This window comes from Eschscholzia californica, unplaced genomic scaffold (genome assembly GCF_041429995.1).
Source record: "Eschscholzia californica isolate CP2 unplaced genomic scaffold, dmEscCali1.0.p SCAF_1, whole genome shotgun sequence".
Lineage (NCBI taxonomy): Eukaryota > Viridiplantae > Streptophyta > Magnoliopsida > Ranunculales > Papaveraceae > Eschscholzia > Eschscholzia californica.
The window spans coordinates 7,186,682-7,308,577 of NW_028238198.1; the positions used below are offsets into that span (position 1 = coordinate 7,186,682).

General features: G+C 35.6%; 7 protein-coding genes and 2 long non-coding RNA genes across 9 annotated transcripts; 4 read left to right on the forward strand and 5 right to left on the reverse strand.

Annotated features, from left to right (window-relative positions):
- Nucleotides 1-4,287: 4,287 nt before the first annotated feature.
- Nucleotides 4,288-6,176, reverse strand: LOC147563691 (uncharacterized). Its single transcript, XR_015225033.1, has 2 exons — nt 5,960-6,176; nt 4,288-4,681 (listed from the first exon to the last, which is right to left on the reverse strand). It is a non-coding gene; the product is annotated as an uncharacterized LOC147563691 (long non-coding RNA).
- Nucleotides 6,177-27,619: 21,443 nt separating this feature from the next.
- EMB2656 (ARM repeat superfamily protein) lies at nt 27,620-34,616 on the reverse strand. The gene is made up of 12 exons (XM_086639774.1): nt 34,068-34,616; nt 33,325-33,528; nt 32,759-32,904; nt 32,181-32,446; nt 31,186-31,271; nt 30,801-30,948; nt 30,280-30,719; nt 29,656-30,170; nt 29,494-29,554; nt 29,115-29,390; nt 28,592-28,853; nt 27,620-28,138 (listed from the first exon to the last, which is right to left on the reverse strand). The coding sequence occupies exons 1-12, from the start codon at nt 34,428-34,430 to the stop codon at nt 27,813-27,815; spliced, it is 3,093 nt and encodes a 1,030-aa protein (XP_086495900.1). The 5' UTR covers nt 34,431-34,616; the 3' UTR covers nt 27,620-27,812.
- Nucleotides 34,617-35,507: 891 nt separating this feature from the next.
- LOC147563693 (uncharacterized) lies at nt 35,508-39,047 on the forward strand. The gene is made up of 2 exons (XR_015225048.1): nt 35,508-35,749; nt 38,598-39,047. It is a non-coding gene; the product is annotated as an uncharacterized LOC147563693 (long non-coding RNA).
- Nucleotides 39,048-40,500: 1,453 nt separating this feature from the next.
- On the reverse strand, nt 40,501-44,097 carry LOC147563694 (glutamine synthetase PR-1). Its single transcript, XM_086639829.1, has 12 exons — nt 43,822-44,097; nt 43,443-43,482; nt 43,244-43,347; nt 43,088-43,136; nt 42,899-43,005; nt 42,682-42,769; nt 42,019-42,147; nt 41,850-41,924; nt 41,706-41,759; nt 41,543-41,580; nt 41,195-41,354; nt 40,501-40,945 (listed from the first exon to the last, which is right to left on the reverse strand). The coding sequence occupies exons 1-12, from the start codon at nt 43,893-43,895 to the stop codon at nt 40,790-40,792; spliced, it is 1,074 nt and encodes a 357-aa protein (XP_086495955.1). The 5' UTR covers nt 43,896-44,097; the 3' UTR covers nt 40,501-40,789.
- An 11,897-nt stretch (nt 44,098-55,994) lies between these two features.
- On the reverse strand, nt 55,995-59,600 carry LOC147563695 (alpha,alpha-trehalose-phosphate synthase [UDP-forming] 6-like). Its single transcript, XM_086639841.1, has 4 exons — nt 59,479-59,600; nt 56,917-59,326; nt 56,574-56,846; nt 55,995-56,475 (listed from the first exon to the last, which is right to left on the reverse strand). Exons 2-4 carry the CDS (start codon nt 58,911-58,913, stop codon nt 56,184-56,186), a joined length of 2,562 nt encoding a protein of 853 aa, XP_086495967.1. The 5' UTR covers nt 58,914-59,326; nt 59,479-59,600; the 3' UTR covers nt 55,995-56,183.
- Nucleotides 59,601-85,607: 26,007 nt separating this feature from the next.
- Nucleotides 85,608-90,951, forward strand: LOC147563696 (SEC14 cytosolic factor-like). Its single transcript, XM_086639794.1, has 6 exons — nt 85,608-85,866; nt 85,966-86,224; nt 88,891-88,927; nt 89,027-89,147; nt 90,455-90,565; nt 90,667-90,951. The coding sequence occupies exons 1-6, from the start codon at nt 85,795-85,797 to the stop codon at nt 90,805-90,807; spliced, it is 741 nt and encodes a 246-aa protein (XP_086495920.1). The 5' UTR covers nt 85,608-85,794; the 3' UTR covers nt 90,808-90,951.
- Nucleotides 90,952-92,676: 1,725 nt separating this feature from the next.
- Nucleotides 92,677-100,343, forward strand: LOC147563697 (SEC14 cytosolic factor-like). The gene is made up of 6 exons (XM_086639782.1): nt 92,677-92,889; nt 92,990-93,248; nt 98,218-98,254; nt 98,356-98,476; nt 99,851-99,961; nt 100,062-100,343. The coding sequence occupies exons 1-6, from the start codon at nt 92,818-92,820 to the stop codon at nt 100,209-100,211; spliced, it is 750 nt and encodes a 249-aa protein (XP_086495908.1). The 5' UTR covers nt 92,677-92,817; the 3' UTR covers nt 100,212-100,343.
- Nucleotides 100,344-102,452: 2,109 nt separating this feature from the next.
- Nucleotides 102,453-108,970, reverse strand: LOC147563698 (two-component response regulator ORR21-like). Its single transcript, XM_086639806.1, has 6 exons — nt 108,112-108,970; nt 107,342-107,494; nt 106,843-107,244; nt 106,327-106,403; nt 103,910-105,061; nt 102,453-102,845 (listed from the first exon to the last, which is right to left on the reverse strand). The coding sequence occupies exons 1-5, from the start codon at nt 108,296-108,298 to the stop codon at nt 103,910-103,912; spliced, it is 1,971 nt and encodes a 656-aa protein (XP_086495932.1). The 5' UTR covers nt 108,299-108,970; the 3' UTR covers nt 102,453-102,845.
- Nucleotides 108,971-114,193: 5,223 nt separating this feature from the next.
- LOC147563699 (uncharacterized) lies at nt 114,194-115,250 on the forward strand. The gene is made up of 2 exons (XM_086639817.1): nt 114,194-114,639; nt 114,942-115,250. Exons 1-2 carry the CDS (start codon nt 114,298-114,300, stop codon nt 115,122-115,124), a joined length of 525 nt encoding a protein of 174 aa, XP_086495943.1. The 5' UTR covers nt 114,194-114,297; the 3' UTR covers nt 115,125-115,250.
- The last annotated feature ends 6,646 nt before the right edge of the window (nt 115,251-121,896 follow it).

Sequence of the window (121,896 nt, forward strand, 5' to 3'; positions counted from 1 at the left end):
TGGTGGTGAAAATTTTTTAAAGATCTGATATGTTCTTCAATAGACCAGATTCGGGCGAAGGGAAACCCCCTTCGCCGGAATTTTCAGAGAGAGAGAGATGAGTGAAAAAAAAAATTAAGTTTCCGGCCGGCGACCTTCGTCAGAGAAGAGAGTGGTGACTTAGAGAGAGAGAGAGAGAGTTGACGTGGAGAGACATGAGTGGTGAAGAGAGTTGTGCGGTGGAATTTAGGTTTTATTTTTTATTTTATTTTGAAAATACATTAATAAGAAGGGTAGTTATGGCATTTGTGTGAAAATAGGGAGCCCATATTTGAATTTACAGATATTTGAGGGCTATATTTGAAGCTGGTCACAAAGTAGGGGCCAAATAAGAATTAACTCAAAAAGTAATAGATTTGTTGTTAAGGTGTCATTTGGCAACCAAAAGTAGAAGTACTTTTACTTGTAGTAGAAGTTATTTTACTTTAAAAAAGTAAAAAAGTTTCAAAAGTATATTTGGCAAAAATGTTACTTATAAGTAAAAAAGTCAAAAAGTTAGTTTGGTAACTTAATTTACTATTGATAATTTTATTTTCTTTCTCATAGAGATATTTGATTTTAATTGAATTTAGTTATGATTTCCATGATTACTCTTGTATACAAAGTAATGGTGATATTGGTGGTAGTGGTGATGCCATGAAGGTATGGTTATGGGGTATGGTGGTGGTTGAAGTTTGATGGTGGTGGTGGTAGAGGTATGATGGTGGCAGCGGACGTATCGTGGTGGTGGTGGCGGTGGTGGCGGTGGTGGTTGTGATGGTGAAGGTACCGTGGTGGTGGTGGTGGTGGTGGTGAAGGTACCGCGGTGGTGGTGGTGGTGGTGGCAGTGGCGGTGGTGGTGGTGGTGGTGGTGGAGCTAAGAGGTGGTTGTTGTCGAGGTATGGTGGTGGTGGTGGTGGTGGTGGTGGTGGTGGCGGTTGTGATGGTGAAGGTACCGTGGTGGTGGTGGTGGTGGTGGTGGTGAAGGTACCGTGGTGGTGGTGGTGGTGGTGGTGGTGAAGGTACCGTGGTGGTGGTGGTGGCGGTGGTGGTGGTGGTGGAGCTACGAGGTGGTTGTTGTTGAGGTATGGTGGTGGTGGTAGTGGTGGTGGCGGTGGCGATGGTGGTGGCGGTGGCGATGGTGGTGGCGGTGGCGATGGTGGTGGCGGTGGCCGTGGTGGTGGTGGAGCTACGAGGTGGTGGTTGTCGAGGTGTGGTGGTGTATGGTTGTGGTGGTGGTTAAGGTGTGGTGGTGGTAGTTGAGGTAGGGTGGTGGAGAGGTGCAATGCTTGTTGTGGTGGTGGTGGGAGTAGAATGGTATGGTAGAAGTTTTGTTGTGATAGAGGAGCGGAGATAGAAAAAAAATCGTCAAATAAAATTCATGCGTGTCTAAAAAAAGTTACTTTACTTTGAAGTCAAAAGCTAAAAATTATAACTTCAAAAAAAAGTCAAATTTTAACTTAATTAAAGTCGGTAATTTTTGCGTACCAAACTAACTTTTTGACTTTTCTACTTAAATAAGGAAAAAAATAACTTATTTTAGTGTTGCCAAACGACACCTAAAATTGACAATAATTATAAAAGAAAATACTATTTAAAGTTCAATTTCTTAAATTGATGGCAACTTGGCCGAACTATTCTACCACTATATATCACTACAAATTTCGTAAACACATGAAGTTTGAACTATCAGATTTAACTCTTGATATTAGCGTCTTTTGGTCCTTGTGAGACAAGAAAGTAAATGTCTTATTTGGCCATCAGTGAAAGTCACACTCAAAATAATCAGGTCAATGACTCAAAATGTACCGAGTATATAGTTTTTCAATCATATTTTAAGTCTTCCTCCATTCAATAATGTTCACCCAATGGTGACCCTCTTCCGGATCCCACCGTTTACAGACGCCTGATTGGCCATCTACTTTATCTTACTGTCACCCGTCCTTATATCAGTTATGCCGTAAATAATCTTAGTCAATTTTTCTAAAAGTCAAGTACTACTCATCATGTTGTTGTTCATCGCGTTCTGACTGGGTTGGTGGTCCATCCACCTGCCGTTCTACCACAGGTTATTTTACTATGTTGGGTTCCAGCCCACTCTCTTGGAAATCCAAGAAGCACCCTACCATCGCTAAATCTTCTGTTGAGGCAAAATATCGTGCGCTAGCACATTTAACTAGTGAACTATAATGGTTGAAGTATCTAATTCGAGATTTTGGTACTGACCACTCTTCTCCAATGATGGTTCTCTGTGATAATAAAGCTCAACTCCACATTGTTGACAATCTAGTTTTCCGCGAACGAACAAAGCATATTGAGATTGATTGCCACTTCGTCCGGGATAAGATAAAAGCTAACGTCATCGTTCATCGTTTCACGCCAACTTCTGAACAACTTGCGAATATTTTTCACAAATCCCCTTGGAGCGGATGCATTCAAACAGATTATTGGCAAGTTGGACATCACGTCCCTTCCTGCTCCAACTTGAGGGGGAGTGTTAAGGTATCTCACCAGGCCCAATCGAATGCAAGCCATATCCGGTCTGGCCGAAGTCGAGCAAGGCCCAACCAAATCCTATGAGACCACAACTACACAAACCGAACAACTAGGTCTAGGGTTTCATCAATAGAAGTTGTTATTTTATGTGATAATGTATAAGGATACTTTCGGATTTCCCTAGATTTCCTGCTATCTGTAACTACTTGTAAACCTATAAACACCGGTGTAAACTTCTTGAATAAGTTTAACTGTTATGATTTTGTCTCTTATAATTTCCTATTAATTAGGTTGTTTTTAGCATGGAAAAATTATCTAAAATATAATACAAGTCGTGGGAGTCAAACCCCTGATCTTAGGTTCACTAATCAACTATTCCACCAACTCTACTACCCAATCAAATTTGATGTATAAGTATATAAAATAACACATATAATAATACTATCTATATGTATAATGTTATATACCTCCTAAATTTGGGGGCTATAGGCGGCGGCCTGGCTCGCCTAGGCCCAGGGTCGGCCCTGGCGTTTTGTAGGCGTTTTTTTTCTGGTTGTAAAGTACAAGATAATCTTAGACTGTCTAATCCTAGTGGTCCCAGGCTGTTTAGTTTGAAGGTCTTGGACTGAATTGTTCGAAGATTTTTTTCGATCTCAGACTTCCCCGTCTGGAACATTCAAAATATTTTAGATCTTAGAAGCTATGCTAAGTAAAAATAACTATTATAAGTATTTGCATCTAAGTTAAAACAAAATACTAGTATAGAAGATTTTAAGTTATCGACAAACGCCAGTAAAAAATTGCTTTCTTTTCAAGTTAGCCTCCACAAGATATTCCTCTTTATTTCATGTCACTAGATATTTATGTCTTCTTATGCTCATTATCATATATATTGTAAATTCACTAAAAATGGACAAAGATAATTGTTCTGGTCAAATATATAAGAAGGAATATCTAAGGTCCCTCTCTTCACAGTTTACATCGGTTGGTTTTGGGTTGGGTACATTAGATGCAATTTAGAGATATCTTAGTGCTTTAACTCGAAAAAAAACAACTGACCAAGTAGGGTAAAGAACAACGGAATAATAGTCCCCCTTCGGGGCTTTGAAAAAAAGGTAGAATATAATCTTTGGGTACACAAAAAATTCTTTTTTTCAATTATTTGTCAAAATATAATACTCCTAATAGATATCATGTGTCATTAGGTAGGAATAATTAGTATGAGCTACTTTGGATGCAATTTCACAAGATCACCTAATTTAAATAGTTACACCTATTTTCATTATATTTATTACCAAACTGTTACTTCCAATTTTGAACTTTTAATTCCATTCTTCATTAATTTTTCTTATTATTAATTTTTTCTTAATAATATTAGTAACTTTTTTTTTGTTGAAAGTTAATAATAATAACTTGATAAATTAATCCCCCAAGTTAAATTGATAAACAATAAAAACGTTTCCTCAACGTTTATTATCTTTTGTCAAATAAATCATGGAAACCCACATGGAATTATGAATCTTAATATTCATACTCCTAAAGATTAATCTTTTTTCGTCTAAACAACCGATAAAATAAATAATTAAATAATACTTAGACATACAATATAATCTAGAAAAAGTTATTTTTAAAGAGAAAGAATGGAGCAAAACTTACCACCATTTCGGGTAGAGATGTTAAGTGAAGAAATGATGAGAAGAAAGGCAACAAATAGTAGAACAAGTAAACTAAAGAACTTCTTAGAAACCAATTTTTTGTCTAGCAAACTTCAAATTTTGAATAAGAAACCCACTAGAAATCTTGAACTACACCAATAATCTTTCTCAAGTCGAATACATTGTTCTTATCTTTACCCTATTTATAAGAAGAACAAAAAGAGAAACGATCCAGAAAACAAAATACGACATACAATAGTTTTATTGTCAAGTTCTAAAGACAAACGATTAATTCACCTATAGATTAAAGTATGAGGAAATATAAATACCAAGACAATATTATTAAATATAACCATAAATAAGAAGGAAAATTTGGGATTAGGTTTTAGTAGGAGTAGGTTTTAGGTTGTCTTGTTTAACTGCATTTCTCCGGCAACCACGAGGGGGGCACCTTATTCCAGTCCACCCTCCATTTGGTGGGTTACTCGGGTCTGCATATACATCAGGAGGATCTGTAGTCAAAATAAGAAAAAGAAAATAATTAGACTCCCCAAATAAAAATAGAATGAATTAATTCGGATATGTTTACTGACACTAGGGCCATATGGGGAGGGTGTTGGCAGGGCGCCTGCACTGCCCCACCCCACCATCAATCAAGGGGCCACTTACTAAAAAGGTTAGAGATAAAAATAATATACAAGTACATATAACTTTACACATCATAGATAATATAGGAGATTTTAAGTTACCAAGAAAAGCCAGTAAAAATTGTTTTCTCTTTAATAATATACAAGTAAATATAACTTTACACATCATAGATAATATAACTTGAGAAAAGAAAAAAAAATGAGAGAGAGAGAGGAGAGAGAAAATTTAAAAAAAAAAAAAAATTTATGCTTGAAGGTCGCCGGTCGGAAAATTGGTCGGCCGGCGACTTTCGCCGGAAAAGATGATGATGTGTCGAAAAGATGAAGTGACAGAGAGAGGTGATGAGATAGAGGAACCTTTTTTATAGCATCTTCTAAAATTAGAAGCCCCTTAGTAATAAAAAGAAACATAAAAAGTCAATCTTATTTGACTAGTTTTAAGAAAAGTATTTATTCCCCGGAGAATTTTCTTTATTCTCCAAAGCCGCGGCCATTATCTACCATGGACAAAGATAGTTGTCTTGATCAAGTATAACAGAACGAATGTCGAAGGTCCCTCTCTCTTCACAGTTCACACCGATCGTTTTTGTGTTGGGTACTTCGAGATTTTAGAGATATTTTAGTGCTCTGACTCGTAAAAAAACAGTTGATCAAGTAGGGTACAAAAAAAAAGTAGGGTAAAGAACAACGAAATAATTGTCCCCCTCTGGGTTACGAAAAAAAAAAATGGGGTCCATAATTTTGTTTTATATTCTTTGTCAAAATGAAATAATATATCATGTTTCATTAGGTGTGAATATTTAGTATGAGCTACTTCCCTGCAATTTCACAAGATCACCTAATTTACATAGTTACACCTATATGCATTATATTATGAAACCGTCGCTTCCAATTCTGGACTTTTAACACCATTGTTGGTTGACTTTTTTTCTTATTAATTTTTTCTTAATAATATTAACTTGATAGATTATATCCCCGAAGTTAAATTAATGAACGATAAAAACATTTCCTAAACAAAAATCTTAGAAGTCTTGGGAATTTTTTATCGTTTGTCAAATAAACCATAGAAAATCATATGAAATAATGAATCTTAATAAGCATACTCCTAAATAAAAGGAAGATGTGTGAAGGAGCAAAACTTACCACCATTTTGGGCAGAGATGTTAGGTGAAGAAATGATGAGAAGAGAGGCAACAAATAATAGAACAAGTAAACTAAAGAACTTCTTAGAACCCATTTTTTGTCTGCCAAACTTGAAATCTTGGATAAGAAACTCACAAGAAATTCTCAACTGCACCAATAATCTTCCTCAAGTTGAATATATTGTTCTTATCTTTATCCTATTTATAATAAGAAGAACAAAAAGAGAAACAGACGTATACTAATATTAAGGGACCCCAAAGACCTTCAACAATGTTAAAACGAAATATTTCCAATACAACCCCTAACCCGTTTGCCACCGACAAAATAACCGTGAAATTTGTTTTTAAATAAGAATTATAAAAATTGTTTATAATATTTTATATTGTCAACATTTTTTCTACTATTTTTTTTACAGTCAAGAAGGTAAATTTGTTGTCTTCTTTAGAAGACTACATAATTGTGAAAACGTAATAGATGTGTTGTTAAAATTCAAAATAATCATAAAATAAAATTGTAAAGTTCATTTTTTGATGGTGAATTTGGCGAACTATTCTGCCACGATATATCAGTGCAAATTTTGTAAAGGCCGCGGTTTTGGGGAATAAAGAAAATTCTCCGGAGAATAAAGACTTTTCTTAAAACTAGTCAAATAAGATTGACTTTTTATGTTTCTTTTTATTACTAGGGGGCTTCTAATTTTAGAAGATGCTATAAAAAAAGCTCCTCCATCTCATCACCTCTTTCTGCCACTTCATCTTCTCGACACCTCATCATCTTCTCCGGCGAAATTCGTGGGCCGACCAATTTATCGGCCAGCAACCTTCAAACATTAAAAAAAAAAAATTAAAATTTTCTCTCTCCTCTCTCTCTCTCTCTAAATTTTTTTTTTCTTTTCTCTCTCTCTCTATAGAACAGATCTAGAGAGAGAAGGTGTGTTCGTGAGAACAAATCATTCTCCCCTAACCCAAAATCCCAAAAAGAAAGGTTTTCAACTAAAACCCGTAACAAAAAGTAGAGAGGAGAGAGAGAGAGAGAGAGAGAGAGAGAGTAGTAATTGATGGGTTTAGCTAATTGTTCTTCCTGGTTTTATTGGTGGTATTATCACGGAGGAAATCAAGCAAAACAGTACTTTTGCATTTAGGGCATTTAGGATCTTCTTCAGATAACATGACATACATAAGACATCTTGAACAACCAACTAAAACCATTGATGTTGCTTCAGGACTACTTAAATATCTAAGAATTTCATCTATACTATTATTATTCTCTGATGAAACACATGAACTTGGTATTGATATTGGTGATGAGTTACCTGAACTATTACTTGGTGATGAAACAATTCCTGGGTTATTATTATAATTATAATTGTTGTTGTCATAAACCCTAGGTTGTGATAAATTCAGTCTCAAATCTAGTTTAGGATTCTTCCTCTGTCTACTCATGATTTATTTCCCCTGTTTTAGTAGATTTCTCAACTCCTCTGCATTACCCAAAACACAAACATAACTCAAATTAGAAAAATAATCACAATACTAGAGAGAGAGAGAGGTGAGAGAAAATTTTAAAAAAAAAATTTTTTTTTTATGTTTGAAGGTCGCCGACCGGCAACTTTCGCCGGAGAAGATGATGAGGTGTCGAGAAGATGAAGTGGCAGAGAAAGGTGATGAGATGGAGGAGAACTTAAAAAAAAATGTATTCTGTATTCCCCATAAAAATTTATTCCCCGGAGAATTTTCAAAAAGATCTGGATTCCCTCGAGAATTTTTTTACTCGGAGAATTTTCTTTATTCCCCAAAGCCGCGGCCTTTTGTAAAACATGAAGTTTTAACCATCATATTTAACTCTCCATATTATCCTCTTTTGGTCTTTGTGAGACAAAAAGGTAAATGTCCTCTTTGGTCATCAATGAAGGTCACACTCATAATAATCAGGTCAATGACTCAAAATGTAGGGAGTATATAGTTTTTGAAGCTTATTTGTTAGGTTGACTCATTCAATAATGTCCACCCAATACTTATACGTTGGTAAATTGTATGTTTACATGTCTCGTGTAAAAACAGTTGATTGTGTGGATTGTATTGTGTTGGTTTCAGCTAGATACATTCGTCATTTTTCATGGGAAAGAGTTATGTTTGCAGATACACAACCGTTTGTACATGTAGTATTTATCATTATTATCTCGATAATTTGTCTCATATATTGATTCGTTATTTGATTTTCCAACTGGTTTTTATGGTTCAACCCAAAAAAACTGGTTCTTATGAGTAATCATTTTAGCCTCTTATTGTTGAGTTACACCCATGACCCATATGCCTCACAAGTTCCTCAGTTAATGGAGCCATCAGTGTCTTTAGTTGTGCCCGGGCCTCAGGGTGTGTGTTGTAAGGAAGTTAGACACCCCAGATATGTTTATGGCACTCCAAGCAGGTTCGAGTTCGACTATGAGGCACCCAAGTGAGGTGGGTGCCCCCTTCAGGTGCAAAAAATTCACCGTCAATCCAAATAAACAAATTATGGGCCTTTACTTGGATGTAAGAGGTGACTGAGGTGATAGAAAATTCATGTCCTATAGCCAAAATGAGATGCCTATGGAATTTTCCTTGCTTGTAGATAATAATGTTGAGAAGAAGATAATAGGAAGGACAATGTGGTGAGTGGGTTCTACTCATCCGATAAATTATGTGCAGATGAGTTGATTCCCCAAACTCTTGGATTCATGGGTAAACTAGTAAAGTTTGCACGAAATGCAATTTTGGATGATGAGGTACTGATTTATAAGTATGAAACGCAACATCGGTGTTATCGTTCAATTTAAAAAAAAAACATGATTAGATGAGTAAAATAGACAACTATACATCTACAGTCATTTTTGACTTAGATACATGATAAGGATTGAATATGCTCAAAACAGTCACCAACTGTCCTAAAGACACCTATACAGAATCAATAAATCATGTAATTCCACTTCCACTTAGTATCAAACCTGCGACTTCTGAGTCTTCGGAATAGATGCTTCAATATGCAAGTAGTCTCCTAATTATATACTTGAATCCTTTTGATGTATAGTTGTTTCCGTATAATAAATTAAAGCTTCTCCTTGTTACCCAATATATTTGATTTAGAGTTTTGTGGTGAAATCATCTAATTGTTTCCGCATATCAACTAGAGCTTCTCCTTGGTTAGATTCTATGTTCTGACTGCAATTTTCATGACATTTTGTGGTGAAATTACCTAATTGTTTCCGTATGTCAACTTATAGCTTCTTGTTCTTCCCCTTTACAGTTTGAATGCCATGTTCTTGGGAATGAATTCTTCCGTCTTGGTCTTGGATACGACTTCAAATTTTAGGTCTTTATTAGTGAAAAAGTGATGGTTGATTAAGATCATCTTGGTCAGTGTCATTTCTTCTTACCTTTAGTTTTGGTCTTTTTAGATTCTTGAAAGTTACTTTGATTTAGTGTTGCTATTTGTCTTGTTTTTGTAGGTTTTGAAGCATCATGTCGGAAAACCGATTCATAAAGACAACTCCTTTAGTGCATTGCTCTCCATTTTAGAACTTGGTTTGTAGGCCTATCTTGGGTAATAATATTGCTCCGGTTCATGTTTAGAGAATTAGAGCTATGTTGCTATATTGAAACTGATCTAGTTATACGAAAGAACTGACCTAGTTATAGTATAAACTCAAATAGATACAGACATCGATAGTGATCATAGTGTAATAAAGCTAGTTCACAGACACTAAAATCTATTAGTATTATCACTACTAAAAGTACTACACTTACTCTGGTTTCCTCCTTTTGAGGTCTTGCTCCATTTCTTGATTGATTATAGAGCCAAATTTGTGTTTTTAGTTTATTTAGTAGCTTGAGCATTAGCTTACTTTGGTTCTTATATTCATGAATGATGACTCCATTCGTATGGTCTTACTTCTAAAATTTTGGTTGGAATGACTTTTAATCAATTTTTAAGTCACTCGGTACTAGGATATATATGTGTTGTTTCTTCTTTTCCAGGGATTAAACTTAATGATGAAGAAATATGGATTTTGAAGAACGGGATTTGTTGTATACATATAATTTTGATAGTTGTGCTTTGTTTACGAACATGTTGAATTTTATAGATTTATTTATGGTTCATTGATGTTTTTGAAATTTCTTTTTAAACTTATGTATGATAATAATAACAGGCCGCGGCTTTGGGGAATAAAAAAGATTCTCCGGAGAATAAATTCTCGAGGGACTCTAGATTTTTTTGAAAGTTCTCCAGAGAATAAATTTTTATGGGGAATACAGAATACATTTTTTTTGAAAGTTCTCCTCCATCTCATCTGTTCTCTCTGCCACTTCATCTTCTCGCCACCTCATCATCTTCTCCGGCGAAGGTCGCCGGCCGGTCAATTTTTCGGCCGACGACCTTCAAACATAAAAAAATTAAAAATTTAAAAAAAATTTCTCTCTCGTCTCTCTCTCCAAATATTTTTTTTCCTTTCCTTTCTCTCTCTCTAGAACAGATCTAGAGAGAGGAAAGGAAAAAAAATTGGAGAGAGAGATTTTTTTTATGTTTGAAGGTCGGCGACCTTCGTCGGAGAAGATGATGAGGTGGTAGAGAGAGGTGATGAGATGGAGGAGCCTTTTTTATAGCATCTTCTTACATTAGAAGCCCCTTAGCAATAAAAAGAAACATAAAAGTCAATCTTATTTGACTAGTTTTAAGAAAAGTCTTTATTTTCCGGAGAATTTTCTTTATTCCCCAAAGTCGTGGCCTAATAATAGCAGGTTATTGTTCATCATGTAGTTGTAGTTTATGGATCACTGGCTATAACAACGGGTGCGGAAAATTAATTTTTTATTTATTTCTTTAACTATTACCGACGGAATTTTCAAACCTCAAACCGTGGGCAAAAGTCAAGTAAACTAGCTGGAAAACGTGTTCATGGGGAAATTAATTATTTATTGCCGACGGTCCTAGATTGCCAAATACCGTCGGCACAAGTTGTCCCGACTCTTTGGTTCCATCGGGAGATTCGTCGCGAGAAGTTTTCCTAATGCCTCTTTGGTCGACAACTTTATCTCCGTTGTGAGAATCCTTTACCAACGGTTTTTTCTAAATATCGACGGTTTATTTCCATCGGCAATATTCTCGATTTTTTTTAGTGACAAGACCTTCAGGTGTGGCGTATTTCAGCCTTGCACATGTTTTTCTTTCTTTTCAGGTGACGTGGAGCACGTGTGGCTTTTTGATGCAGCTGACAAAATAGCATTAGAATTTTATGCTAAGTGGGGTCGTGTCAAGTCAGGGAGTGGATGACCTAGAGGAAGATTTTCTATTTTTAGTAGTTTCTGAATTCTATATTTTATTAGTTTTAGTAGTTTCAGATAAGGGTGAGCAAAAACCGAACCAAACCAAGTCGAACTGCAGCGTTCGGTTTTTGGGCCGAACCGATCACCGTTCGACTCGGTTCGGCCAAAAAACCGATCAAACCTAAATCGGTCTGGTTTGGCTTCGACTTGAGTTTCTAGAAACCGCCCAAACCGAACCGAACGAACCCTAAGGAAAAATGAAATAATATTTTTGTAAAGGTAGAAAGTATTAAATAACAAAGGAAAAAAATAGAACACCCCTAATCAACTCTTCCATACTACTTGATTGAAAAGTTTTAGAAGTAAGTCTTCACTGATTTTCTATGTACCACTACATATTCTTAGTTAGTAACTTAAAATTATAGATTTTGCATTCGCCATTCTACTTCATTTTTTGTTTGTAATGATGCAAAAGTACGATGAAATTTTAATTTTATTTTCGATATATGCAATGATATGAATAACATTAGTTTACCATTTCTCTATATTGTGCTTGGTTAAACCGATCAACCGAACCGAACCAAACCGAGTCGAACCATGTCGGTCGACCGCATGATCGGCTCGACTTCGACCGATGATTTAGTCAAACCGCCACTTATTGGTTCGGCTTCGGCTCGAGCCAAAATCGAAAAAAACTGACCGTTGCTCACCCCTAGTTTCAGTATATTAGTTGTTTTAGAGAAGATTTCCTAGTTTTTAGTTGTTTCCCAGTTTTAGTTATTTTCTTAGTTTTTAGCAGTTTCTAGATTTTATTAATTTTAGAGTTTTAGTATTTTTAGACTTTTATTATTTCAGGGTCCAAGCCTATAAATAGGCCTTTATGTTCATTGTTAAGGGAGCTTAGTTTATTGAATAAAATTTCGTTTGATTTAATCACTCATAGAGGAACGGTCTCTATATTTTTATCACTTGCTTACTGCGCGCTGCATCAGTTGGTATTAGATTTTGCGTCGATCTTTAACAATGTCACCGAGAAGACAACCTGCTAGAGGTAGGGAGAATCTCATGGATAATATTGCTAATGAAAGAGCTGAAGCTATAAATCAACGATTAGACGGTGTTGACGAATGCCGGCAACAGATGACTCGAATGATGGAAGAATTTACGCATCGGTTAGATGCCTTCATTGTTCATCAAAGGGAACTGACTTCACCAAATCGTCACTCGGTAAGGGATGATGAATCTACTAAAGATAATTTTATATCCTTTTACTAGGGACATTCAGGGAAGAAGGAACAAAACCAATCACGGTTCTCGGAGATTAAAAATGGGATTGAGGATTGATATCCCGGAATTCAAGGGCGTGGTCAACCTGAAGAATTCCTCGACTGGCTAACTACGGTTGACGATATTCTAGAGTTTAAAGGGATACCTCAAGATAGGCGGGTTCCTCTTGTGGCTACTAGACTTCGTGATAGGGTTGTTGCATGGTGGTAGCAACATAAGTTGGTGCGGTCCAGAATAGGGAAATCGAATGTTACTTCGTGGGAGAAGATGAAGAAATATATGCGTGCAACTTTTCTTCCACCTAATTACACTAAGTTAATGTATCAAAAATTACAACAAGTGAAGCAAGGAAAGAACATATATAGTTTTCAGTTCGGCAAGAAGAAAATTTTGTTGCTACCTAGTAGAGAGATTCCTCTTACAACTAATAAAGGTGACACTTCAAATTTGTTATCTCATGGGTTGTTGATTGAGGAGGTTGAACAAATTGATGTTGAATATAGATGATTGGTAAGGAAAGTAGTATTGTGGATGACGTGATTCCATATTCCTTTCCCCCAACATTGGAAAAATTCGCGAATGTATTCCTTGCAGATCTATCTGACGATTTCCCACCGCTAAAGGATTTTAACATCGATAAATCAATTTCCTAGTGCGACTTTATCGAGTATAGTTCATTATAGGGGGAGCCTAGAGGAACACGTGAAGTATGAGGACGGCGTGCATGTTTGGGTTGGTTTAACCAAAGACAAATTCCTAGTGGGCGAAAATAACAAGTTATCAACTAGGAAAACCGGACCACTAGAGATACTTGAAAAAATTAATCTCAATGCTTATCGTCTGAAATTGCTATGTCATGCGCACTCCTCGGATGTTTTTAATGTTAGACTTATTAACATATTCTGGAGATGATTTGGACGAGGACGATTCAAATTCAAGATCGAAATTTGTCCAACCCAGGAGGATGATGCAGTTGACAAAATAGCATTAGAATTTTAAGCTAAGTGGGGTTGTGACAAGTTAGGAATTGGATGACCTAGAGGAAGATTTTCTATTTTTAGTAGTATCTGAATTCTATATTTTATTAGTTTTAGTAGTTTCAGAATAATAGTTGCTTTAGAGAAGATTTCCTAATTTTTTAGTTATTTTATTAGTTTTTAGCAGATTCTAGATATGTTAGAGTTTTAGTAATTTTAGACTTCTATTATTTTAGGGTTTCAAGCCTTTAAATAGGTTTTTTATGTTCATTGTTAAGGGAGCTTAGTTTATTGAATAAAATTTCGTTTGATTTAATCAATCATATAGGAGATATTTTTATATTTTTATCTCTTGCCTACTGCGCGCTTTTATACCAATCACGTGTGCGGCTAGCTATGATGCCATGTTAAGTTTGTAGTCATCCAACTCAAGCCTAATTGGCAATGAGTGGAGTGGACCTAGACATTATATGCTTGATTGCTAGATAGCCATTCTCCCATGTGGGACTATTCTCACAGTTGTCAAGTTCCATAGGTAGACGATTAATTCACCAATAGATTAAAGTCCGGGGAAATATAAATTTTAGGGTTATTTTTCGATCGACCCTTTAAAATGTGACTAGTTTTTTGTAGGCTCCCCTAAATTTATATTAATACCAAGATAATATTTTTTTTGTGTTCTTTTCTCTGCTTTAGTCCTTTATAATTTTATCTTTTAACTTTTCGTCTTCGCCTTTTTCTTTTCTCATTTACATTTCACACTTTAGGAGCTTAATAGCAAAATAACCATAAACTTTAACTTAAATGTAATACCTCAATACTATTAACAAACATTAAATTATAATAAAGAAAACAGTATTAAAATGAAAGAAACAAATTTGCCCTTAATTTATACAAGACGAGATTATTAAAGATAACCATAATTAAGATGGAAAATATGGGATTAGGTTTTAGTAGGAGTAGGTTTTGGGTTGCCTTGTTTAACTGCATTTCGCCGGCAACCACGAGGAGGACACTTTATTCCACTCCATCCTCCATTTGGTGGGTTGCTCGGGTCTGGATATACATCAGGAGGACGCTCTGCAGCCAAAAAAATAAATAATTAGACTCCTCAAGGAAACACAAAATGGGTTAATTTAAGTAAGTTTGGTGACGCTCTACATTTTGTTATATCTGGTTGGATTCATTGATGCGTGTTTATCAAGTGTTTTCTCTCGAGTTGTCGAGTCTGAGACAGCCAACAAAATCTTAGATTGTCTAATCCGAGTGGTCCCAAACTGTTTAGTCAAGGTCTTGGACAGAATTGTTCGAAGGTTTGCTTACGATGTTAGACTGCCCAGTCTGGGACCATTAAAAATATTTCAGATCTCAGAAACTATGTTACTACCTACAAACCACTCGAAGATAGGGGTTGCGGTCGCACCCCATGGATCCTCCCAAAAAGAAAACTGTAGTAGTAATAATATTTTTTTCTTATATATATAAGTATATATAATTATTTATATAATGATATATATATAGATGACATGAAGAAGGTCTTAGCATAGTGGTTAAGACACGGGTTACAATTCATCTCGATGTAAGGTCATGAGTTTGAGTACATCCTTAGGCATTTTAAATTATTTTTTTATACATGTGTCCTTAACTGTGCGCTAAGTGGGTACCACACGGTGTGTCTTGTGGACAAGTTACTTAGAGGTTGTGGGTTCCAATCTAACTTTCCACATTGTTAATTTTATTTTTGAAACTATTAATTTTAATCATCCTAAATTCATATAAAATCAATTCAACTGTCCTAAAACCTATAAAATCAATTTAACTACCCTAAACCCCTACAAATTTCAATTCATCCACACTAAATCCTATAAATTTCAATTCGTTTACCATAAACTCCTACAAACTTCAATTCATCTACCCTAAACTTTATAAACTTCAATTCATCTACCATAAAACCTATAAAATTCAATTCATCTACCCTAAATACCTATAAACTTCAATTCATCTACCCAACCATGAATCATCCACTACACAATTCTCTACCTCTATATATATCTCCCATTTTTTCATCTCAGACAACATCAAAATCACTTCTCCTCTACTACTACTTCTTCTTATTCGTCTAATCAAGTATCCTAATTCAATTAGCAACTATGGAAAGATATTTTGTAAAAAAATTATTTTCGGGTTCATTAAGTTCAACTTCCTCTTTATATATCTCCCATTTCTTCCCACATTTTTTATTTTATTTTTGAAATTATTAAATATAATTATCCTAAAGTCATATAAAACCAATTGAGAATGCGTGGCTAACTGACAGTTTAGTAGTCTTCATTGAAAAAGAATTTTTAGGGAAATTGACAATGAGTCGAATATGCGAACATTTCAAATTACGAATTTTTTAGTGAAATTGGCAATTGACAATGCGTGTAACTAGGGTGATTCAACCGATCGTGAGATGGGAAGGTATTGGCTCAGGATAAACTATTTGAATGGACAAAGTATTTTGGTCGGCGGTGTAGTCCTAATATAGCTAAATAAATGGGGGTCAATCACTAAATCTCCCTAAAATAAAATAGATAATTGGAGGAGATTTTATGTTATCGACAAACCAATAAAAAATTGTCCTCTTTTTAATTTAACCTCCATGGAACATTAATCCTGAATACGTTATACACATTTCAAGTCTTCGATTTCTTTCCCTCTTCATTTCATGTCCGCATGTCACTAAATATTTATTTCATTTTATGTTCATTATGGTATATATTGTAAATTGTCTAACATAAAGATAATTTTCCTCATCAAGTATATAATAACGAATTCCTAAAGTCCCTCTCGTCACAGTTCACATCTGTTGGTTTTGTCTTGAATACTTAGAAATTTTTGTAGGTAACTTAGTGCTCTAACTCGTAAAAAAAAAAAACAATTGACCAAGTATGGTAAAAAACAAATAATAGTCCCTTTGGCTTACCAAAAGGTAGGAATATAGATTTTGGGGTTCACAGAAAAAAATTGTTATAATTTTGAACTTTTGATTCCATTTTTCATTGACTTTTTTATTATTAATATTTTCTTGATAATATTAACTTGATAAAATATCCCACAAGTTGAATTGATAAACGATAAAAAAAAAAAACATTTCCTCAACAAAAAGAAGACTTTTCCTAGAAAAAATTTCGGCACAAAAAGTTATGGGCAGCCAAACACGAACTTACCTTCAAATTCAATTGCAAAACAAAACCTCTTTTGATTGCTAGATTTGAACTCCAAACCTACTTAATAGTGTTTACTTCCCAGCTCATACAACTGAGCTATGAAATTTTAGATGAAAAAAGCTACTACTTCTTTATATTATTTGAAGTTAGCCCTGGGTTGCAGCCCGGCAGAGCCCACTAGTGACTCCGCCTCTTTATAGAATCAATAAATCATGTAATTCCACTTCCACTTAGTATCAAACCTGTGACTTCTGAGTCTTTGGAGTAGATGCAACACGCTTAGGGAAAGACCCCACGTGTGTTATAATTCAATAAACAAGTAGCCACCTAATTATATACTTGAATACATAGTGGTGACTCAGTGCTTTGTATTTGCACGGCACTAGAGACTATAGGCGTTTTGGTTATATCATACACTTTAGTTTCACATGCATGTATCAACCATTCATTATACATATGCTCTCCCAAAATTCAACCAAATGGGCGTCTTTGATTCAAAAAAGTTAGTTCTATGTCGTGGTACAGAAGTTCAATGTTAGAACTTCAAATTAAATAGTACGTTTTATAATTAGAAAATACTATAGGGCCCGAAATTATTATCCAAGTATAACCCAAAAACTTAATAAGACTAAATCCATAATATACTCTAAGAACATTTAGGTATATTATAAATAAAAAAGAATATTTAAATATATTATAGATAAGATTCTTAGATTATATTCTCGATGTAGTTTTATCAAAACTAAGGTGATATACGGTTGAAGCATATGCTGCCTGATGGTGATATTTTGGGAGAGACGGAGAAGGAACGGGTAATCTGGTATGAAAATGAGAGGGTTTTGGGTCAATTCAATGGAAATATGACCTTTATAGGTCGATCCGTCAATGGCATATTATGTGTACAGGTTCCACTGATTCCTCCCTACTAGTGTCCCTTATTCTACTGTGCTTTCCCGTTAGCCTCCGATCCGGAAATGCGACTGAAGGGCGGCGGTCTACTTGATAACATCAGCTTACGACTATGATGCGGAAAAAAAAAAAAAAAAAAAAAGGGTCACATATGAGACAAGTCAAATGAAGAAATTTGATGCCTCCATTTTGGTTTCACAGTTGACCAGTGATCCTTCAAATAAACGAATGAAATGGAATACCCACCATAAAAGTGGGTGATGATGTCAGTCAAAATTAATGGTACAATTAGTTTAAAACACAAGTCAAATAATGGAATCTTGGTCTTTTTAGTTGAAATTAGGTGATAGGCACTGGTCAAAATATCTGACTATTTGACCAAACTTACCCATTACCATTAACTGGAAAGGAGAGTACAAGGTATTCACACGACACGTCATCAGGTTCCTTGTGAATATTGTTAGCAGTATCATATTTTTCTTTGTTATGAAAGGAGGCTTAGAGTCTATGTTTTATTCAAGAATAATTTCATGAATATTATTGGGTTTATCGATACCTAATTCAACTGAGATACAATTTGGGAGTTGTGGTCTTTGCCAAGCATTGTTCAGCTCATTCCTAAAAGTAAACCTCGCTAAAGTGTGTGCTACAATATTATTTGAGCGAACACAATGAACACAATGTTTAAAGGAAATTTGACGAATCAGATCATTAAAGTGGTAGATCTCTTCAATAATGGTCTGATTTTCCAAGGAGGAATATCCCTCCCATTTGAGCAAGCCTTAATAATTGTTGAAGCATCTTCTTCTATATAAACTTCTTGGTGTCGAAAGCTTGTGCCAACTCTATTGCTAGTAATGATGCCCTAGCCTCAAATTCCATTGCAGAGTGGCTTGTATAAATCTTGATTTGGCCGAGAGAAAAACTCCTTCATGGCCCCTACAAACTGTCTTAATTGTTGTCTTGCCATCCTTAAATGAGCCGTAAAATTAATTTTTAAAAAACCTGCTAATGGCGGTTCCCACACTCTTGATGGAGCTGCCTCTTCATTTTGTAAGCCCTCGAGATTATTTCGTTCCCCACCATGGAAGTCTCCATGCATGGCTAACGCTTCTGCAATACTCATACTCTTCGGTTGTGTACCCTAAGAAACAAGCCTGTTTCGAGCTTTCCAGATGAACCAAGCAATATATAGTGTTAGCCGAACCTCTTCACTATTAAGCGGGTTGTTTATCCACTCACAAATCATCTCAATAAAGCACACATTTTCATCTAACCTCAACCCTAACGACGACCTAAATCAAGTTTCTTTTGCAGGTCTACGCCACCTGAAAATATGTTCAATATCTTCTTCATATTCCTGGCATGTTGAGCACACTTTTGACAAGTGGCTATTGAATCGTAAAGCTCAACTTTTCGTAGGTAGTGCACCTTTAAGTAAACATTAGATGAAGAGTTTGACCTTTGGGGCAACAACAATATTCTTCCAGAAATTATGTCAGTTAAAACTATGATTTACTGCATCGATTGATGATATTGATGATGAACTTAATTCCAGAGATCGATAAAGTGACTTAGTTATATCATATCTAGTCGTAATGAGAAATGAGTCAAGAATTTTGTTTAGGGTTAATTTCGTTTTAGCCCCCAATTTGTGACCAACTTACTGTTTTGGCTCAATAAGTGTCAAGGTGTTCGATTTGTCCCCCAAGAGCACTTTTCGGGCAATGATCGCGTCAGCAAGTCAAAACGCTTAGTGTTCTATTTCCAAGCTTCCCCTCTGACGAAATCCTCTCCTATCTCTAGTTGTCAAATTCAAAATGTTCACTATTTCCCTATTTCTTCCTTCCCAAGACACTTCTCATTCTTTAGTTTAATTTCAGGTTTTATTGAAATACAAAGATCATTGAGTTTCATTGTTTTTTTTTAACTGACTTTCATTGTTCAATCACAAATAATTACTTCCAAACAAAATTTGTACCAATTCGAAAGAAACAACGACCATGTTACAAAAAAAACTTTAAAATACCATTTACCTTCACTTAACAAATTTCATTTTTCTTCAGGTTTTCTTACGATTTACTTGGATGATGAAGAACAAAAATGGAAAATAAACAGTAATGAAACCTCAAACCCCCAAAATATTCACAAAGATCAAAACTTGGAAAATTTTAAATTTTTGTTCTTCTTCTTGATTCCAATTATGTATCTACTTGAGAATTCAAAACAAGAAGAACAAGTTTAAATTTTTTAGGGTTGAAATGGATTTATGAATAAGTACAGTTTCTTCAACTTCTATAATAACTTCACCAAATGATCACGTTTACTAATAGTATCAATTTTTAGTCAAGATTGTCATTTCTTCAAGATCCTTCAATTTAATCTTCACCAAAATGGATCTATAACTTAAAAAATCTGAAAGAAAAAAAAGGTCTTCAATCTTCTAATCGTAAGCGACTCCACTAATTATTCAACTTAAATCTAAACAACCTTGTAAGTAAAGCTACTAAGGAAAAACTTCAATCACTTTGTTTCTCCCACTTCATACCAAAACTCAAGTAAAATACTTTTCTACTTCCAAAAAATTCAGAATCGAACGAACAGTAAAAGTTCTTCACAAACTTTGAAGAACACACTTCAAACTCGCCTAAATCGATATTAATACCTAAAATACTTATTGAATCTATGGATCTTTTTTCTTTCCTCTAGTTTCTCTCACCCTATAGTGTCTCTCTCTAGAATCAACAGAGAGATAAACCTAAGTCGAAACCCAATTAACCATTTTGTTTATGGTAGGACAGGATTTTATGACAAAATGACATGCCAAAAAAATAACACAATAATAAACAAAATACTAATGTTTTTGTAAAAACGCCAGTCCCGACTAAAAGGGGAGTCGAAGACATTGAGAAAATTTATAATGTTAAACAAAGAATACACAACAAAAATAGTCATTTAGACTCGGTTATGATTAAAGAAATTTTGGGCTTATAGTCCAAAAAACAGGCCCTAAACACACATTTAGTCCTCTCTAATCCTATAAAGGGTTTCTAAACCAAAATATTAATGTAAATGGATATCTAGTCCATTTGTATACATCTAGAGAGAAAACACAAATCCCTAAAATACATATTAAATCATAATACCTAAACTAATCTTCCTTATATATAAAAACTGATTTACCTTCAAAATCCCCAAATATCTTTTTCCATTTTTATCTCTCACCTTCTCTCTCCAATCACGTTTCTATTCAAAGTAACAATTATCTTCATTATCCTCCATAACGGAAACCTGTTTATTTTCTCTCTCTAAAACCGAATCATCTAATAAACCTCCATTAAACTCAGAAATTTTGTTTCATCTTCATTAAAGCAGAATATACAATATAGGTAGTTTAGGTTTGCATACAATTATCATATCATTTTTCTTTACATTTAGGTTCAAGCTTCTTGATTTTCTGATATTGTTTCCCATCAGATATTTGTATCCGTACAATTTATGAACCAGATTTTATTCCGTACGGTTTCTCATAACAGAATATACAATATAGGTAGTTTACAATACATTTTCATACTTTCTAATACATTACGCAAACATCTTCCGTACGATGTTTTTATAACAGAATGTAAAATATATGTATTTTGTTACAAATTATACATACTTTATCAATAATATCAAAAACATCTTATAAATGTGCATACATTATATATAATTCAATCAACATTACGCGTACTTTTTTTCCAAAACAGTTGCCGTTTATAGTACAATATATGTTTTTATAATTGAATGTAAAATATATGTATTTTGTTACAAATTATACATACTTTATCAATAATATCAAAAACATCTAATAAATGTGCATATTTTATCTATAATTTATTCAACATTACGCGTACTTTTTTTCGAAAACAGTTATCATTTATAGTACAATATAATTTATTCAACGGAGGAAGGTTATCATAGATATCCATCTGTTGATGTGGAGGAGAGAATCTCCTATTAACAAGCTCCTGATTTCCAAGATTCCGCTAGGGTTTTTGGAAACGATTCGTTTTGGGAAAGTTCCGATTTTGTTTATAAACAGATTATGGATGAGAGAGAATTTTTGTTTCAATTATACCCGTTTTTTCCTAATTTTATCCCAAATTCACGGTACATTAAGCCGTTTGAATATTATGTCCGGCCCCACATTATAAAATCCCGCGAAAAATGACTGGGGCATGGAAGAAATTTTATCATACTATATAGTAAGGGTTTTTAGTCCCAAGAGCAAAAGGACTAAAAACCCATATTTTTTGAAAGATTGGACCTTAAACCCTTTATGAACATTATTTTGGGCTATATACCCATGGACCCTAAATAGAGAGTTTTCACGGAACGTTAAGGCACTAAGGAGCTAAGGTACAAAAAGTGAGATGTCTTTTTGAGGTCTCTCATGTCAGTGGTGTTGTTGTTTGAGGTCCTTTTTCCGATAGTGTAAAGCATAGATTATTCATAATAATGCTAGCTAAACTTTAAAAAAGATCGAAGTTAAACACCTTTTTAATCATGGGTCCATGGGTACATAGCCCAAAACTCTCTATTTATAAAAATAAAAGAGTTTTCCATTTGCCATGTCGTGACTCACTCCGTCCAAAGGAGTGACGAACTGAGTAGATCAGAGGGGAAGCCCAATTCCTTTTGATAATGAATAAATTCTTATGGTAATGAATAAAACACAATATCTTTTGCAAGTTGTTAAAAAGTTGCTGCGAGTTATTGCAAAGCTGCTGCAAGTTATTGCAATCATCTTGGAAAGTTGTTGCAAGTTATAAGTTATTACAAACCTCTTACAAAGTTGTTGCAACCATTGCAAGTTATTGCAAACCTCTTGCAAAGCTGCACAAATTATCAAAGTATTTAGGGAGTTGAAAATTGAAAAAAACTTGAGGAATAGTTCAACAAAAAAAAAGTTCAACAAAAAGGAAAAAAACTTGAGGAATCTTTTTTCACCAAATAAAATATTTCAGGGTGTGTTGACTAAATTTCTCTTTTTAATATCTATAAATTTATTAATGATAAGGGCGAAGCTAGGCAGAGTGAGGTGCAGGCTCCAAAATGATTATTAATGAATTATTTTATTTTTGTTGAAGAGATTATTAATGAATTAGACATAGGAATCTTTAGCAAACTAACTTTGCCAAATTTTTTTTTTTTATGAAGAAACTTTGCCAAGTTATTCAACAAAAAAAAAAAAAAAAACTTTGCCAAGTTGGTCAATTGCCTGGGCATCCACCTTTCAAGTTTTGAGTTTGAAACTCTTTGAAGTGCAAATCCGGGATTATTGAATTTACATATAAATAAAGTAGTTTATGTAAGTTTTAGGTCATTTAATTTCGTCGGACTTTAGGTCAGTAATAATTCTGCAGTTATCGTATCGATGCATCAATGTCTTTGTAATTACCATTATAGTCAATATTCAAAAAAACAATCTTGAGTTCGAATCGAGCCCAAAGCATCTTAACTTTTTGTTTTTTATTAAATCCTTACCCACAGTGATAAATAACTACACTTGAAAGATCACAACTATGGTTCATTCTAAAAATTCTAATGAATTTTTTTTTAAAGAAAATTCTAATGAATTTAGGTTATGTTATTGATAATAAATTATTGTATGTGCAAAATCTAATATTTCCCACTAGTTTGCATCTCAAACTTTGTATAACTGGTTGTATGCCGTGGGGCCGTGGGCCCTGTATAAAGGTCCTACCAATAGAACTTTCTGGAAAGAGAGACAAGTGTCAAAAGTTAGATACCCATTTTTACCTAACATACCAAGAACACAAAATAAAAACAAGAAGAAGAAAACAGTTTTCATGTGAAGAATAGAATAGAGAGGATAAATCTAAGGCCCAAAAAAGGAGCCCAAATACCAAATCCAACCCAATAGGGAATATTATCTAAAAAAAAACCCAAAAAGTGATTTTACATCTCTATCCCTACAAAAGAAATGGTTACCTCTCCTCTCCCTCACTCATTTCCCGCCCAAAAAAAGGCAACCTGACTTGATTAGACACAACCCTCTCCATCACTCATGCCAGCCTTACTCTCATCTCTCTCGGACTCCGCGCGCTCTCTCTCCTCATTCAAACCGGTGAGAAACAAAACTCTCCATCTCTCTCTCTCTCTTCATTCAACCGATTGCTGACTATCTCTCCTCTCTATCTCTCCTCTCTATCTCGATCCAAACCAGAAACCGGTCCATCTCTATCTCCCTCTTTCTCTTTTTCAAGCGAAACAATCTCCAGCCATTAAACCCTCTTTGATTCGAAACGTTACCACCTTATCTCTCTCAACCAAACCTATTTAAGCAACCGAATCTACTCTTTTTTCTCTTTATTTCGCTCTGTTTCAACGAATCTCAAGCTTCTCTCTCGATTTCTCTCTCTTTCAAAAACAGGTACATCTCTGTTCTTCCTCTAACTCTTGATCCTCTCTCTGTTGTTGGTAAATTAGTAGGATTGTTGGCACATTTTTGGGGTTTCTGGTTTCACATCTGTGGGTTTTGGTAAAATTTTATGGGTGTTTGAAAATTTGGGGGAGTTTTCAAACAATTAGGGTTTATGATTTCAAAGTTTTGTAGTCTGATCTATAGTCTGTGATAAATCATTTGGGGTTTTTTTTCGAAAAAGTTTAAGGGTTAAGTTGCTCTACAGTTTGTGATAAAACATTTTGGTTGTTGTTTTGTGATTTCGGAAGCATTTGGGTGTTTATGGTTCTTCATCAAGCTTCTAGGTTAGGTTTGTTTTAACATTTAGGGTTGTGATCCGAAAGTTAGGTTTCTGTGGAGACATTTAGTACTTTTTGATGAAGTGAATGATTTGTTTTATCATTCTAGGTTGTGTTGAAGAAATGTTTGATTATGTTTAGACATTTTGATAGTTGTTTGTGATTTCGGAAGCATGCATCTTCACAGAAAGGTCATTTGGGTGTTTATGAGTCTTTATCAAGTTTCTAGGTTAGGGTTGTTTTAACATTTAGGGGTGTGATACGAAAGTTAGCTTTCTGTGGAGGAATTTAGTCATTTGTTTTGGATTTATGGGTGTTTGTCTTTTAACATTCATGGTTGTGTAAACGAAATTAGTATGTGTTTAGACATTTTTGGTTGTGTACATACATTTTGTGTTTGTTTGAAACATGTGGGTGTCTAATACAAAACATAACAAAATTTGCAGATTACAAAGATGGTTAAAGCTGCAACAAAGAAAGGAGATGGTCCTGAAAAAAGACAAGAGACTCCAGTGAGGGCTAGCCCTAGAAAGAGGGCTAGTGAAGAGCCATCATCTGCTGGGCCTAGCAAGAAAGGCAAGAAAGTTGCTAGTCCTAAACAGGCTAAGGTATGTTATTGTATACACATCTTTGTCAATGTTCTGTAATTAATGTTTGTGCTCTCAAATTTCTGAAAATGGTTTGGCATATTTGTTCGTGTGTTGTCATTGTGTAAAACAAGCAAAAAGGTATCTTATTGTATACACATCTTTGACCCATGTCCTGTATTTAACGTATGTGATTTGACATTTCATATAATGTTTTGGCATATTTGTTAGTGTGCTTACATTCTTTGAAATGTTGTTTCAATTAGTGGTCCTTCATTCTTGTGTAGACCAGCATTGGCATAGGCTCTATTGTGTGGACACGTTCCAAAATGATCTGACATTATTTATAGTGATGTAGCATTCAGAGTAGTGTTGTATAATTTGTAGAATGTGCTGACATATCTGTTACTTTTTGTGTGAAGCACCGAGGATATACTTCCAAGAAGAGAGAGTAGTGTTGTATAATTTATAGTGATTCGAACAGATATGTCAGTTACTTTTTGTGTGAAGCACCGAGGATATACTTCCAAGAAGAGAGAGTAGTGTTGTATACTTCCAGAGTAGTGATGTAGCATTCAGAGTAGTGTTGTATAATTTATAGTGATGTAGCATTCAGACCAGCATTGACATATCTGTTTCAATTAGTGGTCTAACTGCTAGTTCAATAGCTATGAAACAAATGTGTTAACACATGATAAACTACTTTTAACATGTACCATGTGTTCAGACATTTTAGAAAATGTTAAAACAAACTTTAAAGTTGTACCAGAAACCAAAAGATTGTACGGACAGCGGTAGAACTGTACGGACATTCCAGAAACTAAACAGTAGACGAGAAGGAAGAACAAGAGCATAAAAATCATAAAAAAGAGATTAAACATCAACAGTTACCTGGATTTATAGGACAAGAATATGGTGATTCGAACAAGTTGATGAGTCTAGAAACAAACAAGTTGATGGCTGAAGGAATAAAGGGTTTTGTAACTCGGTTTGGAGATGTAGGTGATGAATGAAGGAAGATGATGACAATATTAGAGAGAGAAACGTGAAAACGGAGATGATGATCGAAGAGATGAAGACTGTAGATAGATGAAGGTGGAAAAAAAGGGTTTGTATTTCGGTTTAGGTAGAGAGATAAAGTGAAAAAGATTTTGGAGAGAGAAACTAAATCAGATTTTGGAGAGAGAAAGAGATATGAGTTGTTAGAGTTGAGGGATATATATAGGAGGGCAAAAAAGGGTTTAAAAGAAAATAGGAAATCTTAGAGATAAGAGTTGGGCCCGGATTGCACATTGGGATGTGTATTTGGGTTTGATATGAGATATTATTGGATTATTGGGTTTTGGGTGAGATATTAAACCTTGTTGGGTTTTTTTTTGTATTTGGGCCCAAAATTTGGGCCTTTCATCAAAAAATTCAATAGAATAGGTAGACAAGTAAAATTGCAATTTGAAACTTAAAAAGGGGCAAATGTGGTAAGAGGGAGTTCAATGGAGTCGTCCTAGTCCTAGATAAATCCAGAGAAAAGGACTTCAGAGCCACCTTCCTTTTCTCAATGCGTTTATTATTGAATGAGTCACAAACAAATCGTGCCTTATCTACTTTCTTATATAAACCTCCAAATTTTATATATATACACATAAAACCAAGACTCCTCCTCACAAACAAAACAAGACAAGAGAGAGAGAAGAAACAGAATTGAGCTTTTAATGGAGATGATGGACCAAAGAGATAACATAATTGGAGAAGAGAGAAAGGAAGAAGATCAAATGGGTATTCCAATTCATAGTCAAGTAAAGAAGATTAAACAAGAATATGAGAAGATTATTAAAGACCCATCATCACCTGATTCACCAATTCAGACTAAAACCAGACCAGTTCTTGGAGAAATCACTAGACAACTTTCAAGATCACCTTTGGGTAGAAGTAAATATCATCCAATCTCTGTTGGCGATTCTTATTAGGTTTTGATGAATATAAACAGAGTTTTGCAAATACTCTGTTTTTTAGTGATTTATGGATTTCTATTTTAGTTTTTAAGTTTTTTTATTGAACCTAACAGAATTGATTCATCTCTTGTATAGAACTTGATGAGATATTTAGTATTCAATCTGGGGTTCTTTTCATCTTGTAATAGATTTTAATACTATTTTCCTTCTGATTCTTCTTCTTATTCTTTTTTACTTTGAGACATGGTATTGTGAGATGAATCATTTTGATAGAAAACTTCAAAAACATAGCTAAGTTTTTGGGTTTGTAACTTCTTGATAGATTATTTCATAACAATCTTTCAGTGCTGCCTTTTGAATTGGGAAAATCCCTAATTAGATCCCAAATTGACTGTTTGTATTAGTCATTCAAGCGAATCAGACAAATGCAAACCTTTGCCTGGAATCTGCTGAACTTGGAATAAAATAACACCTTCATAACAAACATTGGAAAGGAAACCCATTTCACACTCATAAATCACTTTTTTTTATTGCATATGGATACTTTTTAAGTAAAAGAAAACCGCCCACAAGTAAAAATCATTTTCAAGATTGATGTAAACATGGCAGCAGTTCTAAGAGATTAAGGGTTCAAGAATAATGTACTTCGAGCGAATGCAAAAAACAAGACCTGGTCTAAAAAAAACCTGATATAGTAGTAGATCATGAGATGTAATCCACCCCCTTTTGCACAAATGAGCAGGTAGTTTACTATACATTCTCAAGCCAATTTCAACCCATTACAATAATGAATAACAACAGAAAACATTATCAAAGTATATATATTGTAAAAATAACAGACAATTCTTCGTGCAAATAACCAACTTACTCCAATGATTCATCCGATTCCTCTTCAGATGTGACGTCTGATACATCATCTTCACCATCAGTTTCTTCTGTTATCACAACCGTCTTTTTTGCAGTCATCTTACTCAAAGCTGCTGTCTTGCTAGCCCTCTGAGAGCGAACACTTGCCACGGTGGGAGTAGCTTGTATAATAGAAATAGGTGATGTTTCATCTTCGTCCGAAGAATCCTCGTCTCGCCTCACTCGTCTTCTGGATCTGGAAGGTTTTGTTGAACGTGGCGCTGGTGTTGGCTCCTCCACAGGCGAAATATCCACATCGCAATTTGTCTCCAATTCTAGTTGACCTACGAGCATAAATAGAGTAATAAATAAATAAATGCTAATCAGTGGGCAGTCTCACGGATGAAGATAATCTAGGGGTGGTTTCTTCTGAGGCTTATTCTCCTAACGACATAGATCAGCTTGAAAAACATGTCACTCGGGAACTTTCATTCTGAAGAAACTTTTAAGAAACTTAACCGAAAAACGGATGGGTCGCCGGCTTTGAAGCTTCAACCAACTTTTGGGGTGTTAAAAATATCACAAAAAGTTGTTTTTTTATAAGGATAATCTAATAGCAGCATGGAGTATAAATGGATCCAAACTCCAGGAATTAAAACGAAAGGAGTTGTTTTAAGGTCATTTGGTCTTCTAAAAATAAATAAAGATTAGAGAGATCTAGATTAGCTTAGCCCAGATTATGATGTTTCGGAAAAAAAACCAACTTATATTTGAGAAAACAGAACGGCCAGCCTTACCAAAAATATGATCAATTTGTTCTTGTGATAATTCTTCATCGGGTTGTTTGTCCAGAACTTTAAGATATACAGACATCCGCTTCAGCTCCTTTACAAGCTCCTTCTCTGACGAGACACATTCAGTAATGCGGTTCAAAAGTCCTCTCATGCACTTAATAGCCCCTTGCTCTGACATACGGAAATGTAACAAAACAACAATTTTACACAGAGCAGCTACATATGATTTCTCTGGAGATGTCATCTTGATTGGAAAGCTCAACACCTAAATGGGGAACGAAACAGATATGGGTTAGACAATCTTCCACAAATGTATGACACTGTACCCGTTTCTTTCTTTTAGAATGTGCCTAAATACCAATATAGTCACAGCTTAAGACAACGAGTGAGATATTTGTGCCTACATACTAACTAGTGAGACATCTGTTTTGTTTCACAAAACAAAATAAGAGGATACGAGCAGAATATTTTCGACAGTAAGATATGGGCCAATGGATCAAAAGGATTTTCAGATTCAGAACAGTACCTCTGCCCCAATCCGAATCGCAAGCCCTTCTTCCCCTGTATCAAAGTCGAATGTTGAGCCATCAGGACTTTCTGACGATTTCTTGCTCATGTTATCTTCCTCTTGTTCAGTTTCCTTTGAGTACAAGGGAACTTGAACCATCTGCAGCATGAAACGAGAAGATTGGGTTGCACGTTTTCGTAGATTAGATACCACGACTGAAGAACCTCCAGCATTTCCATATATGCTTGGCCACATGGAACGCATGACTGGAATAAAAGCCTTGGAAATGCATCTCTGTGTGTACGCAGAGACATTAATATCCAAGTAATGAAAGAAACAAGGTTAGCTTATTTCAAATGGAGTAGTTCATTAATTATATACAAAATCTATTTCTTGCCTTGTGATTAAGTGAGAGTGCTGGATAATGCTCAAAGAATACAGATAAGCATTGTTTTAACCTGGCAACCACATATAAAGGGGGGAAAAGAAACTCATAAGATCTTATGGATATAAAATAAAAGGAAAATCATGCCCATGAAAAACAAGAGATGAACCCCACCTGTGCAAGTCTTCTGCTTCATTACTGAAATATAATTTAACAAGCTTGGCAAAGAGCAAATGATGCAGAGAAGCAGAAATGCTAGGATAATTCTCACTAAGAAGAAGAATTTTTGCAAATCCTTCCCCTATAGTAGCTTGAATTGATTCGAGATCATCGGTTTGGTTGGATTCACCACAAATATGTTTGTCAAGAACAGCATATAACAGGTCAAGCAACTGAACATTCGCATGCCCATCTGCATCGGATAAGTTGACAGGAGGGAAACTTTTTTTATTGTCTTCTGCTCGTGATAAAACATCATTTCCAATGGCACGGTCTACTTCCTGAGGGTCGTGCCACATTCCAAGATCAATTAACGCCTTACATGCCATGATGCTAACTGTAGAGGGGGAATCAACAAAAGAAACCCTCAATTGTTTTACTAATTCTTCACTTGGCTTCATCTCTAATAATCCATAGAGACCAAGACATCTCAATGCAACTCTCTGCACATCCAAGTGCACATGCTTTGCCTGCATCCCATAATCAAATTCAATAAGTAACTGACATTATGTTACCAATCAGAAATGACAACCAGGTAAGATAATGAATAATCTGAGTAAAGTGCAGCAAAATACTTACACCGGGAAGCAGTAAAGAATGTAGTATTTCACTGGGCTCAATACCCCTTCCTTGTAAGCAACGAAGTGATTTTATATTTTCCAGAAGAAGACCAGTCACGGCAAGGCAATGCATCCAATGCATGAAATCTGCAGTTCTCTCCCTGCAAGGCCGAGCAAGTTCCTCCACGACCCCTAGAACCACTTCTTCAAATTCTCCACTAGAGGCATGGACTCTTTTTGCCAACTCTGACACTGCAGTTGCCCAATCTCTGTCTCCACCATGATTGATGCCATCTCCTATAATAACTTTGTCTCCATCCTCATCCACTTCATGCTCAAGAGGTCTGTGAAGTATATCCTGCACAAAAGCACTTGCAACCTTCCTGTTTGTAGCATCCGAGAAATCAAGCATCACACCAAGCAATAATAGCTGCCGACATGTGAAACGATAATTTGGTCCTGAAACAATCAAACTGGATTAGCTGTAGCAAAAGATCAAAACCGTTAGCTTGCAGTTGATTATAAAATCAGCAATCGTACCAGCTGCAAGATGCGCTTTAATCAATTCAATATAGTCTGATACTGTTGCAGGAAGGACTTTATCTAGCAGGTCATTGTTATCGGATGCTTCTGCTGCATATACTGTTGCTTCGGTGCCTGTTGTTGCGGCAGCTTCTGAGCCTTTAGCCTGTTTGACGGTCGTAGTATCAGGTAAAGAGTGAAAATACAGAAGAATGATTGGTTAAATGAGTGGGAACTATAGCAGCTAAAGAGTGAAAATATAGAGGAATTGCCTTAAAAAAGAACCATGCAGCATGAAGAATATGGAAGGCAATCAAAGCAACTTCATAGATTATTCATATGTACCAGAAGGCCTGCTCCACACATAACAAGAAATAAAAAGGAATATCATGCAGTTGCTTACTTGGGCTTCAGACTGAAGGTGCTTACACACAGTTTTCCAAAAAAGGGCAACTTCGGCTTCCATTAGTTTAACACTCGCACATTTCCCTAAGAGAGAAGTCGTGAAGGAAATTGTTAAGACAACAACAACGAATATATTAAAACTGCTAAGACAAATCCTGAAAGAAATAAGAAAAACTAATGCATTTTACAATGGGTGATTTTACTAATTTACAGTTGCTAGACTTTCTCAGAACTGGCCTGGATTCATATAATAACGAATATTAAAATAGTGAATCCAGATTGTAAAATCTTTATAAGCATGGGCTTTGGCCTATGCATATTCATTTAAAGATTAAAACATCAGTAGTTTCTATCAATATATAAACAGAAGAAAGTTATATAATTTTATGGCATTGAGGAAGCAATATTTAGAATTTTATTTCATTTATAAACTAATGTGACTGTCTATTTTGGCATGTGTCTCTGACGAATTTGCAGATCACCACACACGTTAAAAACTAAATGGCCTCTTCCTGCGGGCATTTCACACTATAAACAAAAGAATCAAATAAAACAGCCAAAGGGACAATAGAGTCTACACTACCATGGTGAAGACTCTGGCCAAGTAAAGTTAGCAATGATAACAAGTAGTGGCAGGTTGAAACAGTAATGATTTACTTGACATTAGTCTTACCACCACGACACCGATTACCAACAGCACATAGGCCATGCCCTCTTATAATCACTATCCGCAGCAAATTATTTACAGATTTTGTGAACTACGCATAGAGAGTAAAATCTCAAAACATTCAATCATAAATTGTTATCCAACAGAATCAATACGAAAGCATGCAAAAATAAGTTGAAGTAGATTTATGCATTTGAGATGCTGAAGGGAAGTTTTTTAAGAGATGTAAAGAACAACAACCCTCTAGAACCCAGCCAACATGTTTAGAATTTTAAAAGACAACGTGATAATATATTCAAGCAACAAAATAGGTATGGTCATATAACCTTCATTGGCATCATCGCTAGTTCCTAAAAACTGCTGCATGCTCTGACCCTGCACATTCACCATTCCAGCTTTTAAAAGAGTCCCCATTACGGCCTCTCCTACTGATTCATAAGTTTCTACGTCAAGAAACTTGAGAAGCACCAAAGGATTTCCATTGCAGCAATTAACAAGCCACTCATCTTTCATCAACTTCAAACACTCATTCTTCACTGACAAACATCTATCTGCTAAACCCCTCTGAAGAATAATGGTTCTCTGTTTGATGCTACGAATAAGAGCAAGAAAAGTCAGAACTCTAATTTCCCAAGGTATGGTGCATAATAGCTAATACCCTAAAGGGCTTAAATATTTCTTTCACTAATTCAAATAAGCAAGTGAGTCATGTCACAGTTCTCATTTTCTTTTCAACTTCCAGTATCCTCTTTTAAGTTAAGGTGGAAAAGTAGAAGTCCAAATGAGCCAGAGAAGATAGAATAAAATTAAACTTGTTACTCATACTCATAGCTCATAAACGATGGCATATGGAAGAAAATTCTAGGATAAAATGAAGCATTTCATAGTAACAAGATAAAATTACCTTAGGCTTTGTAGTGGAAACTTATTAGCCAAAACACAGTATGCTGCCTTACGAACTGACTCACTCACATCAAGCGTGCGATCAATGATTACTGCTGATGTTGCATTTGTAGCAGGGAAAGATAGAATAATGGTTTTACGAACCTCCTGTTCATATGTTGGTGTTAGTCTTGACACATAAAAGGGAAGATTTAGCAACATAGAGAGGATCCGAGTATGATAATTTGAGAAAAAGTTACACAATTTACAAGGTTTCCCTCGCATATTTTTTATATAGTAAGGACAGAAATAAATCACAATATAATGTTAATAAAACTATAAGAGGAAGTGAGAAACGCAGTCTTTTTAAGTTTTAGACAGTAAATATGGCTCTCTGAGTCCTTTCAATAGGTAGATCTACAATAAATTGACAACTAAAGAATGACCTGCAAAAGTTTCCGACGGAACTAAAAACACAAACTTTCTCTACAATTCCTGCTCTTAGGGAATTTTATTAGTAAGAATCTGAGATTGTTCATTCAATAAGACACTAGGACGATATCAAGAGATATATTCAGGAAAACTTACAGCATTCTGTTCAAGAGGCAAAGCATGGAGGAATAGATCAATGATGTCACTGTTCTCAGCATCATTTGCAAACCGTGCAAGGGCTCGAACAGCAAAAGTACGGATTGCTGGTACTTTATCCTCCACCCTTATTTCCATGCATTCTATTACAGCATCCCAGATTTCATTGCTTACTTCTGCATCGTCCGGCAACCGCATTATGATCTACAAGAAATAAAATAAAAATCGGAAATTGAATTCATTCAGTTTAAACACAGTAATGCGAATCCATGGTTCTTAAAAAAGTAATCGTACACTTTATTTTTCCAAGGTAAAGGCAAGAAACAAGAGCTAATTTAGTGTTCTTCAACACTTGCACATACCCAGTGAGAACCGGTTCGTTACCATAGACATTATAATACCTAATTGTTTCAGAAATAAGTGACAGGTAGTAACCAATTTGGCAGTACTGCCAAGAAGAAGCATCTGAAAACTAGTTCGGCAATTATAATGATTGAAACCTGCCTATTTGAAGAGGCAATCAAAAACCCTAATTGCTGAAGAAGCGAATCAAAAACTACCAAGCAACTTTTTTGCATTTTACCCATATACATTTGAAAATGAGTTACCAGTCATAAGCAGAGAAAATCAATAACGAAATAAAATAACCATAAATTTTGAAACCCTAATCGATCCAAAAAAAGAGGGTGAAAGACCAATAACAAAATCTACTACAAAAAGCGAGCAATCGGAAGTGTTATTACCTCAGAGATTATCTGGCAAGATCTAAACCTAGCAGTCTTATTAGCAGCAACAGCAGAAATAAGAAGAAATTGTAAGAACTTCTCCAAAAAGGCATCACATTCAGTAGCATACTTTTCGTCTCTTCTAGCAGCGAAAATGGAGATGAAACGGATAATTCTCTCAGCGGAAGCAATTCGTCTTTGAAAATCGAAAAGAGGAGTTAGGGTTTTGGAGAAAGCGGAAAAGAATATGGTAGGAGAAGATGAACGAAGGACAGTTAGCTCTTTCAGCTTTCGATTATGAATAGCGTATGATACTCGACATTCGTCGAGAATCTTAGCGATCTTTGTCATAAGCAACTTCTCGTCTTCTTGATCTGCCATTGTTGCTCTTGAAGCTCGATCGTCTCTGCTATTTTACTCTCCTTTTCTCACTTCTCTTTGACTTTGAGCGGGAAATTACACACTCTTCCTCTTTTGAACTTTTTCTCATTCCCCTTTGAATTGAGGTACATCCCAAACCCGAACAACCCAGCCCTTTAGAGTGGATTGACACCAAAATCCCAAGGCGGGTCGGTCTGACCCAACCGCCCCACATAAAATAAACAGATCGGGCTCGGATTTCTAAGTGCTATTTTGCATTTCGCCCAACCCGATAATATCCTCTGATATCACCCGCTTAATAATGTTTGTTCATTTAAAAACAAAGAGGGAATAAAAATGGTTAAATCTCACGTTGTAAAGAGATACTGATGTTTGATTGACCTTCTTTATAATTGTCAAATTTTTAAAAAATTTGGTGGACTCAAGTGACAATACGGGGTTTTGGCATTGATGTGTTCATGTCCACAATGTCTGAAGGGTTCGTTCTCTTGAGTAGCGCGTAAAGGTGCTCTCCTTTTGGATAGTGTAAACTGTAATCCAACCGCCTGATATTCGATAAATCTGAAAAAACATGACGGGCTTAGACAAATTTTGGACAAAAAGATTTTAAAATTTATTGAACCAAGTCCCCTCACAATCACTGTAATGGATATAAAATTATAGAGCCGCCTAACATAACTCTATGACGGAGTAATCCGGTAATCACCAGATTCATCCCAATTTTCACCCTTAGGTTACATTATACAAGTACAAAACTCAAAACTATGTAAACGTCTATGTCCTGTATCACGGCTATGTTGTCAAGTCTTGTTTGTATTGCCGGTTACCCGTGTCTTTTTGTTTTTCTTATGCATTGTAATATGTTTAGCATATGCCTTGCGCTAAGCCGGTGTAACACCCCTATTTTCTATATATATCAAATTAGGTGGAAATAACAAAACTCTAAGGTCAATTTGGGGTTGGGCCTAATATGAAGAGTAAGTTAGTGTGGGCTTGAGTATCATAAAATAGAAGTGGGTTAGAAGGAAAACTAGGGCTGCTTGAGTTAATTATATAAAAAGGGGTCTAGAGCTCTTTTTGTGGATCTAGAACAAAACTTAGAGAGAGAAAGAGAAATGGTATTCTTTGGAGAAGATTTTGATGAATAAGTTGAAGAAATCTATGTATTGTTTATGTAATGGTTAGTATATCTTCTTAATCTTCAACAAGCCACTCTTAGTAAATGAAGAATGGATAAAGAAGAAAAGAGGTAGAGATGGAGTTCTCTAGAGAGAGAAAGAGGCATGATGGTGGTCTTGATGTCATCTAAGGCAAAAGAGGTAGATTTCTTATCTCCTAATTCTTTTGTAGGCTTTTTCAATTTATTCCATGATAGGTTTAGTATTTTTAATCACATAAGTTCTATAAAGAATGATTGAATGATTTAGATATTAGTTCTATCTTGAATTCCAAAAAGTATCTATATAGGACAATGTTTTGATCTAACTTCAAAATTAGATCTGGATTGATTGGTAACGAATCTAGGTGTCCATCTTATATGGTTGGAAAGGTCTGTTTGTCTACTTTCTAGTGATTCAAACGGTGAGTTAATTGGAGTTCCGAGCAAGGAGTTATAATAGTTTTCGTACGAGGTATCACTGCAGTCTCTATTGTATTTCGGTCTAGATTAAAATTAGATCTGGCATTTATTGGTAATGAATCTCGGTGTGTATCTTATATGGTTGGAAAGGTCTGTTTTTCTACTTTCTAGTAGTTCAAACGGTTAGTTAATTGGAGTCCCGAGCGAGGAGTTATAATAGTTTTCGTACGAGGTGTCACAGCAGTCCCTACTATATTTTGGTCTAGATTAAAATTAGATCTGGTATTGATTGGTATTGAATCTCGGTGTGTATCTTATATGGTTGGAAAGGTCTGTTGGTCTACTTTCCATTGGTTCAAACGGTGAGTTAATTGAAGTTTCGAATGGGGAGTTACAATAGTTTTTGTACTAGGTGTCGATACAATCTCCAATGAGCGAATTGATTGAGATAATTCACATGGTTTATATTCTTTAAGCAATGTATTTCCTAGGTATATGATACCTTATATTGGTGATTCTACATTTGTTAACTATTATTGTTATTTATTTGTTTGAGGTTGTGATCCACGTGAGGATCTATCATGAGCATCATCCATTTTGACTTGTCATTTGTTGTTGGCTTGAATGGTTTGGTGAACTTGTTTGTAATTCTTTATTAAAGCCAATGTTTGTGGTGTGATGCTATTATGATTGTATGATGTTATTATGTGTGTGATGCGATGGATGTGATGGAAGGTTGAATGAGTTTATGTGGTTGGTTCGACCCTCTCTACCGAAGGTGATGTAGGTATGGAGCGTATGGGGTCGGCGCTAACACAATGGATGACCTTATGGACCACACTCTCATTCGACTTATGTTTGTTGTATGATGTTATTATGTGTGTGAAGTGATGGAGGGTTGTATGAGTTTATGTGGTTGGTTCGACCCTCTCTACCGAAGGCGATGTAGGTATGGAGCGTATGGGGTCGGCGCTAACGCAATGGATGACCTTGTGGACCACACTCTCATTCGACTTATGTTTGTTGTATGATGCTATTATGTGTGTGATGTGATGGAAGGTTGTATGAGTTTATGTGGTTGGTTCGACCCTCTCTACCGGAGGTGATGTAGGTATGGAGCGTATGGGGTCGGCGCTAACACAATGGATGACCTTGTGGACCACACTCTCATTCAACTTATGTATGTGGTATGATGCTATTATGTGTGTGATGATGGAGTTGATGGACGGTTGTATGAGTTTATTTGGTTGGTTCGACCCTCTCTACCGGATGTGATCGAGGTATGGAGCGTATGGGGTCGGCGCTAACACAATGGATGACCTTGTGGACCACACTCTCATACAACGTGGATACCAACTTGTCATATCATTCGACGAGAGTTGGATGATTGTGTCTTTTGGAATAATGTTTTGTCGACTTAATCGTCAAGTTAGGGTTCTATAAAGGTCTATCTTAGTGAATATTATGATCTTTTTATACCTATTGAAAAGATAAAGATTATTATCACGAGAGTTAGTATTGGATTAGAAAACGAGGACGTTGAAAGCCTAATAATCAAGAACATAAATTACTAATTTCTACATGCGTGTGGTAAATCTCGTTGTATTATGTTAGTTGTCACGTTAAATTTCAGATAACGCTAATAATGAATACGAATGAAATACTTCCTTGATTGGGGATAGGGGTGGGAATCGGGCGGGTATGGGCACCCGCGGGTAATTCTGAGTCGGACTCGGGCGGGTCGGGTAAGTTTCTCCTCTGCCCACTCGGGTTCTCGGGCGGATTCGGGCGGGCTTTTCTGAAATCTCCTATGATCAAAGCCCGCCCATGCCCACTAAAGCATCGGGCAAGTCGGGCTTCGGGCAAATCGGGCATCGGGCTTCTTTATCTGATATTTTTTTTACCAAATCAGGAAACTCTAGTAATTTGATATTGTTCAAATAAGCTTCTCTAAACAAATTGATACCAAATCTTTACAAAACTTATAAATCAAGAATGAAAGAAATACTCAGATTCCGTAACATAAGAAATCAACAACTGATATAGATCTATATATGCAAACATGAGACTTGGTTGTCTTCCACTTTTTTTCTTGTCTTTGTATGTTTCATTAGTTCTTCCTTGTTCTTCCTTCACATCAAAATAATCTTAAAATTTGACCACTACATAGAGGTGGAAGATGATCCCAATGTGGTAAATTATTAGGGTTGCTTCAATGTGTTGTTTATATATCTTGGGAGAAACCTTAAATCTTCTTTGGGCTTTATAGTGAAGTATAATCGACACTCAAAGTGATTGGCATATATAGGCACCCGTCGGGTGAGCATATCGGGCTCGGGTATGGGCGGGGTGGCGGGCAGAGCTTTTCACCCGAGCCCGCCCACGAAAAATCATCGGGCTGGGCGGGTAGTACCCATCTTCGGGCGCGGGCGTCCATGGACATTGTCGGGCGCGGGTAAACGTGACGGGTATCGGGCTTTCGGGTAGAATTCCCACCCCTAAATTGGGGATTGAGCTTGCCTACCCGAGACTTAGGTTTGAGGAAATCTACTGCAGTTGGGTTTTAACCCAGCTATTTCATTTTTCAGGTATTGATTGTGCACTCATGGTAGGCGTCGCTCGTGGATCCAGTTTGAAGGTCTAAAATCTTCGATTTCAAGGCGGCTTGAGATTTGGGATTTGGGGCGCTACAGCCGGCATATGCCTTGGCCATGCATAGTAAGGTGCCTTGTATATAGGTAGCTTCCTAGATAACTTCTCTCTGACCTGGGAACCTAGACGTCTTTATTTTCCAACAAGTATGTTTGGTTAAAAGCATTGATATTTCTTTGTAAGATTAGGTGAAACAGTTATTTTGCATATTGTAGGGGAGTGGATGGTAAGCTTTGAGTGGAAGACCCCTACCTTCCAAATAGTGGGAAACCAAAAGAGCCATAAACTTCACTAGCCTTTAGGAAGCTTCTTTAGTCATATGCTTGTTGTAATTTGTAAGCTTTCATTTGCAATCAATACAATCTTGTCGCTTTCATTTGTACCTACCTTTGAGTTTTGGTATTAGTTTGTAAGGCTGACTTGTACCTATACTGCGCACAAATGGCGCACGACACCTTTCGAGAAAGTAAAGTCGTGACACTAAGTCGCAACAGGTTTTGTCTCCGCTCCAAGCAAACCTCCAATATCCCATATGTACATCTAATTGGAGGCCACAATATATTCCATTCAAGTGTCAACTGCATTCATTTGGAGTAGTTGGCGCACCAACTAAACTACCCATTATGGGGTTTGTTACTCAAATTTACTTCCAATCAAGATGAGAATATCATATGTCGTTCGATCCACAAAATTTTGACCAATAAATACCGTCTTTCATTTACATTCACTTTGATTAAGTGGGCACATCTCTTAACTAGAGAGACTATGCTCTACTCTTTGCGTGCTTATGTCCTAATATTGATATCAATAAAACAAACTCAAGAGAATTTTCGTGTTTAGTAATGGTAATGGATAATGAAACATCTTATCCAACAAAGATGTGTTGCTACTTCTAACTCCAATTGGGCACGAATAGATCTACAAGTAGACATTAGTTCCAATTGGACATTAGTTTCATTCTTAAAAACAGTGGGAGAAAAAGTCCAATTAAAAACGGAATCAGTTCTTATCTTTCTTTTGTACATATGAGGAGGTAGTGGTTGTCTTAATTTGCAGAAATCATAATTGGTTTTTAAATTGAGAGTACGGAGTCACATGTAGAATTTAAACACGTAATCTCAATTTATTTATCTCGAAATATAAAGAAAGAAAAAGTGTTTGTCGTACAAGATAATAAACTAGACTTACAAATCATGAATTGATGGGTTGTTGGGATGAAGACGTCGCTTAAAATAATGTTAATGGTAATGGTGGAACCCTTTTTAATAAGACCTTTTCTTGACTTGTACTTCCATCACTCGATGATGTCCTTCATTTCCGTATAAAGTTGTGCTGAACTTTATTTTCGTGACAACATATACACACTCGTGAATTTAAAAATGTCACTAAATCACATGATTAACACATATCTGAAGTACTATGTTCACACCTTATTTTAATTTATAATGGAGTTTATTTTTCCAACTTGAACTTTTATCTTGTCTCCATAAAAAAAAAGGTGAAATATTAATATTCATAGGCTCATCAAAGAAGCAAATACTCCACAAGTTGGAAGGAGTGGTTGGACACTCTCTCTTAAGTTCATGAGACGGTGAAATTGAGTCTCGTTAAAAGCAGTTAGCCATCAAGATTATCCCATGTAATTGGACAATAACTAAATATAGTAAAAGTAGAAGTAGATGGGCTTTCAAGCCTCTTATGATGGCCATAAGGGTCATTATATGACTTCTAGGGTCCTAGGTGTCTTCATTGGCGGTTAGTGCTTATCCAAATTCATGATGTATCAATGTCATTCAAATGTAATCACTCTCAAAGTCCAATCTCAAAAAGAAATAAAAATAAATAACAATTAGTCCCTCATATTTTATTAATAATTATATAACTTTTATTTATGGCAAATTCAAACAAGGGCAAATAACTATCTGCTCCTTACTTATCTGCCAATACATGTGAGACTGAGAGGGGGTAAAACACCAACTAAACTGATTCATAACCTTAATGACAAAGATATAATAAAGTTGTTCGCGTATAAGAAAACTTTCATTTTCGCGAGGACAATCACCTAAAAAAAACGAGAAGAGGAGATCGACGAAAACAGTTAAAATGTAGGGAAGACGGCGACTCTTTTTTATGTTGGTTTCCACAGAATGGTGGTCTCAGCAATCATGGAAGTAACAACATAAGGATCCATGTTCGAAGCAGGCCTTCTGTCTTCAAAATAACCCTTACCCGCTTTCTCAGTATCACGGCCAACTCTAACCGATGCACCGCGATTTGCCACTCCCTGTTAAAAAAAAAAACACACGTAAAAAATGAATTTACTATAGGAGTACATAATGCAGTGTACTACGGAGGCAATAAAGGATAATACGGATTGTAAGAAGGAAGGAAATTTTCTTATACGCATTTACAGAGCCAGGATGCTTAAGTAAACCATCCTCATGAAACGGATTCAAAGTTTAAACCCTAACAAAGTTTGACTGAAATTCTTGGGAGCACAAACATGCGAAAAAGGGGAAAAAGAAGTTTTTACCCATTTGAAGGTGTTAATGTCAGCAGTTTCGTGGCGTCCGGTGAGACGTCGTTCATTTCCTTCTCCGTAAGCAGCAATGTGTTCATTGTGTCTAAGACCAAGCTTTTCAATTGCCTTCTTGATAATCTCGTAACCTCCGTCGTTTCTCATGGACTTGGTACTAAAGATAACAGAAGACAATTGAGTTCAGCACATACGAGAAATGCCCAAATATTTGAAATACAATTCAATAATAGATCTTAATATAATGGCTAGTTTTGAGACGAAATTTTCTATCTGATTTTCGACTATTTAGAAGAGATTTGTTCAGTCTTTTTGTTGTATGGCAAAGAAGGACGTAGAAATTACCTGTAGTTACAGTGAGCACCAGCGCCATTCCAGTCTCCCTAATGACAAAAATCACCCATAAAAGTTGAAGGATTTTTCGCATTTCACAATCATACGTAAATCCCAAGAACAACTTGAATGAGAAAAAGGAAAAATGATAACAAGAAAAAGGTAAAATATTCACCTCGATAGGCTTGGGGTCAAAAGAAAGAACAACTCCAGCAACCTCAGTAATCCTCTTTTCAGACGAAGAATCGATGTTAAGATCAAAACCAAGAATTGAATTTAATACAAGAGTCAATATCTTAAATGTGCAAATATTAATTACCTCAAGGATATAACGAGCTGCCCATATTTCATCACCAGCCGAAATACCTACAGCTGGGCCGACTTGAAATTCCCACTGTACAAAAATCACGATTCAATTTTCCAAAGTCTAAAATAGGTCGATTCTGATTACAAGAATAATAGGTGAAAATAATGAAAATGGTTCTCACCTGTCCTGGCATGACTTCTCCATTGATTCCACTAATGTTAATTCCTGCATACAGGCAGGCTTTGTAGTGAGCGTCAACTATGTCACGCCCAAACGCCTTGTCGGCACCGGCACCACAATAGTAAGGTCCCTGATTTATCAGTAACAAATAGATTTGACTAGTTTATGCTTGATACCCCCATCAAAATCGGTAAGAATAATAAATGAATGATAAGAGAGTGGAAGATGAAAAAAAAAGAACAATATACTATATATAATTTATATATGAATAAAACTGTCTTAGGGCCAGGAAATTGAATTCCATGGTAACAAGTGAATTATTGGATCAATTAAATCTAAGAAATCCACGCCAAAAATGGACAAAGATCATAAAATTTTCAATCTTAAAAAAGAAAAAACCAAGCATATTCAGAAATATGTGATCAATCTGAGCTGTAACGCACTAACGCTAAAAGTAAATAAAACCGTTTTCCAATTTGCCCGATACAGTACTATGTGTTGGTATTTCAAAGCATCTACCAATCAAGACAACTTAGTCCATCTAAAAACAAGTTGCCTAAATTGTGCATATTTGATTCATTTATCCAATAAACCAAATCAACCTTGAAAACAGAATATATTGCAGATATAGAAAACCCGAAACTTAATTGGAAGTTTTTCTTACTTGTGGTCCAGGAAATCCTCCCAAAGGCCAGCCAATAGGCCACTTAACATCCCTTTGCAAGAGAGTGTATTCTTGTTCAATTCCATACCTGGTTATACAATTACCCATGATCAGATATCATCATAAATTTCTTACCGAAAAAGTAAATGTAAGTTTATACTAGAACATAAATGCCGAAAGCAATCTATACTAGTAATAAATCAAATTGAAGTATTACCATGGTTCTTCCTTGGCAACTTCAGGGTTGCTGAAGATTTTTGCAGCTGCACATCTCTTGTTTGTGGGGATCGGCTCTCCCGCGGGTGTGTAAGCATCACAAATAACCTAAACAAATGAAGAAAACAAGTTAGGAAATGAAATAATAAGAGAAAAATTAAATTTTGATAAAATAATTTAGAATGATTACAAGAATGTTGTTTCCTCTTCTGAATGGATCCTTGAAAATAGCTTGAGGACTGTTTTCCAAATAAATAATGATAAAGATTAGAAGGAATCTTAATAATTAAGGAAGATAAATGGGAAGAAAGAAAAAAAAGGATTGAATAGAAAATGAAAATCTTACTATAAGATCACTTCACTATCCTGTCCTGGAGCTTGACCAGTGCTGGAACCATCGTAGTTCCACTTGGGTAGCTCAGAAGGATTAGTTACCTTCCCTGGTAAAGTCTAATCAAAAAATACAAAAACAAAATAAATCAAACATAAAAATACTAGAACAAATTACAGAACACAAATGGTAGAGAGAGAGAGAGAGAGATTACCCTTGCTTTGCTACGAATGTCCATACCAGATCCACCAACCCTGTTACAAAATTGATATCAGAATCACAAATTCGAAACTTTGCAAAAAAAAAAAAAAAAACAAGGAATACCCATTGAAGTATAATAAAAAATCAGAGCTCCAATCCAAGAAAAATCGAAACAATGAATACCCATTGAAGTATAAAACCCTTAAGATACAGAGATTTTATTAAATAGTAAAATTGTAACAAAATCAAGGCAATACCCATATACCCATTAGAAGTTCTTATATGAAAAATTGAAAACAAATTACAGGAATGAGAAAAGATCAAAACTTGATTCATGAGAAGATGAAGCTAGTATACAAATAAAACAGGAAGAAATAATAATAAAAACTAACCATATGTACTCAGCGATGATCTTCTCCGTGGAATCGGAGAGATTCAAGTTGATCAGATCTGCAAGCAAAGACATGTTTAAGAAAGAAAACCTTGAGAAACGATTAACACCCTAATAATCCCTTTGTTGGTATGAAACCTCTCTGTTATGTTATGAAGTGGAATAGAATGAACTAGGGGACCCTATTTATAACTTGTTCCAATGTATGATAGGAATATCATCACTAAAAACAAGGAAAGAAAATATAAAACCAAAAGAAAAATGGTTACATACTTACATGTTGCGTGGGTCACAGTGCTGGTGATAGAGTCCCACAGTTGTAAAAGAAAAAAAGGAGCGACTAAAGGCGCCCCTTCAAATTGTTATTCGCGTCCCATAAAAGTGATTGACTCTAGTCAAATCCGTTTGACCCACGTCTTTTTTTCGGACTCGAACTAGTCTAAGCAGGCACTGTTTCGAGTTTGAGACCACTCGGATTTTTCGGACTTGATAGGACTGATTTATACTTACAAAACACTCTAAAATCACTTGAAATCAACCTAAAATCGATGATAAACAATTTTCAAAGATTTACCCACTTAAAAATCTCTTCAAATAGTGGACCAATGGATAAAATCATAAAAAAAAAGGATTTTTAGAAGGTCGCAGCTTTGGGGAATAAAGAAAATTCTCCGGGGAATAAATTATCGAGGGAATCCAGATTTTTTTGAAAATTCTCCGGAGAATAAATTTTTATGGGGAATACAGAATACATTTTTTTTTAAGTTCTCCTCCATTTCATCTGTTCTCTCTGCCACTTCATCTTCTCGACACCTCATCATCTTCTCCGACAAAAGTCGCAGGCCCGCCAATTTTCCGGCCGGCGACCTTCAAACATAAAAAAAAAAAGAAAAAAAAATTAATTTTCTCTCTCTCTCTCTAAACTTTCTTTTTCTTTTCTCTCTCTCTAGAACATATCTAGAGAGAGAAGGTCTGTTCTCACGAACAGATATATACCTAAATCCAGTTTCCCTTTTTTCTTTATTTGTTCTGATGTTCCCATCTAGATAATGGTCCAAAACCAGATTAAATAACCCAACATGCTCCGATCTTCTATTTTTGAACTTCCCTATCTAAGGGATTGTAGACACCAGATGATTTGGGTGTTCTTAATACCAGCTATAAATCTTATGCAAGTAACAAAAAGAAAAATAAGCTAAAACCAATACCAACAGAATAGCAATATCACAAATAAACTGTCAAAGTTTAAGCAACAATCAAAGGAAACAAAGAGATGGTCATTTCGACGATAAACGATTACACAATTGATAATAAGAAAAACGAATTAAGCACGACAAAATCCGATAGAAAATCTACTCTCAATAATCTTCACCTTCATCATCTTCTTCAACACCTTCTGCACCAACTTCCTCATAATCTTTCTCTAGAGCTGCCAAATCTTCCCTGGCTTCTGAGAATTCTCCTTCTTCCATACCTTCACCAACATACCAGTGAACAAATGCACGCTTCGAGTACATGAGATCGAACTTCTGTTCGTGAAAACAAATCTGTTCTCACGAACATACCATTGAAGGTCTGTTCTCTCTAGATATGTTCTAGAGAGAGAGAGAAAAGAAAAAAAATAGAGAGACCGAGGAGAGAGAAAAAAAAATTATGTTTGAAGGTCGCTGGCCGGAAAATTGGCCGGCCGGCGACTTTCGCCGGAGAAGATGATGAGGTGTTGAGAAGATGAAGTGGTAGAGAGAGGTGATGAGATGGAGGAGCCTTTTTTCATAGCATCTTCTAAAATTAGAAGCCCCTTAGCAATAAAAAGCAACATAAAAAATCTTATTTGACTAGTTTTAAGAAAAGTCTTTATTCCCCAGAGAATTTTCTTTATTCCCCAAAGCCGCGGCCTTTTAGAGAAAAAAGTAGAGATTTTCTTTTTGAGAAATCGACTACGATCTACGTTGGTCGTTACAAGGCATCGATACACTATGAAGATGTGATAAGTACGCGCCTAAGTTAAACCAATAATGAAAGAGGCCTAATGCCCAACAACATGAAAGAGGCCTAAAGCCCGATAATTAATTACATAATTTATACTTTTAATAACCCCAGTTCAATAAACCATGATTTCTGCTTCTTTTGGAAATCAAACCTGGGACCTCCAAAATTTTGGATCCAAAATTTTGGATCCAAAATTTTGGAGTTTATGTCAATACTTTCAACCACTTGGGCAACCAAGCGTTAAGTAAAAAGGTAAAGATCTTTTGAAACCTATTTTCAGTCTCCTTCTTCAATTAAGGAACTATAGATATATGATACCCATAAAAAAACACAAAGAAATCTAAGGTGTTTGGTGAAGATTTTGGAAAGGCCGCGGCTTTGGGGAATATAGAAAACTCTCTAGGCAATAAAGACTGAAGTCAACCATTTCTGACTTAGGGAGCATATTTATTTTGAGTCCAAAATATGTCCTTTTCTTTATTTGATCCTCAATCTCCATCTTATTCTCTCTCCTGCTCGGCCCCTCTTTCTTCTCTATCTGAAGTACTTTGATCTCTTTCTTAACCACTCATATTCGCTGAAAGATTGAAGATGGTAATCGAACGATTTATAACAATAGAGGATCTTCACCTAGCAATGTCTAAAGAACTACTTTGCAACTTTCAAATCCCTAGCTTTTGATTCCAATTACTCACATAGTGGAATTTGGTCTCCTTTACTCTCTCAAGGACGATTTACTACAGAAACCCAACTCTTTTGATGAAGAGAAGAAGAAGAAGAAAAGTTCAAGAACAACAACGTAACCTGAAAATCAAGGACAAGATTGGGATACAGATGGTGAAGAGGAAACAAAAGAAAGAGAATAATGATGTGGATCTATCTAAAACTCCCATTAAAACTTCCCCTCCTTAGAAGGTAATTTTCTTTCTAGACCAAAATATCTAGGGTTTTGTTCAACCAAATCGGTGGGAAAGAAAATGAAAGACTAATAGATAACCATGGAAGAAAACCGGATTTAAATCAATGGGGTTTCTTCTTTTAAGATAAGATCCATGAATGTTGTGGATTGATTACCCATTTCTCTTTGAGTTTCTTACCTTTATTTTTCCTGTGTGTTGTATTTATCAGGGATGGATTAAGACTTCAAAACAATTAGTCAGGTGATTGATTGCTGCTTTAAAACAATCCAAGAGCAGGGATTGATTACCATGATTGTGTTTTGTATTTTTTCTTGTGTTTTGTATTTATCAGGGATGGATTAAGATCCATGATTGTTGTTGATTGATTGTTGCTTCAAAACAATCCAAGAAGCAGAAGCCATCTTCATTACAGGTGGATAAACTATGAAATAGAGAGGCCAGGTGAGATTAAATGAGTGAGACAGACCGGCAGATAGAGAGAGTAGGAGAGAGAAAGATGTGGAGATGAAGATAGGGACCAAAAAGCAAGAAGTCCAATTTTCAGACAAAAAAAAAAAAGATGTCAGCGAAGTCAATTCTTTTTTACCAAAGTTTTATTCCCCCAGACTTTTGTTTATTCCCCAAAGCCGCGGCCTTTTGGAAAAAAATCAAAATGAATTAGAAAAAAGAAGAAGAAGAATAGGGAAAAAAGTCAAGAAGTGTTTGGAGAGTCAATTACAAATCCTTATGGGGCGCGAACAACAATTTCGCAGAACACTACAAAAGTGAACCTATTTCATACTTAAATTCAATAGTCCACTGGAGTCGGGTGTAGAAAATTTTATCAAGAAAGAGAAAAGACAGTTGACTTGAAAATAGAGATTGTTGATTTTATATAAATTTGTAAATGATTTGATATGTTGTATGTTAAGAAATTTCTAATTTTAAAACGTGTCACTAGATAATGTGGTTTTTCTCTAAAATGTGGTACTTCACTTCTCCAACTCGATGAGAGGTTTGTTTATTGAATTTTTGGGTTCTTAGTCCAAAAATCTACCCCTAAACACACATTTAGTCCCCCCTAATATTAATATAGGATTTTAAGCCAAAATAATAATTATAATGGATATTTAGTCCAAATTAGTTAAAGTATGTATAGACTTCAAAGTTAGGAGTATTTTTCTGTTTAAAAATTCTTGTTTTGTTTCATAAAAAACCTATTATTTATTGTTAAAGTTTCATACTTTATTTCATGTTTTCCATACTTTATTTCATTTTTTTTATATGTGTCATACATAACACGTTATTTATCCACCATGTTTCTTCCAAAACGAAAAGGACTAAAAACCTATTTTCTGAGAAGATTGGACCTTAAACTTTTTTTGAACTTTATTTTGGACTAAAAACCCATAGACCCTTGTTTATTTCACATAATTCCAAGACCTCGTGGTAATAAAGATAATCATGCTTTTTTTTTTTTGTTGAAAATAAAGATAATCATATTGATGGTGTGTTATAGAACTGTGCAACCTAATATACGTTCCATTTTGGCGCTTCTCCTTTCACCAACTATGGCATTGGTTTATCACCAAAAAATTACACATCTTTGGTGCATGATTGTTCACCTTAAAATTAAAAAGTAATTTCTTTTTTTATGTTCTAGAATTATTTAGTAGCAATCTATTCTATGAATTTATGATTTTTTTTAATTCATTTGTCATGAGAAACATATCTCTACAAGCTAATAGAATTAAAGTAGAGCTTTCGTAAAAAAAAAAAAAAAGAATTAAAGTAGGGTCAATTTCATTTTGACATCCACTTTGTGATTAACGGGTCGTGCTCAACAGTTTGTTATGTCCTGAAAATCAATTTTTTTTTTAACAATACCATTATGCCGTCATCATAATGTTGATATTTGTCAAATATTAATATCACCCTTTTTTTTCCTCTCCACATCATTACACTCCACCTCCCCTGTTTTCCAATCGCCGGCAGGAGGTCGCCAACCTATAAGAAAAATACACCTATAAGAAAAATACATTTTTCTTCTTCTCCCATTACCACCTTCTCTCTCATAGATGCTCTTTTTCTCTAGGTTGCCCTTCGCTGCCAAGAACCCCGATGAAGGTTTACCTTCCTGAAAGATTTGTTATTGGAAAACTATTCGGAAAGACAAAAGGTTGTGAGATCTGAAACCCTTCTTCTTCTTCACGAAGGGCTTCCTAATCGAAACATCTTTTACATGAAGGTTCCCCTTCCCCGGGTTTCCTGCGGCAAAGGGGAACCTAATCTTAGAGAGAGAAGTTAGGAAAAAGAAAAGGAGTCGGTGGTGGTGGTCTGGGAGAAGAATAAGAATGCATTTTGTTTTTTAAAAGCCGCCGAAGTTGGTTGTCGGATAACATCCTCCTTCCGGCGACCATGAATAAGAAGAAGAAAATGTGAGGTGGGAAGTTTGATGACGTGGAGTAGAGAAGAATGGATGAGGAGGATATATTTTAAAACATCAAAATTACATTAATACCAGAAAAGTAATTTTGGAAAAAGTGGTCTTTAGGGACCAAAACGAACTGTCAAACACATACTCAAACCAAAAGAGCTAGTTGATCACAAAGTGGACACCAACACAAAATTAAGCTTTGAAACTACGGAAATTTTTAAAGACGTCCATAAGAGTTAAAGACACCTCATTTCTTCATAAAATCTTCTCCTATATCTACCTTGAGAGACACACCTTTTAACACTTAATGCAGACACATTTAGAACTTCCCTAAATCTAAATCCAAATAGGATATCAAATAACTAGATAATATCTTTCCAGTCATTGTACTACGTTATAAGTTTCTACAAGTTCTTTTAACAAGTCATACATTTTTTGAATTTTTAACAAGTTAAAGTTCAACTTCAATCACTAATTTTATAATTTATAAAAAATTTGTTTCAAAAATCTATATTATAACATTTTATGGCACATAATAAGACACTATGTATTTCATTTATGGTTCAAATTACATGATAGGACGATTTTTCTTTTTTTGTTAAGGATGACAGGACGATTTTTTTCTTTCTTTTTGTTAAGATGTTAAACTACAACTAGGGGTGTACTCGAGTCGAGCCGAGCCGAGCCGAGCCGAGCCGAGCCGAGTAGTAAGATGTTCAAGCTCGGTTCGTGTATTTGACTGTTGAGTTCGTATTAAGCTCGGGCTCGTTAATATTCGAGTCGAGCACGAGCAATAGTCGAGCCGAGCACGAGCAATAGTCGAGCCGAGCACGAGCAATAGTCGAGCCGAGCACGAGCAATAGTCGAGCCGAGCACGAGCAGTCTCAACCTCCATAAATCCAACCTTGGACCTCCTAAAATTTAGTTGAAGTATGCAACTTTTTAGGTACAGGTCCATGTGCCTTGGTGAGTGAATTTTCACCCCACATTGAAAAGTAAACTTTTGTTGGAGAAATCATTATATATTTGGGTGCCCTACAAATCGTGAACGGTTGATATCATCTCTAATTCTCCACCTTAGATGGTGAGAACAATGGTTGGTGGCACATGCTCCCGCCCCGTCAATACCGGCTTGCTTACATCAGTGTAACCCACACAATAGACTGCTCATGACTCATGTTGTATATTGTTTAAAAAGTGACTAAATCATTTGATATGGCTTAACAAGTTGAGATGCTGTCTTTGATGGCCAAGTTGAGATCAGTGTGAATGTGTATAGGCTTTATGAGCGTCAGCTGATAATAACACACACATGAATAATTGAGTGGTTTTCATTCATCTTTTAAGTATTGGGGTTGTATCTTAGTGTAGTCGATCTATATCCAGATCTATCCCATGTAACTACAGACACTAACAAAAGCAAAGGTAGTTTAGATAGACACTACGACCCTTGAGATCACTTTTTGAGTTTTTTTTAACGCATTAAAAGGTTTAAGTGTCCTTCGTGACGGTATAACTGCTTGAGTGTTTATCCAGTCCTCATATCACCTCGTGATGCAATCAATGTTGTGCTTTGAACTTAAAGCCTCTTGGAATTCATCAAAAAAGATAAATTGTATATGTCCCATCGAGATATCCAATTGTATATCCCAAGTTCCGAACTAAATCGACAAAAAATGAGATTTGATACACTATTCAGTATTCTTTAAATCTAGAGACTCGGATTTGACACTCATTAATCCTGGGCACTTTGATGGACAATGTTTTTGGGACATTTCCTTCTAAAAAAATAAATATTTAGTTAATGATACTCTCAAATGATCGCAGTCTACGACTACAGATAATGAGACATAACTCATGATCATGGTATAGTACTAAAATACCATATTTGTACGATACTCCTACTATGAAAAGGCTGTTTAGTCTCGAAACTGCATTAAGTCGCTTCACGTGTTCTATCATAGAGATTAAACATTATTTTTTTTTGTTGAACTATAGAGATTAAACATTAGTTTCACATGAATAGTTTCCACATCATATTCCTTTTTATTTGTTCAACAAAAAAAAATATTCCTTTTTATTTTAGATGGATAAACATGGATGAAGGTCTCAATACCAATTTGACCCAACCGTGCCTTCCATTCGTACTAGACAGGTTCTTTTTCAGGATATCAAACTTTTGAAAAGAATCAAACTAAAAATCTGCTAAGGTTCTTATTCTTATCAATAGACCCTTTTAAGTCATATTTCCTCTTTTTTTTTTCTAGTAGAGATCAATTTTTCTTTCAATATTAAGAGAATTTTCATAATGATACAAACCATAGAATTTGTGTTCCCAATGAATCCATATTTGGAATTGTTCATATCATGAGTAATTACTAAATTGGGAAATATTTTATTGCACGAGAAATTTAACCACAACCAGTTGGAGAAAATAAATGGCGTGTGATGCTATCTATTTAGATATTTCCGAAACAATTAACAAGTTAGAATAATTGTTAAAAAAGTAGTGCTATAATCACTTAAAATCTTTACTCAAAAGTCTTATTTGCAACATCACTGACACAATCTCAACATTTTTTTAAGACCACCGAAATTTTGAAAAATAGTTGACGAAAATGTGTAGTTTGAGTGGCGTCTGTCCAACATACAGTAGACTTTGATACAACTAGAAAAAAGAGCATCTCTAAAGTAGAATAATACAGATATTAATGCAATTATCTTTGTACTTTGAGATGATAGAAGTGGTTCAATGGAGTCCAATTGTGTTTAGTGGGTTGTGCTTCATCTCCCTATATCCATACAAATATTATGCCATAGAAACCTGTCCATATGATTCCTTGATGTGTGGAGACAATCCATAATGCCCTTACATATATAAACCTACCAATGAAACAAGCATATATTCCATTTGTTTTAAGACAAAAAATGTGGTTCCAATGTCATAAAAATATTTTAGTGGAAAGGCAATCCTTAAAAGCTAGCTAGGTCGGATTTTTTAAGAATCCAATTTTTATCTCCTCAAAACTCACACATTGCATCATGACTCATGAAAGGAACACTTTTGTACAACTTGTATATATAGCATATTTTATCTTTTATGATTACATCAACATCATAAAGATATGAACTATATAAATTACTATAAAAGAGAATGAAATATCATATCCTCACAAAAGAGGACAACAACTTATTCTAGAAGAAATGGTAATTATTAGAGTTTATTTGTCTTTTGGCCCCCAAACTAACAGTTTTATACGTTTGACTTCCAAATAAAAAGATAAAGTCGGAATATTCAAGGATCCACAAACGAGCATGTTCGATAATTTAACCTTGAGCAACTTGTGAGTTCCAATTTGGCCCCTATTTCTGACCAACTCTAAAATTTAGTTCTTATATTTGTCTACCGAATTAATCTGGCCTAAAAAGCCATTATATAGTTGGTCATATTTAACATCTAATATTTATTTTCTCTTTTTACACTTCTTTTTAATGGTTACCTCCTTCCCCTTTATCTACCCTCTAAACAGAAATTGAATGTCCCTTTAAGATATCTTAAATTAACCAATTTATAATAATTAATATTTAGACCATTAGATATCAAGTCTTCATATATCTTCAATAACTAATTATTTCTTTTAAAAAAAGTTATATCACATAAGTAAACAAAGTTTTAACAGCGTCCAGCGTCACCCAATACTATTACTATTGGCGCCTCCTCGTTATTGACGCCCCACATATTCTAGAATATGGTTAAAACAACCACCTCTCAAAACAGTTACTCCTCTTTGTAATTTGACTTCAAATCGTTGGACTTGAGCCAACTTGGTTACAAAATCGGCTAAAATACGTCAATTCTGATTTCGGTGGGTTCGAACTGGATTTATTGTTAAATGCCACCACAATATTGAATACACCTCAAATCAATAGGCTCGGGTCGACATTTGTTACAAATTTGAGCTCAAGTTCCCTGATTTCAACCCAGAATATTGGAGTTGAATTTCGTGGACGTTCGACAAAATTTTGTAACCGCTGATGTCAAAATTAAGTCAGAATGGTGAGACTACAACATTGACTACCGGTTCATCTCGATTTGGGGGGGGGGGGGGGGGTTGCAACCTGCAAGGAACTCGGAAACCCCTCTGACGCTCAGACAATCAGATTGTTTTTGCATTTAAATATCGAATATTAAGTGAATTTGGAGACTTACTCGTATAATTAAGAGAGTTTGCTCGCTCATTGTGATTGTTCCTTCTTCGAGGCTATTGGATTACCTTTCATAGCCTGCTTCGAACGACATTAAAGGCGGCGACGATGAGGCGGTTAAAATCCACCATGCTGGATTGAAACTACTATTTCGTAATCCAAAGATACCAGGATTCCTCTTTGAAATTACCCCATATATTTGATATTTAGATTTGTCTTGTTCCATGTACTTGATAGATTATGTTTTCGAGTTTGTAGATTCTTTAGGTGAAGTTTCATCCTGTCAGGACTCTTGAAGCCCAAGTTTGATAAATAGTTAATATCCTCCAGCGACTGAGATCTTTGATGGACTTTAGGATTAAGTCGATAAACATTATACGCGCTTCTACTCCCCGTGTTTCGGGATTGAGATATCAACCCCACTTACACGGACATCCTAGTCTTCTTTGCATACCTGGTTGTATTTGAGTCAAGGCAGGGTTTAAGGCGCCTAGAACGATCGTACCAACCCCACGTTCTAGATTTGAGTTGCATACCTCTTCCCCTATTCAACCTCTCTGTTGATTTGTTACGGGTTGATCTGCTGAGGTGTTGGCGTTTTATTAAGGGTTAATTCCATTTTGGCCCCCTAAAGATGACCAATTCACCAAAATGGCCTCCTAAAGATGACCAACTTCTAGTTTGACCCTCTTTTTTCATTTTTTCGTCTCTTTTTTCTGTCAGACGCTAATGAGGTGGCTTTTCTTACCAAAAGTGCCCCTGTCCATATCTTCCATGTTAGCCACAAGCCCGCAACTATTTTGGATCCCAAGACTCATTATAGCTTGTCAAGCCAATTAATTTTTTTTAATTTCAAAAATTAGGTTGACATTTTTTGCTATCTCAGTAGCCTGTTCTCCATCTCCTTTCCACCTCTCATAGAATCTTAGAGAGCTTCACTTGGCACTTGCATCATCATCTACTCTTCCTCACTAGAAATACTAATAATTAATTAGGAAAGTTTTGATCTTGCTTAACTCTTACTTTCTCTCTCTTTTTCACTCTTATGTGGTCTATTCTTTTCCTCTCTCGAAACTCCATAAGATCAGGTAATAGATGAATGAAAATAATTGCGGTGGGGGGGGGGGGGGGCCTGATGGCTTTACCAAATAACAACAATGAACACAGTGGTTTAAATAAGAGCAATGGTATCAATTGTATTGGCTTCAAGACTAGAACCAAGCTTTTGGCGAAAAAAAAAAAATTGGGATTTACTTTCTCTCTCTCTCTACAACAAACAATCTTAATCCTTTTCCCAGCTTGTATACCCATTTCTTTATTATGGTTAAATTTATCATGGTTTTCTTAGGTCAAGATAAATAAATAACACCAATGGCTGCTACTTCCTTCATATACCCATTACCAGATTTGATAAATACACTTTTAATTACAACCATTAAGAGTATACTCCATTGAATTAAGCGTATATGATGAAACTGAGAGCTCCTGGTGCGGCAAAAGCTTCAGTAACAAGATTAAAATGGTGATGTTGATTAGTAGGAATGTTAGCTTTTCAAGAGATGTAAATTGAAATGGGCGGTCAAGATTGGAGTATAAGATAAGACGGGCATTTTTTTTTTTGTAAGAAAAGCTAGTTCATTAACGTCTCACATTAAAAAAGACCGAAAAAATGAAAAAACAGGGGTGAAATTTGAAGCTAGTCATCTTTAAGAGGCCATTTTGATCAGTTGGCCATCTTTAGAGAGTCAAAATAGAATTAACCCTTTTCTTAATTTATTGACCGTAGTCAACTGAAGACCATTTTTTTGATTATCAGCAACAGAATTCAATCTAATTCCAATAGTTTGGGGCGCTCCTAACCAAATACAGTCAACAATAAATTTACCAAATTAAAAGAAGTTCAGGTGCACCAATAACACATCCCGGAGGCACTTTTTAAATCTCATCACATTTACGGATTTGCAATATTTAAGAATGGACATCTCAATTGAAACTTGATACATAACTCCAATAAATTTTTGTTTTGAATTTCGTATTAGAAATGCTTTGGAGAAATAGAATCTTAATTGTAACACTCCACACTTTTGTCCCATTAGAGATGTTCTTAAAAGATATCAACCCAACATCTAAAACATCAAAACAATTTCTCTCATTTTTTCTTCCTAACTATATCTCCAACCAAAACCAAAATCAATATACAACCAAAACCAATATCAATATCCGACTCACGTCAATCGACCACAAAAACTCGTTAACCTACTGACCTACACCTCTTTCCTTGAACAGTCAAACTACCACTTTTTTTTTCAATTCGAATCTCAACCGCCTCACCCTAATAAAACATCAGCTCAAATCAATCATTTAAATGAGTCAGACAGCCGGAGTTCACAGAAACAAAAATCTGACACGAATTGAGTCAGACCTCTAGTCATATTTTAGATTCGACTTGGAAAAAAAATACGGAAACCCTTCCTTGAGTATCTCAATCATATCTAACTACTAAGCAATGATATTCATCTCTCTCTCTCTCTCCACACACACCTTTGTCTTTGAAGGATCACAATATAGCCCTTTCTCTAGTACCAGTTCCAATTTCCAAAGATATGTTTAGCAAATTAAACAATTAACAGAGGAAATAAAACAAGAACAAGAACAAGCTTCAGATATACAGCATGATGCATTTATGTATTTACAAGTACATTCCATGCAACTTTAAGATCAAATTACTAAAACAGAAATCAGAAAAGAAACATCATTCTCTTTGTGTAAACAAAAATCTACAACACAAGGCACACGATTACTCGAAAATTGACGGTTGAGATTTGATTACCTTTACGAGTTACTTCCTGCCTGTTCAGAAACTGAAGCTAATCCTTTCATTAGTCTAACAATCTCAACTGTATCATCCAAGTAGTACTTGGCTTTACTGGGCTTTCTACCAACAGTACACGCGAAAACTTCAGCCGAAGGAGATATAGATGGGCCTGAAATAGAGCCCATTATCACCTCAAACATGTCATCGTCGGATCTATCATCTCCGATACAGAGAACAAAGTCCGGTAACATTCCTCTCTCTTTCATTGTTGAAAGTAATCGTTCGGCAACTAACCCTTTATCACTCCCTGTTTATTTGCAAATACGAAGATTATATTAGCTCATTTGAAGTTCATGGGAGGAATTACTAGAATGTACAATTTGATCAAAAGGAGGTTGAGTCGAACCTGTGGTTTAACTTCTACGATGTTTTGCCCTCGTTTGACAGAAACTGGCTCATTTACTAAGACACTCTCAAGATGATCAAGAAGTTCTTTGGCTTGGCAAGACCCAAAATCAGGATCAGCGTCCTCGTAAGACCAAACTAACGAAGTTTCTCTATCTTCGATTGTTGAACCATCGGTTGTTTCTGTGTATAACTTCATTACAGGTTCTGCTATTTGCTTCCAACTACAATCTGTCAGCAGGCCATGAGTTTCCCATTCTGCTCCTCGATTCAACCTGGAACAAGAAACACGATTCAATAAAATGCAAATTTTGAAATCTTTCAACAATGTTTAAATGTCTTTACCTCATAAAGTAGCCACTTTCAGCAGCAATTCCCAGCTTTTCACAAGGAGAAAACCACATATCAAGAGTTTTTCGGCTCCTAGAATTTACAAGGAAAACTACATTATTCTTCTCTCTGCATAAGTTGTTTAAGATGCCGATGGTTTCTGGGCTTGGGCTCTTATCAATGGAGGCCTGAGGCATCAAAGTTCCATCATAATCCAAAAGAATGGCTCTAGTTTTAGTTCTTCTATAAGCCGAGACTATATGCTCCATTGATAGCTTCCTAAAGCTCTGATCAAGAGCCACAACCCTAAACCCTAACCCGAAACCAATTCCCCAGCATCTTCGTCTATCATGATCCTTACATGCCCTCCCTAAATCTTGTAAAAAGCTATGAGCCCAGTAACCAACATCATGGGTACTAACATATCTATAATGCTTCTCGTGACGAAGTTGTTTCTCAGGCTCAGACGTCTCTAATGCGCAATCCATTGCTTCAGAAACTGCATCGATATTCCAAGGGTTTACTCGAATAGCTCCACTAAGAGATGGAGAACACCCAATAAATTCAGAAACAACTAACATGCTCTTCTTATGTACTGAAGGATCCAAGCCCAAAACTTTATCCAATTTTTCATTCCCTTGTCGACTAATAATGTATTCATAGGGTATTAGATTCATCCCGTCCCTAACCGCCGTCACCAAACAACACTCTGCTACCACATAATAAGCAATTTTTTCGAAAAACTGAAGTGGTTCATCAATCAAGATAACAGGTTCATACCCGGGTCGTCCATATGTTTGGTTAATCCGTTTCACAGTTGAATATGTCTCATCCTGAATTTCTTTGACATCTTTTCCTCGCCCACGAGCTGGATTTGCTATCTGAACCAAAACAACCCTTCCCCTCCACTCTGGATGTTGTAGAAGAAATTGTTCAAAAGCTAAGAGCTTCAAGCTAATACCTTTGAAGATATCCATATCATCAACACCAAGCAACATCACCCTTCCTCTATCACTAAACTGTTCCTTGAGCTGAGCTACTTTTCTTTCCGTCTCGGTAAGGCTCAATACGGACTCTAACTGACCCATATGAATACCAACAGCAAGAATTTTGATGCTAACAGTTCTACCATAATACTCAAGACCGATATAACCGCGCTTAGATTCATAAGATAGTCCGAGCATTCTACTACAACAGGAGAGAAAATGACGAGCATAATCGAAAGTATGGAACCCTATTAGGTCAGAATTTAGAAGGGCTCGTAAAAGTTCTTCCCTAACAGGCAAAGTCCTATAGATCTCTGAAGACGGAAATGGACTATGGAGGAAGAACCCGAGTTTAACTCGATTGAATCTTCTTCTCAAGAAGGTAGGTAAAACCATTAGATGATAATCATGAACCCAAACAAAATCATCTTCTGGGTTAATAACCTCCAAGATCCTATCTGCAAATATCTTATTTACAGAAATGTAAGCTTGCCATAAAGATCGATCAAATCGACCACCATGATCGGGAGATAAAGGTAACATATAATGGAACAATGGCCATAGTTGTTGCTTACAGAAACCGTGATAGAATCGACTAAACAAGTCTGGTGGCAAGAAAGTAGGAACACATTTAAAGGTTTCAAGGAGAATTTGAGAGACTTCTTCTTGTTCACTTATATGAATTTCTTCTTTAAGACAACCTACATAGATAACTTCAACATCATCTTCACCTATACCATCTTTCAGTTGGAGAAGAAGTGAATCTTCAACCCAATCAAAAGTCCATCCTTTATTATTTGGTTTTCTATGAACCCTAATTGGGAGCTGATTAGCTACAATAATAACTCTTTCCTTAGGTATAGAAGAAGAAGAAGATTGATCTACACTACCATATGGATCATCATCAATATTAGACATTATATTAGCAACATTTAGTACTCGGGGAATTCGTTGATTCAACTGATCAAACGATGGAGATTCGCCTGAGGCAAGTTCTAAGAGATTAGAATAAGATCTTGAAACCATAATTCTACTACAACTTAAATAAGCAAACCCTAGATTGGATCAGAAACTAATATATATCCTCAGTTCTACTTATTTGATAACACTGAATATCCATCATTCAATTCCATTTCAACAGAATGAAAATCCTAACTTGAAATTCCCAAGAAACAACTCAATCATTCAATGAACTTAACTAAATTAAGTCAAACATTAGTAACCCTAGATTGAAAATTCAAAGAATAAGTTGAATTCAACCATGAAACTGAAACCCAGTACTGAATCAAACAAACCCCAGAAATACTAAAACACTCAAACACTGAAGTTTCTATCAAAGCACTGAATCAAATAAGCAAACTTCTAAACTTAAATCAATTTTGAAGCTCTACCCAAGATTCAAAATTAGTTCTAGCAGCTGATTTAACCATGAACAAACCCTGAAAAAACAGAACATCAAAACAAACGAATCTATTCAGAATAAAGCTCAGAAAGAAAAAAGATACTTACTTGAAGCATTAAAATTCCAGAACAAAATGAACAACCCAAGAAAATTATATGAACAAAACAGAGGAAGAAGAAGAGAAATTACCCATAAAATCAAAGGGTTTTGGATCAAATCACAAATCACTCTCAAGATGAATAGAGTTTTAGAGAGAGAGAAAATCGACCGTTTTTTAACTTTCTAGCTTTATCCATTGTATCAAAATGCTCGTAACTTCATTTATAACACTCCACCTAATAAACTCTAAACTGTAAAACTCTATTACCTCTCAAACGTATTAGTCACTTTAGATCATCCCACGTGGAAGATCTCAAAATTATTGTGTAAGACCAAATAAATCAAGGGTATTTTCTGTGTATGAATACAAGAATAATGTATTAGTGATAAACATTAAAACGTAGAAATGGGATAATTTTCAAAAAATGAAAAATAATTAAAAATATCAGGCTTTATCTTGAAAAAAATAATAATAAAGAATTAAAACGACTCTATCTTCTTCTTTTTTGTTGTTCCATGATGATAATAATATCTGCCACGAGGCATTGAGATGGTGGGACCCATATAATTCTTGTGTATTACCTGTCACACTTATACTATCTTACATTTGGCTTACATGTATTGGGACTATAATGTTGTTGTTTTAATTTTTCATGTTTTGACCGATTTTTTTTTTGTTATTTCCGATAATAACTGTTATTTATGTTGTTGTTTATACGTGTCGTTTGTTACATGCTTTTTAAGATAAAAACAGTAGAGGTAGGTTAGTTGGGATGTGTGTGGAGTGTGGACATGGGATGGGAGGCAAATTTGAAAAATAAGGATTTTTGTTTTCAGACATGTCTCCCGTTTTGAGAGTAGTAACCCATGTCCATTACCTCCTTCATCAAAAAAAAAAAACCATGTCCATTACCTTAAAAACTTTTTTTTTTTTTTTTTGTCCACCACCCTTTGGTGTAACGGATGGACACCCCTCTTAAGACCATGAGGTCGTGGGATCGAGTCTCGGTGGAAACAGTTGCCATCAAGATTTATCCTATGTAATTTAGGCTATGAATAATGTAATAATTTGTCGGGCTTTAGGCCTCTTCGTTGTCGGGCTTTAGGCCTCTTTCATTCTCAGTTTAAAGTAGGCGGTTATCGTGCTCATTACATCTCCATGATGCATCAATGCCTTGTAACGACTAACGTAGACCGTAGTCGAATTCTCAAAAAAAAAAAAAAAAAAAAAACTTTTTTTTTTTGATGAAGAATTACCTCAAAAACTTACTACTACATAGTTATTTTTTTCAAGTAGGATATGAGAGTTGTCTTCCAAGTCTAAATAATTTCGGCATCAACGAAAAAAAAAAGTCTAAATAAATTCGAGTCGAATTCCAAAATATTTTATTTTGTTTGGCTTGTATGGTATGGATTCGTTTAAATGGTTGATTTGATTTAAATCTAAAATCATTTTAGCTGGACGAATAAAATTTTGTTACGCTTTCCAGAAACAATGTATAGATATTGTTTTCTATAAAAATGTCCAAATGGTGGATTCAATTCATTTCCGGCACCACCAATACTGGTGGCGATTTACTTTTGCTAAGTTGGTTTTGGGCAGTTTCGGTCGGTTCCTTTCAGTTACCGACGAACAGTCACATCTGTCTATCTTTCCTCCCCTTCTTTTCTGATTTATTTTGGTTGAGATTTAGTCTCTTTTCATTATTTTGATCTCCTATCTTCTTCTTTTCTCATTCGATTCATCATGGACGCAACTAATTCAGACCTCTTGCAACAACTTGAAGAACTTACGACTGATGAACCATCGGTTCAAACAGTCGAGGGATTTGAATCCCTCAGCCTTGAACAGTCGGTCATCAAACATGGAGTCCTCAAATTCTGTAGTGACAAGAGAATAGACACTAACCAGGCCATGATCAGGCTCTCAAGGGTGCTTTACGGGCCAAACAAATTCACGATTACAGAAATCAAAGACAATCATTTCTTAATCCGTTTCGCCACAGGAACTGAATTGGAATTGGCCATCGCCCGTTCACCTTGGGTGATTATGGACGAACTTATAGTGTTACAGGAATGTAATTCTCAAATCGCACCAATTAATCATTCATTTGACAAAGTGTGGTTTTGGGTTCAAATGCACGGAATCCCGATGAAACACCTCAACAGCACGAATGTCAACAGATTAGCTTCAACGATGGGACGATATCAACCGACAACACCGGATGACGTTTCTAAATGGACAGTATTCGGGAGGGTCAGAGTGGAAATACCAATTGCCGAGCCATTGCCAAACAGGATTAATCTCTCTATTTCGAACCACCAATTAATATCAGTTGAATTACGGTTTGAAAGATTGCCTCGTTTTTGCAATTCTTGTGGTCGAATTGGACACACATTTACTTTTTGTCCTATCATTCTCCTTATGGGAGACCTCCTTAAGATGAATCTTTCAGAAAGCCAACGTGCCAAACTAACATCTAGTATGATACCAAAATATTCTGATAAATTCAAAGTAAACATGTCCAAAGGTGGAACCAACAAAGAATTAGAATCTTTTGGTAGCACTAGTAACACATACTCTAATGGCATTTTAGGACCTGGTCCTTTAGAGAATATAGATGAATCTGAGTACAATCGCCGGATGTCACTAAATGAAAATTTTGGAGACATCCTCGATCATCTCACCTCGACCAAAAGAACCAGACCTACAAATCAGGCCTCTTCCTCTTTAGATTTGGACACTAATAATCTTCATGAAGTACAGGTACAAAATCAGACTACCTCCAACGACAAGATGGAAGCAACGAGGCCTTACAAACGATTGGCCAGACAGAATGCAACAAGAAATAATGCAGAACAGGTTACGGCTACCTTAAAGCCGATGGAGGAATGAGCATTTTTGCGTGGAATTGCCGGGGAATGGGGAACACCCCGACAAGAAATGCTCTTTATCAGTTCCTGAAGGCCACTAGGCCGGATATTATATTTATTTCTGAAACTAAACTTTCGTACTCGTGTAATTTTCTCTTTTTACATAATTTAGGATATAATAATTACCGCCAAGTTTTATCTCAAGGTAGGAGTGGTGGCCTATATTTAGCTTGGACGGATAATATTAACTTAACTATTAATTCCTCTGATGTTAATCTAATTCATGCCACTATTCATGACTATAATTTAAATTTGGACTGGGATTTATTCGCCATTTATGGTCCTCCTCATATTCAAGACAGATTCTCTTTTTGGACTAACTTTTCGACAATTCTCTCTTCAGTTACAAATCCTTATTGCTGTATTGGAGACATGAATGCAATCGGTCAAGCATCAGAAAAGAGAGGGGGCAATCATCCAAATTCAGTTATGAATCATTTCCAATCCTTCATCCAACAAAGTGGACTCATCGACTTGGGTTTTAACGGACCGGCTTTCACGTGGTCAAATAACAGAGATCGTCATCATCTGACCCAAGAGAGACTCGATAGAGCCATGGTATCATCAGACTGGTTGTTAGCTTTTCCAAATTCAGGAGTATTTCACCTCCCGAGATATGCAAGCGATCATGCCCCGATCCTTTTAAAATTGAAAGTGATAGGTCAAACAGTACCCACAATTGAAAAATTCGAAAAATATTGGACTCATCACCATGACTACAAAGATACTTTCACATCAAATTGGGAATCGGCAACAGGAACATTCTATGATAAGGCAAAATCGGTCAAATCATCTTTATCTATTTGGAGTAAGCGATCCTTTGGTATTATAAAGAACAGACTAAAGGCACTTCGAAACAGACTCTTATCCATTCAAAGACTACCACCTTCAACATTATCATTAGAAGTTGAAAGCCAAATTCAAGAAGAGATAATCTATCTAGAAGAAGTAGAAAGAACAAAATGTGAACAGAGATCTAGACTAAAATGGGCCGCAAATGGGGACAGAAATACAAGAGCTTTCCATACATCAATGTCCATCAGAAAACAAAAGAACAAGATCAACCAAATAAAAACTCAGTCAGGCAATACAACTTCAAATGAGAATGAAATAGCAAATGAACTAATTAATTTCTTTCAGAATTTGTTTTCAGCTGAACAGGTACTTCAACCACCAATGGAAATCTTGGGTGCATATAAAGTAATTCCGGCAGAACAAATCAACGCCATCTCAGGAATCCCAACAGCAGAGGAAATTAAAGATGTGGTCATGAAGATGGAATCAAACAAGAGCCCGGGGCCGGATGGACTTCCATGTGAGTATTTTCAAGTCAACTGGGACATTATAGGCAACGAACTCATAAGGTATATTCAGAACATATTTCACTTAGGTAAGATAGACCCATCCCTCAACAAAACCACATTAGCATTAATTCCTAAGGTCAAGATTCCGAGTTGCGCTTCAGAGTTCAGACCTATTTCACTTTGCACATCCATTTACAAATTCATCATGAAGATAATTGCTAACAGATTAAAACCATTCCTAGAAGATAATATCATGTGGACACAAAATGCATTTGTCCCCAATAGACAAATCTTAGATAACATAGTGATCACCCAGGAGGTTTTACACACAATGAAGGGATCTCGAGCACAAAATGGTGGGTTTTGTCTAAAAATGGATATGGCCAAAGCGTATGATCGAGTGAGTTGGGAATTTTTGGAATTGGTGCTCAAGGCCATGGGTCTGTCAGGCCCTTTCCTGAATCTCATATTACAATGTATCACTACTCCCATATTTAGTATTCAACTCAATGGCAGATTATATGGAAGTTTTAGGGGCACTAGGGGACTTCGACAAGGATGCCCATTGTCCCCTTACCTTTTTATACTAACATCTCAGGCCCTCTCCCTGCTTATCTATTATTATGAGTCACATTGTTTGTTCACAGGATATAAGATCAATTCTTCCTGTCCATCAATCTCACACCTTTTGTTTGCAGATGATTTAATTATATTTGGTAAGGCAACATCTACTAACCTCACTGCTATAATAGAATTTATGGAAATATATTCAAGTTTTTCAGGTCAAGCAGTGAATTATGATAAATCATCCATCTATTTTAGCTCTGGAGTCACCCCTGATATTAAACAACAGTTTGTCAATACATTAAAGGCACCCATTATGACAGACCAAGCAAAGTATCTTGGAGCTCTAATCCTAAAACCAGGTAATAGAATAAAGAGTTTTGATTGGCTACAGGATAAATTCAAGAAAACTCTAGCAGGATGGAAACAAAAATTGGTATCACAGGCAGGTAGGACAGTGCTCATAAAATCAGTATTAAGTCCTTTATGTGTGTACCCATTTAGCTATCAACTATTACCACAAGGTGTACTTAACAAATTAGAGAGAGAAGAAAGAGCATTTTGGTGGGGACATGGTATACAGGAAAGGAAGATGCATTTTATCAATTGGGACATAATAACAAGCTCTAAAAAGCATGGTGGCCTAGGCATAAGGTCTTTAAAAGAGGTCAATGAATCTCTTATAGCCAAAATGGCTTGGAGATTTATTACTAACAAACAGGCAATATGGGTTAAATTACTTAGAGCTAAATATCTCCAGAAGGAAGACTATTGGAGTGTAGAAATGAATTCACCTGCATCACCATTTTGGAAATCACTACTCCAAGTTCGAACTACTCTACAACACAATACCATATGGATGATTGGAGATGGGTCGGATACAAGAATATTGGAGGATAGATGGATCCTTGAAATGAGAGATCATATTCCAACATTAATTCAGCAATTACCACAGAACATAACATGGGTTGCAGACTTGATAGATTCAAACTCAAAAACATGGAAAATTCATCTACTCCAACAATTTTTCACCACAGAATCAATCATTGCAATAACCAACATAACAATCTCAATAACAGGTGAAAGGGACAGACTAATTTGGAAGAATACAGAGCAAGGGCGATTCACAACTAAATCATATTATTCAACCATCAAATTTAACCCAACATTACCAATGGAAATAGGTGATTTCCCTTGGTCGAAATTTTGGAAAAAGAAAGAGATGGATCCGAAAGTCCAACTGTTTATATGGAGGTTAATCCATAATGGGATTGCAACAATATCAAATATGAATCATAGACCCCAACAGACAAACCAAAATTGCAAGATGTGTCCCGAGGATGCGATTGAATCACATACCCACCTATTTGGGACATGCAAGACATTCAAAACTTTTATTCTTTCCTTGCAGGATGTCGATCTCCAGAATCTAACAGAGGATCCGATACAAAATCTAAAAGACATTCTTAACAAAGGGAAGGATTTGAATGAGTTTTGGTACAAATATACTTATCTGTTGTGGCATTGGTGGAAAGCCAGGAACGAGAAGCATTTTCAAAACCAAGATTTTGATTTGAATCGAACTTGGCATAAAATCTCTCTTGATCTCAAAAGATTTCCTTCTTTATCTGTTTTCCCTTCTTTTTCGAACATTTTACAGGACAAAGCATGGAATCCACCACCACAAGGACGAATCAAGATCAATGTCGATGGAGCATTCAGGAGGGATAAAGCAGCAGCAGCAGCAATTGCAAAAGATTGGAGAGGGGAGACGATAGATTCAGAAGTGCATAACTTCCCACCAATTTCATCTCTTCACAGTGAACTAAGGGGAATGGAGCTAGGTTTCCAAGTAGCTGAGAGATTAGGGCTTAATAGTTTCGAGATGGAGACGGACTCTTTAGTCCTGGTAAACCTAATAACAGATGGACGAGATGCATCCCCGTGGAGATTGATAAACGATCTGGACCGTCTACGTGGCTATCTAACGGGTAGAGATGTGGTAATCAGGCACTGTCCGAGAGAAGCCAACTTAGCCCCACATGAACTGGCGAAATCTCTTATGAATCCATAACTTTGTCTGTATGTTATGTTTGACCCTTTTTGGGACTTATAAGCTTGTACTCATTGTATCCTTTGGATATTATCTATGAACCATTTTACTTGCTAAATTATCACTGAGGGGAGGCCTTTTAACAAAAATGAGGGGCCCTATAAAATTTCCCAAATATTTTTTTTTTTTTTTGAGAATTCGACTACGGTCTACGTTAGTCGTTACAAGGCATAGATGCATCATGGAGATGTAATGAGCACGATAACCGCCTAATTTAAACTGAGAATGAAAGAGGCCTAAAGCCTGACAACGAAGAGGCCTAAAGCCCGACAAATTATTACATTATTCATAGCCTAAATTACACAAGATAAATCTTGATGGCAACTGCTTCCACCGAGACTCGATCCCACAACTTCATGGTCTTAAGAAGGGTGTCCAACCGTTACACCAAAGGGTGGTGGACAGTAAAATACTTTTATTTAGTTTCAATGTGGAGTAACTTGTTATATTACTATTTCACTAAAATTACAAGATATTACTTCTTTCTATATTCTACTGGTCTTATCTAATACTTAAATTAATAATGCTTAAGTACATATGCTTCCGACTCTAAGTCTTGGTAAATAAGAATCAAATGCTACTTTTTTATCTTTTAAAAGTTATATCAAGTTGAATTTCATCTCCAATTTTTCTTAATGCCTCATACACATATTATATTGTAACAAGAAGTTGTACAATGTCCTGGCTCATTACAAGACTACATTCGTCGTTACAAGACATTGATACATCATGAAGGTGTGATAAGCATGACAACTGCTTAAGTTAAACCGTTAATGAAAGAGGCCTAAAGTCCAACAAAATTATTACATTATTTACACCTTTAATAACCCAAATTCAATAAACCATACATTCCATCTCCTCTGAGAATCGAACTTGAGACCTCTAGAGTTTTTTGGAGTTTATGTCAACACTTTCAACCACTTGGACAAACAGAGGTTGACTTTAGTCATGTATGTTATTGTGACTGCTAATTGCCTTTCCTAGACAACATATATAGCTTTTTTTTTGCACGATAACTATATCTTACTAGTTTTTTCATGTAAGTCCGAAATATTCACACAAACCCTTTTGTGCTATTTATCTAATATATATCTTTGGTTGATGAATCCTAGTGTAAAATATTATCCAAATTAACAATTGAATTTTTTAATAAGTTACTCCACTTGAGTTAATTATTTTCTCCTTCTTGGATAAGGTATCCCAATAAAACTATGACCTAACATATAATTTATCACATTATTTGTGCTTTACCTAACAAACACACTCGTATGCCCAAAAAAGAATATCTCAATTATGGTTCTTTTGTTTTGATTTGATGAAATAAACCCTAGTTTGAAATAAATTAGTACTAGTTCATAGGGTTTGTCACCAACTAAAAAATTGACATAGTAAGTCCAAATCCTTTAAAGAAAAGGTCTAAATCCTACTTTCGTGGATAAACAACCAAACTCTCCCCCTTCCCTCAATATCTAGTTAGTGTTTCCTTACAAGGAACCTAATTTTTAGTTGTAGTCAAGATAATAAAGACCTATAATGGAAGAATTCAATACATCTGTAATTCTGCTTTTGTTAGTATCTTGTTCGGAGCAATCTGTATTTTAAAGTAAGAGGAAAAAAACTCGGTACATAGTATGAACGAAGAAGAAAAGAAATCGAGAAATTATCACATCATATTAGACTGTAAAACAAATTGTAATTCTTTCAAAATTCATTATGTTGTTTCGTGTGGATGTGTGTTGATGTTATATGTCTAAATCAAGAAAGTTATGATGAAAAGTATTCGATGAAATTCATTATGTGCTCAAAATATCATAAATTAAAATTCACTACCTTCATAATTTTTTTTTATTATTACATAATACTTTAGTTTACACATAAAGCTCTAATCTTTTACGTAGTTTATTTTGAATATTTTTTTTTTTGATGAAAGTTATTTTGAATATTTAACTTATACTATGCATAATTTCTTAATTATATGATCCATTTCCTGAGTTGATGCTTGATGAGATATACAAAGACAATAGATAGTTTCTTTTATAGTATTAGGTGAAATATTTGTACATTAATAGTAGTTTTCGTAGCCTATCATATATATGTGAAAAATATGAAAGTAATCGTATGAACAATTACAACAATTCATTATTAGAAAAGTTTATTTTAGAATAGAAGACTTTTGGCAGCAAATAAACGACTTTTGGAGGTACCAAAATCGTAAATGACTCTTATGTTATCCACCACCACAAAAGGAATTCTAATATGATCTTCACTATCTTATCTTTGCTCTTAATTTTTGAGATTCATTTTAGGTCAAAAAGGTTGGGCTGCATATTAGGCAACTTCTCTACCAAAATTGGAAATCCCTTCACTTATATATCAATTATTGAGCTGCAAACAACATCTATTAAATTCCTTTCAACAAAAAAAAAACAACTATTAAATTCGGGCCCAAGTCCTTCTATTTAATATTCTCAAACAGCCACTATAAATTTCTCATAAGAATAGTATTTTATTAGTTTACTTCCCAATTACATCGTACTTGAATAAAATGTATATTCAGTATTTCTTAATACGACAAGAGTTAATACATTATAACTACACAATGATATGTATAATCAACATTATTCACATTTAACGAATTGCATACATTTCGATAAAAAGACGAACTCCACCTCTACCATCTATTTACCAATCCACAATTCAATATGTTGGTAAACTGCAGAATAAAATTGTTACTCCTATGACATATAATTTGAAATCATCCACAACTTGAAAGTCATGATCCATATAAAGTAGGTGCATATAATTGCATTTCATTACAACAAATGACCAAAATGTTATACTTCAATTATATGAGATATATGTTTCTGAGGATTCTTTTTCCATATAATATAAGAAGTCAAATATAACTCATAAGGGGCAACTCCATTTTCATACTAAACACTAAAAAGTTTGATGTTTCGATGAAGAAAATTAGGAAGATGTATTTCTTTTAGAGCAAGGGAAAATAGATATACACCTTGGGAATTATTATGGGTCTCTCACCCACATACCCGACACAAGCACCAGCCCGGCGACATCAAGGCCGACCCATGCAACCCATGCAAACAAGATCTCCTCCATGATCTTAACTAACTTAGATTTGATAAATATCTTTTGTATCTCTAGTTGTACTTATCTTTAATAACCTATATATAGTATCAATTGTAACCCTAAATATACATAGAGAAATATCATTGAGTTTACTCATTTGTTTGTCTTCTCTTCCTCCATCTCTCTCTGTCGACCGATCACTCTCTCTCTCTCTCTCTCCATTCTTCACGGTTCTATCATAATCAAAGTGAGTTCATTCACTTCACATGGTATCAGAGCCACTTCTCTTATTTTTTTTCAATGACAACTCCAGAAGATACCACCTCTGAAACAACTATGCAAGCTCCAAACCGAGTTCTATCTCCTTATGATGTTCATCCTTCCGACTCACCAACTACGGTGATGATAACGCCTCTACTTAGTGGAGATAACTATCCGTCTTGGTCTCGAGGCATGACAAAGGCCTTACGAGCTAAAGACAAGCTCGGCTTTGTCAATGGAACCATTCCAAAACCAACCAATTCAAACGACCTCCACTCGTGGGAACGTTGTAATGATTTGGTGGTTAGTTGGATCACAAATTCCATTGATCCAGATCTCCGTCAATCTGTCCTTTATGATGATGTTGCCTCAGACATATGGAAAAATTTATACGATAGGTTTTATCAAACGAACGCTCCGAAAGTGTTTCAACTTAAAAGAGCGATTTCGTCGCTTAAACAAGAAACTTCCGATGTCTCTTCCTATTTTACTCGTCTTAAGTCTCTTCAAGACGAGTTATTGTCTTTAATGGCTATTGATCATTGCATTTGTGGTCATGGCAAATCGATCCTTGATCGAACTAACCAGGATCGTGCCATGGAATTCCTCCAAGGTCTTCACGACCGGTTCTCGGCTATTCGTAGCCAGATATTACTTATGGATCCTTTTCCATCACTTTTAAAGATCCACTCTCTTGTTAAACAAGAAGAGATTCAACAAAACATTGTGAACTCTTCCGTCATTGATGTTGAAGCGGCGTCTCTAGCCGTCGGTCATAACAATTCTCGGTTTGGAAACCGAGTGGATTCATTTGACAAACCTCGTCCGAAACGACCTCGTCCATTCTGTGATTTTTGTATGCTTCATGGTCACCTTCAACAAACTTGTTACAAGTTACATGGTTACCCACCAAAGAACAAAACAGGTCCATTGGCAGCCACGGTTTCTTCCATTGCTCCTGACGCAGGGGTGCCTGCAGCAACAACTATGTCACTTGATCAATACAAGTATCTATTGACACTCCTGGACCAGCAAAGGAATACCCAAATGTCACTGTCTACAGGCGCCTCCACTATGCAAGACCCGACGGTCAACATGACAGGTACTTCTTCTCCTTCGTTCGCCACTTGGGTCATTGACTCGGGGGCGGCTAAAAATATTTGTTCCGATCTTTCTTATTTTTCGTCTTACTCATTGGCTCCCGACAATTATTTTGTTCGTCTCCCCGATGGTACTCGAGTGAGAGTTCACAATATAGGTTCGATTAAATTCACCCCTACATTGTTTCTTCGTAATGTTCTTCATATACCCTCTTTTAAATTTAATCTCATCTCCGTTTCCGAAACTACTAAATCACTTAATTGTGAAGTAATTTTTCGATCTTCTCATTGTGTCTTTCAGGACCTACGGAGGACAAGGACGATTGGACTTGGTGAATGTCATGAAGGACTATACTTGCTTCGCACGGAACCTAGGATCTTTTCAATTTCTAGTTCTATTAGTAATAATCTTGTTAGTTCTTTTGATTTATGGCATTGGAGGTTAGGTCACCCTTCGGTTTCTCGTTATAAGTATTTTATTTCTCGTATTCCTTGTATGCGTTCTAGTATTATCAATAAAAATAAAGTTCCGTGTGTAATTTGTCCACAATCTAAACAAACCCGATTACCCTTCCCAATTAGCACATCTAAATCTACTCACCCTTTTCAACTTATCCACGCGGATATGTGGGGACCATTTTCAACTCCCTCCACGTCCGGGTGTCGCTATTTCCTCACCTTAATCGATGACTTTTCTCGATGTACGTGGATATATTTAATGCATAATAAATCGGACACTACAACTTGGATCATCCATTTTTTTAATTATGTAACGACCCAATTCAATAAAAAAATCCACTCTATTTCTTCGGGAAACGGTAATACTCTTTTCCCTCAAATTCAAATATTTCGTTCCGATAATGGAACGGAATTTATGAACAAGGAGCTACAAAATTGGTTTTCCACTCAAGGAATATTACACCAACGTTGTTGCACTTACACTCCGCAACAAAATGGTGTCGTTGAGCGTAAGCACCGACACATTTTGGAAGTTGCTCGATCCCTCCGACTTCAAGCAAGCCTTCCATTATCCTTTTGGGGTGAATGCGTATTAACGGCAATCTACCTAATTAATAAATTACCAACACCCGTTCTTCATGGTCTTTCTCCACATGAGAAATTACTTGGCTCACCACCTACCTTCTCCCACTTTCGTGTATTTGGTTGTTTGTGTTTTGTACGAACACCAAAACCCATTACCAAAATGGATCCTCGTGCCAATCCGGCAATATTTTTAGGTTACCCACATGGACAAAAAGGCTTCAAATTGTTTGATTTACGTTCCCGCCGAATTATCATTTCTCGTGATGTGGTCTTTCACGAATCCACGTTTCTCATGTCATCTCATTCTTCTATCACACAAGCATTACCACGTCCCTTCATCTCTATCGAAGATGATGGCACATTCATCTTCCCAACAGTTGACCCTTCGGCCATACCAGCTACTGGGGTGCCCACAGAATGTCCTCCGTTGGCACGCTCACCTACTGGTGTGCCGATAGTACCTGACGAAACCTCAGGGCCTTCATCACCTATTGTGCCCTCAGCCACCATAGCTGACTCAAGAGGATCTTCTACAGGCACCGCAAGCCCGGTCTCCCCTTCACTTCCATCTGATTCTATAGGCACCTCTGCCAATTCTCCACTTCATGCTTCCAAACCGATCAGCAACTCGTCTGCGATTTCAATTTCTGACCACTCATTGGTCAATCCTGACTCAATCCCAGTCACCGAGGGACTAGTCCCAACTCGTCCCTCTAGAATTCGGCGTCCACCTTCCCACTTGGACGATTACATATGTGCCACTCCGAGTTTCCCATTTTCTGATTCAAACTCCGATATTCCTTATCCATTATCACATTCTCTTTCCGATAAATTCTTATCTTCGGACCACAAAATCTTTCTTGCTTCAATCCTTTCGGAAAATGAACCTTCATCATTTTCTCAGGCCATGAAATTTCCACATTGGAAAGAGGCAATGACCAAAGAAATTCAGGCTTTGGAATCAAACAACACATGGTCACTTGTTCCTCTTCCTATGAACAAACGTCCCATAGGTTGTAAATGGGTTTATAAAATAAAATATAAACCCGATGGCTCGATCGAACGTTACAAAGCCCGGCTAGTCGCCAAAGGCTATACACAAATAGAAGGGCTGGATTATCATGACACGTTTGCCCCGGTCGCTAAATTGGTAACTGTTCGTGTCCTTCTCTCGATTGCAGCCATAAAAAATTGGTCTCTTCATCAATTAGACGTAAATAACGCCTTTCTTCAAGGTGACTTAAATGAGGAAGTATACATGAAATTACCTCCAGGTTATTCCAACAAGGGGGAGACACGTGCTTGTCGCCTTCATAAATCAATATACGGCCTCAAACAAGCATCTAGACAATGGTTCTCGAAATTTTCTTCAGTTCTCGTACAAAAAGGATTCAAACAATCTTTATCAGACTATTCCCTTTTTTCTTACTTCAAAGCCGATATTATTATTCATGTACTAGTCTATGTGGACGACATTATAATCACAGGAAATAATGAATCGGCCATTTCCAAGCTCAAATCTTTTCTTGGGGATACGTTTTCCCTTAAAAATCTTGGTTTCCTTAAGTATTTTTTAGGAATAGAGGTTTCCCGCTCTTCTTTAGGCATCTTTCTTTGTCAAAGAAAATATGCGCTTGATATTCTCCAGGATTTGGGACTCACTGCAGCCCGGCCTTCACCATTTCCCATGGAACAGAAACTCCGTCTCACATCAACGGACGGAATCAATATTCCGGATCCGACTCCATATAGAAGATTGATGGGTCGCTTAATTTATCTTACAGTTACACGACCTGATATCTCGTTTGCGGTCAATAACTTAAGTCAATTTATGCAGCAACCAACCACTGCTCATTTAGAAGCTGCTAACCGTATCCTACGTTACATTAAAGGAACCTTAGATCACGGTATTTTTCTCTCTGCAACCAGTTCTCTCCACATTTCTGGCTATTGTGATTCAGATTGGGCTGGTTGTCCTTCCTCCCGTCGATCAACGACAGGATATTTCACGATGCTTGGATCGAGTCCATTATCGTGGAAATCAAAGAAACAACACACTATAGCACGCTCCTCCGCAGAAGCAGAATATCGAGCATTGGCAACCCTTACTTGTGAGTTACAATGGCTCAAATATCTCCTTACAGACCTCGGAGTTGATCATCCTTCCCCTATGACGGTACACTGCGACAATCGCGCAGCTCTTCACATCGCTGACAATCCGGTATTTCACGAACGAACGAAACACATTGAAATAGATTGTCACCTGGTACGGGAAAAGCTTAAAACAAACCTCATTGCAACTAAGTTTACACCGACAACGGATCAACTTGCAGATATATTCACCAAACCTTTAGGAGCTGATGCGTTTTCGAAGATTATTGGCAAGTTGGGCGTTCTTTCTATTTCCGCTCCAACTTGAGGGGGAGTATTATGGGTCTCTCACCCACATACCCGACACAAGCACCAGCCCGGCGACATCAAGGCCGACCCATGCAACCCATGCAAACAAGATCTCCTCCATGATCTTAACTAACTTAGATTTGATAAATATCTTTTGTATCTCTAGTTGTACTTATCTTTAATAACCTATATATAGTATCAATTGTAACCCTAAATATACATAGAGAAATATCATTGAGTTTACTCATTTGTTTGTCTTCTCTTCCTCCATCTCTCTCTGTCGACCGATCACTCTCTCTCTCTCTCCATTCTTCACGGTTCTATCATAATCAAAGTGAGTTCATTCACTTCACAGGAATTTCTAAACACCTTTATTCTTTAAGTAGGTTAGTCTTCCTCAAAAGTCAAAGAATATTTATAATGATTCGAAACCTAAGGTTAAGTTTTAGAGTATTTAAAAAAGTTATTTGATCTTAGAAGTTTTATAGTGAAAATAAGTTAGTAGAAAACAATGCAATTAATTTGTACTACAGTTTGAGGAATCTATCATTTATTGTAAAATAAAGAAAGTCGTACCTTATCTTTTAGATAGTGTTTTAGTGTTCTTAATTTAAACTAATTTAGGAAGAATAAAATGTCATAGGTTAGTTTTCGTAAGAAAATCATATTTTTCAAGATGCCAAAAATCATATAAAATTTGTTTTTTTTGACTCAATCTATCTTTAACTTTAATTTATGGAGAAACAAAGTTAAAATGATAGCGACAAAGAGGTCAACGAGCGGCCCAACAATACGGGCCAACAAGATGCTACGTCCACCCACGACCCAATAATGATAGGCAGAGATAAACAACATCAGGAGAATCTTTAAGAGCGCTCCCACAGGTGGGTGGATAGAGAAAATGTGTCCAACTACCAACAATGAAAATGTATTATGGTGTTTCGTGTGAATAACAATCTCAAGTGCCTGTAAAATTCGTGAAATGTTATGTACACTTATCGTTTTTACCAGATACAATCACGATTTTTTACACTCACACACCCATTTTACCCTAACACACTCACTTCTCCAATACACACACTTGTTTGTCGAAATCTTCGAAGAATTTTTTCTCCCTCGATCTTCTCCCCTCTAGGATTTTCCCTCTAAAACTTATCCCATCTTCTCTTTCCGTCTCTTTCTCGATTTCTTCTCTCTCATTCTCAAGTTATGATTTTTGATTTTCATCCCTCCCTCTCCTTAGAGCAACATTTGAGAAAATTTTGATAAGTTTTCACCAGTAAGATGAAACAAATGCTACACTAAAACTGTCAAAAAGATGAATTTGGTCTGTGAATAAGTCATAGGTGGAATCCTACCAACGGATAAGCAACAACAATATTTGAAAAGAACTTTGATAAGTTTGTAGGACCAACTAACATTGTTGAAGATGCTTAGACTTCCCTTAAGTGTAGACCAAAATGAAACCCAACTTCGTTGCAAGTGTTGTAGGCTACGACGACAACATGAGAAACTAAAATTCATTTCGCTTCGAATATTATAATTAAAAACCTGGCTTTTAAAATTATAGTGCAGCGTTTTTTATTGGAGAAATTGGCCGAAGACCCAATTTTATCTTTTTAATTTAAAAGGACATGTTATAGTTTTTTGTTAAGAATCCAAATTTTGTATTTTGTTTGATTAAACACTCAATATTTTTTTCGAAGCTCTTTGCAAGGTGTTGCAATAGACTAAAAAAAATTGATTGGTCTTTTTCACCCAACAAAATATATTTATACGGAGTTTTAGCAAAATCTCTTTTTATATGGGACTTTAGAAGTTCTCTAGATGTAATTTCTCCACATTTTTATTTTTTCAACTTTTTTTTTTAACACGGAACTTTCGTCGTGGACAGGGAGATCACTCCTTAATATAGAGAAATCAAAGAATATTTCTAAAGAGGAATTAGATTTTCTAAAGGCATATCGTATCTCTTGAGACTATCTTTACGTAACGAAAAATCTAGAATTTTAAACTTTTTCAAGTTAAAAAGACAAGTTACACTTTTTTTTGGTTAAAAATCCAAAATTTATATTTTTTGGTTAAAAATCAAAATATTTGTATTTTGTTTGGTTAAAAACCTAATATTTTTTGAAAAGATGTTGCAAGGTGTTACAAAGCTATTGCAAAGTTGTCGCAAGGTGTTGCAAAGTTGTTGTAAGGTGTTTAAAGTTTTGCAAAGTTGTTGCAAGTTAAAAAAGTACCTAGAGAGCTGAAGACTAAAAAAATTGAATGATCTTTTTTCACCCAAACAAAAAATTTACAGGGAGTTGTGACCAAATTTCCATATTTTTTAATTATCAAACATCAAAGGTCAAAAGTGTAATTTGCTTACAGTTAGCATTTAATAGTTTCACAAGTTAGATAAGATCTTCTTTTTGGTAACTGTCTTTTTTTTTCTTGAATAATCAGCATGCCTCGAACCCTTGGTCTTTATGGTGGAAGACTAAACTTCTTATCAATTCAAATAAGTTGTCTCCTTGAGATAAATCCTTTTATTTATTGCATATCTACACTTACATACTCAGAATCTTTTGCAACACTACAAAATAGATGGGTTTTAGCTACGCCCGAATAAATGACGTAAAAGTCCATTTTGGATTCTATTGTAATTGGTTTGGAGGTTCTTCTTTATTCCCACTTTTAATTTTGTATTCTATTTGAATGCGTAGAAATTCAGATATATTTGAAGAGGTTAAATGGAGTAGCTCACCAACAGGTTGGGATTCCACCTCCATCAATGGACAAGCCAATTTTATTTCAGGCATCAATACATGATGAGACATGAAAATGTCCCATTTGAGTCTCTTGAATTGGATGAGTTAGTCTATCTAGGGCAAGTTACTCTCATGAATTACCTCTTTTTCTACTCAGGTACCTTTTTCAGAGTTATGTGTGCAAAACGGATAAAAGTCGGAGAAATGCAAACTAGGGGTATTTTGGTCATTTGTTGATTCTGAATTCAAGGTCAAAATTAGTGCTCGGATGGAAAGTAGAGTTCAAGACGAATCCGTAGGCGAAAACGGAAGTCAAATCGGAGTCCAGATGAATAAAATAGAGCGAGTCAAAGTTCGGGTCAAATTTGATATACTAAAAGTCAAGAGGGACACGTGGCATGCATCTGGCAAGAAATCGAATGGACCAGGGAATGCGTGGGCTACTTTCGGTTTATCCAGCGGTACACGAAGCAATTACAGTGACCCGGAATATAAAACCCGACTCGGATGACGTCAGATGACGTCATCATCTTCTTCTTCCTCTTTCCTTATAACCGAGAGCTGGTTTCTTAAAACCGAGGCCACCAAGATTCGATTTTCCGACCGACTAAGAGAAGAAATAGAAAGAAGGATAGAAAAGGAAAGAGAGAAGAGATCTTCGGTTGGAGAAGGAAGGTTATTTTTTTTTCTTCTATTTAGAGAGAGAGGGAGAAGGTTTGAAGATATTTGATAGAGATTATAGAAAGAATGGAAGATTTGTAGAGAGAGAGAGAGGGATGGAGATTGATCTCATCGGCTATATAGAGGAGGAATAACAGAGGAGCAAATCATCTCGGTTTTGGGGGTCAAGGACATCACCATCTCTAAGCTCAACATATAGATTAAATCAGAGAGGAGAGATTATCATCTAATTTTCTTCATCATCTCATTATTTAACTAACATTCAATCATTTTATTTTCTTTGTGAGAGAGAAATAGAGTGATTGTAGAGTGATTGTAGAGAGATATAGAGAGAAACAGAAAGAGTTGTTGAAGAGAGAAAGAGAAATTCAATAAAATCAGAAGTATTATCATTGTCTTCTTCTTTTCTATTGTGTTTCTGATTTTTGTGAGAGAAATCAAGAAACAGAGTGTTATAGAGAGAGACAGGAACAGTTTAGAAGGAGATAAAAGAGAGATTTCAGAAAGTAGAGAGAGAAAAAGAGTTGGAGAAGACGAGAAAATCTGTGGGAAAATAATTTTCCCACAGAGAAGTATTTTCCGGGAAGACGAGAAAATCGTTTTCCCTGAGGGTGCGTTTGGCAGAATTTTGGGAAAAACAGAAGGAAATCATTTCCCTAAGGCCCTGTTTGGTTTGGAAATAGCGAAAAAGTTAAGTTTTCTTCCATTCTCTTTTATTATTCATATTTATTTAAATCTCGACCATGATTAGCTAAGACTCTCCATCTAGGGTTTTACGATGAAACCCATTTTTGATCTTTTAGAGATATAATTTTTATTGATTAACTCTTGATTAATGCTTCATAGTTTAATTCGTTTTAGTTTGATAAATAGATTTTCTTTTCACTATTTATACTTTTCGATTTGATGCATCGTGCTTATGTTAAATCATTTGACGGTTCATACTTATTAATTGATAAATAGTAGTTTAGAGATTTATTTATTTAAAATAAAATGATTACATTGTTATGTTTTATTCGGTTTTAACGAAAACATCTCCCGGAATTAGGATAGTTCATTATCCGAAATTCTGAGTTATAAAAAAAGAAGAGAATTAACCATTTTAAGTATTTGTTTCTAAAGGTGATTTTATGTGGTGGATTCTAAAATCCTAGGTCCTTCCCCCATTTGAGTTCATTTTTGTTTCCGTAATTTTATTTTTATATTTTATTTATTTTATTTTAAAAACCAAAACCATTTTCAAAAAACCGTCTTACTTCCAAGTCTTAGAATAGGTTTCACTTAGTCTCTGAGGAACGAACCGGTCTTACCGGAATTATCACTTGACGCCCGTATACTTGCGGGTGGTGACCTATTTAGGGTAACCTTCTAGGCCCATCAATACACAAAAGCCGAAAAGCATACTTTCTAAACGTGCAGTTACGTATGGTCAGTCAGTTGTGAAGGCCAATAATTTGTTGATGCAGATGTTGCAACATGGATGCATCTATTATATAAAACGCAAAGTTTTTTGCTGACTGGGACAAGTCGAAAGACAAATACGGTCGTTCGTTGTATTTTTTTACAAGTCTAAACCACTAGATCTATTACCACCGTTAAAAAATGAAGATTTGTTAAACCACTCAACGAGGGAATGTCAACAACATGATAAATCTAGACCCTCAAAATCCCACCTCATTTTTTTAATCTACAACGTCAACGATGTTTGAACGGCAATTTAAATATAACTCTCTCTCTCCATTTACTTTGTGAGTCTCTGAAACGCCCAAACGACCAAGCACCTTAAAACAGAGTTAAAGATAGAGAAAAGGAGGTAAAGATAGAGAAAAGGAGTTACATACAGAAAAGAAAATCAAATTTCCAAACGCCCAAGTCCTTCATTTCCTCTTCTTCTTCTTTAATAGAGTGAAGCAAAAAATTTCTTCTTATTCATCATCTATCTGTGTTTTTTTTATCACTTTGTCCCTGTTTATTTTCTCAATTCATCATGAACTTTTTTTTAGTAATTCTAGGGTTTTTCTCCTGTTGCAGATTGTATCATGACATGATCCAGATACTTCTGCTAAACGTTGCAAATTGGTTTGTTATTTCTGCTAAACGTTGCAAATCGGTTTGTTTCCTCATTTCTATTTCATTTATCAAGTTTTAAAATTATAGTAATTGGATTAGCTCACTGAATCACAGACCCCAGAATGTGATTTTGCTCAACTTGTTCACACCACTCTTGAATGAGAATCTTGACTTTCGGTCTTACTATATCTTATGGAACTTGTCAATTAATCATGGTTCTAATAATATGTGTATGCTAAGTTTTTGTTAAAATGTCTCTGTGACACATAATTGGTATGTTAGAAAACATTTTTCTCTTTCGATTTTTTTTCTTTCTTAATGTAAAATCATTCGTACCCAATGTGAGATTTAATGAATTTAAAATCCTTCTTGTTGCTAAAGGGTGTACAACTTTTTTTTTGTTTTAGTCATTGTAGGGAAGGATACACGTACTAAATTGTTGATGATAGGTATATTTCTTCAATTTTCTTTCTTCCAGTCTCCTATACCATATCTTATTCAATCCGATCCATGATCCACCATATCTTTCTTTTAATTTTGATTTTCTTTTGCTCTTACTGCCACATTATTTTTGAGTTTTTATTTATCTCAAGATGCAATATACGAAATGCTACTTAGAAATTTTTTGCAGGAAAGTTCTGACGAAGTTTTGTTTTGCTCATGCATTTTCAATTGTTTCTCCAGTGCTTCCTTGTAGCCACCAAAAGTGTTGCAGTCGATATAAGTTCGTGAATGCAAGTAAGTTATATATTGGATAATTACGTTTGTATTATTTGTTAGTCTTGTTGATTTGACTTTTGACATTTATTTCCTCTTTGTTTGACGGTTTTTTTTCATTCCAAATATCATGTCGATTAGGATCGATCATGGAAATTGAGATGGAATTGACATTGGGTAACAGTCAAAGGTATCCCAGATAGCAGCAACCAAATGCCTCCTGGTGAAAAGCAGGTTGTTATTGGAGTTTGTGTTGTTTTTGGCGGTCGATTGAAACATAACGAATTCAAGGATCCTCAATGTCCACAAGTTAGTTTCCGAGATTTCCACTTTAACTCTGAATTAGATCTGCAGTTTAGACTAACATTTGTAGTTAAATGACCCATTTACATAGCTTCAGACTGGATTCATTACATTGCATAGCTCTTTTATTCAAATATGATGAAATGACATCCGTTAGAAAATAAGGTTATTTGGCACTAATACGGTTCTCTGAATAAAATGGTTAATTTATGGTTGTCTCAAGGTGGAAAAGAGAAATAGTTAATTTATGGTTGTTTCAAGATGGAGAAGAGATTTATGTTTTTAACTCAAGTAAGCAAATCTTTTCTTCACTTCACTGACATTTATGTTTTTTCCTTACAATTCCATGGATAACAATTCCCCATTTTTTATGATTATGTTGTGGATTTCAATCTAAGAAACAAAACCCATTTACTTGCTTTGGTTGAAAAGATTTTGAGTTTATAATATTATAAGTTGGGAAAAATTCCCCTTCACATTTTAATCTTATTTTCATGTTTAAGATGATGATCATAGTGGGTTGTTGACAGGTAACTAATAGGGGTGAAGAATTCTGAGATTTAGGAATTACAAAATCCCTAATTTATCATGTGAAAAATTAGAGTTTGGTGAATTGGGTTATTCATGGACTAAAAGATTTTGTCTAAATAGCTGAAACTGGTACTGTAAGTTTTCTTGCAACTAGGAGATGGTTGTTCCGACGAGTCAAAAGAGCTCTAATCGGAAGAAAATGGCGAAATAGTTGAAAGAAAGCGAGGAGACACCGGCACGAGCAGGAAACCTAACGAATCTGGAGAAACTGTTATGGTTACATTGATGTGGTAGAGGAGATGCTTGAAATGGTTATGATGCATTTCATTTGCTGCTAAGCAACACGACAGGATAACTTTATAAACAAAATTACAAATCATTGTTTCCTCTTGTCATTTCGTTGTACAATTGAAGAATAACTGAAGGAGTCTAAGTAGCTTGGTCAACATGAAAGGAGTAAGAAAAAAACGAATAACGCACACGGACGAGTGAGCTCCTCAACCATACATTCTTCCTTATGTCTTATGGTAGTATATCTTTAAAGGAAAAGACGTACTAAAATCAAGCCTCTGGTTTTGGATTTGGGTATGTGCCCTCCTTATATTCTTATCCTATAATAAGCATAAGATACATGTGACTTAGTCTTAGTAATTCTTTTGTCGCGATAAACTATGTTTTAGTTTCATTTTGTTTTTCTTTCTAAGTGTAGTTCCAAACTATGAATTTTTCAGGAACATAACTGAATTAAATTCCTGAATTTTTAGTGCAACATGGATCACTTTTGAGGTAAAATCAGAACTTATTTGATTATTTCAAACAACCATATATATATGTATATATGATCAGAAGAAAATATCTAAATGTGAAATCTGAGAAGTTACGAAATGTAAGCTTGTTCGAAGAAATAATACTATGGTGTTATCTTGATGGGGTGATCTTGCCACCAAATTGGGGAGCATATGCTTAATATGGTTGATAATCTTCAATTGTTGCATCAGATTTTGTTCAATTGGATATTTCCAAGGTAACCTCAATACCTTGTAGAAGTTATTTACTTCATTTGCTGGATATAAATGGTTTAAAGTACTTCAATTTTACTACAAATATTGCAGGTATTTGTCTGTCAAATATAAATAAAGCAGAATTAAATGAGCTTAAATTTTTTTTTTTTTTTTGGAAGTCGACTACGATCTACGTATGTCGTTACATTTGGCACTTGATACATCATAGATGCGATAAGCTCGATAACCGCCCACTCAAACACTAACAGAACCGGGCCTATAGCCCAACAAGACATGGCCTAAAGCCCAACAACATTATTTACACCCTAATAACCCCAATTCAAATAACCAAAGATTCCACCTTCTCTGGGATTCGAACCTGGGACCTCCAGGGATTTATGGAGTTTATGTCAACACCTTGGAACCACTTGGACTACCAACTGTTGACAATGAGCTTAAATCTTAGCAAGACTCAACCCACGTTGTTCGTTGCAAAATAATAATTGTTATGTTTACTCACTTTCTGTGTAACATGTACAAATATGAAGGTAAACGATCCTCAAGTATGATATCCTTCTATAGTGATTTTGTTAGGTCTTATTGTATTTCTCATAACCCATCATTGGGCAAGGAACAAATGTGCGAAAATCAAACATAGCTTACATTAGAAAGGAACTTCGCAAATTTTTGCATTTTTTACCTTGTTTGGTTGTCATACGAGAGAACTTTCATGTATTTATGTTGAGATCAACCCTTTATTTTAATATCTTCTTCGTAGTTCTAACATTCATGTTTTCTAATTTTGTACTCCATATACTATGAATGTTTGAAGAATGTTGTGTTCAGAAAATGTTGCAAAAGTATTGAACTCAAAGAAGTTCAACATTTTTGTTATATATTATGTAGTTTTTGAAACCAAATATAATAGATGTAACCAATTCTAATTTTGGGATAAATTTGTATATATACGTACTTCAAATATCATAAATGTAACTAATAGTTTTGTTTGTTAAAATTTTACTAATTCTCTCAAATATTTTGTTTGAAAGTTCGTTAGTTATAAGAGGAGATCCAGTGAGCATGGAAACAAAAGGTCAATTTGTACCAAACGAAGGTTATTTATTTTGATAACGAGAGGTCCACTACTATGCAATCCGGAAAGGGGAGTGTCTGTGCCGAAGGCACGGGTTATTCCTAGTTATGATTTATAACAAGAATACATTATGATATATAACATGAATACATTATGATATATAACATGAAAGTAATTATGAATTGAATTAACTCGATAACCGTCGTAGACATCTACGATCTATAGGTTATATAAAGACTCCATGAGACGTAAAACCTATTTATTTCTATCTTTACTTTGTGGACACTTTACTAACACATGTCAATAAATGATTCCTTCCACTTGAACCGAATCAATGATTTCTCAATTTTCCCAGTAGATGCACAATTAACTTAGCTAACCGTTGTTTGCATAAGTAGAGTTAATTTTGGGTATAACATTTTCTATTCTGCTTCATATGTTTTATTCTCTCCAAGACTCCAAATATCTTTGTTTTCATTCTATATTTCTCTTCTAAGTCGAAGATTGTATATAATAACTTCCCCTATATATCACTCAGATTTGAGATATGGGAACATAAATAATGAATAAAATGCAAAATTCCCCCAAAATAAGCACCCACCCCTGTACGATCGTACTTCATCATAAACCTAGACCAACTTCTAGTCTGTCTCCTTATTTTATTTCATATATTAATTTGAAAATCTCCAATTTGTTCTCCAAGTTGATACATGTAGTCTCTCTGCACAAAAAATCATTTTTACATGACACCTTTATCTTATTGCATAAAACAAAACGTAAATAATCGTATACATTCTGGTGTTGAAGTTCACGCAATTTGATTTGTGCTGCGTAGAAAACAAATATATTCTTACACATATCTACACATTTACAAAACAATCAATACATTAGTAATACATTTTGTGCATTTATACGACACTAACAAAATAAATATTCGAAAATATTAGACTTGTTATTTATTTTATATTAAATTTAGACTTTAAACTTAATTTATTTTTTATTTTGGACTATTTATTTACCCACATATGTGACATACCCATTAAACAAAGAGTTAGATTTAGGTGTCGTTTGGCAACACTAAAATAAGTTACTTTTTTGCTTATTTAAGTAGAAAAGTCAAAAAGTTAGTTTGGTACGTAAAAATTATCGACTTCATTTAAGTTAAAATTTGACTTTTTTTTTTAAGTTAAATTTTTTGGCTTTTGACTTCAAAGTAAAGTAACTTTTCTTTGAAACATGCTTGAATTTTACTTGACGAATTTTTTTTTTGTCTATCTCGCTCCACTACCACAACTAAACTTCTAACATATCATTCTACCCTCACCACCACCACAACAAGCATTGCACCTCCCCCACCACCCTACCTCAACTACCACCACCACATTCGTACCACCACCACCACCATACACCACCACACCTCGACAATAACTACTTCGTAGCTCAACCACCACCACCATCACCGTACCTTCACCACCACCACCTTACTTTCACCGTCACCACCACCACCTTACCTTCACCGCCACCACCACCATCACCACCACCATCCTTCACCGCCACCGCCACCACCACCAACATACCTTCACCACCACGATCATACCTACATCGTTACCACCTACATATCTTATCCACCACCTTTACCACCATCACCGTACCACCTCCACCATAACTCCGTCACTATCACTCACATACCTTATCCACCACCACCACTGTATCCCAGCCACCACCGTATTTCTACCATCACCACCACCGTACTTCCACCACCGCCATACTTCCACTATCATCGCCACCATCATACCTCCACCACCACCGCTGCCACTTACCTCTCTACCACCACCACCACCACCACCACCATCAAACCTCAACCACCAGCACACCCCATAACCATACCTTCATGGCACCACCAATATCACTACTACATTGCATACAAGAGTAATCGTGGAAATCATAAATAAATTCAATTAAAATCAGGTATCTCTATAAAAAAGGAAAATAAAATTATCAAAAGTAAATTAAGTTACCAAACTAACTTTTTGACTTTTTTACTTATAAGTAACATTTTTGCCAAATATACTTTTGAAATTTTTTTACTTTTTTAAAGCAAAAAAACTTCTACTACAAGCAAAAGTACTTCTACTTTTGATTGCCAAACGACACCTTAGCGAGATTGAAAATTTTATTTTATTTCAACAAAAAAAAAAAAAAAATATTTTATTTTAACAATAATAGATTATGATGATACTTGTGGAGATCTCATCAGTCATCACATGGTGGGTGGACCAACATTTCCTCTTTTTTTTTTTAAGTCAATAAGAAGTCCCCATCTATCTATCTAACCTCTTTTTCAGACCTTCCTTCCCTGTTTACTACTCCCTCTCTCTCACCCCCACCTTTATTCATCTCTGTTTCTCTTTCTACTTTTCAAATCACTCATTTCTCATTTCGAAATGGAGAAAAATCATGAAATCACAGTTACCCAGATGAGAAAATCAGTAGAAAATCAAGGAATTTCAACTCAGGTAACAATCCACTTTATACAAATCTCAAACCTACTAATTGTTTTTCCATTCTTCTAGGATGGGTTTATTTTAACTAAGGGTTTTATGGGTGGCAAGCAGGATTATAATGATGAAACTATAATAAGGTTCTTGATAGCAAGATCAATGGATGTAGAAAAGGCAACAAAAATGTTTGTTCAATGGAAGAAATGGAGAGATGAATTTGTTCCATTAGGGTTTATACCAGATAGTGAAGTTGAAGATGAGTTAGAATCTGGAAAGGTTTGTTTGCAAGGTCTCTCAAAAATTGGGAAACGTCCTGTTATGATCGTTTTGGCCAATAAACATTTCCCATCCGATGATCATCTCCAATTCAAGAGTATGTGAAAAATTTCTCCCCTTTGTTTTTATTTTTCAAACTTTTCTTTTTTTGCTAGTATGTGCATATAAACATTTCCCATCGGATGATCATTTCCCATGCGATATAAGTTAGTCGTTATAAGGCATTGATACATCGAGACGATGTGATAAGCACAATCAATAATTGCCGAAAAATTACTACGCCTAAAGCCCGACAAAATAAATAGTCTATAGCCTTCCTAAAACCTACATAAACTACTTTATTTATACCTAAGTTTTGATATTCCTAGATTTGCACTTCCGTGGAATCGAACCTGGGACCTCTGCATTGCAGAATGTATGCACTGGCCAACAGGGCTACCAGTGGTTGGCAATCTAAAAACATTATTGATTTGTTCTTTCTAAATAAAAAAGGGTGCCTCTACAGACAAAGGTTGTTACGGCCCGCCTTCACTCTTAGCACTTGTATTGGACTGAATCTATACTGTTCAAGTCCAACACGATCTAGGTGCAACAAGAGTGTCCTCGGACTAGTCCGTGGATCACGAATAGAGAAGCGGGCTAAGAGAAATTTTGACTTTTAAGGGACGCCTATAAAAGGTCTCGCAACTAATTTACAACGATTATATAATTATTTTATTTGTGTGGTTGTGGATATTTCCAACAAATTTGTAAAATACAGAAAATTATTTCAGTAGTCCTTTTTCTCTAAAGCATGTGTAGATTGTTGGACCAACGAGCTCTTCCCTGTTTAAGAGGTGAGCTCTTTATCGTGGCCACATAAACTTTCAGAAAATATAGAAGATTAGCAGAGGGCGTGTCACATTTTCAGAATTCAGAGATGATTAAGACAAATACGACTGTTTGAAATTATTAAATGGAGTATTTTCTAATTGTCAAACATCAAAGGTCTTTGCTTACAATTTTCTTTTTGTTGAAAGGTCTTTGCTTATAGTTAGCATTTATTAGTTGCACAAGTTGGATAGTTTTCTTGGTGGTTGTCTCTTTCACATTAGTCTTTTTTATTTATTCCATTTCAACTACTTCCATATAGTCCTTAACAAAAAAAACTACTTCCATATACCCAGTCCAAAGAACCTTCACTGGTAAAGAAAAGTGCATATAATGACATGAAAGCCCGTTTTATTTGGTGGGATAGTGGTGCTTATTGGAACTCACTTTAAAGCGGTCTGGACTGACCTGTTAGGAGTGGTTGCTTTGGTCCCAACCTACTTGAGGACTTCTTCTTTGGAGTTTTATTAGGTAGTGCGGTTGCAAAACATGAACCATAACTGGGATGTTGATAAGATTTATTTTACAGCTTAATGGTTTAGAATGTGGTTTATGGGGTAGATTTCAGAGGTTCAAGCCCTCCCTAAAACAACATCAAGTAATTTATGTTCATTTTTTGCTTTTACATAAAGGGGCCTCTATTCTTGATTTGGCTTTAAGCCTCTAATATGTTTAGGCCGGCCAGTTGACTAACCAAGCCCGTCCCGTAGACTGACCAAGCCCGTCTAGGTTATATGTTGGCCCAGGTTGGCCACACTGGGTTTGATTTTGAGCCCGAAAGATTAGTCTGGCCCGATCCACAGTGAGTCCGGGTTGAGGAAAAGGATGTCGGGCCAACCCCCATCTAATCTTTTTTAGACTCTTATAAGCATTCATAACGAGTTTGATGATTTATGCACTTATAAGTATTCACGTTTCTTTGTTTTTTCCTCAATTTGGATAAGATTTTAGACGAGTTTCAATTATTTCAAAAAACAAATAGTGAATAATTGTACACTTTTGGGAAAGAACTTCCCAATCAATTTCCTGAGTACAAAATTTAAAGAAGAAACTTGAAACTTCAAAGATAAATTTGATGTATTTAAATTGTTATTTTCTTTTATTTAATGACGAACCAACCCAGTGCCCCACCCGACATAGCCTGACCCGATCCGGGGTTTAACAGGTCCCAGACCGGACTCCCATATATAGTTTAACGGGCGAAGGGTACTCCATTTGTCTGAGACGAATGAGACTTCGATGAGGATTTTAGACCCTCGATTGAGGCCTCGTGGTCGGCCGACCACGAGAAGTATTCTCTACATCTCGTGGTCGGCCGGCCACGAGGAGTACTCTCTACATCTCGTGGCCTACCGTCCACAAAACCCTCAATCGAGGGTATGAAATTCTCAAGATAGAGAATGAGAAAAAAAAAACAGAGATAGAGAGAAAGGGAACAATGGTTGTCGTGGTTGGAGATGGTTGTGAGAGAGAGGAAGAAGATCTGAGTTGAAATTTTAAGGTGTGAAACAAGAAAGGTGGTGAAGTTTTGGGACCAGAGACAGGGCCTCTTCTTTTTAAAATTTATGATACAAGCTACCCAGAATATAATATAAGGCAATTATAATTAATTGTATGAAAATAATCAAGATAAAGAATCCTATATATATAGATCAACTAAATTATAGGATTACTTGAACTAAACTTCCTATGTACCTTGGAATATAGGTATTCCATAAACTAGAAATTGCATAACCTAATTAATCTAGAATGTCAACAAAAAGAAATCATTGAAGATCAATTTTAACAAAAACACCAAACTTCTATTTGATCTAAGTTTCAGAGACTGAATTTCGCACTAGAGATACTCCAAGTGAAACGATCTTTGACTAACGATCTCCTTAAAATTTTCAGAATTCGTGGTTCATATGCTGGACAAAGGGATTGCTAGGTGAACATGATTAACTTTATTTTCACTTACAAATCTGACTGCTCACAATATTATAAGATGTCTGATGAAACTCCAATTTATTGTGGTATTGATTATCAGTTCATTTAAAGAAGGAAGAGAAATTGGAGATGAGAAGATTATTGCCATTTTGGATTTGGCAAATATTAGTTATAAGAATGTCGATCCTCGTGCTCTAATCACTGGCTTCCAGTTTTTGCAAGTAAGTATTCTTTAACCCTTTCTTTTTAGGAACATGAAGGAGGTTGGCTATATATACAACTTATGTGTGAAATCGATCTTCAACTTATGGTCTACGATAAATTCACAAGTTTAGGCAAATCTGGTTGAATTAGTACTACATCAAAGAGTTAGTGTCCAAAGAGCCTACAATATTTTAACAACTCGCTCTTTTTATTCGTATATTTTGACCAGTAAGTTGTTTGACTCTCAAATGAGACTTATAGCAATCAAAGTGGTAATTTGCAAGCCAAATAATCTGTTAGACAAAATATTAAAGTCAAACAAATGAGTTGCTTCACACATATTTATCCCCAAGTGGCCCACATTATTTGACGGACTCGCTTGTTTGTCCTTTCATATTTTGATCAATAGATGGTTTGATTTTTAAATTAGAATTATAGTCAGTAACAAAAAGCTAATTTGAAAGTCAAACAGTCTATTGATCAAAATATGTAAATTAAACAAACGAGTTAGTCAAATATGAAATTTTTTAGTAATAAGCGATTAACATAGATTTACACTAATTGACCAACTTGTTTGTTTGGCCTTCATATTCTGAAAAATAAACTATTTGACTGCCAAGATAGTCTTATAGTTTGTGGATGTGTCAATTTGAAGTTAAACAACGAGTTAACCAAATATTATTGTGTTTGGTAATTAGTGGTTAACACATTAGTTTGTTTGGCGTATTATTCGATTAACTCTTTTATTTGATTTTCATATTTTGACTAATACATTGTTTGACTCCAAAATTAGTGTTACAATCTGTAACAATACTAATTTGAGAACCAAAGAATCCATGAGTCAAAATATTGAAGCTTAACAGACGAGTTAGCCAAATATTATAACATTTGTTGGTAATGCTTAAAGAAACCGTTTGCCTATTTGTAGCTATAAGGATAAATCGTTTTTAAGCCCATTGTGTATCATTTAGCTGTACAAGTAGAATAGAATATACACACTTAATCTCAAATACATTTTGCGGGTCAATTTTGGCAGGTATTCCCATCCCAATTACGCAATTATTCAAATGCAATTATATAAAAATGATTGCATTTTTAGTTATAAACATAACTACTTTAATTTGTCAAAATCACGTCGACTACCTAAAAACTTGTTTCTATGATTAGCTCCCAAGTAAACACCACACAAGCATTGTTAAGATATGGTTATTTCCCTAATTTCTCTGTTTTTTTTCTTTCTTTAAACTGCATATTTTGGATATTTATTTATTACAAGAAATTGAGACTAACTAAAAATTTCAAAAAAAATTGATAACCAATGCAGTCTTACTATCCAGAGAGACTGGGGAGGTGTTACTTGTTAAGTATGCCATGGTTCTTTGTTAGGGTGTGGAAGATGGTTTCTTACTTCTTGGAGAAAGCAACATTAGAAAAGGTGAGTCCTTCAAATCTTATACATGAATGCATTTTCTAGCCCAACATTTGGGAAGGCTCATTTATGGAACCCTAAATTTGTATTGGCATGTAATTGTGCAGATAGTGATAGTGAGAAGTGAAGAGGAGAGAGAGAGTTTTTTGGAGGAAATAGGGGAAGAAACATTGCCAGAGGAGTATGGTGGTAAAGCTAAACTTGTAGCTTTAAAAGATGTCAAACTAAACCAAAGTACAAAAATGTAAAATCTTATTGCCAGAGTAGGGGTTTCTTCATTATAATTGAAACCAAAGTACAAAAATAAACCCAACTATTCTTATGACTAAAAACCACTCGACTTCTATCTTTTGCGAAAGCATTTGGTTATCATATGATCTTGTTGTTGCTAACATTTTGTGGGCTAAATTGTTTTGAATTAATTGACCAATTGGTCTTTCCTCCAATGGATTGAAATCTCTTTTGCCGGATGTTGACTCTCCTGGCATGTCTGCCATCCACTTGTTGTGTGTCATCAAAATTTTGTAAACATGTAGGAACCTAAACCCTTTTCCGCCAACAACCCTTGGTTGGAGTGGTAAGAGGTATAATCTTCCACCTAGAGGTCAAGGGTTCGAGGCACACGCTGAACGATTCAAAAAAAACCTAAACCCTTTTCCTTTGTGATTTTTCTTATACATTTCAAGTGCTCTTTGTAACTGAAATAAACAAACTATATATTAAGTATATATTATGAAGTGAAAAGATAAAAAAAAAAGAAATTAAAAAGTTTGAAACAATTACCCGGTCATAATCGTTTTCTCCGCTTTTTGGAACTTTATTTATTATCCTCAAAGTTGATATAAAACTTTGACATTCCAAGCTTATCTCACTGAAACGAGATTTACAACTTCTAAGTGCGTTGAAACTTTACACTCGCATTATATTCATCCGATATTTTTTGTCAAAATACTTTATATTTTTGACTATTTCCGACGACCGCATCAAATGTGATTTTCAAATAACAATTAGCAAGTAAAATATCTTCATCCGGCTTATACGGTTCCCGTTTAGTTATCTTTGTCGAAGTCGTCCCTCCTTGCACGCAAGAATCCTCACATACTTCATAACCATCAACTCCTAATTGAGCCGACGGGTAAGTAGAATTAGGGGACAACATTTCCATATAACTTTGGTTCTCGAATTCGTTGACGTCTAATGGATCCATGGGTGAACAAATGAAAAGATCAAAAAAATTGAAAGAAAGAGAGATAGAAATGAAATGGAGAGAAGAAAATTTGCAAGAATGAGAGAAAGAAATAGATTGGACTCATTTCCAGCCGTTGGATTTGCTCCAACGGCTAGGATCGACAGTCTTCAAGTGACCGTTGGGGACTCCCTTCAGTCGCCCTAATGTTAGAGGGGACTGAAGGGGAGGCTCCAGCCTCCGCTCCGCCCGGCTGGGGCTGGAGTTACTCTAAGTGGGTAGGAACTTGGACTTGAGTTAGGTTGGTTTTAGATTGGGTACATCCATGTTGACACTCTACTGACATATGTCAATAAATGATACCTTCTCACTCGAACGAAATCACTAATTTTTTAATTTTCCGAGTAGATGAAAAACTAACTAAGCAAACTGTTGTTTGCATAAGTAGAGTTAATTTTGGATGTAACTTTTTTTTCTTCTACTTCATGTGTTTCTCACCGCAAATATCATTCACATTCTATCATAAATTTTAAGATTGAAACGACTATTTCTTTGTTTTCATTCTACATTTCTTATAATAATTTCAGCCTAGATCACTTCATGCCACCATAAATAATGATAAACCTAGACTAACTCTTGCTTTGTCTTTCTCATAAAAAAAAAACTCTTACTTTGTCTCCTTTATATCACAATTGATTTGAAAATCTTCAATTTATTCTAGTAATTGACACATATATCTTTGTGAAAAGAAAAAAAGAAAGAGTAATTAACATCCAAATAATAGAATGTAGTTAAATAGAGAATTAAATAAAGAGTTTGATTTAGCACGATTGAATATTTTTATTATAATAATAATAATAATTGATGATGATTATACTTGTGAATGTGGAGATTTCATCAGACGATGGGGGACCAACAATTATTTAAGTCAATAAGAAGTCTCCATCTATCTCTCTCTGTCTGTTTAAGACCTTCCTTTCCCTGTTTACTACTCCCACATTCTATCACCCCCAATCCTTATTCATCTCTGTTTCTCTCTCTACTTTTCCAGTCAATCATTTCTCATTTCCAAATGGAGAAAAATCATGAAATCATAGTTACCCAGATGAGGAAATCAGTAGAAAATCAAGGAATTTCAACTCAGGTAATATTCCACTTTTGTAAAAATCTCAATTCTACTGATTATTTTTCCATTTTTCTAGGATGGGTTATTTTTAACTAAGGGTTTTATGGGTGGCAAGCAGGATTATAGTGATGAAACTATAATGAGGTTCTTGATAGCAAGATCAATGGATGTAGAAAAGGCAGCAAAAATGTTTGATCAGTGGAAGAAATGGAGAGATGAATTTGTTCCATTGGGGTTTATACCAGATAGTGAAGTTGAAGATGAGTTAGAAACTGGAAAGGTTTGTTTGCAAGGTCTCTCTGAAATTGGGCAACATCCTATTATGATCTTTTTAGCCAATAAACATTTCCCATCAGATGATCATCTCCAATTCAAGAGTATGTGAAGAATTTCTCCCCTTTGTTTTTATTTTTCAAAATTCTTTATTTTTTCTAACACACACACATACTGTAGTTGGTATAGGGACCTCACTCCTTAATATGGGGAAATCTAAAAACATTATTGATTTGTTGTTTCTAAATAAAAAAAACTCTTAGCACTATCTGTGGTCTCGGACTGAGCAGTCCGAGGCCTACAAGCCAGACGGTCCAAGAGCACTTGTGTTCGACTGAGTGTTTGAATATGTGTTGTTTAAGTCCAACACAGACGGGTCCAACACCAATCGGTGGGTCACGAACAGAGAAGCGGGCTAAGAGTAATTTTGACTTTCAAGGGACGTTTATAAAACTTAAAACATCTCACAACTAGTTTACAACAATTATATAATTATTGGGTCCGTGGGTATATGGCCCAAAATAATGTTCAAAAAGGGTTTAGGGTCAAATCTTCCCCAAAAATGGATTTTTAGTCCTTTTGCTCTTGGGACTAAAAACCCTTAATATATATTACATAATTCCTTCCATGTCCTAGTCGTTTTTCACGGGATTTTAATGTGTGGGGCCGCACAAAAATTTCAAACGGTTTAATGTACCTTGATTTTAGGATAAATTTAGGAAAAAACGGTTAGATTCTCACGAAAATTTCTCTCTCTTCTATAATCTGTTTAGAAACAAAATCTAAACTTTCCCAAATCAATTTTCTCTCTCTTCTTTACAGATTTAATATGGAGATTTATTAGCCAAAAATATGGAGATTTATTAGAAAAAAAAAGATAGAAACAAATCATAATTTCTCTCTCCTCTAAACAGATTTGGAAATCAAATTTTCTCTTTCCTATTATCTGAATCAATCTAGGATCAATTTAGCGTGATTTGGGGGTTAATATACAAAACATATATATATCACTTTCTCTCACTTAACTTTCAGTTTTGGAAATAGTATATTTTTCTGGGAACATTAAAGCATCATTTGTTTGCGTTTTTACTCATACGTAAATACAAGTCGAATACAAATTATGAAACAAATACGTAAATTATGTATTATTTATGACGAATAAACCATCATTAGTCAAGTATACAACGTAATTTATCAAATGTATTTGGGTCTTGTTCAGTAAATTACACATAATTTCTATTACATAACACATAATTTCTTTTACATTACACATCGTTTACATTCTGTTATCAAAAAATCGTTTACACTATATTGTCTAAGAGCATATCCAAATGATTTTGCACCACCAGGAAATAAATGACCAACTTCAGTAGCAAATTCCATAAGTAACAACAAAACTGCAAAAAGAAAACATATACATTTGTTAATAAAACAAACAATTTACTAGAAACGACATGTATAATGGAATAAATTATGCATACTGTTTGTTAAACTTCATAATGTGTTAGGAGACAAACATAACGTTAGTTCGAATCACAAGGTCACTGTTATGTGAAAAAAATATGTATAATGTGCAATAAATTACATATAATTTTTGGAACATTTATTGTACTATAAACGGCAACTGTTTTGTGAAAAAAGTACGCGTAATGTTGAATAAATTATATTTAATTTATGCAGATTTATAAGATGTTTTTGATATTATTTATAAAGTATGTATAATTTGTAACAAAATACATATATTTTACATTCTGTTATAAAAACATCGTACAAAAGACGTTTGCGTTATGTATGTGTTATGTTCAGTAAACATCATGTAATGTCGTGTAAATTATATATCGTTTACATTCTGTTACAACCAAATCGTACTAGATCTACTCTGGATAAAAAATGATATGTAATTTATTGTAAACGATCCGTAATTTATGTTAAATTATATATCGTTTGCATTCAGTTATAACAAATCTTACGAGATCTTCTCTGCATCAAAAATTGTACGGAAACCTTGATGAAGATTTGAAGAAATGATCTAAAAATCTGTAACCTAAAACTACTAAAAAGTAACAAAATACATAGATACAAACACTTCTTAATCGCATTATCTTCAGTAAAGACGGATTTAACATTAACATAATAAAATCGGTTATGAATCTTAGAGAGAGAAAATCCTGAATAATGATGAAGATTTGATTAGATGATACAGAGAGAAATTCGATACTGAATTTGTAAGAATCAGTCATGAAGGATTGTCTCATTAAAATATATATCATTCAATAAATTTTTAGAGAGAGAAAGACAAGAATTTCATATTCATTTGAAACAGAATCATTTAAGAAGATGATTGTTAACCTGTTTAACAATATTAAGAAACTGTTTTTGAATATCTCTAATGAATATTAAACACAAATTTCTTTGCTTTAATGGAAGATTTTCAGTAGATTAAGGTGTAGAGAGATAATCAATTATCATAAAATAAAACAAAATCACAAAAACTAATAACTTGATTAATGTTTTACCTGATTAACAATGGTGATTTGATTTCAGCAAATCAAAAGAATATGAATCAAGGTGTCTGATTTAATGGAGGATTTACTTTCGAATCAGATGAAGAGAGAGAGAGAGAGAGAGAGAGAGAGAGAGAGAGAGAGAGAGAGAGAGAGAGAGAGAGAGAGAGAGAGAGAGAGAGAGAGTGCAGAGACAATAAGGTTTTGGTTAGAAAACTTACTGATTATGAGAAGATCACGATTTCTTAATATAAAAACGTGATTGGAGAGAGAAACAGGGAGATAAAAATGGAAAATATATTTGGTGATTTTGATCTTATAACTGTTTTTATATTTAAGAAAGGTTAGTGTAAGTATTAATATTTAATAGTTATTCTCAGAATTTGTGTTTTCTCTCTAGATTGAACCAAATGGACCAGATATCTATTTGTAATATTATTTTGGTTTTTATACCCTTTATGGGATTAGAGAGGACTAAAAGTCCTATTAGGACCTATTTTTTGGGCCATACACCCAAAAATTCATAATTATTTTATTTGTGGGGTTGTGAATATTTCTAACAAAATTTGTAAAATACAGAAAATGATCTCAATAGTCGTTTTCTCTTAAGCATGCGTAGATTGTAGGACCTACGAGCCCTTTGTGTTTAAGGAGTGAGTTATTTATTGTGGCCACATAAATTTTTCACAAAATATAGAAGATTAGCAGAGGGCGTGTCAAAATTTCCTAGTTTGGAGGTGATTAAGACTCACACAACTGTTTCAACAAAAAAAAAAAAGACTCACACAACTGTTTGAAAATTATTAGATGGAGTATTTTCTAATTGTCAAACATCAAAGGTCTTTGCTTATGGTTCTTTTTTTAGGTGGTTGTCCCTTTCACATTAGTCTTTTTTTTTTGAAACTAGTCTTTCTTATTTATTGCATCTCAACTAGTTCCATAGCCGTTCAACAACAAAAAAAAACTACTTCCATAACCATTTCATAGCGCGGTTGTTCTTATTGGAACTTGGGTGGCCCAGGTCTAAAGCAGTTAAAGGCTCGGCTTTGGCCCCAACGTGCTTGAAGACTTATTCTTTGGAGTTTTATAGGGTGGTGCGGTTGCAATACATAAAACCATAACTCGAATTTTGATAAGATTTATCTTACAGCTTAGTGGTCAAGAATGTGGTTTATGTGGCAGAGGTTAGAGGTTCTAGCCCTCTCTAAAACAACATTAAGTATTTTATGTTCATTTTTTTTTTTGCTTATACATAAAGGGGCCTCTATTATTGATTTGGCTTTGGGCCTCTAATATGTATAGGCCGACCATGTGGCTGGTAGATGGACCAAGCCTGTCCGAGTTATGTTTTGGTCCCAGGTTGGGCCAGACAGGGTTTGATTTTGAGCCCGAAAGATTAGTCTGGCACTCTGGCCCGATCAGCAGTGAGTGCAGGTTGAGGGCAGGCAAAGGATGTCAGACCAACTCCCATCTCAAATGTTTTTTTGGACTCTTATAAGCATTCATAACGAGTCTGATGATTTATGCACTTATGAAGTATTCATGTTTCTGTGTTTTCCCCTCACTTTGGATGAGATGTTTCAGACGAGTTTCAATTATTTGAAGTTTTAAAATTGTTCCTCTCTAGAATTTACGGACGAACCAACCCAGTGCCCCACCCGATCCGGGGTTTAATAGGTCCTGGACCAAACTCGCATATATAGTTTAACGGGCGAAGGGTACTCCATTTGTCTGAGACGAATGGGACTTCGATGAGGACCTCGATAAGGGTTTTGTGGTCGACCGACAACGAGAAGTATTCTCTACATCCTGTGGTCGGCCAGCCATGAGAAGTACTCTCTACATCTCGTGGCTCACCGCCCGCAGAACCCTCAATCGAGGGTATGAAGTTCTCGAGACAGAGAATGAGAAAAAAAATCAGAGATAGACAGAAAGAGAACAATGGTAGTGTTGGTCGGAGATGGTGGTGGGGGAGAGGAAGAAGATCTGAGTTGAAATTTTCAGGTGTGAAACAAAAAGAGGTGGTGAAGTTTTGGGACATCCAAAAATTTCCACCCAAAAGTTTTGGATGTCCCAGAGACGGGGCCTTTTCTTTTTAAAATTTATGATACAAGCTACCCAGAAGATCATAGAGGGTAAAATGTATAAACATATGACGTAAACGCGACGTGCTGAAACAAAAACCAAGTAAACCAATCGAAGAAGAACCAAGAAGAAAAGAGATCAAAGGGAGTAAGCAAAATAAAGAGAAAGTATCAATAAAAAACTGTATGTTATAATTTATTGTATGAAAATAATCAAGAGAAAGAATCCTATAGAATACATCAACTAAATTATAGGTTCAGTTGAACTAAACTTCCTGTATAACTTGGAATACAGGTATTCCATAAAATAGAAATTGCATAAACTAATTAATCTACAATGTCAACAAAAAGAAATCATTGAAGATCAATTTTTAACAAAAGCACCAAACTTCTATTCGATCCTCTAAGTTTTAGAGATTGAGTTTCCCACTAGGGATACTCCAATTGAAACCTTCTTTGACAATCGATCTCCTTAAAATTTTCAGAATACGTGGTTCATCTGCTGGACAAAGGGATTGCTAGGTAAACATGATTAACTTTATTTTCACTTAAATATCTGATGGCTCACTTAATTATAAGATATCTATGATGAAATTCCAATTTATTTTGATATTGATCATTAGTTCATTTAAAGAAGGAAGAGAAATTGGAAATGAGAAGATTATTGCCATTTTGGATTTGGCAAATATTAGTTATAAGAATGTGGATCCTCGTGCTCTAATCACTGGCTTCCAATTTTTGCAAGTAAGTATTCTTTAACCCTTCCTTTTTAGGAACATGAAGGAGGTTGGCTATATATACAACATATGTGTGTAATCGATCTACAAGGTATGGTCTATGATAAATTTACAAGTTTAGGTAAATCGCGTTGAATTAGTAGTACATCAAAGAGTTAGCTTCCAAAGAGCCTACAATATTTTATCAACTCGTTTTTTTTACTTGTATATTTTGCTTAGTAGGTTGTTTGACTCTCAAATTTAGGCTTATAGCAAACAACATGGTAATTTGCAAGCCAAATAATCTACTAGATAAAATATTGAAGTTAAACAACGAGTTAGTCATATATTAGGACATTTTGTAACTAGTGATCTACACATGTTTATCCCCGAGTGGGCCACAGTATTTGACTGACTCGCTTGTTCGACCTTCATGTTTTGATTAATAGATAGTTTGATTTTTAAATTAGAGTTATAGTTAGTAACAAAAAGTTAGTTTGAAGGTCAAACAGTCTATTGGTCAAAATATGAAGATCAAACAAACGAGTTAGCCAAATATGATATTTTGTAATTAGCGAGTAGCAAACGATTATGCTAATTGACCAACTTGTTCATTTGACCTTCATATTTGACCAATAGATTATTTGACTGCCAAGATAGTCTTATAGTTTGTGGATGTGTTAATTGGAAGTTAAACAATAGAGTTAACCAAATATTAATTATCGCATTTGGTAATTAGTGGTTAACACATGTTTATTTGTTTGGCGTGGTATTCAACTAACTCTTTTGTTTGACTTTCATATTTTGATTAATAGACTGTTTGACTCCAAAATTAGGGTTACAATTTGTAATAGTACTAATTTGAAAACAAACAATCTATTAGTAAAAAATACTGAGGCCTAACAGACGAGTTAGCTGGACAAATATTATAGCTTTTGATAATAATGCTTAAAGAAACCGTCCGCCCTATTTATATCTATTAGGATAATCGTTTTTAAGCCCATTGTTTAGTAGAATAGAACATACACATTTAACCTCAACTCATTTTGGGGGTCAATTTTCACAGATATTCCCATCCCAATTACACAATTTACTCAAATGCTACTATATAAACAAGTTTCTTGTTAGTTTACATGAACTTGAGAAATGAAATGTATTAGTAGTTATAAACATAACTACAAACATTAAACTTTAATTAGTCAAATTCACGTCGACTAACTAAACAACTTGTTTCTATTATGATAGCTCTTAAGTAGCACCACTAAGCGTTATTAAGATATGGTTATTTTCCAAATTTCCATGTTCTTTTTCTTCTTTAAACTGCATATTTTGGATATTGATTTAGTACAGGAAATTGAGACTGACTACAAATTTCAATTTTTTTTTTTGAAAAACAATGCAGTCTTACTATCCAGAGAGACTGGGGAGGTGTTACTTGTTAAGTATGCCATGGTTCTTTGTTAAGGTGTGGAAAATGGTTTCTTACTTCTTGGAGAAAGCAACATTAGAAAAGGTGGGTCCTTCAAATCTTATACATGAATTCATTTCTAGCCCAACATTTGGGAAGGCTCATTTATGGAACCCTAAATTTGTATTGGCATGAAATTGTGCAGATAGTGATAGTGAGAAGTGAAGAGGAGAGAGAGAGTTTTTTGGAGGAGATAGGGGAAGAAACATTGCCGGAGGAGTACGGTGGTAAAGCTAAACTTCTAGCTGTTAAAGATGTCAAACTCCCCCATTTACCCACCCATCTAAATGACTAAAATGTTGCTGTTATTGCCAAAGTGGGGGTTTCTTCATTATAATTGAAACCAAAGTACAAAAATAAACCCAACTATTCTTATGACTAAAAACTACTCAACTTCTTTCCTTTGTGAATGCATTTGGTTATCATATGATCTTGTTGTTGTAGAAACCGGATCTGTTTTTTGTCAATTTGAGCAACCAAACATTGTCCAAATCAAGATCAGGATGGATCATTGGATTCGTCTCGTCGAGCTCTTGAATTTAGACATAAAGTTTGTCAGAATCCGATTTCATATGAATGAGTTATCATTTATTTACTTTGGAAAGATATAGTGATAACTACGACGTGTAGTTTTATCATTAGTATCGTATTGGAAAAATAAGGAAAGTTCTACTTCCTTATATAGACTTTTCCTTATGTTACTAATAATAGACTGGTTGGGATGATGGGATGCTTGGCGTGGTTTGCACCACGCATCATGCGCGGCGTGGGCGTTTAGGGCGCTTTAGAGGCGTCCGCACGCACTTTGCACTTCGCGAGGAGCGATTGGAGCCTTGATTTTACGATCATAGATATGATCTGACGATCAGGATATTTGGCGCTCTTAAAATAAAACTGTTGATGATCTAACGGTGGACGTTCAATGCGCGAGATCTTAATAGATCCATTAAGATCTGACGGTCAACATGGCACCCGAAAACCAACAGTCAAATATGACTGTTGGGAAGTATCCATTCATCTATAGGCACCCATACGAAGTGGTATCAATACCCCTATGAATACCATGAGAATATAGCAAACAAATCGTTAGTTTTTTGCATTTCTGAGCATTCATTTTCAAGCATTAGAGTTTAAGGATCGTTGTTCAGAAGTTCATATTACTTACAAAGTTCGTCAGACTATCGTAACTAAGAGGTACCATCTTTACTTTGATAGGTAAACCGTTTTATCCTGGGAGACATACACCATTACTGTTGGTACTGATATACAGGGTGTAAATTGTCTTAAGGACAGAGGTATCCTCAACTCGGATATTTTACATTTGATTTTTCTTTTTATAATCACTGTTGTTATCTTAATTGTTAGTAGATATCTCTTTCTCTGATTTATCAGATAGAAAGACAAACAAAAGTGGGTGTACTCTGTTTTTGTTAAAAACAGAAAAATTAAGAACTATTCTCTTAAAAGAGAACCAGGGAAACAACAGTTGTTCCTAACATTTTGTGGTTGAATTGTTATGAATTAATGTTGGGTATATGTTTAGGGCTTACAACCTGGAGGAGATGGCACCACCCTTAACAAAAAAAAAAAGAGGAGATGGCACCAAACCTCCCTCTCAATACCCCAACCACCACTATTATAGCTGAACTCCACTGTTAGATCTTGATAGGCGCGAGCTCCACAAATGGCGCTCTCGGGATAGCTCCCCACCGAATGACCTCATTTCTGGAGAAATCTTGACAGAGCAAGAATAGAACCCAAGGAGGATCGATATGGAAGAACCACACTAAAGACTAATTCAAATGGAGGAGCTTACTAATAGAACACTTCCAGTCGGGAAATTCGGTCAAAAACCTCAACAGAAGGTGGAGTAGTTCCAGAGACAAGGGTCCCCTAGTTGACTTAGCCACTTGGGGGCTTCTCGGACAAAATGGAAGGAAATAAAGAATACCATAGTCTGAGAAAACAAAAATACCTTCCGAAAAAACAAGAATGTTTGGGTGGAAATATCTGATATATTCCTTCTCTTTTGGACCACAGTAGCGGTTGGCGACCTTTCGAATCCCCCCCCCCCCCCCCCCCCCCCCACCCCACCCCACGCCCACCCCCTCCTCGCCGGATTGAGAGAGGGGAGGGAAAAGAGAAAAAGGGAAGAAGATTGATCAGTGGTGGCAGTCAAGAGTTGTTGATGGTGCGAAAGTTGGTGGTTGTGCCGAAGTTGTGGTGTTGGTGAGAAGAGAAGAGGGCCAATGATATTAAGGGTGGTGGGCGTTTGGGGAACAAAAGGGAGCAAGAAAAACTAGACAAACTCTAGACATACATCCTATGTGACTTTCCGTGATTCGTTGTTTAGTAGATTAAAATCATCAACACGAATCACAGCACAAGGTTACAACCTAATTTCATTCATCTCTGTTCCGAATTTTTTTTTTTTACATAGGTAAACATTATAAAACCAACAAACAACACTAAGCAGAATAAGGACATTATTAGTTGAGCACAAGGTTACCTCCTAATTGAATTGATTCTTCAAAAATTGAATGGATATCTGGTTCGATAGCTTTGTTTCAATCATACTGGCAAGTTGCCTATGTTCTTCCAATCATACAAACTTATTTTCCTATCTGACTAATTAAAAATAGTTTACAACAATTCGGGACTGTATAAAGTTGATCCAAAATCAAAATAAAAACTATAATACAAGATTTTACTCTTATCTGTTTACAACTTCAGTTTAATGCAGGTAAACTAAACCACTTTACCTCTGAGCATCTTTTTAAGTGGCAAGGGCAGGAATTTCCTGCAAACAGAACAGATCCAATAGACTCTATAGCAAATACACACATACTTTCAATCGAAACACCTGATCGTCATTCTTTAGTGTTCTTAGAAGAGAGCCCATCTCACAGATCATATGATAAAAAGCTCACTGCACATAAGAATTTTAGGTTAATACCATAACAAAGAATGCTATCGAGTAGAAATAGATATACATATGAACTACCAATTGGGTCCTAAGGGTATGTTCGGACGAACCCAAGATGCTAATGCAGTTCGCAATTAAACGTTTGATCTCAAAGGGATGGTAACAGTCATGAAGATTCTTGGATCACGAGCTAGGTTGAGTTTGGGAGGAAGCTCAGGACACAATGGTTTTTTTTTTTATTCCTACCAAGTATAAAATTTTGCTTGTAAGCTTGTAAGAAGATGCGGACGTAATAAATGATCTGCAATTTTGGATATACATAGAGCCACCTGATAAAACCCTTAAATCATCGTCATCCAAGCCCGAAGCACATGTCCACACAATGTGGAGAATATGAAACAAGCCCCTATAACTTGGGAAATATATATCATCATCATTCATCTCTTTTTCAGCTATATAACATTGTCCGAACAAAATAATGAAGAAACCTATGATTGACAAATTGTGCATTATCTGTTTCTCGATGAAACAATGGAAAGGGCTATAGAGGGTGCAAGACTGAACCAAACAACATGGACAGATTCAGGCAAGGTAGAAGAACTACATTCCCAATCTAGTGATAAGTATGTGAGAATAGTCCCACACGGGAGAAGGGTGATCAGTGATCTTTGAACTAAGAATATAATGTCTAGGTCCTCCCCGCTCATTGTCGATTGGTTTTGAGTTGGATGACCACACACTTAATATGGTATCAGAGCTAGGCCTACACGTGATAGGTTTCAAAACACACTTGTTCCCCGTCAGCCGAGGAGAACAAAAAAACACGTGTTAGGCTCAACGAACGTTACTTGTGAGACGCCGTGTGAGAATAGTCCCACATAGTAAAGGGGTGACCTGGTAACCAAAAATATAATGTCTAGCTTCTCTGTACTCATCACCAATTCGTTTTTAGTTAGATGACCACAAAATTTAATAAAGTAAGTAAAACAAGCATGTAAATAAAGTGCAGAGTGAGTTACTGTGTACCAAGAAACAAGATAACATAAGACTTGAGAGAGATTCATTACCTATTTAGAGAGGACACTCATGAGATCATTAGGTGAATATTGTTGGAGAACTGGGATGCCTAATTCAGCATCCTCGGTAAAGTCTAGGTTGCTTTCTTGCTTCACTCTCTCTCCGCTGGTGTCCACAGATGTTTTTGCATAGCCCATATTGTCCAACAATGACTCGAAATCATCCACTGCAAACCTGGTAGGAAATGCGGTCCCTTTACCAACATATCCATTACTGTTATGTTTTCTCTGATCGGATGACGAATCACCTGCGTTGAGGCTGTAAGAACCCTGGACCTCATATGTATTTGGAACCAGTCCTGGCAACTTGGTTGCACCGTAACTAATATTTGAGTTATGAACTTGCCAACTTCTACTACTGTCTGCCTGAATTACAGAGAAAGATGGTACTTGAGAAGAAAGTGAACCCGAAACGGAGTAACCATTAAGAACATTGTTCGTAGTTACTTTCCCAATACCCACAGGAATAGAATTTGATTGAGATGATAGCAAACTGTAGTCGATAACAGGGCTGCTGCTAAACGTGGAAGTCTGATTGAGGGGAGCAGAACTATTTAATGCATTACTTGTTGGAGATTGAGAGGGTACTACCATGCACGAAGGCTGCACGTTAATTGCATTGCTTGATTCTGATAGAATAGATTGTTGCTGTTGCTGTTGTTGCAACATCTGCATCAACAAGTTATTGTTCTGAACATTCGAACTTCCGGCACTGCCAAAGGAACTCAATGTACCGAGATTATTTGATGGCCACGTTCCAAACCCTGATTGAATATCCTCAATAGAGATGTGAGATGGAGGAAACTGTTTTGATATATTTGATTGACACTTCACAACAGGCTGACCAAATGTAACAGCACGTTCAGAAGGAATGCTTTTCGGCCCCTGTATTGATGCCTGAAATAAAATTGGCTTGTCCATTGATGGGAAGGTAAGAGTACCTGTTGGTCGACCTAAAACCTCAGCTTGCAAAGCAGCCAATGTCTGTGGCGGAATTTGACCAGAAGCAGCCAAGGCTTGAACATCAAGTCTCCCTAGTGAACCAAGTTTAGGATTTGAATCTACAGAACCATAGAATGGAGGTGGAATCCCAACCTGTTGGTGAGCTACTCCACTTAACCTCTTCAAATATAATCTGAATTTCTGCAAATTCAAACAAAACACAAAAAATTAAGTGAGAATAAAGAAGAACCCCCAAAACAACTGTAAGATAAATTTCTAACTTTATCCCTGTAATTACTACTTAAACAGCCAAATCACAACAACCAGATTTAGAGAGGTCTTGCACGAACATGGCATTTCTTATCTACCTTAAAATTTCGTAATGAGTCCAGATTTCACAGGTTGAGAAGTAAAACTAATGAAAAGACAATTGGTACTGGGTTGTAGTTTAATAACGTCAAATAAATACATAGATTAGTATCACAAACCCTATTCCGCCTTTAACTCTATCCTAGGCCATAATTTTGTGCGACTATAGATCTCATGTCACAACCTAGGAAGCAGTGAGGCGGCTATTCCATGCCTAATACTGGTACCTGCTACACACACATAACCGACAATCCAGAACCGGCACAAGTGTATTTCACATGGCATCTAGTGACAACACCATGGGACACACTTGAGGTACTTTCTATGCGGTTTAACCTTAAACTTTAGTTCGGTTTGTTACTTGTTCATTTTTAACTTTAGTCCACCATTTGACGGTAGAAACTCATGCAGACCAACTTGAAATAGATTTATTGACTGATCGGTTGAGATGTTCTACTCGTTATATAGACCATTCTAAAAGTCGTCCTACTATAAGACTAGTGAAATAGTGACAGATAAACTAATCTGATTGTGCATTGTCTCTTAATGGTGATGGAGGTTAACAGATTAAAAAGTTTTAGAATAGGCTGATCTTTTCCAAAGATGATCTACACGATAAATAGATTTCTCATTAGAAAATACCAGTCCTTATATAAACCCCAGTTGGCGTACATGAACAGATGCAATGACAAGATGGACTGAAGTTAATACTAACGAAGAGTACGGTTTACGTCGGCATACAACTTAACAGTACTGACACTTAAAAAAAATTCACTTTCTGCATGCCGGTGCTTCCTAGCTTGCAAGCTCCATCTACAGCAGTTATATCTTCACGTTTTAGAGTTCTCAACTTACACAAGTTTAAAAGAGATGGGCATGCTGACATGCTTATTAGGAAATTTTGGTTCTTTTAGTTGCTAACATGAGGAGTAAAACGGTGTATTTATATCGTTGTCTGAATTCAAGGTAAACTAAAGATCATAATATCCTACAAAAACAAACAAGAAAGAAGTTCATTTGGTTCACTTGAAATATATGCACTACATCATGAGCATATGAAACCAGATTCTTGATTTAATACAAATATACAGTCAAACCTGCAAATGGCTTGCAACATTTTCTCTGGTTAGACCTGGAACATTCATCAACTCAAGAATCCTCTTAGGGACAGCCTCTGCATGAAAAAAATTATAATCCATCAGCATGGAATAAAGAAATAGTCGAGATTATGTAAAATTAGCACATAACTAAAAAAAATGCAGGTACAGTTCGAAATTGTGATACAATCAAAAGCAATGCCTTTTTAAATTGCACTAACTACAGGTTCTTGGGACTCCATCCCAATTCGACCGGAGAGGTAGCACTTGAGGAAAGACACGACCATCATGTCTACACTCGTAGTCTCATTTATTCCTCTCTTTCTCTATCAAAAATTTTATCAAATGGGGGAAAAGTAGAAAGAAAATGAAGGGATAAGCAACGAACTTGGCTTGGCCTCGGCCTACTGTCTAGTTTGAGTTACTCAAAAGTTAATAGGGATCCAACTACTTAGCTTGGAAAACTGTGAACAAATTTGAAAGAAAAATGCAAGTGTTATTCGTCAAAGTTCATACTGTCAATTCCGAGTTGGTGCACGGCACTGACAAATTGCTGATGAAGCTCTACTGACCAGACTACCCGTGGCTTCTTGGCTGCAGAAGGATCATCGTTATCCAATTCACCATCATCATCTTCATCTTTTGTATCCTTCCTCTTCTTCTGAACTCTCCAACTACCATCTGTTCCTTCGTTAGCAGAGGAAGCATTGTCTGCATCATCTCCTCCTTGTTTACAGCGATCATAATCTTCTACACTACCTGATTGTTCGGGTTCTCTGCTTCCACTCCATTTTTTTCTTATGACATGCTGCCATATATTCTTCAGCTCTTCCAAACGTACAGGCTTAATCAAATAGTCACAAGCCCCATGTTTGATTCCTTGCATCACAGCACTTGTTCGCCCATCAGCTGACATCACTGCAGAAGAGAAATTCAAGTTAATTTTTAATACAAGGTAAAAATGAAAAGCTTCAGTTATTTTTATGAAAAACTTCACTAGTAGAATACTACTCACTGATAACAGGAAGGTCCATTTCTAGCCCAACCAGTTCAAGGAGTTTAAATCCATCCATATCAGGCATATGAACGTCACTTATTACCACATCGAAAGAACCTTTTCTTTCCCGAAGGAGATTCAGAGCAACAGTTGCCTGGCAACAAGTTGTAACTGCAATCAAATAAAAATTGTTAATGGTTAAGTTCTGATAAAAGCGAGTTGCTTAATGTACTTTCCTTACACAAAGCAACTTCCCCATATTCGTATTGTTCGACCTACATCACGCTTTCAGAAATAAAAAGACCTGGGATTTTAGAGATTGAAAGATGACTCTTTGTGGATCCCGTTATACTCGTTAGGGCACAAAAAGAGAAGATACTAAACTAACTGAATGAAAAAGAACTGGTACTCTGGTAGTACTTCAGCAAATTCATACTATTCGACCTACACCACACTTTCCAGAGGTAATTTAACAATCTCCACCATAGGCTTAATGAAATAGGATCGTCAATAACGACGTTAATAGAAAGGCAGTCTATGCCTAAGTTACGATGTTCCCGTCATTGCTATTTGACACTTTAATCATGATAGTAACGCCTTAATTAATTGACTTTTCATTTAAAAGATCAATAATTAGCTGATTAATCAAGAACTACGTAATTATATGAACAAACTTTCAATCAAATCACCAGTCCACTATAAGTCAATTTAGGAAGTCAAAAGATATCATTTAATGAACTCTATTCAATTCAAGTAGAACAAGAAAAGCTGAAAAAAGAAGTACTCACCAAGATACATGCATTTCCGGAGCATCTGCTCCAAAATCCTCAAGCAAGTTGTATCATCATCAACAACAAGAACTCTCATCCCAATAGGAAACTGATCAGATACAGCACCATCAGCCTTACTTGGACCATAATTACTAGCAGTTGTGCTCAAACTAGATGCTTGATATTTCTGTACAGTTTCCATCATCTAAAAACCACAAAAATAACAAACTAACGAACGAATTCTATACTTCCTCCAAACCTTCAAGGTATCCACTTTCTCTCTCTAAAATATACCAAATCATCAGATCTTCCGCCATGACTAACTTTTCTATAATCTATTTCTATTATCCAACTTTCAAAATCCACATCAACTTTATTCAAGCACCGGAAGAACTTACCAGAACCACCTCGACGAACTAGGCAACTAGAAGCAAAAATCAGGCGAAAATCCTCTTTGATGCTTCTTCCTCTGATTTTTATTCAAAATTTTACCGATCAATAAGTCCGATCTGGAAACAAAATCAGTGAAGTAGTTCCGTTAACTTTTGATTTTAGTTTGAAGTTGGAGATTCTTCAATCGATTTGAGCTCTTCTTGCTTTTGGTCGGGTAGGGCAAAACTTGGATAGATAGCTAGGAGAAGTAAAGAAAAGTAGAGAGAGAAAGAGAAGTGAAGAGAGAGAAAGACTAAAATAGATAAATTGACGATGAATTAAATAAACGAAGAGATAGGGTTGTAGGAGACAGCAAATTGTTGACCTTTATTTAACGAGAGTTATCAAAGTCTTGCCATATATTGGCGGGAAGTAAACGGTCAACTAACCCTCTTGTTTGACAAAGGCCACTTGTATAGGTAGAGTTTTTTCTGGTCTTTTCTTTTCTTTTTATTGAGAACAAAGGTGATAGGGGGACTCCCTAAACCCTACTCCCAAGTGTACTCTCTCTCACACGGGAAAGGCCATTTTGGTCTTTCACAATTTTTGTCAGACTGAAAAGATCAAAACACCCTCCCATGCAAGGGGGAGTATGGTTAGGGAGTCCCCAAATCATTTTTGTTTTGCGAATTCTGGTCTCCACTTAGGCATCGAAAATATTCTGTGAAAATAAAGATTTTGGTTAACTAAATTTGATTAAGAGAGTGACGTTGTTCAAGTATAAAAATCATTCTCAACAAAAAAAAAAGTATAAAAACCTGACTTATTTGCTTTTTGCATGTGATCTTCATCTCCCACTTCCAACCACCACTACCATCTCCCTTCTTCCATTCTCGACCACCGTTACATTGACAATGAGTTGATATTATTTATCGTCAACCACCACCACCATTTTCGACTAACACCATCATCATTTCTTTCTCCCTCTCCCTTCCTCTTTCTCCTTCCTTTCGGATGAAGGCTTTCATTTGCCGGAACAGAAAGAGAGCAGAAGAAGAGATAAGTGATGGGAAAGATATAGGAGATGAAAGAAGTGGTGGTGGTGGTGGTGGTGCTAGTGTTAGGAAGCCGTGGTGGTCAGAGATAAAAGGTTGAAGATGAAGGTTACGAGTAAAAAACAAACCAACAAACTAATTTATCAAAGTCTTTATGTTTTTTCATATAAACTAAAATTAGAAGAAGGGGTTGTTTCATCTAGTCTCTCTCCCTCTCTTTCTCTTTCTCGGAACACGGAGAAAGAGAGAAAGGAGAGGAAAAGGATGAGAGAGGGATAAGAGATCAAAGAAGAGGATGGGGGAGAGAGAGGAAATTGGTGGTGGCGGAGGTCGTGAATGGTGCTCAAAAGTTGTGGTGGTGCCGTGGTGGTCGGGGGAGGGAAAAAACCATATAATAAACGTTTTAGGATATCACTCAAATAATAATAAAATGAACAAACAGATAATAAGCTTTTTCCTATAATTTGAAGGGAAAAAACTTACAAAAAAACTCGGAAACCTTTCCGACGTTTAAGTTAGTAAGGTGTTTTGTAGATAAAGAATTGAATTCAAAGTCTGAGTTTAGAGGTTGAACCTTGGATGCCATAATTAAGGCGAGCCTGATGTTTATATAGGTTTCGCTAAGACTAAATCGATCGACTGAGATGATGTAATAATAAAACACTAACTTAGAGGGAGCCACACATTGATGGTCGTTAAAGGGGTAACTTTCATGATTGCGTATCTTCCGGATTTGAAAGATCCTTTGACGATTGGCGTATCGTATATAGAAAGTTTGTTTTCTGCGTGTTTAAACCTTCCATGACATTTAGCTTTGTTCAGACTTTGCTTGAAGTTCGGATTGACCGTATTTGTATAGTGGATTTCTCCACTCCATACCTCAATTCAAGTCAAGACTTAAGTTGAGAGATCTAGGCGTGCTTCCACCTTCATGTGTCATTTGGCAACACAACACTTTAAGGTGTCGCCCCGACTTCTACAAACCCTCCTTATGATTCTAAGATCCAAAGAAAAGTTTTAACCACGACTGACCTTGTTTGTTTTGAGAAATGATAAAGTTACAAAAGATTTTGACAAAAAAAGGTTCCCAGCTGATGTGTCGGGTGTGGTTTCAAACTTTGACAAAATCTAGGGCATTGAGAGACGAAAATCACAACCGTCACATCAGCTGGGAACTTTTTTTTGTCAAAATCTTTTGTGATTCTAGCATCTCTCGTTTGTTTTTGAGTCCAAGCAATAAGCAGAAGACCAAGGAAGTGGGGAAGGAGTTGAGAAAAGAGAGAGGGAAGAGGAAAGAGGAAAGAGAGAGAATGAGGAAAAACAAAAGAGGAAAAGAGAGAAAGAGGCGAACAAATGAGAGGAGGAAAGAAGAAAGAATCGGTCGGCACTCGGCATCCCCCCATCAGTTTCCTGTTGAATGGGAAGGAACTTTAGGATTTTCCTTATGGTCCTTTCTTCATTTTAGTTGGATACCTTTGTAATTGTGTTTGGATCCCTAAGAATATAAGTTATTGAAATAGTAAAAAGATAATTCTTTGAGCTCTGTACCAGACCACTAGTGGCCTTGACCAATAAATAGCTAACGGATGAAATGTTAAGAGAGTTTGTGGGTGTTATTGACCAACGTTAAAAGTAGTTAATATAATTGAATTGGGAAAGGATGAGTTAGACAACAGAGTAGAGCTAGACAGGTAAGAAAATCCCATTAAAACTTCCTTTCTCCTGAAATTTATGAAATATCCCTATACTCTTCAAGTAATTTGTAATACCTCCCTCCCTCATTTTCTTCATAATAGGTTTGAAGAAACTAAAAGCATTGAGGTTGTCTACCTTAACTTGTGGGGTTCATAAGTTATAAATCCTTTCTAATTTGGTGTAACTCATTTTAGTGATATGGAGGTCTCGGGCTTCGTCTTCCTCAACTCGACAATCAAGCTTTCCTTCACAAACTGAACTGGCGTATTATCAGCAACCCGAAAGTTATTTGGGTCCAAGTGCTTAAAGGGAAGTATTTTCATAATTCTCATAAACCTAAGCCACCCAAGAATCATTATTCTTGGCCGTGGAAATCTATATCGAAATACTATAATCAAAGTGAGAGTCTGATTTTTTGGAACATTAACAAAGGAGAACTAATCAATATTTGGACTGACTACTGGATACCTAATCATCCTCCACCTATTCAGAATGATAGAGGTTGTAACTATGATCGGGTTTCTCAACTTATCACGAACGGTACGTGGAATTTAAATGAAATAAATATGTACTTTACTAATGAGATTTGCAGGGCGATACTTAGCATCAACCTTAATCCTAATGATGAGGATAAAGCTATCTGGACATTGACAAAATCAGGTAACTTCTCTCTTAAATCCATGTACAATTTTTTACGCACCAATACACTCTATAATACTCATGACCAGATGGATTGGTTTTTCATATGGAATATGAATACTATTCCTAGGATCAAACTATTTCTTTGGAAATGCTGTACGAATAGCTTACCAGTAAAATCAAGGATTGGCAAATTCATCGGTAATAATTACTCCTGTGTGAACTGTAATGATGAGGAGACCATAGATCATGTTATGTTGCATTGCCCGTTTGCGAAAGCAATTTGGTTTCATTACCAAGTTAGAACTGATCACATAATTACCACTATTCAATGGATACACCAATGGAAATCCCTTGAGGAAGAAACTATTAATCTGTATGCTAAAATTCTTTGGTTTCTGTGGAAAGCCAGATGTGAAAACTGCTTTACGACGAATAAACAAAATCCAATGCAAATGATAGAAAGGATAAACAACACCACTACTACTCCTCTCAGAACTGAGAATAACACTACCACGAAGGGTCAAGAACAAACGGTTATTCAAACATGGAGACCTCCATCGACACCTTATATTAAAATCAATGTAGATGCCTCTTTTGTTAATTTACATGAACAGGCAGGAATCGGTTACATTATGCGAGATGCAGAAGCCAACTTTATAATGGCGGTAGCAGATAGTGTACGAGGGCAAAATGCTGAAGAATGTAAAAGTTTAGCGGTATTATATGGACTACTTAGCGCGATGCAAATGCAACTATCTTATGTGCATTTAGAAAGTGATACTAAAGCAATAATCCAAGCTCTCAATGGTGAGGAAGGATGTATTCAATGGCAATCTCAAAGTATCATCCGACAGATCAAAGACATCAAGGATAATTTTTCAGGAATTATATTCTCTCATGTGTCTAGGAATGGTAATAATTATGCAGATGTGTTAGCCAAATGGGGGAGTGCTCACGGGTGTAAGAAACTTTGGAGTGATGTTGTCTCTTTTTTTTCGGATTTCTAGTTGGTATGTAATAGACGCTTGGTTTTAATGGTAATTTCCTTCATCAAAAAAAAAAGATGAAAAGATACTGATGGCACGCTCAGGATTTCAACTCTTCTCTTGGGCAAAAAATCAATTTTCATGTTACACTTTTAGTAATTAAATGGGTTATTTTCCAAATGACTCTCAACTTTGTGACCAGCTTCCTGCCTAGCCTCCTAAATTAGCAAAAATACTCATATGACTCCTTTTTAGAGTTTCCGTTATAACACCGTTAACCAGTCAACATTTCTCTCTCCTCTATCTCATAGCCTCTCTCTGCCACTTCATCTTCTAGCCAACTCATCATCTTTTCCGGCAAAGGTCGCCGGCCGACCAATTTTCCGGTCGGCGACTTTCAAACCTAAATTTTTTTTTCTTCTTCCTCTATCTCCTGTTTTCTCTCTCTTATTCTTCCTCTCTCTCTCTCTCCTATTTTCTCTCTCTTCCTCTTCTTCTTTCTCACTCTTCCCCTCTCTTCTCACTCTCTCTCTTCCCCTCTCTTCCCCTCTCTTCTCACTCTCTCTCTTCCCCTCTCTTCTCACTCTCCCTCTTCCCCTTTCTTCTCACCCGTTTATATAGAGAGAGAGAGAGAGGAAGAAGAAGAAGAAAAAAATAATTTTTTTTTCTTTTTTAGGTTTGAAGGTCGCCGATCGGAAAATTGGTCGACCGGCGACCTTCGCCGGAAAAGATGATGAGTTGGCTAGAAGATGAGGTGGCAGAGAGAGGCTATGAGATAGAGGAGAGAGAAATGTTGACTGGTTAACGGTGTTATAACGAAAACTCAAAAAAGGAGCCATATGGGTATTTTTGCTAATCTAAGTGGCTAGGCAGGAAGCTGATCATAAAGTTGGGGGTCATTTGAGAGATAACCCTAATTAAATTCATCAAATCCAATTTTAGCTGGTCAATGTTAGACTCTCATTGAGGAAGTGTGGTTGACCTTGACTTCACCTCATTTACGAGTAAGTATTAGTAATTAAATGTCACTCATTTCATCTAAAAAAAATAAAAATAAATTTAATGTCACTCAAAAGAGTTGTTGTAGGAAAAGGGTAGAGTTCGATACCCAAATAAGTGTCGGGTGTAGCAACCTTGAGTTAAATGTGTTCTGAAGTTGTTTGTCAATTAAATCATTAGGTATTGAAAGGCTAAGAGTGCAAACTTGTAAAAAGAGTTTGATTTTCTCAATAGTAATTTTAGGTAGACAATGACCCTTTGGCCTCTCATAAAAAAAATGACCCTTTGGCATAACTAAAAGGTTTTCATTATTGTTGTTATCCAAAACATATGAAGCAAATTGTAGTGACCTTATCTTTTTATTTTTCTTCCTTCTTTTTTCTTTCTTATCTCAATTCAACTTGAAAGAACCTTATCAAATTGACTAGTATCTCCTAACATTTCTACTTTTACATATGTTGAAGTTTCATGGAGATTTAGCAAACCCACTCCTACTTTACTCTTTAAAAATCTTCTCAAGCAAGAAAAGTACTACTTGTTCTTCTTGTAGTACAACAAAAAATGACACTTCTTTCACAATTAAAGTTTCAAATAATAAACCAATCACAAAGGGGAGAGGAAATCAGTGTTTTGCGAGACGGAGAGTGAGATATGAAGATGAAGGCGAAGAAGAAAACAATGACGGGTACAATCCGGATATCGCTTTGTTAGAATCCTATAGTGAAGCTGCAAGAAGTGAGGCCCTTCTAGTGAAAGCAATTGTAGATGGCCAAGAAGAACAACTTTTAATCTTTAAGGTATGTACTTCATCTAAGAGAGAGAAAGAAAGGAAGGAAGTGAGAGAGAATAAAATATGTAACAAGGTAGTATTTTCTTTTGGTTCAATTTGAAATTTGGCTTGACGTTTAAATTGTCTCGAGTCAGATTTTTGAACATTTATTTTTGTCTGATTCGTGATGTCTAACTCATTTGAACAAATGGTTTGGGTCTATCTGAGTTAGGCATGCCAAATTTAGGCAAGGAAAAGAAGAAACACATCGCCTAAGTTTTTTGTTGGTAATCTATGGATTCTAACGGTGTGAAGACATGAATTTTGCAGGGGTTTTCATCTAGCTTGAGCTACACAACAAATGCAGATCCATCAAGAAGTGTTGTTCCTTCCAAGGCGATAATCACATCCATTGACATCATCAAAGGACCCTTTGATCCATCAAACATAGAGTACATTGAGAAAGGCTTAACTTGGGAGACATTTCTATCCCGCCTTCAACCTACCCAATAATTCACTTCTTTAGTTCACTTTATGCATCTAACTTGTAATTATGTTTTTAGCCCTTCCCCATTCAGATAATCTTGTGGGTACTTTTTGTATGTCTAAAATGTTTATTAAATAACATATTTAGATTAAGGAGGGTTGGTAGTTGATTGCCATGTTTTAATATTAAGGAGGGTTGGTAGTTAAACATTTTCCAAAGATTAGGATTTGAAGAATATTTTTGAACATATTGGAGCTTAAACATCTATCTATTCCTTAAGCTGAAGGACATTTCAGGACAAAAATATTAGGGCTCAAAGATTTATGGATTTCAGAGTTTGCGTATGTTCCTATGGTTGATGTGAAATTTCAGACTTGAAAACCTATCTATCTGAATTGTCCTCTGCAGGCTACAAAATATGTGGTTACTAACGTATAATTTGTTGCTTTTTCAATCTTTAAGTTGGTTTCTAGTTTGTTTTGTTCATGCAATAGGCTAGGCTTAAAATGCTAGTTTCAGAACTAACTATGCTTATACAAGTTTATGCCCAATATGAAATTTATTCGTGCTAAAGAAATAATTTTGTATGCTACAAAAATGATCGGAATACTAATGAAGATGATATGGTTAACGAAAATGGACGGTTTTATCATGGAAAATTTTAACATATACTCACATCCTTTGATGAAGATAATAGGCTAAGGGTCCGTTTGATACGTGTAAAAATATAGTAAGAAAAAAATGTCCCCAAAAGAAAAAAAAAAGTGTGAAAATGTTCCCAAAATTTTTACCACCTTTTAGATGGTAAAATTGATTTCTCATACCCTATTAATTTTCTGCCGTAACTCTTTCTACTTTCTCACATTCTTTCTAACTCCATCATTGAATCTATTATCTCTCTCTAATCTCAAATTGAAAACGCAAATCATGAAAAACCTATATCCAAATTAAAAATCCATTGGTTGATGCAAATGAAAACCCAAATTGAAAATCGATTGGTTGAAGCAAATCAAACTGTTTCCATGATCCCTAAAGGATGTTGAAGTTTCATTAAAAATGTTGAACCAGAAATCTATTGAAGCTTGATGAAATCGGTTATTTGCTGAAGCTTGATACTGAACCTTGATAAAATCGGTTGTTTGTTGAAGCTATATAAAAAGTGTCTATCTTCTAAAATATGCAATGTGACGAAGTTGGCTATCATTTCTTCATATAACCTCATGCAATTAGAGTCTCCGACTTGATCAACCCAAAAGGTAATATGCAATTTTCATTGTAAATAAACATAATTATTATTTTTGCTAACATTTACAATTTTCTACTAACATAAACAAACATAAATAAAATGTTCCATTATATAAGAGATCTACTTTTTTTTAACTGTGTTATATCACGAATAAAAATAACAAAATTTGTGACAAAGTTAAAGATCAAATAGACGAGAACATAGACGAGGACAGTTTGCAACAAAAAAAGACTTGGGGTTTATAACTAAAATAACCACACCCAAAAACTTTGATATTCTCTTTCTATCTAGGCAAAAATGAACAACTCTTTCAGTTTTCTCCAATATCTCCCATTCCTATTGGTGCAAATTTTCTCTTGTAATCCTAAATCAATTCAAAAGAATAGCTCACTTAATAGTTGATAATTAACTAAAGAAACAAGTTCCTACAAAGATGAACTATGTATATGAAGTTATTTTTTTGTTAAAACTTATAACTTTATTAGCTAACTAAGAAACTTGAAATTACAACTATATAGGAAGTTAATCATGAAATATAACACTCTCATGTTCAGTCAATGAAATACTTGGTCATGAATATTTTATTTTTTAACTAACTCAAGCAGTACAATCATCTCTCTTAATACCAAATCAAAATGGGAAATGATAGAGTGACTTAGAAATTGGTACTTAGAGGGTGACATATTTCCTCATTTAGAAATAAAAGCGGTCCCCACCATAGTCAAACTTTGAAAAAACCTTGTCTTTTAGTGATTCCACATCAGCTGGGCATTAAAATGCCCAAAAAATTTGGGCTCTCTAGCATCTCCCAATCAAAATATCAGAAAAGATCTAACATTCTTGAGAATGGAAAAAGATTTCTTTGTCCTCATCAACCATGACCAAAGATCTTTTCCCAATTCCTACCATCAACGTGTTTAATCTCAACACAATTCAAAGTACCAGATCAACACATTTAAGTGGTTTATTTTGACATTTGGGTTTCTATATAGTTTAAGATAGACACGTTTGTGGGGTTGATCATGATGTGGCTTTTTCCTTTAGTAAGAATGGACAATTGAGCTTTTTACCACAAAACAAATGCATTCAGATTTTGGAAGTGTTTGGTGGTTGCCTGTGTGGCTGTGCCTATATGGATATCTTGTCTTACCCACTTAGAGAGCCAAGTGGTGAGGGGTGCGGCCATGCCGTCTGTGTGGCTGCACAAGCTCCCTACCACAAGGGACTCTTAATCGAGGCTATGTGAACTTTAATATTTATAAAATTACGCTTTGAAAATACACTATACAAAATTGAGTAGTGTCATATTAGTTGAGGAGTTGTGTCTCTGCACAGGGGTTATAGGATTAAAACCTCTCACGGGGCATGTTCTGATTTTCTTTTTCTTTTTTTCATTTCAACAAAAAGAAAATGTTCTGGTTTTTCTTTTCCTAATTTAAATTTAGTAAAAGACTTATAGGTTTTAACATCGCTACAATAGTAACTTTCAACAAAAAAAAAACGCTACAATAGTAAGCTTTAGCTCATGTGTTACCTTTCACAACCACTATTTTATATAGATTTTCATATATGGTGATGAAACACGTCAAACTTGTATTTGCATAACTAAAATTTGTGGGTTTTGTTTTTTCTAACAGTAATTGTGAATTCTAATTATCTTGCTCTTTTTTAGTTGTCAACGATATCATGTTTAACGATATTGACATTTTTCTCAAACAATGTCTGCAAATAGTTTTGAAACAATTCTATAAAAAAAAGACAAATTTTCATGTTTTGGTTACTGTAGACGAATTTTTTTTTTTTTGCAAATATACATTTCATACTGATATAGTCGTATGAAAGAGTAAACCAAAAAAAAATTTCATAAATAAAGTGAAATTTTTTTAAATGTTTACGTCTTAATATTTAAAGGGTTATTTCTGCCAACAACTGGTAGCTCAGTTGGTAAGTACATCTACTCCGCAATGAGGAAGTTCCAGATTCGATCTCATAGAAGTGCAAATCCATAAATATAGGACTTGGCTATAAATAAAGTAGTTGATGTGGGTTTTAGGTCATTAATTTCGTCGAGCTTTAGGCCAGTAGTACTTCGACAGTTATCGTGTTTATCACATCATATCGATATATCGATGCTTTTGTAATGACCATGTTATTTCCCGACTGGTCCCCGAAATTATGACCAGCTTCTCGCTTGCCCAGTTAAAGTACCTGAAATTCCAATATGACCCCCCTAATCCATCTTTCGGTCCACGAGTTGTTACCGTCTATTTTTCACTTTTCATTTTGCCCTTACGTCTGCCAGACGTCGCGTCAGTCAACCAGCTTTCTCTTGGAATTGTCACTTCCATTAATGTGAATATTTCTCAAATCTTCTTTCTCAATCTAATCATCTTCTTCTTTCTTATAAACACGTTTTCTTCTTTCTTCTTCCCCACCATAGTGAGAGAAACCAGAAATTACAATCACCACAGATCCACCAAAAACCAGCTTATTGACTGATGGGTTCGGCTTTGATGAAGAAGAAAAAGAACCTATGACTGATGAAAAAGACGAAGAATCTATGGATGATGAAGAAGATGAAGATAAGAATTTAAATATTTTAAGTTGGATGCTTAGGGAAGAAGAAAGAGGAAACGTGTTTTATAGGAAGAAGAAGATGATTTGATTGGGAAAGAAGATTTGACAAATATTCACATTAAGAGAAAGTTGGTTGACTGACGCGACATCTGACAGACGTAAGGACAAAATGGAAAGTGAAAAACTGACGGTAGCGGTAACAGCTCGTGGACTGAAAGATGGATTACAAGGCCATCTCGACATTTCGGGCGGTAGCAGTAATGGCTCGTGGACTGAAAGATGGATTAAAGGGTCATCTCGGCATTTCGGGTCACACAAGAACCTGGTCATACTTCTGGGCATCAATAGGGAAATAACCCATTGACGCCCGTACGTACAAGTGTTTGTGGCTCTTCTGTCGGTTGGAATATTAGTTACGATTTAGTTTACCAATTCAGAATGAACTACAATGATTGTACTTGCTCCAACCTCCAGCTATGGTGCTAGACAAAATAGAGACAAGAAGAAATAGAAGAACAAGAAAGAAGGCAAAACGAATACAAGAAGAGACCGAAATGGAATCCTCCCACATATGGAGACTAAAACGCCCTAGTGGTCACTGACTACGGGCTAAAAGGAACTAACCCTTTTAGTGTTCTTCAATATCCTGCTTTCCCGTGGCTTCGAATTTTAATTTTAATTATAATGAACCCAAAAAATAACTCACTCGAGAGTTTAAATCAAGAAATAAACTTATTAAAAAATGAAGTATATCTCAAGTTATGAATGAAATAGAAAACCCTCATGTTTCACCAATTACTCATTTGTTAATGAATAGTGAGTGTGAATGTTCGTGCATGAATAATGATGATCATTGATATTTTTACCAAACTTTTTATTTCTTAACAACTTGAGCAGTTGTTTGCCTAAAGTTTATTTTAAAAGCATCATGGGCACGTGATACAAGGCGTGCCACAAACTTTTTTTTATTTATTTTTGTTGAAGTGCGTGCCACAAACTTACCAAAAAAAATTGTGTTTTGCTCTACAAAAAGTGTAATTAGTGAAATGATTAGAACCGTTAATTAATTTGAAATATTAGAAGGAACAAGGAGGTTGATGTTTCCTTTCATTGAACAAATAGATCGATTGTAATTTGTAGCAACAATGTTTGATGGAGTTTCAACTTCTCATCTTACTCTTCCACAATGACATACTTCTGGTTCACCAGATCTAGAGAGAGATGAGGGATTTTGAAAAAAAAAAAATTAGAGAGAGAGAGGAAGAGAGAAATTTTTTTTTTTTAGGTTTGAAGTAGCCAACCGGAGAAGATGATGAGTTGGCTAGAAGATGAGGTGGCAGATAGAGGTTATGAGATGGAAGAGAGAGAAATGTTGGCTGGTTAACAGTGTTATAACGGAATCTGAAAAAGAGAGTCATTTGGGTATTTTTGATAAAGTAGGGAGCTAGGCAGGAAACCGGTCACAAAGTTGGGGGCTATTAAAGAAATAATCCTTTTTTTGTTGAGAAAGGAAATGACAAAGATACATGTTTACACTCAAGCTAGCTATGGAGAATCTCTTCGAGCTCTTATATTGACGCCTAATATGGAGCTAGCTATCTCGATAGCTAAACATTATTTGCTTCTGCATATGATAACTTCGTATAGGAGCTTCTAGACTACAACCACCTGCACTATATTAGGCTCTAGCAAGTAAAACTTCTTGCGAAACATATTCTATTATACTGATGAAAATAGATTTGACAGTTAGTTTCGAAAAAAATGAAGCTCCAAATTAGGGTTCTATTATTTTAATATTAGCTGCCAAAATAGATGTCGTGTTATTGATTTGTGCCTTCTGTTTTTTTTTTGTTAAAATGATATTATATTGAACTAAACAACAAGAGTTCTATTACAGTACATAAGAGAAATAAAGTAAGGAATGTTCTTCCATGTCTGCGTCCTATTCCTTTTCCTTGCCCATTTTGCGAGCCTGTCTGCCGCTTGATTGAATTTCCTATTCGTATACGAGAATTTAACTGTTTCCAACCTTTGCTTGATTTCCTGTATTTTTTGTATATGAATTTTGGATTGCCACTGTATTTCATTTCTATGGTTCTGTAAATATTGTATAACATTGATATTATCACTTTCTATGATTATTTTTCTGTAGTTATGGAATTCAGCCTATAACATACCATTTAGGATAACTATTGATTCGCATTCCTCTGCATTTCTGCTTCTGGTGGTTGTCACATGAGCTTCTAGAAATTTCGACTCGTTGTTGTGTATGATCAGGCTTGTTCCTGCAATATTCTGGATGTCTATGAACAAAGCATCTACATTAATTTTCACCAAAGATTTATTAGGAGGGGTCCATTTATCTTGTATAATTTTGATTTTTATCGGGGTATTCTTTTTATATTGCGGGAAGTTTATGATCATAGATTTTATTTGATCTATCGAATTGATTTCATGTTGAAAGCAGTGGTCGCAACGTGCTTTCCATATGTTCCACAGTATTGTCGCATAATGAATATTATTAGATGTGATACTTTTTTGTGAGTTTTGTTCCCAAGTGAAAATCCACTCTATCACAGGGGATATCTTTTCAGAAATTATATTGAAATAAAACCATATGTTCTTTGCCAGAGGATAGTGTAGAAGAGCATGATCTATAGATTCAATTTCATTACAGTTTGGGTAAATCAGATTATTGTCGATATATTTACCTATTCTTTCCCTAACCGAGAGAGCTTTGACACATATTTTCCATATGAACAATTTTATTCTAAGGATGACTGGAAGCGACCATATAAAATTCTGTGATAATAGTAATGGAGAATTCATACTGATGCATAGGTTTTGATACATGGATTTGACCGAGAAGTGTCCCCGATTTAGTAAGGGACCACCTTCTTGATCCTCATTGTTTCCTGCGCTATCGGGATTTGTGCCTTCTTAAGAACCATTCATTATTTGTGCCTTCTTAAGAA

Bases quoted from the DNA above. Each gene is read 5' to 3' on its own strand.
- EMB2656 (XM_086639774.1), bottom strand. From the start codon at position 34,430: ATGGCAGATCAAGAAGACGAGAAGTTGCTTATGACAAAGATCGCTAAG. The intron at 28,854-29,114 runs GTACTGTTCTGA...TTCCCCATTTAG, and splicing joins CGATTCGGATTGGGGCAGAG to GTGTTGAGCTTTCCAATCAA. The intron at 28,139-28,591 runs GTAAGGCTGGCC...TTATGCTCGTAG, and splicing joins ACAAATTGATCATATTTTTG to GTCAACTAGAATTGGAGACA.
- LOC147563694 (XM_086639829.1), bottom strand. From the start codon at position 43,895: ATGTCTTTGCTTGCAGATCTGATCAACTTGAATCTCTCCGATTCCACG. The intron at 41,925-42,018 runs GTGAGAACCATT...ATTTTTGTACAG, and splicing joins GAGAAGTCATGCCAGGACAG to TGGGAATTTCAAGTCGGCCC. The intron at 41,355-41,542 runs GTAATTTCTACG...TGTTATCTTTAG, and splicing joins GGTGCTCACTGTAACTACAG to TACCAAGTCCATGAGAAACG.
- LOC147563695 (XM_086639841.1), bottom strand. From the start codon at position 58,913: ATGGTTTCAAGATCTTATTCTAATCTCTTAGAACTTGCCTCAGGCGAA. The intron at 56,847-56,916 runs GTAAAGACATTT...TTCTTGTTCCAG, and splicing joins GAAAGTGGCTACTTTATGAG to GTTGAATCGAGGAGCAGAAT. The intron at 56,476-56,573 runs GGTTCGACTCAA...TTGCAAATAAAC, and splicing joins ATCGTAGAAGTTAAACCACA to AGGGAGTGATAAAGGGTTAG.
- LOC147563696 (XM_086639794.1), top strand. From the start codon at position 85,795: ATGGAGAAAAATCATGAAATCACAGTTACCCAGATGAGAAAATCAGTA. The intron at 86,225-88,890 runs GTATGTGAAAAA...TAAAATTTTCAG, and splicing joins TGATCATCTCCAATTCAAGA to AATTCGTGGTTCATATGCTG. The intron at 88,928-89,026 runs GTGAACATGATT...ATTGATTATCAG, and splicing joins CTGGACAAAGGGATTGCTAG to TTCATTTAAAGAAGGAAGAG.
- LOC147563697 (XM_086639782.1), top strand. From the start codon at position 92,818: ATGGAGAAAAATCATGAAATCATAGTTACCCAGATGAGGAAATCAGTA. The intron at 93,249-98,217 runs GTATGTGAAGAA...TAAAATTTTCAG, and splicing joins TGATCATCTCCAATTCAAGA to AATACGTGGTTCATCTGCTG. The intron at 98,477-99,850 runs GTAAGTATTCTT...AAAACAATGCAG, and splicing joins CTGGCTTCCAATTTTTGCAA to TCTTACTATCCAGAGAGACT.
- LOC147563698 (XM_086639806.1), bottom strand. From the start codon at position 108,298: ATGATGGAAACTGTACAGAAATATCAAGCATCTAGTTTGAGCACAACT. The intron at 106,404-106,842 runs GTATGAACTTTG...TTTTTCATGCAG, and splicing joins GCACCAACTCGGAATTGACA to AGGCTGTCCCTAAGAGGATT. The intron at 105,062-106,326 runs GTTTGACTGTAT...TTGAATTTGCAG, and splicing joins ATGTTGCAAGCCATTTGCAG to AAATTCAGATTATATTTGAA.
- LOC147563699 (XM_086639817.1), top strand. From the start codon at position 114,298: ATGTTGAAGTTTCATGGAGATTTAGCAAACCCACTCCTACTTTACTCT. The intron at 114,640-114,941 runs GTATGTACTTCA...TGAATTTTGCAG, and splicing joins AACAACTTTTAATCTTTAAG to GGGTTTTCATCTAGCTTGAG.